Raw genomic sequence first — 120,296 nt, forward strand, 5'->3', positions numbered from 1 at the left:
TGCTAAAACTGTAAAGCAGTAGTTTCATTTCATGATATTCATAAGTGTTATATTCATATGAATATGTCTTTTGGAAAAGCAATATTATAAATCATATTTTCTTTCGATTTATAATACGTCGCTAGCCCGAGGCTGAATATCACAATGCGCATGCCAGAGCTACGCGCGCACCCCATGAGAAAATTTAAAAGATTGGTAATTATATTAATTAACTTACCAAAGTAATTAGGGAAATTAGTATTAGAATAAAATAAAAATAATAATTTTATTGAATATGTCAGCATCACATTTTCTTTTTAGCGGTCTCCGATTTTAGCAATGCATTTTTACGTTTTTCCAGATTAATCAGATGCATAATAACTATGACCCAGGTAGGAAAGAACAACTGGACAAGGTTTGGACCAAGCCTTGGCCAAGCGTCACTAGGATTATGCAAGGCTTGGCACGTGCCTTGGCTGAGCATTGGGCCAAGGATTGGTCCAAGCCTTGGATGATAGCCATGTCCCCAGCCTTGGGAAACAAACTATCAAGCCTCGGCCGAGTCTTGGGAAACGAAAAATTGAGCCTTGGCCAAGGCTTGGGAAACAAAAAGTCAAGCCTCGGCCAAACCTCGGGAAGCAAAAAATCTAAGGCTCACCCAATGCTCGATCTAAAATGTTATTATTTAAACTAATAAATATAATTAAAAAAAAGTTTGATCACACTTTTATCAACATTACATTGAATTGTAATTAACTAATTACTGAATTATTGGGAAATAACGAATAAAATTATTTGGGGGCTACCGGGGTTCGAACTGAGATCCTTCTGATTACTAGGCCGGGACGCTATCCACTGTGCTAAATCTGATGTCCAAATAATCATGATTTTTTTGCTTGTTAATTATTTAAATACAATTTAATTTAAAAATATTAAATCGTAAACATGGGGTGAAATGTAGTTTTATTTAATGAACTTAAAATTGTCTGATGAGTAATGACATATTTATATCAATTTGTAATTTTATGATTTGATATAAATGAATAATTTAATGCAAAATAATCTGTAATCTAAAAAATCAAAAAACACGTTTTTTGGGTTCACAATAATGACAGATAAAAAATATCGAATTGTTATTTTTTATTAAATAACAATTAGTAATTAAGCTAATCGAAGGGAAACGATTTATTACACCTAAAAAAATTTTTTTTGAGTATTATAAAACCAAAAATAATTGTCAAGAGAAAGAAATATATTCTTAATGTTGAAAACAATTTAATAAAAAAAAAAAATTATCATTTTTTGGAGAGGGGCCTCTCTGCCCCACAAAAAAAAATTTTTTTTTGCCTTCGTATCCACCAATGATGTGAAATGTAATTTTTCTTTATGTATATTACATATAAAAAATTTGAATTTAATGAAATTTCATCAACTTTCAGAATTTTTTTTTTCAACTTTTTTAAAGGATACCCCATTTTGACCGCCAAAAATAAAAATTTCATGTTAACTAAAGTTTTGTGCATAGCAATAACTAATTAAATGAAAATTATTGTATATCAAATAATTTTACTTTTTAAAAAATATCAACTCTTGATATTAATCGTATACTCGGTAGACCGTTATGCCCTGGTCTTCTCTGTATACATATATATAGATACATGCAAAGTTGATAATTTTAATATTAAATAAAAATTTAACCCAGGCTGAGGCATTGGCCAATGGTCAGCTGCCAAGGCTCGGCTTGACAAAAATTAAACTATCGGACCTAGCCTCGGCCGATCCTCGGGCCAATGGTCAGCGGCCAAGCCTCGATTTAACAAAAATTTAACTATCGGGCCTGGCCCTGGCCGAGGCTCGGGCCAATGGTCACTACCCAAGGCTCGGCTTAATTTAATGAAACCATTGGACCAAGCCTCGGCCTAGACTTGGGCCAATGGTTAGCTGCCAAGACTTGGCTTAACGTAATCAAACCATTGGGCCAAGCCCTGGCCGAGGCTTGAGCCAATGGTCAGCTGCCGAAGCTTGGCAAGTGACAACAGGGCCAAGGCTCGGCCTATCGTCAGCCTTGGCGATTCCTACCTGGGGATTAGTAATTTTGCAACACCGTGTCAAGCCTTATAAACCGTTTTCGAAAATTAGATTTCGGCTTTTTTATATTTCATAGAATAATATTTTAGTTCATTTTTATGGCTTTGCTTACTTTAGATTCTAGAACTATAATATTTTTTTTCTTAAAAATTAACAAAAGCACAGACATATTAATTCATACGATGTAATACCAATGTTAACGATTTCAATTTCCCGCTAAAAAAATGCGAAATTTTCAAAAATAAGGGAAGTTATTAATTTATTATGAATAATTTTTTTCTTCAGTCATTGTAAATGTACAATTTGCATAATAGTTTTTCCTTTATAAATCAATACATCCATTTTAAATAATTACAAAGCTTCAAGGCCGTAGTCGCATGCACAGGAAATAAATATGTATTATATTACACTGAAAAGCAGCACCACGTAACACAATTGATTAAAAAAAAAATATCTAGTGTTGATATAAAAATATTTTCAATATAATAGTAATTTAGTAGTTGTCAATTATTTAAAAATTAGGTTTTTTTTTTATCGTTTATATGAATATGCAGTTTTTTAAGTAGATTTCACACAGCAACATATATTGTAATTGTCATAGGTTCCGTGACACATTTTTTAGATAATGTAACTTACCGCATAATTAACGGGATTTGAATTTGTTTTTAGGTAGATTTTTCAAAAATCTAGTTATTGTATTTGTCCTCATGGTCGATTTCTTAAGTAATTTTGCCATAACCTATTATAATTGGTTGAGTAGATTTCAAAAATACTACTCGTTAAAAAATGTATATATTTGTAATATAACCAGCCTTGTCATCACGATAGTGCCTGTAGTTATTATCGGATCTTAATGAAATTTGTTACACGGAAAGAAAATTATGGCAGCGGTTCCCATAATTTTGTGAAATTTTTTCCTATACCATCATAGGAATTACGACCATAAATTATGGGAGCGGTTCCTATAATTATAGGAATGTTTTCCATAATTATAGGAATAGTTCCTATAATTATGGGAATGATACCCATAACACTATAGGAATGGTTCCTATAATGATAGGAATGGTTCCTATAATTTATAAGAAAACTTTCTATAATATTATGGGAATCATTCCTATAATAGTATGGGAACTATTCCCATAATATTATGGGAATGATTCCCATAATGCAATTGGAATGGTTCGTATACCATTATGGGAATCATTCCCATAATATTATGGGAATAGTTCCCATACTATTATAGGAACCATTTCTATAATATTATGGGAATGGTTCCCATATTATCATGAAAAAATAAATTTAAAGAAGTGTGGTAATCACTTCTACAATACACAGAAATATTATTAAACATAAAAACAAAAATTCAAACATTGAAAAAAAAAATCGTATTTGGCAAAAAAACATTAAAATTTTTAACAAGAATTTTTTGTCAGCACAAAACGTTCAAGAAAATTCAAATTTTGGGAAATTTCTACACTATTGTGCAAAAAAAAAATTTTATGATATTATAGGGATGGTTCCCATAACATTATGTGAATAGTTCCCATAATATTGTAGGAATAGTTCCTATACCAATATGGGAACCATTCCCATATCATTATGGGAACCATCCCCATAATGGTATGGGAACTATTCTCATACTATTATGGGGATGGTTCCCATAATATATGGGAACCATTCCTATAGTAGTATAGGTACTATTCCCGTACCATTATGGGAACCATTCCCATAATGCATAGCAATATTTCCCATAATTTTCTTTCCGTGTACTCTTATTCTATAGGCGATTATCTCGATCAAGTTCGGAGATGAGCTAGATCAATAGATTGGTTTAATGGTTATAGCTGTTTGAAATTTTTACGATTTTTCTAAAGGATCAGTTTTTTACTAGGTTCAAATACCTTTAAAACTAAAACTCATAGACAATGTCTGTAAAAAGGATCTTAAAGCTTGTTTAATAAGCTTCAATTTTTGTTAAATTTTATGTTTTGGTTATTTCTTCCAATAATTTGATAGCCTTAAAAGTATGAACAAAATTAAGAAATTTACTAAATACGATTTTAATAACGGATAACTTATGCATTTCATATTAACTTATTCTGTTAGCTTTATTTTGTAGTTATCAATTATTTCTTTTTTTATTTAATATTTGAAAAAAAGAAAAAAACTTTTTTAGCTGTTAAAAATATGCAACTTGCACAATATTTTTTCTCATGAATCAATATCATTTAAAGTATTCATGGACTTGACCGGTTGCAGTAGAATATTCTAGAAAAAATATTAATTAGCAAAATAGACAGCCAACACACGTAAAACTAATAATCGAAATACAATACAATACACACATTTCTCTATGATAATTTATAAGTGTATCATTATTGAAACGAGTCAGTTCAAATTCTTAAAGCGATTGAAATAGACGTGTCTCCTATAAACATCCAGCGAATAAATTTAATCTCATTGAAATAATTTTTCTTAAATTAAATATTTTTTTGAATTAAACTATCCAAAAATATTTTATAATAATTATATTTGCGATGTTGCTGATAATTAAAATAATTTTCTGTTTATTTTTTGTCGCAGTAACGGGCAATGGAATCTTACATTTGAGATCGTCAACATCGAAATATTCTCCAATTTCACACACACATATGGTAATTACAATTTAGTATAATTGAATTTAAAAAAATAAATCATTTAACTTACCGATTTAATCAGTTGCACTAATCAGTTTTACGCACTTAGTTGATCTGAAATTAAATCGAATTTAATGAATTAATCTTGTAAATATTTGGATATGCTTTTATCAACTTCGTTTTTCAAAAAATATTTCAATCAAATTCAATTAATTATAGTCGATTTAAGTACTCATTTTTTATGATATGCATACAATGAGACGAAATAATCATAATCAAAAAATTAATAAAAATTTTTTTCATAACAAGCGTCGATTTTTATCATTTTTTTTTTTTTCAAATTACAATCTATGAATTATATAGTGAATGGCACAGAAAAGAATAAAAACTAAAATTATAAAAAAATTTAACAGATTAATAAAAGATTAATAAAAAGCGAAAAGAAAAATGTTGATGGTAAATGAACAATAATTTAATTAAATTATCAGAAAACGTCGTGATTGGTCGAGAAACCTCGATAGCACACTGTAAAAAATCCGGAGTGAATCCGGATTGAAATTAAATCCGAATTCACTCCGCATTCACTCCGCCACTCGGAGTTCCGGAGTTTTAAAAAAAATCACTCCGCATGCGGAGTGGATTGGGAGTTTTTTTTTAGCGGAGTCATCTCGGAATGATGCGGATTTTATTTCACACCGAATTCACTCCGGTCCGGAGTTTTAACATTTAAATTAATCTGTATATTAAATTGTTAAACAGCGTGTGTGTGCGAGTGTGAGTGTCTGTGTGTGCGCGTGTCTGTGGATGTGTGTGCGTGAGTGAGTGCGCGTGCGAGTGTGCAAATGTGTGCGTGTGTCTGATCTGGTGTGTGCGTTTATGCGAATGTGTTCGTGTGTGTTTTCGGGTGTGTGCGTGTGTGTGTGCGTGTGTCTGATCTCGTGTGTGCGTTTGTGCGAATGTGTTCGGGCGTGTGCGAATGTGTTCGGGTGTGTGAGAATGTGTTCGGGTGTGTGCGAATGTGTGCGTGCGTGTGTTCGGGTGTGTACGAGTATGTGCGTGTGTGTTTTCGGGTGTATGTGCGTGTGTGTGTGCGTATCGGTTGATCAGTACTGTAATACGCAAATTTTTATTTCGATTTTACTTAGTAAAGTTATATTTTATCAATAATTTTTTTACTACACGGAGAGAAATTAATCCCCCCAAAAACAGATTCTCTGTAAATGGTTGCGCCAAGTACACGTTCAACATTGATCTCAGGTTGCATAATAAATAATATTTTCACAAAAAAGGCTGAAATCATAAAACACCAAGTAACTGAGATTTTTAATAATTAAAAAAAAAAAAAATTTTTAAATAAAAATGAAAAAAAAAAATACTTGAACGTACTTGGTGTGCGCTGTTAAACTCAATTTCAAAAATTATTTAAGAGTAAGATATAAGAGTAAGATATTCAAAACATATCACATGACTGAATAATTAATTTTTTGCATTTACGCACACCAAGTATGTTCAAGTATTTTTTTTTTTCATTTTTATTTAAAAATTTTTTTTTTTTTTAATTATTAAAAATCTCAGTTACTTGGTGTTTTATGATTTCAGCCTTTTTTGTGAAAATATTATTTATTATGCAACCTGAGATCAATGTTGAACGTGTACTTGGCGCAACCATTTACAGAGAATCTGTTTTTGGGGGGATTTCAAATTTTTTTGTAACAGATAATTTTTATTGATTTTACTACTCTTTCGATGATTTATTAGTATTTGTATCTATATTGTTAGACAAGTTAAGAAATTATTTTTAACGTTAAATTTTGGCGCGCCACCGAATTAGCGGTAATGCTGCCCCCTGGGCCGAGTTTGACAAAAACGAAACCCCATTGTCGTCAAAAACAGAAAAGTCCGAAGTTAACGGAAATTTGACAAAAATTCAAGGAAACTTTTGTAAGTAAACTTTTGCTAAAGCAAACTGTGCTATTAGGGTAGTAAACTTAATTGCTTAAAATATAACCACGACATAAGTGTAAATTGACAAAATAATAACCGCAAATTATACTCTAACCCTAATAGCACAGTTTGCTTGAGCAAAATTTTACTGTACAAAAGTTTCGTTGAATTTTTCTTCAAATTTCCGTCAACTTCGGACTTTTCCATTTTTTACGACAAGTTGTATGCAATTTACTATTGAATTTGAGGTAAATTTACTGCCAGAATTAAAATGCAAATTCACATCAAAAGTTGACTAGAAAAAAGTTGTCCTTGATTTTCAGGCAAATTTTATGTCAATTTATCGTTAATATGATTTGAAAAATTGTTAAGTATATTTTTACGCTCAAATTGTAGACAATTTTACGTATAAATTTGCTTACCTTCTGAAATGGTAGGAATGATCATTACCGACCCTTTTTTTTATCGTACAAGTTTACCTTAAAATTGAAGAAAAATTAACCGCAAATTTTTATTTTCAACCTTCGCTGTCAAACTGTCAGCAAATTCGGGCAGCAAATTTTAGGTAATTTCATTGTCAAATTATTGTCAATTTCAAGCTAAGTAGTCATTAGGGTAGTTAATAGTTAACCCAAACTCGCTCATTCATTCGTCATGGGTAAAATAATATTAGGCATTAGGCCTCGTTGCTTGTGCATACAAGGCTGTGTCGGATAATGAAAGCGCTCTCTAGTGCTAAAAATCAAGACAGATTTTAAATACTTCGATGTTGAGTCAATCGTGCTCCTTCTTAAAACTATTTATTCTAAGACGGTAATAAATAAGCATAAATTATAGATGGAAAAAATTTCTCAAATCTCAAATTTTAAGGTACTATAGTATATGCTAACGTTTTTTATATTTTATGAGATAAATAATAATAAAATGTGATAACATTCAGTTAATAAAGTCTGAGTGAGACACAAATATTTAGAAAAAACAGAAATAAGCCGTGATTAAATTTTAATTAAAAAAAATGTAATACATAACCATAAAACACCACTCCGACTCGAGAAAAGAGACAGGTAGGCTCGCGCTACACACTCACACATATACATGTGTTGGACCGTGTACTTGGCGCGAGACACTACCGTGTCTCTGGATTATTGTATCTGCTATACAAAAATTGGAATTTTAACCATCTAAAATGGTAATAACATTTTTCAGTGGTTATAATGATCAGTATTACAATTGAAAATGGCGACAGTTACAATTGATGATGGTAACGGTTACTATCGAAGATGCTAATTGTAATTATTAAAAATTATAATTGTTACACTAGAAGATGGGAACTGTTACGATTCAAAGTTGTAAAAATTCTTAACTAAGAATGTGTATGTGCTCGCGTGAGTGTGTGCATGAGTGCGCTCGCGCGTGTGTGAGCATGTGTACGGGTAAGTGTGCGTATGTGTGCGGGTAAGTGTGCGCATGGATGCGCGTGTGTGAGGGTAAGTGTGCGCATGGATGCGCGTGTGTGGGGGTAAGTGTGCGTGTGTGTGCATGTGTGCGAGTAAGTGTGCGCATGTGTGCGGGTGAGTGTGCGACCCCGTATTTATGTACATGTGTGCGTGCATGTGCACGTGCGTAGATATATGTATGCATGTGTGTGAGTGTGTGTGTGTGTGAAATTAATCACTTCCCCAATTAATCAAATTACTCATAGACAAGCGTCAGACTATAACGTTTATATTTTAATTTTTTATTAGCTTAGATGGTCATCATTATTTTAGCCGATAGTAACCATTACCATCAGGTTATTAAGAATTACGATTTTTTATAATAGTAGTAATTATTTTAGATAATAACAGTTATAATTTCTGCTTATCATAAATAATTGTAAACTTTACCATATAGATGGTAGACACTACCATTCAGATTGTTTATTTAATAATTTAAATGATATTATCAATCATATAATTCAGTTTAAAAATTGTACTATAACTTGATGGTAACTTTTACCATAAAACTTTCCCCGTGTACTTCCCTCCGGAGTGAATTTCACTCCGGAGGGATTAAATTAATAAAAAATTATTCACTCCGCGAAAACTCCGCTGCGAAGTGAGTTTCACTCCGAGGGGAGTGAATAATTAAAAATTCATTCACTCCGCATTCACTCCGCGAATTTATTACAGTGCATATTTGATCAATCAGAAAAATAATTTTTAATTAAATACTAAAATTGTTTTTAAATTATAAAATTTTTCTCGAATAATAAATTGAGAAATTTTGTATTTTTTATGTAAATTGTTAAATTTATCGATCTAGGTTTTAAAACATTAGCAGTTTGTGTTCGTGCATACAGCTGATTATATCAGTAAATGCAATTAATTGAATTGAAATATTGGACATATGTATAACTATTGCACAATTATATGTACAGCTTTATAGCTTGCTCAATGCATACAACGATATTCATTTTACAAAGTTTTTTACAACTACTTTCTTTATATACAGAACATTTTGTTTAATTAGTCATTCTTTATTCAGGTTAAAATATTATTTTAGCTATTTTTGTAATATTTCTCAATACCTAATGAAGGTTTTTATTAGTATTCACATTATTGTGTCTATCGTCTCGCGAGATTAAAAATATTAACAAAATATAACAAAAATTTAATATTTGTAGTTTTTGAAAATGTAATTTTTTCAATAATTAACATCGGTAAAAAAAATTGGTTATTGCGATGTATTTTCATATAGAAAATATGGAACATCCAATTATTATTATTTCAAAAACAAGAAACTTTTATCGAGAGCAGTCAAAAGTAGTTAAAAATAAACCTTAGTCATAAATCGAAATGACTCATACAAGTTATTATTATAAAAATTTCATTAAATTGAACTATTGTTTTTCTACAGAGCCAACTGCTCGGATTATGTTTTGCGAATAAATCGAATCCAATAATTATGAGTGTAGACTTGGTGGATTCAATCGATCAATATTTATCGAGTGCTATAAAAGCACCAATTACTGTGATTAACCACAAATTCAAATCGAAAAATATTATTCCGTATCACCCTTCGCATCCCACTTACGTGATATCTGCTGATTTAACTGATGAACTTGAAACTCTTCTTCATGAATTCAAATCATCTCCTGCCTGGAATATTGTCTCTCATTTCTTTGTTGTTGGAACTGATAAAAAGTCCTGTCAAGACAATGCAGCAAAGGTTCTCCAATTATTATGGAGATCGGATTTATTGTCATCATTCTATTTATGCCCCGAGACCAGCAATGACACAACAATATATACTTTTAATCCCTTCACTAATTATGCACCCGATCCGTGGGTACAAGTGGAAATAACTGATAAACCTGATAGTCGATGGACGTTGTTCAAACAACTATTTGTCAAAGGTATTATTTGTAATTTTTCAAATTTTATTTGGTAAACTAACTGTATTCATTTTTTTTTCTTTCAGATCCAAAAATCTGTCATATTCTTCAGTTCGATAAAACCAAAATTTTGGATGGTTATAGTGTGAAGACTCTTTCAGATGGGGGAGAGATTGAATTTTTCAAGAAATCTATAGTTCCAAGCTTAAACCTTACGTACAGTGATAGGTATTATAATAAATCGATAACTACACTATCGAATATTTACTATGCATTAAATAATAATATAAGTGATGTTGGTGTAATAACAGCTCCGCTTGATTCGATTAATTATACGTTGAGTGATATTATTTTCTTGAATTTCGAACTAAGTTTGTTAATAGCTACACAAAAGCGAAGTGTTATAAACCCATTTAGTGAACTTAATTTTATATTTAATGTTAATACTGTTATAGTCATGGTAATTATTTTCTTATTAATCATTGTAATAATAGGACTGAACAATAGGTATCGATTTGGTGCAGCTTTTTTAGATGTCTATCTGATGTTGTTAAATATGGGGATTTTGTTACCTCTTAACAGATTAGCTATGCGCATAATTTTTTTTTTTGCGTTCTTTTACATATTCATGGTAAGTCCATTCCTGCAGGGCGAATTGTTTGCAGCTTTAGCGAAACCTAAATATCACAATATTGAAAGTCTTACGGACTTATATCAATATAAATACCATGTACATTATTTTCGCGCTCTAGATAACGATATTAAAAATGAGGGATTATGGACAACTGATTCAGATATGCAATATTTACACTCTGATGATGATCCCTTTTCATGGGATTGTTTAGAACTAGCTAGCAAAGATGAAACTGTAGCGTGTATTTACCCAGCTGACTTTATATTGAACTATGCTTTTAGATATGGATTACATGTATCTAATAAGTTACTATTTCCAACTAGTTGTATTTATAATGCCCGTAAACACTGGGCCTTAAAAAGTCGCGTTGATCAGAAAGTTTTACATTTCATTGAAGCTGGTGTTATTAATCGATACGAGAGGCTTGCAGTCAATAATCTGTTAAAAAAAATGAAGGCTATTGATAAAATTAAAAAATCTAACCAATCAGAAATCATAGACGGTGATGATTTAATGTATGCGTTTGTATTAATGGGACATTTATTACTTTTGGCTATAGTCATATTTGGTATTGAAAGGCTGAATAGAATCATAAGACCTCCGAGGCAATTAGAAAGGGAAAATGAGGAACTACAAGAAGAAATTGTGTTCATTAACGAAGATAGAGTCGTTCTTGATTGATACGTGCGTGTATAATTATACAATCTTTTACGATTATTTCTGTCTAATAATTGATTGTCTTGTAGGGGAAAGGGGGGTAAAATGTGCCCCGTAAGAAAAAAGAGCTCATATTTTCAGTGATTCTCACTTGTTTTACTTCTTTTTAGCCCCTTACCATGTTTTTGGTCTCAATATACCGCTTCTGTTGAAAATTAAAAATGGGCCCCCAGCATAAAAAGTTTTAATATTTGATTTATTTTACCCCTTTGAGTTTTTTAAGTCTTCTGCCATGAATTTGATATCAATATGCGCCAAGATAAAAAATTCAAATTTTGGGCGAAATAGGCCCTCTAAAAAATATGCTCAAATTCAATTATTAGCTTATTTCATCTCCATAGTATATTACACATCAAGAGAGAAAAGTCGGGCATTTCAAACCACAATCTCAAACACTTTGCAGGGATTCCTTATTCTTGAATCATTTAAATTAAACAAAAATTTTGGGGCGCCTATTTTGTCCCCAGCGGCCCATTTGCTCCCCGCTCTCCTGGGTGGACTCTCGTAATTTAATTATGAAAAATCAAACAATATTACCATTTTCTAATTAACAACTCTATGATGCTTGGAAATCTTGTAGTAAAAATTCATCTAATTGAAGTATTTATATAAATTTATATTTATCAAATAATTTTCTGTCACATCGTGTTGATTGTTTTATCGTTAGTCGAATACTTTTGTTGTGATTATAGTAAATGATCTTGTTGTAAAATTATGGACTTGTAATGTATTGGACTTGTATTAAATAAAAAACACGTCAATTTGAAAATAATTACTTTTTTTATAACTTCCCGCTCTGAAAATCGACGATTTTTTAAAAATTGGGGAAGACATTGTTTTCTCCCTGATTTTTCAAAATCGGGTTTTCATCAGATTCCGAGCTTTTGAGGTCCTAGGAAACTGTTCTGACTTTCAGATGATCCACCCGTCGGTCCGTCTGTGTGTGTGTGTATGAGTGTGTACACTATCTACTATTTTGTTATAAAAATAATGTTAATCGTGATAAAAAAATCATTAGCAACACTCCCCTAACTTACCCGATGAAAAAAGATTTTATACAATTGTATAGAATTATATATCAATTATATATAGACTATATATAATTATATATAGACTATATATAATTGGATAGAAAAAATGGCCCGATCCAATTGTATACAATTCTATAGAAATTGCATACAATTCGATATAATTATATACAATTCTATATATTGCAGTTATATAGAATTGTATATAATTATATAGAATTGTATATAATTATATAGACTTGTATAGAATTGTATACAATTTCTATATAGTTGTATACAATTGGATCGGGCCATTTTTTGTATATAATTTTATACAATTGTATAAAATCTTTTTTCATCGGGTAACGATACGCCGTATAACCAATTCAACTCTACAGAGTGTTCTCACAGTGGATCGTCAAAATGACGATCCGTATCTTTATTTTAGACATTTTATGAATCGCTGACATGACTATTGCGCAAACTCTGTATTAAGGCATTCGGCAACCGAGAACGATGAAACGTTTAGCCAATTTAGCTATACGGATCCTCACACTGGCGATACAGATACCTATATCAACGAAACTACATATCGTTGCAAAGGCAATTTGTCGTATTTTTATATTAAATATAAATGAATACTTATCCTAACCTAAATGCATATATTTAAATTAACGATACTAGAGATTGTTATATTGACATGTGAGTATTCTTAAATTAGGTATACAAATCGTTATTCTGACGATACGTCATTTGAGGATACATTGGATAGTCATTATGACGATATTTTTCTCTCCGTGTATATGTAAATCGAATTAGAAAAAAATACAAGTTAGAGGAACCAGACGTGATATAAATTAACTAATTGAATATTCAATCAGACATAAGTGCCTACTAGCTAGACATAATCACAGATAGACTTATGAATAAATCTTATATAAGACTTATGTAAAGAAAAAAAAAATTTCTATGAGTCTATATCCAATCAGATATAAGCCCTTTGGTTACACATAATCATATCTACTTAGATGAAAATCCATACATCAATATGTATAAAGCTAGATGTGCTAAACTAATACGATCATTGATCAGATATAATTTCATGCATGGATAATTAGATACTATCAGGGTAATTTTTTTTTTCAGAAACCATATCTGTAATTTTTTTTGCATGTAGGGGAGAGGGGGGCAGAGTGGGCCCCTTAAGAAATTAATTATAATAATATTCATTTTTTTTACGCGTTCACTTCTTTTTAGACCCTTGATGCTTATTTTCACTTCATTATGCTGCGTCCATTAAAATTAGGGGCAAAGTGGGCCCTCTAAAAAATTTCGGATTTGATGTTTTTTATTCTTTACACGTGTGATATTTGCAAATAACTATAAAACAATTGTATTTTAATAATATGAAAGTCATTTTAATAGTCTGCTGCGATATAACTTTAAAACGTAATTTTATTATCTTTAACTTTCTCAATAAATTATACTTAATGAACATTTTTGGTGGTCTCCTTTAGTCCTCATTACATAAAAAATTTCGATAAGCTTATTATCCGTCCGGATTTATTGACGTATAGAAAATTTTGAGGGACCCACTTTGCCCCCATATTTTTTGAAGTTTTGAAAATTTTAAGGGGCCCACTTTTCCCCCTCCTCCTCTACGTGAAAAAAAAAATTAAATAAATAAATAAAATAGACAAAATTATTATAATTAATAATTTATTTATTATTATTTTTATTTATAAGAATCATGTAATGGATAATGGAATAGTGATTTGGAAAAGTGAAAAAAACGACAAATATATATTTTTTATATGCATACCGTTTGGTTTTTTTTTGTTCGGGGTGGTTTTATTTTGGAATTATATCCGTTCAAATATAATGTTTTGGACGGACAATTAAAGTCTTCCGAGTGTTAAGTAACCCCAATAAATAACGCAAAGAGCAATTAGTTTTCAGTATTACAAGTTTTACAATTTTTTTTACTTTTTTTTATTTTTATTATTTTTTTTTTTTTATGATTTTTTCATACAATCGAAATATTTTGAGGATTAATTGGTATAGACAAAAAAGATTATAGTTCCAACGAAGCATTTCGAAAAATAATTATTAGTTAACTTGTTTTTCGTCGATATTTATGTATTGAAGAGAGAAAATTTAATTTAATAAATTTTTTTTTTGCTTTTATATCAACACACATAAGTTTTAAGTGAAAGGAAAGCGCGAGAGAAAAAAGCGAGATTTAAAATTATAAATAAATAAATAGGAGAAAAATTTATTTGACAAAGTCTTGAAGTTGTATCATTATTAATATTAATTTAGTTATTATTAATATTATTATTACTATTATTTATATTAATATTATTATCATTATAATTATTATTAATGTATAATTAATATTATTATATATTATTTTTATTATTAAAAAGGCGTATCAATTTATATATTTTCTTCACTCGCACTTTCCCATCACAAATACGTATAATTTCTTTCTTCATCACGTTAACAATACGTTTAATAATTTATTTATAAATATTTATTTGCAGTCAATAATATTATAATTGACTGCTAGGAGCAAATTGATCACATACAAAGAAGATCAAACAAAAAAAATTTTACAAAAATTTCAGCTATTAAATCTTTTTTATTATTATCATTATCATTAATATTAATAGAAGAATTATTAATATTTTTATTTTTCTTTTTCATCCCAGGTAAAAAAAATTATATATAATTATATACAATTCCATATAATTACATACAAATGTATATCATTTATATATGATTATATATTAAAAACCATTATAAATATTTATATATAATTACATTTAATTATGTATAGAAAAAGGCTTAATATAATTATATAAATCATATAGGAATATATATATATATAATGGTTTTTAATATATAATTACATATAAATTGTATGTAGTTACATAATTATGTATAGAAAATGGCCCAATATAAAATTATATGCAAATGTATGTATTGGTTTTTAACATATAATTATGTATAATTATATATTCATATGTAATTTTATGTAATTACATATGATCATATATAATTTATGGATGATTATATATTAAAAACCATTATAAATATTTATATATCAATTTATATAGTTACACTGAGCCCTTTTCTATATATAATCATATATAATTACATACATTTATAAATAATTTATATATGATTATATTATAAAAACCACTATATATATTTATATATAATTGTATATAATTACTTTGGGCCATTTTCTATATATAATTATATATAATTAGATATGAATTGCATATAATTATAGATAATTTTTTTTACCCGGGTATTCTTTGGCTATATACGTGTTATAATTTTATAAAGTTTTTTTTTCATTCATTAATTATTAATAAGCTCCAGCGTTAAAGCCCGCGAATTTTTTTAACAAATAAATAAATAATTTTTAACAAAAATATTGATAATACACTGGGGCTTATTTTACATAAAATAAAATTCCAATATATGTATAATTCATTTTTCATGAATTGTCATATTTTTTTTTTTTTTTTTTTTAGTTTATTATTAAAAAGTTTAACGTCTGGAAACATTTAAATTTAATTTGACTAAAATAATTTATTTCAATACTAATTAAACATTTTTCTTTTTTTACTTTACAACAATAATATCATAAGAAAATATACACAATTATTTAAAATAATGCCAAATAAATATTATTTAAAAGCAACTTAATAATAATCGGAATTATCTAGGAAACCTGTTTTTTTTTATTTTTAATTTATTAAATCGAAAAAATTTTAAACGTTTAATATCGCCTCACTAATTCTAAAAGAACTTATACTTTTATACGCCATTTTGGTTTTGGTCACTAAATTTAAAACTAATAGGGCACATAATTTTTTTTTTATTGCCGATCGTTTTGTAAACTTATTTCGTAGATACAAAAGGCTATTCGGCATCGAAATGGAAGTAAAGATCTCATTATTTCTTAATTTTTAAGTTTTAAGATAAAATTCAAGTAAAAATTGATTCTTTTTTTACATTTTTAATGAATTTCGAGCTCAAAAGCCACCAAGAATAAAATAATTGGAATGTTTTAATTGTCACTTTTTCCCAAAAAGTAAACCGATTTTTGAAGTTTTTAAATTTGATCAAGATAATTGTCTAAACAATAAGTATATACAATTTTATAACCATCGGCTGATAATTTTCAAAGATATAAGAATGACATTTTTACTATAACACAAAAATCAATCACGTAACTTTGGGCCGTTATTAAAATTCGAGAAATTATCTTGAAATAAGAAAAAAATGAAAATATACCTGATTTTATTAGCTATGACATCCTTTTTACCCCGTAAGGCTAGATGTTTCCGTTGAAAAATTACTTAAGAAAAAAACGGTGGTACATGGGAAGAAAATTATAGAAATGGTTCCGATAATTCTATAAAAATTTTTCCTATCCCAAAATAGGAATTATGACCATAAATTATGGGAGCAGTTCCCATAATTATAGAAATGGTTCCTATAATTTATAGGAATTGTTCCTACATAATTATGGAAATCATTCCCATAATATATAGGAATGAACCCTACAATTTATAAGAATCATTCCCATAACTTATAGGAACCAATCCCATAACATTATAGGAATAGTTTCTATTATAGTATGGGAACTATTCCCATAATATTATTAGAATGGTTCTTATAATCCTATTGGAATAGTTCCTATACCATTATGGGAATCATTCCCATAATATTATGGGAATAGTTTCCGTACTATTATAGGAACCATCCCTATAATTTTATGGAAATGGTTCCCATATTGCTATAGGATCTATTCCCATACTATTATGGGAACTATTTCCATATATTATGGGAACCATCCCTATAATAGTATGGGTACAATTCCCATAATGCATAGCAAAAGTTCCCATAATTTTTTTTCCGTGTAGTATCGTTTTTCGTTAATTTGAAAATTTCAAATCGACACTATTTCTAAACTAATTGATCGATTCTGCTAATCTGTGAACTTAACCGAGCTAATCGTACATAGAATAAGTGAGCCAAGTTTCATCAAGATTCGTTTAGAATTGTGAGCGCCATAGTCGCAACAAGGCGCGTTATATACACATACATAAACTTTTAAACCAATGGTATTTTTGGAACCTACTCGACGAATTATGATAGACTATGGTAAAATTCTTCGAAAATTCCACCATAAAAATGCAATAGACAGATTCTTAAAAAATTTACTAAAATTGATAAACAAAAATTTCGAAAGCAACAGTTTTGGCTCTCAATTTTTTTTTTTTTCCAATTTTCAGCTCTTGAATAAGTTTACAATATGATTTGCATTAAAAAAAATTATAAATCCTATTGGTTTTACACTGAGATAAATCGGGAGTGAATTCGGAATGATTACGAATTTTACTTAGTTTTAGAAAAATCACCCCGAATACGGAGTTTATTTCTCTAGTGGAGTAATCTGGATTTTTTTAAAAAATTCTCATTTACTCCGTTTCGGTATTTTAATATTAAAATAAACTCGCCTTCGGAGTCAATTTCACTCCAAGGGGTTAGATAAATACACAGTTCGCTCCGCATTCACTCCGGATTTAATCCGCGTTCACTCCTCAAATTTTTTACAGCGTAAGCTAGTGACTAAAGCCAAAATAGCGTAAAAAATGTCCTTTTGGAATTAGTGACGTGATTTTATTTATGAAATAGTCAATGAAAAACAGTAGCGTTTAAGTTAGAGCGTGCCTTTTGATTTTCACATATTTTTGTATTTTTATCACTGGGCCCTTAGCGCATTTCTTTCACTACACTCACAGTGAATTTTATAAATTATTTAATTTTTTTGGATTAAAAAAAGAAAAAATAAATAATTATTTTACTTTTAATAAATATATTGAGAATAATTTTTTTCGTTAATTATTTTATTTATTTAAAGCCGTGGAAGTAATCAAAGCCGCGAATACTTTTTTGATTATTTTTTAATATTATTTTAATTTCGCATATTAAAGTTTTTACTCTTTTGATAGATTACATATTACATTACTCACTTCATACAATCCTTGAGCTCCAAAAGGCTTTATTGTGATGTCCATACCTTCGTTTAGTTATAATTAACTTATTGCATCTCATTTATTTTTATTATCAATATCTTATTATTGCCATGCTCTCAAATTGTCACCACTTACTTTTTATTATTTTTTTAATTTTATTATTAATTTGTTTTTCTTTTTTTTTTTTCTTTTTTTTAAATTTCTCTTTTATATTAATACTCTTAAATACTTATCTAAATCATTTCTTATTATTACTAGAATGTACGCGCAAGTCATTTATTTAATTTTATATTTTTAAATTGGACGCAATAGTTTTTTTTTAATTTTATTTTGGCTAGTTCAAGTATCGTGAAAGCCTCTGCAGAGAACTTTTAATAAATTTATTGATTTTTGGGTTACTATTTTTTTTTTTACAAAAACAATTTAGTGTGTGTCAATATATAAAACATTTCACGTCAGCTTACAATTTTTTTTTAATAATTATAAATATGAACAAATTTAAAATTGTGCAAAAAAAAAAAAATTCAAAATTTTAAATGATCATTTTTAATTTATAAGGAAAAAATATATATATAATTTTTTTGTAATTAAAATATTTATTTAAATAATTCATGAAAATTTTAAAAATTTTATTTTTATTACTTTAAATTGAATTAATATACAAAAAAAATTTCTAGGCGCAAAAATTTTTACTGAGCCCAAAAAGATTTTTATTCGCGTCAATAAATTGTTTGCCTTACAAAGTGAAAACAAAAATTTTTTTGAAGCAAAAAAAGATTTTTTGAAGCGAGAAAAAAATTCTTTCGCCCAAAAATTTTTCGCGTTAAAAATTAAAAACAACAATTTTCTTCGGTAGAACAATAATTTTCTTCAAGCAAGAAAAAAGTTTTTCAGGTATGAAAAAAATTTTTGTCAAGAAATTTTTTCCAGAACTAAGAGAATTTTTTTCTTCGATGCATAGTGCGCATATTTCTTGCGTCAAGAAATTCTTTGCATTATAAATTAAAAAAAAAATTTTCTTGGGTCGAAAAAAAATTTCTTGGAGCAAGAAGAAATTTTTTGAGGCGAGAAAAAAATTCTTGAGTCAAAAAATTTTTCCAGTCCTAAGAAAATTTTTTTCTTCGATTCATAGTGAAAAATATTTCTTGCTTCAAGAAATTATTTTTTTTTTATCTAAAATAACTAAATACTATTGTTTATTAAAAGTAAAGAAAATGAAAAAGAAAATTTATAAAATTTGAAAGGCTCAAAAATTAGCAAGTTGGCATGAAATATAAAGTGTCATTTTTTTTAGTATTAACATTTTAAATATTATTTTAAAACTATTCCGATGGTCGATTTGCGTAATTTTTAACTTTATTTATTTATTTTTTTTCGTTATTATTTAAATATTAAATTCAGTAGTTATGTAATAATAAGGCCCAGTAAGGCTGCGTGGGATATCACTTTTTCAGTTTTTAAATTCTTACCATTCATTTTCTTTCTCTAATTATTTAAACTTTTCTAATCACAATTACTTAAATCCCACAATAAATTGTATATTACATATCATAATTATCCGCTTCTGTTATAAAGTCTCTTCAAAATCACTACATTATTCCAAGGAATTTCCAAATATACTCAATTCTAAACCCACGTATCTCAAAAAACATTTTTTACACGTAGAAAATTCCATTAATTGCACCAATTTCAAGCTTATTTATTTATTATCAATTATTTATTTTTTTTCCTTTGAAAAACTTTCGAAATATAAAATAAATAATCATTTTAAATTTATAATGACGTATTGTCATTTCTAAATACTTTATTTATTGTCATGTATATTATTAAATTTTTTATTATTTTCTTCAATTGTCTAATCAACTATTAAATCAAACTTGTAAATTTTAACTTTTTTTTTATCAAACATTTTCTTTAACTCTAATTTTTCCCTCTATTTAAATTTAAATTTAAATTTTGAACTTGTTAATTATTTAAATTCAACTAACGAGCTTAAGAAACGTCCGAATAGTATAAACATTAACAATATAAAGTATAATTTTTTTTTCTCTCATCAATTAATTTTAATGAAAATTTAGAATTTTTAAAATTGTTTAATTATTTAATTCATTTAATTGAGAGACTTATAGCGGTTATTCAACAGACTTGTAAAATTTTTAAAATTTACATTAAACACATTTCCTACTTTTTTTTTAAATCTCATTCCAACCCCACACCAATTAATTACATTTTTTTTAAACTTGTCAAATTTATTTTTTAAACTCTTTATTTATTTATTTTTATTTTATCACCTGCATTCACTCTCTCTCTCTCTCTCTCTCTCTCTCTTTTTTTCCTTTTTTTTATTTATTATTTTTTTTTTAAATTACATATAAATGTAATTCACGCACGCAAAAATGAATAAAAGTATAAAAAAATTTTATATTTTTTTTTTTAATTATCACGATAATTCGTGCCTTAATTGCATCCATTATTTTATTATGCATTTACGTCTTACGTGTTCATTATATACATTTTTAATAGACTTTTAATTTTAAATCGAGCATTTACTTGTGGATTTTTTATATTACTATTTTTATTATAAGTATTATTATTATTATTATTAATATTATAATTATTATTATCTGGAAATATGACTTGGTATTTATTAAATAAATTATTATAATTTTATTCTCAAACCTCATTACTAATATTATTATCTTTCATTATAAATATTATTATTATTAATATTATAATTATTGGTAATTATTATTATTTAATTAATACTTTCTTTTATATTACCGTAAGTTGTCACTTAAGTCTCAATACTTTCATTAAGTTTTGTTTGCTTTTTTTTTGTTTTGTTTACATAAAAAACAAGGCAAGTAGATTGAGTTTTATTTGTTTACAATTATTAATTACTTAGTAATTATAAATTATTTTTTTTATGAATCACTTTAATTAACTACTCTACGTATTAAAATGTAAATTATTACATTTTACTTTTTTTCACGTAATTATTAAGTTTTATAGTCAATTGTATACATTATAATAATTACACACACATACATATATATATTAGACTGTGCCAAATAAAATTGATATTTTTTTGTTAGTCCCGTACGAAAATTACGTTGTATGTAACAAAAAAAAATTGGGTACCAAATCGGACCTTTTAACTCAATAAAAAAAGTCGCGGTCGCATAAATAAGATTTCCTGACTAAATAACATGGAAAAATTCTTTTTCAACTTCGGAATTTTATAATTTGTTTACTGATCAATGGATTTATATAACAAATACATATTCTTGTAAAAAATTCAAGACTACATGGAAAGAAAATTATGGAAACTGTTCCCTTAATTTTGTGAAATTTTTTCTTTTACCATCATAGGAATTACGACCATAAATTAACGGTTCCTATAATTGATAGGAATACTTTCTACAATATTATGGGAATCATTCCCATAATATATAGGAACTATTCTATAAACTATAGGAACCATTCCCATAACATTATAGGAATGGTTCCTATAATTTATAGGAATACTTTCTATAATATTATGGGAATCATTCGCATAATATATAGGAACTACTGCTATAAATTATAGGAACCATTCCCATAAATTATAGGAACCATAATATTATGGGAATAGTTCCCATGCTATTATAGGAACCATTCCTATAATATTATGGGAATGGTTCCCGTACTATCATGAAAAAATTATTTTATTTAAATCCGAATTCACCCCGTCACTCGGAGTTCCAGAATTAAAAAAAAAAATCACTACATACAGAGTAAATAAGGAATTTGTTTTTTCAACTGAGTGATTTCAGAGTTATCTGAATTTTATTTTAATCGGCATTCACTCCAAACTGGACTGCAATATTAAATTAAACTCCCCTTCGAAGTGAATTTCACTCCGAGGGGATTCAATAAATAAGGAATTATCCGTTTTGCTTTACCTCCGTATTCACTCAGGGTTTACTCCGCTAATTTTTACAGTGTGTTGTTGAGACGAATTCAAATTTATAGTAAATTTATCGTTTTTTCCTATTTTTCTAACAGAACTATCAGTCTTATCGCAACATAACATAGGACCTTTCTTGTAGATCATTATTTTTTCCAATTTAAATATGATAATAGTATTCATAGTATTTTAATCTCCTAATCAAAAAATTCCAGGTTCTAAAAATTAATTATTTAGAAAAAAAAACTGAAACTTTTGTAAAAAAGTAACTTTTGAACGGTTAAATTTATCAAAAAATGACAGGAGACCTTTTTCGTAGAGCATTTGATTCTCCACGAAAATATGTTACGGTCGTTTCAATTCATTGATCCGTTAACAATTTATCAAATTTCAAAGTTTAAAAATAATTTTTCCCATGTTATTTAAATGGGAAATCTTATTCAAGCGAGTGCTCGTTTTGTAATTGAGTTTAAGGGCCCAACTTGGCACACACTTTTTTTATGTTACAAACGACATAATTTTCGTATGGGACCGAAAAAAAAATATCGATTTTATTTGGCACAGTCTAATATATATATAATATATATATTAGACTGGGCCAAAAAAATCGACCATATTTTTTTTTTTTCGATACTGTGAAAATATTATTCCTGATGACCAAAAAAAATTATTGTGCAAGTTTGAGCCCTTAATATTGATGTTAAGAGGTGTATCGTTACGACTATTAGTTTTTTGACAGAAATTTCATTTTTTACCCAAAACTCGTAAATCATCTATCGGAAAAGTTGGAGCAATGTATAATCTTAAAGAAAATTGAATTCCCTATAAAAAATCTCTCTTAGTAAATTGACGTAAAACGAGGCGTTTTCTTGTAACCGTGCCTTAAACATTGATTTGTTTTTTAAATTCGTTGTTTCTATTTTAAATTTTTGTAACTACTAGAAATATTAAAATTTTTTTTAGTCAAGATACATGATTTTAAAGGAAATTAAATGCTCTACAAAAAAGGTCTCTTAACATTTTTTGCTAAATTCACTCCTTCGAAAGTTATTCAGGTTATTGATGTCGTTTTGACTCAACTTCAACCTTAAATAACTTTCGAAGGAGTGAATTTAGCAAAAAATGTTAAGAGACCTTTTTTGGAGAGCATTCAATTTCCTTCAAGAATATGTATCTTGACTAAAAACAATTTTAATATTTCTAGTAGTTACAAAAATCTAAAATAGAAACAAAGAATTTAAAAAACAAATCAATGTTTAAGGCACGGTTACAAGGAAACGGCTCGTTTTACGTCAATTTACTAAGAGAGATTTTTTATAGGGAATTCAATTTCCCTTCAGAATATACATTGCTCAAATTTTTCAGATAGATGATTTACGAGTTTTGGGTAAAAAATGAAATTTCTGTTAAAAAACTGATAGTCGTAACGATACACCTCTTAATATCAATATTAAGAGCTCAAACTTGCACAATAATTTTTTTTGGTCATCAGGAATAATATTTTCACAGTATCGAATAAAAAAAAATATAGTCGATTTTTTTGGCCCAGTCTAATATGTATAAACTATATATTCGCAACTAATAAAAAAGGACTAAGCTTTCAGTAAGAATTATATTATTAATAACGTTATTATTAAATATTAATGTTATTAATATAAATATTATTATTGTTAAATTAATTGTCTTTGTTAATTCATTTTTTTTAAATTTCTTGTATTTGAAATTATTATTAATACTTTTTTTTGTCTTTTATATCCGTTGTATATAAACGATGGCCAAGTAAAAATTTAGCTCACTCGATTTTATTATCCTAACTAGTTTTTTTTTTATTATTAAATTTATTTAACATTTTAAAGTTCATGACGCAATGAATAATAATTATTCTGTTTATGCACATTTTTTTTTCGATACTCAAAATTATTGAAAGAAAAGAACATTTTTTAAAAATCAATAAAAAAAAAATGAGTTTTCTAAAAAATATTGCTTGATACTCGTCTTAATTTATTTAATAAATTAGCTTACCAAGCGTTTCATTTTTTGATGCTTTCGTTTTATCTTTTTATATTTATTTATATAAATTAATTTTTCGTTTTGTTTTTGGTTGTGAATTTATTAAGGACAACCACATTCGTCCACTACCATTTTTGGTAAATCCCGTTTGATAATGTTTGAATCTGGACCGTAGTATATCAATGACATGGGTGAAAATTTAAGAGGAGCGCAGCATGGTTGCATTCCTGCCAGTCTATCCATTTTCCTATACTCCTCAATTACGTGTGTGTAATAATTGAGAAATGTATCGGGCGTGCGGTGTCCGGCTGCACAATCACCTCTGCAGTAGTTTGCGTAGTATCTAAATTTTTTTATTATGAATTAAAAATTATTATAATAATAATAATAATGATTTAATTATGTCGCGTTACAGATAACATAAGGGCGTATTATAGCAGAAAATGCCGCAGTAATGGCATCAGAGCATAAAAAAAAAATTATCAATTATGAATTTTTTTTAAATTAAAAAAAAATTTTTTTTTTATCAATGGATTTCTGCTTAGTCGTTTTAAAAGACAACCCTAAAATTTGTAGACAATTAACAGTTTTTGGATTTTTATTTCAACAACTCGATTACAAAAAGAAAAAAATTAAAAATATTCACATGTAGAAAATAAAAAAATCTTTAGGTGTAATTTTTGTGAATATTATTTTTCTGCAATTTATCATTTAGAAACAAAAACCAAAAATTATTAGACGTCGGCTAAATTAAGTATCATTTAAAAGTGAATAAACACAAACTTTTTTCCGTTTTGAATTTTTTTTATACGTCCTTATGATTCCTACACAGAAAAAAAAAGAATTTTTTGGCGCAAAAAATTTTTACTCGCCCCAAGAAATTTTTTGCATGATAAATTGAAATCAAGAATTTATTTGAGGCGAGAAAAAAATTCTGACCTCAAGAAATTTTTTCTAGTCCTCAAAAAATTTTTTTCTACAATTCACAATGCTAAATATTGCTTGCGTCGAGAAAAATTTTTTTTCTGTGCGGTACCAACCCCGGGAACCATAAGGGCGTACAAAAAAATTAAGGTGGAGTAAAATTTGTACTCTAATACTTTCATTTAAAAAATACATCATTTGCAGAAAGAAAATTTTCGGAATGTGCGAATAGTTTGAACTTACGAATTATTTGTATCGAATCGAATCGAACTATTTGAATCGAACTTCGAATCGAATAATTCGCATTTTTCAAATTATTTATTAGTTTACGAATAATTCCGAAATTTTCTTTTGAACGATTTAAAATTGTAATATTTTTTCCAATAATTTGAATTTCCTCAAGACAAATAGAACCTAGACACGAATTAACGAAAAAGTTATTTTTGGTTACTTACAAAACTACACAGAGAGAAATTTATAGTAACCGTTCCAAATACGTTTATGAAATATCACCCCATACCGTTATAGTAATGATTACTTGGAAATACGGGGTATAGGCCCATACTTTCTGGGAAAAGTTCCCATAAGTATGCGAAAAATTCCCATCATTATGGTAACAGTTCCCATATCGAATGTGAAAGACTTATGGTAATGGTTCCCATAATGTTATAATAATGGTTCCTATAATATTATGGTAATGGTTACCATGTATCATGGTAATGGGTACCATATATTGTGGTAATGGTTACCATATATATGTTAATGCTTAGCATATGTATGGTAATGCTTACCATATATATGGTAATGGTTATGATAATGTTATAGTAATGGTTACTATAATATTATGATAGTGGTTACCATAATATTATGGTAACGATTACTATTATATTATCGTACTGGTTACCATATTACATGGTAACAATTACTATAACGTTATATTAATGATAACTATAATATATAAGGGTGCCGTTCCTATAATCAACATTTCAAAAAAACCGGTTACTATGCATTATGGGAACCATTCTCATAATATGTTTTAATTGTTACCATAAATTTCTCTCCGTGTAAGCTCTCCATTAAATAAAAATTTAATATTTAAAGCTAATAAAAATTTTTTCGATTCTAATCGAGAAATTTGGAAAGTTGCAAACAATTCGAAAATTGACGAATAATTTGAAAAGTTTCAAATAGTTCTGAAGCCTTCGAATCATTGGAAAAATTAAGAATAATTCGATTTTATCGAATTATTCGATTCGATAACGATTTACACACCTAGAAAATTTTCATACGCCCTTATGGCACTTGCAGCGCGATGTTGTTGTTGATATCAGATAAAATAAATCTGAGATTTACAAATATATGTAACATTAAATTTATATACCCTTGGGGTGCTATTATCCAATCATCCCACCCAAGTTGCGAAAAACTGACGTAAAACCTTTGTTTACAACATTGTCCTTTTAATGCGCCACTGCATTCAATTGCGCGTCTTCTCACCCGCTTTACTGCAGCTGGATCGGTTCGTACAACTAAAAATGGACGGTCTGGATCTTGAGCATCTAAAATAAATTTAAATAATTATGGTGCCACTTTATACATTCAATTTACATGAATTTTCTATTCATAAGTCATAAATTAACAAAAAAAATGATAAATGGATACTAACTTTTTGAGTCGATGGACGAATCAACAACGCGTGATGCTTGAACGTTGAAAGTGGAAATATGTACGTGAGTACCACAACCCGTACAATCCACAAGAAGTGTCAGCCTTTCTTTTACGTGTCTATGTGACGTATACCAATTACTTACTATTTTAGTAACGTCAAATTTTTGCCAACCCAATTGGCCTACATTTACAGTTAATGATGTCACCATTTCTAAATGTTCGCTCAACTCCTATGAAAAAAAAAAAAAACACATTTTGTAATTATGAAAAATGATAATTTTGAATAATTATCCGGGACAAAAATAAAACTTGATTCAGAAACGCTTCACTTTATTTTCTTTTAAAGTTATGGATTTGCCGATGATTTTCGTATGAGATCTCGATTTTTTTGACTTAAATTAAATTTTTGTCCGCTTTCAAAGTTTTTTTCATCTTACACGGAAAAAAAATAGGCGCTGCAACACGGCGCAGTCCTGTGAAAGTAACAGGACGAAATTCTGTTGCAGCATCAGGATTTTTTCTGTAGAATCAATAGGATAAGGGACAAGTTTTGTATACCAATTCTTTGTCAGTATAATACAATTTGAAAATTTGAAAAAAATTCTAAGTTTGGAAAAAAATTCAAATTTTGAAAAAACTCTCCTGCAGGATGTGTCCTGTTGCTGTAACATGAAAATCCTGTTGCAGCGACTTTTTTTCCGTGTAGTTTTAACTTATTCATATTTTTTTATCTTAGTTTGAACTTATTCGTCTTCACTTCAAGCACGACAGTCATTTACCTTACTTTTGATTTGCTGAACCGAGTCGAAAAAAAATTTTTTGATCGCCTTACTTTAGACTTTTTCAGCCAAGTCAAAAGCAAGCAGTACTTTATACCCTGATAGCCACACTCTGAATACAATTGCTTAGCAAGTTCTGCAGTGAAACACTTACGGCTAACTTAACGACAAGTTTCTGGCCAGCCTTGGCTGGATAATACTTGCATGCAAGTTGATACAAATCTACTGCCGTCATCATCTGAATGTAATTTAACAGAAGAACTTGCCGTCAATTAAAAGTGAAACTTTTTATTATCGTCATTGTCTGACAATAACACTTGTAGTCAAATTGAATTCAAGTTACAGACAATTTACTGTCAACTTCCTGGGAAAAAAAATTCATGTCTGACCATATATGATCATATATGAGCATTCATATATGATCATATATGAACATTGACCATGTCTGATCATATATGATTAGATATGATCATATATGATTAGATATGTTCCTATCTGACCATATCTGATCTTACATGAGTTGAACATCGTGTAAAAAATTTCCATGTCTCTTCATACCTGACTCTATCTGATTTTATAAAAATTAAACAACTTGTAAGAAATTTTATGTATTCTTATATATGTTTATTTCTGACCATATCTGATCTTACACGAGTTGAACATCATGTAAAATTTTTTTATGCTCGTTCATATATGATCATACATGACCATATATGATCTTATATGAACATGTATGACTCATATATAAACATACATGAATCATATATGATCATATATGATTCATATATGATCTTATATGGTCATATCTAATTATATATGGCCAGATATGAATTTTTTTTCCCGGGTTAAAGGTAACTGCTTGCTCTCCAACACTTTTCTTTAAGTTGCCTTCAGAATACGGCAGTAGCTTGAAGTTAACTTACGGTTAAGGTGGCTATCAGGGTAGTGTAAAATGTTCTTTTTTGCGTTTCACCTTAGTTTTGACTTTTTCGCCTTATAATTTCATTCAAATAAATCTAAACCAAGTCAATTATAACTTGATATAGACTTTTTCGTCATAAATCGTAACTAAGCTAGTTAAGTTAAAACTAAGACGAAAATTCAGTGTATTTCATATCTCTGTAAAAAAAAGTCAAGTTTGTCTTGTGAAAAACGGCTCTAAATTTTGACTTGGCAAACCAAGTTCTTTTTTTGACCCGGGTATTATTCCATTTATATTTCAAAATATAAAAAAAAATCTTACCTTGCCGCGTAAATGAGTCGTATTACCACAGCGAACCTTAAACACCCACAAGGTAATGTTTCTTTGATTGATCTGCCGTCGGTGATGTTGGTAATGATGAACGTGTTTTAACTCTACCCTCGCCCATAATATTGCGCGTTTTATTTTTAAAGGTTCTAAAGCTGGTTCACCACTTGACATTGGGAATTCCAAAAGTGGTTGGCCATTCAACGTCCGTCCTGAAATTGATTTTTAAATAATTAGCTAATACTTATTTATTTTTCTTAAATAGGGTTGGGAAGGGGGGCGGGGGGGGGGGGGGTAAAACTGCCTACTTAAGAATTTTATTAACTTAAAATTAAACTAATCGGCAAATTTCATCGCGATTGTCTAGAAATACGATTTCCCGCATTTATTTAAAAGGCCTCGGAAGTTTAAAAAAAAAAGGGGTGGGCATATAGTCCCGCGAAAAATTTTTTTGTTCAATTTTTGTACTTTATCGGGGTGGTTTTTTATTTTATTAACCTCGGTTATTTATGAGGCACAAAATAATTATTTACCAACTGACAAACAGAAAAATACGCAGAAATTAAATTTAAAAATTTTGTTTTAATTTTTGTCATGAGTCCAACTTGTCCCGGTCTGTGAATTTGCACTAGTGAATTATTTAACTTCTACTATATATAGAAATAACACAAAAATTGTTTGTATTTTTTTAATATTTAGGGGGGGAGGCCGCTCTCTCCCATTATGCATTTTTAAATCTATTAGGGTGTGCCGAAAAAATTGAAAAAAAAATTTCCTGCTGCATTTCTATATATGAGCATGTCAAAATAATATTTTACGAAATGGCATATAACATATTTATATAGAGAATTAATATTCTACAAGGATCGATCCTGAATTTTCGAACACTGTTTTTAATAATTTCGAAATTATAGACCTTCAAACTAATTTAAGTAAAATTTTTCATTTCAAAGTTTGTCGTAGCGAGAAAATGAAAAATTTGAGATTATTTAATCACTTGTAAGAAAGTATATTATTTATTGATCATTTTTTACTTATTCAGAGACAAGCAACATACTATTCTTTAAAAAAAAAAAAAATTTCTACAACAAAAGTTATTCATTAATCGTAAAATAAATTAAAGTGACTGCTATTGATTATACAATAGTTACATTCATAAAAAAATCAAAAAAGAATTTTCCCCTCATGTTAGCGAGATAGATAATTAAAAATTGTGATGAGTACTGTAAAAAAATCAATGTTAAGTGCTTAATTTTTAAGAAATTTTTTTGTTTCAATGCACTTTGAGCTTTTAACGGAGTGGAAAAAAGTGCTCTATTTTTTTTGGCACATCCTAATTTATATATAATGTACAAAAAAAAGCTGATGCAGTGAAGAATGTATTTAACATTACATCGGTTTCTTGTAAAAATCGAATCAAATGGGATTTTTAAAATTCATTTCTTGAAATAAACTCCTCATATCATCACCAATACGAATTATTAATTTATATATATACATATACATTAGGGTGATCCAAAAAATAACAAATTTTTTTTTTTTCTTCCAAACAGGTTCAAAAGTTTCATTTAGATAAAAAAAGACGCCTGTGAAAATTAGAGCTCTTAATATTAACATTAAGAGGTTCCTCATCGCACTTTTCTATTTTCCATAAGAATAACATGGGAAAAATTTTTTTTACGTCTTCTGATTTTTATAAGTAGCTAACGATGCGTCATAGGAATAATTGGTAGGCATATTTTTGTAGGGAATTGAATGCTCTACAAAAAAAGATTCCTATCATTTTTTGAGGAATCTATTTGTTTAAAAGTTATTTGAGGTTGAAGACGAATTCATATTAAATTTTGAGATTTTCTACTTTTCCGGCGAAACTATCAGACTTATTACAAAATACCATTGGACCTTTTTTGTAGACAATTTTATTCCCTAAAAGTTATTTTGAATAAAGTTTTTTCGAAATCCGCATTGTTTTCTAGTTATTTTTATTTTAATGTGATGCTCATAAAAAAATAGTCTTCTGATCGATTTTAAGAGCTTGACATTAAAATAAAAATAACTAGAAAGCAATGCGAAATTCGAAAAAACTTTATTAGAAATAACTTTTAGGGAATAAAATTGTCTACAAAAAAGGTCTGATGATATTTTGTAATAAGTCTGATAGTTTCACCGGAAAAGTAGAAAATCTCAAAATTTAATATGAATTCGACTTCAACCTCAAATAACTTTTGAACAAATAGATTCCTCAAAAAATGATAGGAATCTTTTTTTGTAGAGCATTCAATTCCCTACAAAAATATGCCTGCCATTTATTCCTATGACGCATCGTTAGCTACTTATAAAAATCAGAAGACGTAAAAAAAATTTTTCCCATGTTATTCTCATGGGAAATAGAAAAGTGCGATGAGGAACCTCTTAATGTTAATATTAAGAGCTCTAATTTTCACAGGCGTCTTTTTTTATCTAAATGAAACTTTTGAACCTGTTTGGAAGAAAAAAAAAAGTTTGTTATTTTTTGGATCACCCTAATATACATATATATACATATACAGTTAACGCTTTAACGTTTGGTAAATCCTTGGATAGAAACAAATAATATTCGGGGAGGAGGCAAAATGAAAAAGCATTTCTTAACAAAAGAAACAAATACTTTTTGTAAATGTTTTTAAATAGTCTCTAAGAAAAGATGGGGTAAGTTGATCATCTCAAGTATTGTGGTCATTTTAGAAGTTTGACTAAAAAAAGTTTTTCGAGTTTACTATAAAATAGTATAATACACGGCAAGAAAATTGTGGAAACGATTCCCATAATGCTATAAAATTTTTTTCCTTTACCAACATAGGAATTATGACCATAAATTATGGGAGCAGTTCCTATAATTATAGGAATGTGTCCCATAATTATAGGAACTGTTCCTATAATATTATGGGAATCATTCTCATAATATATAGGAATGAACCATATATATTATAGGAATCATTCCCATAATATTATGGGAATAGCTCCCATACTATTATAGGAACCATTCCTATAATATTATGGGAATAGTTCCCATACTATCATGAAAAAATTAATTCAAAGAAAAGTGTGGTAATCACTTCTACAATACACAGAAATATTATTAAATATTTATTATTAAATATTAGTGAATTTCACTTCGAGGGGAGTGAATAATTAAAAATTCATTCACTCCGCATTCACTGCGGATTTAATCTGCATTCACTCCGCGAATTTTTTACAGTGTAATGTACAGGATCGTAATAAAATAACTAGATAATAAACACGAAAGAATTGTATTTGTTGGCAAATTTTCGAAATGGTCGAACAATTTGAGTTGACTAACCCACCACTTTTTTGGAGACTGTAGATAAATATTTACAGAAAAAAAAAAATTTCTTTTGGTTAAAAAGTAGTATAATTTTGCCCCACTATATAAAGTATTTTTTTTTTTTTCTGTAGTAAAAACATAAATAAAAAGTCAGATGTGTACATTTTTAAAATGAAAAAAAATAAAAAATAACAATAATAATAATAATAAATATATAGAAATAAAATTATAACGAATGCGCAGAAGTAATACGAAGTAGAAATAATAAAAACAAAAATAATAATAAGTTTAAAATTTAAAAAATCATTAGAGTTATGAGCTGCGAAGAATAGGATTACATGGTGATGTTTTCGACACAAGATATTACTTATTGACTCGTGCACAAAACTGCAAGTCCTATCTCTTTTTTATATCTTTTCCTACAGTAGTTCTCTTTTTAGGCGCTATAAACTTATAACGTAGAATAAGTTTACTAGTCGATTGAAAGCTTTGTAAAATCGTTGTATTTTATAATGCAATGAAAAAATTTTAAATCCAATAAAACACAAATAATTTAAAGTACATAAAATTACTCTTTTTTGTGTAAACTGTATTGAATCATATATTGATAGAAAACGATCGAAAATAATTTGATATCAACCATATTTAAGATAAATAAAAAGATAACTCGGACGATTGGCTTGATAATTTATACGATTTTATGAGAACGTACGTATTCCATGAATATATACATCAATCAGACTGAATATGAATGGTTTCCTTGACCTTAAAATGTGAGCATCGAGCATTCGAATAACAAATTTATGTTTTTTAAATTGATAACAATAAATTATTGAAGGGCACGAAAATCAAAAGTTTCTAAATCGAACCGCTAAAAATAAAAATATCGAACCTTAAAAAACGATACTCTGTTTTATTTACGTCCATCGAAGTAAAAGATGACGACGGTTACTTTGTTCCGGTCAGAACAAACAATAACTAAATAAAAATTTTAAATTTTCTCTGGTCGAATCAGAGAGAAGCAGAATAGAACAATTTAAACAAATAAAAGAAATATTTAAGTTTTTTTTATAAAAAAAGTTGTTTATGACTATTCTCATCAAAGTATTACGATAAAACAAAAACTCTATGAATATTTCCTTATTTTATACAAGGAAATATTTAGTTTTTATTACACATTTACTGCCGATTTTCCCAAAGTTATCATTTTTGGAACTTATAAGTTATATAACTACTAATAAAATAGAAAAAAAATTTTATCGGGAGCTTCTTTACAGAAAAATGCAAGTGAGCGACATTCATTAAGACTGCACAGTAAAAAAGGATTCGTCGAAATCTACATATATTGTGTGTAAAACGAACGGCTTATACTTATTTATATGTCATTTTAACATACGTCGTGAGTGTAGAAAAAGTTACACATGTATATGTCAAAAGTAAAAATTTTCCAAGAATTATTTTGTGATGGTCAAGAGTTTTTTTAACATCCCGTACAAAAAAAATATATATTCAGGATATATACGGGCAAGATTGAATATATGTCTCATATATGCAGCATATATTCAGATTTGCCCGAATATATACGGACATATACTTTTTCCGTATAGACACTTAAAGCTGGTCAAGCAAGATAATAACAGTGTGTTGAATTAACACTCAGAAGTGTCAAAAATTTAATACTCTAATTTTTAACACTCGCTTTTTTTAGACATTGACGAATCCTTTTTTACTGTGTGATTAATATTAATCATTATATCAACAGAACATATTGTTTTCACTGATGATTAATAACATCGTTTTTCTATCATGCATGATAGAAATAACCGTGGTCATTATAATAATAACTTGACACTAATTATAGTAATCAGTTATTAAATAAAAAGCATTAGTGCTTATTGATCACCGTTTCACAATGATATTCTATTATAATTTCTACATGTCAATTTTAAATTTGTATGAATTAATGACTGTAATGTTAATACCCGTTGCCCGTACAATTATATTATTGAAGAATTGTAGCGTCAAGCTTCCATATAAAGTCATTATGAAATCATTAATTTTTGAATTAAATACATTCCATCTCTAAAAATATTGACCTTAATGTGAATTTCTTTAGTTCGTTAAATTTTATTTTTTTACAGAAAAAAACTGTCATTGATATTAAATTTTAAAAAGTTATCATGGATTTTAAAACAAAAGCTAAATAATTAAGAAACAAGTTGACCTGATAAACTTTCAATTTCAATTTTTCAAAAAATATAAGGAAATGTTTTTTTCAAAAAATGTTGTCTTTTCTTTCTAATGATATTCAAAGTAAATAGAAAAAATTTTTATCTGCCATTAAAAAAAAAAAAATTCATTTTTTGCGGGCAAAAGGAGTACCTCCCAAAAAGCGAAAAAAAAAATTTTAATAAATTTTGGGGTTATACCCCCAAATACCCCCCCCCCCCGAGTCGAAATTTAGAGCCCATTTTGAACCTTCTAAAGTCGGATCTATTTCAGACTTGGAGGCTCAAAAAAGAGTCTGTTTTCATGTTAAATTAGGTCCGATTTTGGTCCCTGAAGTGCTACAAATTTCCGTTTTCAGCACTTTAGGGTTCAATATAGGATCTGATGAAAATTAAAATTAGGTCGTTAAATTTTATTTCTCAAATCAGTCGACAACCAATCAACCATTTGATCTCACAATCTAATTAATTCTTAGTATAAAACTTTTTACGATAAGGAAAAGAAATTAAAAAGTTCTGTATGGTCGTTTCATTAGGTTATGATGATTTTTGTTTAAAATGAGTTTTCATTTAAGATGATTTACTAAATCATCCATTAAAACAGAAACTGTATAAAGAAAACGAATGATTAAAAATTCAAAATTACATTAATTGTTATTTAATTAATGACAAAGAAGATGAGCTTATTTCCATTAAAATTGACCACCTCAGTTATTAGAGAAACGATGTCAAAGTTTCGATATCTTAATACGGGGTCTTATGGACAATACAGATTTATACGGGAGTTTTTTTAGAATAAAAACGAATTGCAGTTTACTTACAATTACAAGAGCTTAGACATTTAATATTCTCTAGGATATTATTTTATAAAAAGTGACCTAATTATTTTTAACTTAAATTGACGATCAATTGTCAGTCAATTTCTCGTGATTTGACTGAACATAGAAATGTAATTTCGCATCACTAAAGATAACTAAGAAGGCTATCGTACCCCGAAAAGAAATTTATTTTCAATAAAAACTATTGTAAGATAATGTTTAATTTGTTCAAAATAGATCAAAACGATTTTCATTTGACAGTCGACAGCCACAATAATAATTACTTGCTTAGGTGGGCCGTCATACCCCGGTCTCCCCTGTAAATAAAAATTGATTAACACACCTAAGAATTTTTTTTAAGTCTATAAAAACTTAATTCAATTTGTTTTATCTATTTTAAACTTTCGTCAAGTATCAAATCTAAGCTCCCCATCCTTTTTTTTCTTCAACGTTTTCATCACGCAAACAAACTACTACCGAGTCTATGGATGAACTAGAAGAAACAAAATTTATATCTTTGATAAAATTTACAATCTTTATTTTCTTAATCCATTGACAAAAAATTCATCCTATTCTGTCTCAAGTTTAACTTATACAAATACTTCTATATTATCATATTTTAATCCGTGATAGTCTAAAACTTTAAGTAACTGACAGAACATAAATCTTAAAATTTTTTTTCTTTACATTTTATATCAAGAAGTAAATAGAAAAAAAAATTATAATTTTTACTTTTATATATAAATATGGGCGTAATAGATTTATCGTAAAAACACGTCGACGTATTTTTTAAATATTTGTCATACATATAAAGTAGGCCTTTATGCATAATTTCATTATTTTGGTCTAGACATTATAATTGGAATCATCGAGAAGAATTTACTTGAGCCAAGAATATCATTATGACGAAAATTTTTTTTTTGATTCAATACTTTTTTTTTCCTTATAATTGATATTTATTATTCAAGAAGAAATTTCTTCGATTTATAAATTTAAATTTTTGTTCTAACTGTATTATTGACTTAAAGCAAAGGTGGTAAGAACTTGATCATTGTTCAAGCCATGAAGATAAGGGCGATCTCTCTACCGTTGTCATAATACTTATAGTAAGAATTTAATATACAGGCCTTGCGGACAAAAACTAATGAATACTTATGAACACTATATTGGAAGTGGTTAGTTTTGAACAATGTTCTATTAGTGTTCATTAGTACTCTGGCTAATGAATCTTGCAGCACTATTAGAAGTGATTTGTGTTGAATAGCGTTGTATTAGAAATCATTACTAGCTTAATTAGAGAATTTTACAATATCACTGAAAGTGATAAGTGCTGACCAGATTTCAATAATATTCATTAATAATCTAAATAGTCGGTACTACTCTACTGTGAAATTCAAATTAATTACACTAAACGCACTAATGGCACTAAACCATTAATCCGCGAAAAAATTAATGCATTAGTATTTCTCATTAGTGTTGATTAGTTTTTTTCCATAAGAATAATTATAATTGAGAGCGATCTCTCTACCGTTTTTATAATATTTATAGCAAAAATTTAATATGCCCATATCTTGAAATTAACTGAAAAGACGTGAATTCAATCCCTTCCGGTCAGTGATTTTAAAAAAAATTAAGCTGGAACGTGAAAATATTGAGCAACACTGACACTATTTTTTTAATTTAAAGCAGGTATTTCTACCTGCTTACTAGGCATTCGCGATTTCCGCGTTTGCTAATATTTGTTCGCGGCATTGAACTTAAATTAGCTTTTTTCGACTGGCTGTAGAGAAACTAAAACTTTAAATTTCGATGCTGGTATTATCTGGTAAATTTTTGAATTATTCGACTCGAATCCGAAAATTCCGATTAGCTTCCAATATTCTATTTTCATTTAACAGTGAGCTTAAATTTCTTAAAATAACCAAAAGTAATCATCTGGTAGATTCATGTCTAAGTTTTATGTACTTCTGATAAAAATTGGAGTTATTGGAAAAATATTACAATCTTAGGTCATTCAAAATAAAATTTTCAAAGTATTCGAAAATTTACAAATCATTCAAAAATTTTGATTCGATACGAAAAATTTATTAGTCCGAATTATTTTGACACTCCTAAAAATTATATTATTTATAATTAAATAAATATGAGTATTTATATAAAATTCTTTTTTTTGTTAAATCAATGATATTTCATTTGTATAAAGTCAAAAAGGTGATATTCTATGTAACGGTTTAGTGAATCACAAGTGCAATAAAGAATAGGAAGTTGTGAAAAGGGACGAAGGTGGGGATTGAAAAGATAAAAAGAGGGGATGGATGAGCATGAGACGTCTGCCGCCTGTCTGCCTTCCGCCTTTCACCCTTCCACATTTCTCGTTTTTTTTTTTTTATTTATTTCTGTCTATCTCATTCTCTCTTTTTTCTCTTTTACTCTCGTACGCGCATTCCTTAAGGGCTTCTCACTTTTTCCTATCCTTTACATCCTCGTTCCACCACGATGCGTTCACGAGGGTTGGGTGCACGAGCACGAAATTACGGTAGTCATCACCTCCGGTTCAATAGATTTATCGCACGTAAAGCATAAAGTTACAAAGTATCGATTCAATATAGTTTTTTTTTTTTTTAAGTTTTTTTATCATTTTTCTTCAAGGGTGTACTGTCAAGGGTTGATGACCACTTTTATCTATGGGAATTTAAAAAAGTACATTGTATATTTTATTCTTTGCAATAAAATGTTTTAGATAACTAAAAAAAATTTTTTGTTCAAAGATAGTCCATAGTCTGAAATTGAAATGAAAAGTATTTCATTTTAATGACTAAATGCTATTAGTATAAAACCGAAAAAAAAAAAATAAAATAAAAATTTCAATTTGTTGCCAGCATGTATTTTTTTTCTCCCTTCTATAATATGTCAAGTAATCCTCAGGCGTCAGGAAATTTGACCTACTTAGCTGATATGTCAGACACGTAAGATTTTTCTTGGCACTCTCACTGGTGGCCACGATAAAAACTATTAGATTGCAACACTAAAAAGGAGAAAGGTAGAGACAAAGTCGTACGGATTTTACGTTCATTTTATAATTCTTTTTTTTATTTTTATAAACCCTCGGTTTATATCTGTATGGATATTAATTTCACAATATTTTTTGCAAAAATACAGTCGACTACCCGTCATAAACCTGCCCTTCACAAGCCTTTTTCCCTTAATCGAGATTTACTGAGTCCAAACAGCTTCCCCCACTTAATTACTCTAAGGAGTTTCCTATCAGAAAACACGTCATCAGCCTCCGTTAAAATTTTCAAAATTATAAACTAACATTAGGAAAAAAAGACAAATTAATGATCGAAATTTGCTATCCATGTTTATCAATAAAATTATTATTTTTATTATTACTGTAATCAATATCGTTATCATTATATTTTTTTTGCATTATAATTAACAGTACTTGTTTAATAAGCCCATCCGAAAAAATATATATCCAGGCCAAACGGCATATATGCGATATATATAAATGTATGTCTCATATATGCAGTTTGGCCTAGATATATCCGGGTATATATTTTTTTTGTATGGAAACTGAAACCAATTAGCCACAATATGACTTTTTACAGTGCTCTTTATAAAATCCAAAGTCTTAAAGCAAGCTATAGGCCTATATATATCTAATAGGAAGCAATGTAAAAAGTCACACTCATGCTACATATTTATGGGGTGCTTATGCTTAGTCAGTCCATGTTAAGAACTGCACTCAGTCTGGCGTAACACAAGAATGCCAGCACTGAAATCAGTCGGGTGCAGAGGATACTAATTCATGTGCGCACAGGAATGCGTAATGTTCTGCATAAGACTGACTATATGATATAGCAGTGGTTAGTGTTTAGTACAAGGTAATGTGCCACCCATGACTAAATAGTGTTCGACACCAGTCGACTCGGGAAATATTTATAAATTTACGATAAGATAAATAAACAAATACACGGAAAAAAAATAGGTGCTCCAACAGGATGCAGTCCTGTGGGAGCAACAGGATAAAATCCTGTTACAGCAACAGGAAAAATCCTGTGGGAGCAATAGGACAAAATCCTGTTGCAGCAACAGGATTTTTCCTGTGGAATAAATAGGATAAGGAACAAGTTTCATGTACTAATTTTTTTGTCCGTAGAAAGAAATTTCAAAATTTGAAAAAAAATCAACTTTGAAAACAAATTTTTATTTTTTCCAAACTTAGAATTTTTTTTCAAATTTGGAAATTTCTTTCTACGGACAAAAAAATTAGTACATGAAACTTGTTCCTTATCCTATTTATTCCACAGGAAAAATCCTGTTGCAGCGCCTATTTTTTTTTGCGTGTAGGATTCAGAGATGAAGTCAAGTCAGAAACTAATTCAGCCAACAGAAATTGATGAATTTCTTCCCCAGGAATAAAACTGATCAGTTTCTGCCGCTTAATCGCATTGGTTTGAAATTGGCTTGATTCGATTGGCAAAGCAGACATTAAAATTTGCAGCTTTGATGCATTGACATGTCAACAAAATTTTGTCATAATATTTTTTAAATAAATTAACTGATTTAGCTATTTCTTACTGCAATGAAAATCGTGGGTAGAAACTTGAAATTTGTATAATTAAAATTGATGAGCTCTCAATATTAATGACTCTTCTTTATTACTGCGACAAGTAGTAAAATTGGTTCACTTACAAAATGACAGTATTTAGAAAAATGACCTTCAATACTACAATATCTCAGAACACTCCAATATTTTAGTATTTGTCATTCTCACTTTCGTGATGTATCGATTGCTTCCTTAGTAAACTTTTTAATTAGATTTTAAATAATTTTTCGTGAAACAATTAATAGTGTCTTGTGCGACAAGAGAATGACTGTCTGAAACAAATGCGATGGCTGACATCACGCAGTCTAAAATCGTGATGAATCCTGTGCTACGCACTATATTTTTTATAATTACCTGCATTAAAACTCAATTGAAGTTAAAATATCTGGAGCCATTTAAAACGATACATATTAAGAGCAATAGCACTTTTACAAATTCAACTATCAACTTGACATATGGTTATTATACACGGGAAGAAAGTTGTTGTTATTAATGCTATCTATCGTATCGCCAAGCAAGTCTAGTTGAAAGAACGATTTTATAAAGCTATAGTAGCAACCCGTATTGCTATAATAGCGATCCATTTATCACCGCTTGCTGTAAGATTGCTGTCATCGCTATACCGTTTATTTCTAACCTAACTAACCTTTAAATAGTTAATGAGTATCGCAATAGTCAGGAAACTGTATTGCGATTATAGTGAAAATTTTACTTCCTATGTAAGATTTACAATAAACAAGCCGCGTCGAAAAATCAGATCTGTTTCAAAATAAATGATGAATTGAAATATTTTTTATGTAATTTAGGTTTTTTAATCGTCTTTATTTTATGTGGGAATTTAATCGGTTTGTGTCCGTACACTGTTAGAAGTATTTATTTGAGCCAAATAAATATTTATTAATAGTTAATAAATGATTTATTAAATGAGAATTATTTGAGCCAAATAAGCCATTTCTTAATAGTTAATAAATGGCTTATTTGAATAGAAAGAAATGACACATGAAGTTAATTAAGTAAGGTTATGACAAATAATTTATAGGACTGTTTAATTTTATATTTTTAAAGAAAATAATACACACAATTAATGTTAATTGAAGATAAAAATTATTATACAAAAGATATAAAAAAAATGAAATATTATAATAAATTTTTACTAACAATCACACTCATTCCATTCAAGATTATAACCTTAACTTCATGTGTCATTTCTTTCTATTCAAATAACCCATTTATTAACTATTAAGAAATGGCTTATATGGCTCAAATAAGTCTCATTTAACAAATCATTTATTAACTATTAATAAATCTTATTTGGCTCAAATAAATACTTCGAACAGTGTACTATTCCCTATCCAGGCCAATATCAGACTTGGTTTCGTATTATATTTAGTCTTTTTTTAATTGCTTTTTGATTAAAAACAGACTTATTAAAACTCCTGCATTTAAAGTTCAATATTCGAGCGTCGTGTGACGCGAGTAAAATAGGTCTTTCTCTCGATAACTCGACAAAACTATAGAATGATACCGAAAAGCTGTTTCACTTTTCAGCATGATTTTACTGTGCTGAAAGGTAATTTGCTACAGGAATTATACACAAATCAGGGAGTGATCGTCGTTTACTGTAGACAGAAAGAGATAGAAAAAATTGTCTCTCTGTTTATTTATTTACCCGCGCACGTTCCGAGTCGAAAAGTTTCAGCATTATTTCAAACTGATTAGGCTTAACTAAACCTTAAATAAAGCTGACTGCGCTGAACTGAACCTTACTTGAAACTGACTACGCTTAATTGAGCCTTAAATAAAACTGTTCAGCCTGTCAGTTGACATTATTTCAAACTGATCAGCCTGCTAGTGGAATTAAGTTAAAGCTGGGTTCAACCTGCATAAACTTAAGCTTCAAACTGACGTAAAATTTTCAGGCTGTTTTAAAACTGAACAGCCTACTATATAATTGAAAAGACACTGAATTCAAGCTGAATAACCTGTCCGTTATTCAGTTCAAAACTAGCTTATTTTCGAACTGAATAAACTATTATTAAACAAAATTTAGACTTGAATTGAAACTGTCACACTGTCATTATAGAGCCTAATTTCGACCTGAACAACCTTAATTCTGCACTGATTTGAAGCTGATCACACTGCTACAATTAAGCATATTTTTAACCCGAAGAGCCTGATTTGACGCTTTTGTCAAACTGAAAAGCCTGACTAATTGATTTTATTTTCAAGCTTAATTTCAGCCTGATGGTCCTGAAAAGTGAAATATGACGACCTTTCAGTCTGAGTCTAGACTCATTTTTTAGTGTATTTTCAATAGCCACTTTGTATTTTTTTCCACTGTTGGTTAGCAGATTATTTAGTCTGAAATAATGCTGAAACTTTTCGACTCAGGGTGTAATTCAAAAATGAACTAAAATAAAAACATTGCTTTATAAAAAATGAAACAGATCTTTATCAAAATCAAAAACAGGTCAACTAGTTCAAATACAGACTATTTAGTGCAAATGCAGTCCAGTTAGACTAAAATCAGATCTCATTTTTCGACCTGCGAGTGCTATTCTAATAAAGCTTAAGAAAAGTCGGAAAATTGTATGGCGGAGGAAATAAAGGTTTTCTATTTCGGAGAAAAAATTGATTATTTTCAACCTGCTAATTCATATTAGTCTGAAATCGGCTTATTTGAACTATCTTATTACACGAAAAGATTGCAGTTTTAAATAAGAATTTCAGGATTCTACTGAATATTGAGCTACTTGGAAAGAAATTTATGGTAACAGCCACAATATATTATAGAAATAGGTCCCATATTGTATTGTAACAGGTTTGTTTAAAGTAGCGATTATAAAAATCGCACCCATACAAATTATGGTAACCATTCCTATCTCAATGAGTTTTAATCCTATATGATATATCGGAATAGTTCCTGCAGCATTATGGTAAAAAAATCCTACATCATGGAAATAATTGTTCCCAGACTACTGTTATAAACGTTAGGATATATTACAGTAATGATTCTCATAATGTATTCAAAGAAGGTGATCTAAAAAATATGTAATTTCAAGTTTTCTTAATTCGCAAGTCGAAAAATTTAGCCACGAAACGGTTGAGAGGTTTACTAGTAAAGCTATCATTAGTTCCATGCATGATTTCATCACAATAAAAATGGAAAATAAGTAGTGGGACTTTTCATAGAATTCTGATTTTCCTTATCCTAAAATACTCGATAGAAAAAAATATTATGTTTTCGAGCTATATAAATATACTTTCAATAATGTCTTTATACATCAAGTATTTCAACCGTCTACAAATAAGTTTGCGTAGATAGAAAAAAGTTTCGAAACTAGCTGATGGACTTTAGTCAATTGACATTTTTTTTTTGTTAGCCTACTTATACTTGTTTCTGTTTTATTGGTTGACATAGCGTTGGAAAAATCGAATTTTTCTATGAATTATTGTAACTGTAGGTAAAAAAAAAAAAAAACATTATTGTACAGAACAATACAATACAAATTAACTGTAAGATAATAAATATTCATTGTCTATTGAGAGTAAAAAATGAGTTAATTATTGACTCGATAGCAAATACACAATAGTTTTAAAAAAAATCGGATAATTTTTTTGAGAGATTATTTCCAGATACACAGAAAAAAATTTTATCTTAAGATCGACTAAAATGTTTGTGTTGAATTTTAACATAAAATTTGAGTTAAAATATCAACACGACATCCGGACAATACTAGAAGTACATTCGACTTTTTAAATGTCACTGGCGACTCAAAAAAAATGTTAACTTTTACATTTCATTTTTTTACGGTGGATATTCATTAAATATAATTTATATATTTTTTTTGAGGTTATTACAAGTAATAACCGTTGTTATTTAAGGGCATTCTCAGACAGCGCACCTCACTTTAAAAATATTCAAAGACCTTGAACTGTTGTAACACCATTAAAATTTTATCGATTAATTAAAAAAAAATTTTAAGTATTAGTTGAAAAAAAGGACAACGCAGTTACGATTTCCCCGAGATATAGATTTTTTAAAAAATTACTCACAGTTATCAATCAGAAGTAAAACGAAATTTAGTAAATAAGATTTAGCCTAAAACATTTGACATTTAAAATTATACTGTTGACATGAAAATTTTACTGAAATTTATTTTCCAAACTTCGTTCAACCCTTAATTGACATTAACTGTAAATAATTTCTTTTAAAATCTATGTCTCACCGAAATTGTAACTGCGCTGCCTTTTTTTCATTTACAGCTTTTTTTTTTAATAAATTATCAAAATTTTAATACGGTCATGACAATTGAAAGTCCTTGAACATTTTAAAAAAGTGGAGGCACTGTCTGAGAATGGCCTTAACATTGAATTATTTTCTAATAATGTCCAATAGTTTTATTAGACTCAAGTATAAAAAAAAATCACGCACTATTTCATTCCAGTTGTGAAAAGTGAATCAATTAATTTCTCTTAAAAAAACATAAACACATTTTTATTCAGCGAAAAAACAATTTTACCATTACATGAAATAATTCGAAATTACAACTAAATCTTTTTTATTAGTATGATAGACATTCCAGCTTTTAGTGAATGTTAAATTTAATATACTAATAATAAAAGTTTTTAAATTAAACTCACATTCATAAATTGTCGATTTCGCTTTCATTTTTCCGATAACTCTTCCGTGATTATCGATTGAGTTTTCAACATAAATTTTGCGTTAATTTTAAAGTAACATTTGAAAAATGTTAATGATTCCGATTTTTGTACTAGGTGACATTTTTGAAGTGTTAAATAGTAGGTCGATTCAAATTTTCAAGTTACACACTGAAATGTGTTAATTTAACTCAAAATAATTAACACAAAAAAATTAACACGGGTCGTTTTTAACACAGAAACAATATTTTACTGTGTACACAAGTGAATACGCGTTTTTGGGAATTTTCATGTCTCTTAGAGCAATATTATCTTCAAAAACAAAATTATAAGCAAGACAAGGAAAATTCTTTGATATTATTAATTAGAAAGGCCAAACCATTTATAAACTCTTTAAAATGTTACATGAGTCATTTGTTAAGTAGAAATGTTCTAGCCTTGGCAACGAGAAGTTTGAAGTTCTTGAAAACCTTAAAGTAGCAGAATACACGACAGTAGATGGACACTTGTCCCACTTTTTGTAAGAAATGGTAAAGATTCGGTGTAAGGGAGTGTTAAAGTTACTGAGATTCCACTGGACCTGACTTTCGGAAAGAGCAAAATTTTCAAAAAAAAAATATACTATATTTATGTCTTATTAATTTTACAATTTAATAACACTCGAATTACATATAAGAAAAAAAATATTCAAGTTTCTTAACCACAAAAAATGAGTTGCCATGGCAATCTGCAGGGTAATGACTCTTATAGAGGAATATTCCATCGAATTCAAGTCAGGTCATTCTACATGACAATCTTAACTGTTATAGCGACTTAAACTTCACAATAGTGCCAAACTGCATGAAATATTTTATGCGACAGAACAATGAAATACATAAATATTTTATTTGATCTCGTAAAAATGTATATCAACAAAAAGTCATAGAAGGTGGCTATTAATTTAGGTAGCTTTGAAAATCACTAATATTTTTGATATCAATGATTATTTCATTAATTATTCAATAATCATCGCTTGTTATTTCTGCAACTCGGTTTATTGAAATCAAGATAAATTATTTTGCTTTACTTGGAATTGATTAAGTTCGTACTGTAGTTACACAGTGAAACTCGATGAAATCTTGAACGAATGTCACTATCTAGTCGTCTTATTACCTCTCAGAAATCGATTTTAGTTATTGGCATTCGCATCTAGCTTTAGAAGTGCTTTAGCCTTGAAGTTATTGCGGCAAATATTAAGACATTAAAAAAAAGCCATTCGGCATCCGCAATGGAAGTTGACTTGTCATTATTTCTTTTCAAAGTTTCAAGATAAAATTGAATTAAAAATGAACTTCATTTGACATTTTTAATGGATTTCAAGTTCAAATTTGGTTTTTGAAAAAAAATTTGTTTCGTCTCTATGATACTTATAGAACATAATTACATCAATTTCCAAAAACAAAATTTTTTATACGCCCTTACGAAAAAATATAGTAAATTTTACTAAAAAATATGAGAATAATTACTAAATTTGGATAGTAATCTTGAAACGCTTATGATTTTTATGAAAAATTCATAAACAGATAAGCATATTTTACAAGTCGTTTAGTAATTTCTCATATACTGGTTATGGAAAATTTTCTATATTGCATATTAATTTTTAGTTATATTTAGTAAATTTTACTATCCCGTTTAGTAAATTTTACTATATTGTAATGGAAAAAAATTAGATTCAATTTTTATTAGCTTTTAACTTTTTATTGTTATTGCTATCATTTTGATTATTATTGATATTTATGCCATCTGTATTGGTGTTAGAGTCAATTTTTATTTTTTAAAAAATCACTTGTTTCAACCGAGATTCGAACCCTGATCTCCCGCATGCGAGTTCTTACCTATGCCTGACGGCCTGATGTCACCTTTGAACAAAAGTTTCAAAACTTGTAATACATATTTGTAGATGCTATCCGCACCAACTTTTGATTTTATCTATACATAGTAAAATTTACTATACAGATAGTAAAAAAATATAATCGTCTTAGCAAAAAGTACATTACGCATAGTAATTTTTAATATCTTATTATGTAATTATTAATAACTAGTAAATTTTACTAAATGTTTAGTAATAATTACAATACAGAATGAATTTTTTGATATCTGTTAGTAAATTTTACTATAGTATTGTAATTATGACTATACTTTTTTCTCCGTGTATAAATAACAGAATGCGTGGCACGGGATAAAACACGATTTCAGACTTTGGGTGATGACAGCCTTCACCACCTGCTCAGGCAGTCAACCACCTTCGGTTGAAGTCGCCTTATTTCATCCCTTCAATGCCACGCAATGTACTATTTACTACCTTTAGACAACTACAATTTAGATGCAAAAATTATTTTTTCTAATATTTTTTTCTTAAATCTGAGTACAGTCGAAGCTCTCTAAAGCTGCCCTCCCTAATGTTGCTAGCTCCCTAAAGTTGAAAGGACATGCTCTCTAAAGTTCCCTTGTAGGAAAAAAAATATTGACAACGGGGCCAGTCTTGGCACAATACTGGGCTACCGAGGCTCGGCCTCCCAAGGTTGGTCCGAGATCCGACCAACGTTCAAGTGACGAGTCTTGGTTTGTCAGTCTTGGGCCAAGATTCAGCCAATGCTCAAGTGACAAGCCTTGGTTTGCCAGTCTTGGGACAAGGTTCAGCCAATGCTCAAGTGACAAGCCTTGGTTTGCCAGTCTTGGGACAAGGTTCAGCCAATACTCAAGTGACATGCATTCGTTTGCCAGTCTTGGGACAAGGTTCAGTCATTATACAAGTGACAAGCCTTGGTTTACCAGTCTAAATAACAAATGGTACCTAAAAACCCCTGGCTTCTGTGAATAGCGTAACAGCCTAGTGGATAAGACGCTTGCCTAGCAGTCATGAAGGACCAGGTTCGAGACCCAGCGAATGCAAAAGAAAAATTAGTTTCATCGATCCACCTGATTTCTCTGTGTACAAATTTATTTCCATATGTTACCATCCCGCACATGCCTACTAATATTTTTTTTTTTTAATTTATTTTTAATAAGCTTATTTAGCAACAATCTTGGCACAATACTGGCATTGGTTATTGGGCCAATACTAAGATGCAGTCTTGGCACAACACTGTCACTCAAGCTTGGCTGGGTGTTATCATTTCGATGCTTAGACAGACTTGAGCCAAGCTTGAATTTCAAGCTTTCCCCAGAGTTAATAAGTCTTGCGCCAAGCCTCGGCCAAGCTTGGGCCTATTGTTTCTTCCTATAAGGGTTGCTCGGATTTTCTCCCACTCTTCTTTTTACTAAACTAATCAGAAGTCAAGATTCTGGCGCGCGATTTAAACTTCTATAATTGATTATATACATATTCTGTTATGCGAGATAGTTAACCTAGAAATACAATTTTTTTCTCATTAATAAAACTATCCGAGAAACTTATAATTAATGAACAAAAGTATTTTCGAGGTGTACTAAATTTTATTAGTTTATTTTGTTCAAATTTCTGGTCGGCAAATAAAAGTTCAGTCAATGTTTCAAATTAGTGATTATTTTATAAACTCTAAGTATTTTCCATTTTATTTCTTTATTATTTATTTATTAATATTAAAATATTAAAAATAATTTAAAAATCACGATTTGAGGTTAACCTCAACGCATATGTATCACACTGTTTGTTTTGATTTTGTGACGCATCGAAACGCGCATAGGGGAATCAATTATCCTAGCGAGAATGCAGAGTGGGGAGAAGGGGAAAAAGCAACTTTAGAGAATGGTCCTGTACGAAGAGAGCAACTTTAGGGAGCTTCGACTGTATCTCAATACTGGTACACGGAAAAAAATAAACTTTAAAAATTAGTTTTTGAAATTATAAGCCGGAACCCGGGTGTTAATTTGAGGAATTTTAACATTCCAAATAATAAATTTAATAATACGTGTCATCAATTTTATAAGTATCAGTTACGATTTTTAAAGTTCGAATAGTAATTTTTCTTGAAAACCAATAAATTTTCATACTTAGACGAAAAAAACAGAATATTAAAAATTAATAAATAACAGTAAAAAGTGAAATCTGTTATCAATAATTAGTACTATTCTGTACTTAATGCAAAGCGGTTTACTAATTTTTGTAAATTCCTAAAAACTACTACCAATTATTTCAAAAAGTAAGTAAATATTATTACTTCTAGGTATAATACGTGACTTATTAGTGAAAGTTAATTAATTTATGGCATAATCTATTAAAAAGTAATAATTGGTCAAATTAAGAATTGCTATCTTAGATACTGATTTTTCCAGCCGAAAATTGCAAAAGTTACTAACTTTTATTTTATAAATTCGATATCACTGATCAATTATTAGCTTAAAATATCATTTATTCATCGTTATAAATTAATTTACAATATACATAAATCGAATAAGTGGTAAATAATAAAATGAAAAATTAGTATACTAGATACTGATTTTTTGCTCATAAAAATACCGAAAAGTTTTAACTCTTATTTTGTAAATTCTATCCCATTGACTAATAATTAATATAAAATTTTATTTATTCGTTATTAAAAATTAATTTATTATATACATATATCGAATAAGTGGTAAATAATAAAATGAAAAATTAGTATACTAGATCTTTATATATTAATATGTACGTTTACTAATTTTTCGGTTTCTCGTTTTAAAAACTTTTCTATGTTTATTTGAATAGTAATAAATAACTGTAGATACCAATTTATCGATTCTTTTTTATATTAATTTTAATATACGAAATTACAAATTTTGCTCTTCCATATGTATCAAATTTTAATATAAATAATAGCCATTTTGTAATATATATAATGATCCTGGTTTGATATTAGTATCGAATAGACTAATTTTAAGTCAAAAATAAACTACAAACTATTAAAATTTTGAACATTATTCTTTTCCGTGTAGACTGTAATTATTAATGTTGTAATCATAAATGAAAAAAATTACTATTTAGAATGATAGGATTTACTGAGCACTTTATCATTATGTTACTTGTCGTTTTCAATTTATATAGTTCATTTTTTTTCGTGTACAGGATTCCTGTACAATATTACATTCATATTATTTCATGCAAGTTTTTATTTGTAGTTTTCGATTCAAAAATTCAGACTACAACATTATCTTTTTTATTTCTCCTCTTCGTATCATTAAATCTCACTCAAGTGAAATTGGCATAATTACAACATATTATGGTATGAATAAAATGATTATGAAAATTAATGACAATTTTTAATTAAATTTATTAAATATATTTTAATCAAATTTTTTAACTCCGTATAAAGGCTTGCAGAAAAATAACACGAAAAGTCATAATATTCAATAAAAATTTAAAAGCAAACTTCTCAAATAAAAAATATATAAATTTGTTTGAAGTAAAAAAAATCAATAGTTTCACTGATGAATAAATAAATAATATGATGTAAAAAAAATTTTAAAAGACTATATATGTCTTGGCTAACAAAGTTTTTTGTATACCATTAAAGTGTGTTCAATATTGTGGATAAGTTTCATAGTCATATTGCTTTTAAATAAAATAAAATTATTGTTTTATATTGTTAACTAATTTTAAAAAATTTTACTTTCCATTTTGGAGCCAGGATATTTGGTGAAAATCGATAAAGAAGCTAACAGAAAAGACTAGTGGAGAGTAGATTATCTCAATCGCGTGTCTGTACTTAAAAAGTAGAATAAGAATTATGGTAACGAACTATGAACCAAGAACACGTAGCGTCAATGAATTACGAACTAAAAAAAAAAATATCCGACAATTTGGTAGATCTTTTCAGGTCGTAACCCTCAGAACTTCTCGTTTTAATATCTTCAAGCTTGAAGATACTGTTTCTGCACTTATCCAAAAAATTAAAGGAACAAAAAAATTGAATCAATTTTTTAGTGATTTTTAGAAGGCTGTATTTTTGTGAAAAATGGTCGTATCAAAAAAATCACAGAAAGCAATTTGAAGCTGAATAAATTCCATGAATGAGCCATGAATTGGTTTTCTTAAAAAAAATTTTCCCGGCCCTGTAGACTTTAAAAACAAATCCAAAAAACGAGTCTATCGGTTGACCCTGCGGGCCAGCCCCAAAACTTCCCGCTGTCTTCGAGCTCTTTGAGCTCGAAAATACTTTTGTGTGCCATTGTATTCGAAAAAAACCATTTTTTAGCATTTCTGTCTCCCACGATATCTCGCGAACGAATGAACCGATTTTGATGCACTGTAAAACCAAGTGTGTAGTCGAAATTAACACACTTGCCAAATAACATTAAAACGCCATAAGCACTCTATAGATTTTTAACACACTATGAAACGTGTTTTAAGTGACTACAAAAAACTATAGTTTTGTTTATGGCCTTAAACATAGAACACATTTAATGTGTGTTAAAATAATACACTTGTAACACATCTGGTTTTAGAGTGTGGTTGAGGCGGCAATCGACGCATTTTATTGAGTTCTATAGCTGAATAGATTTTGAAGTCGATCGTTCAACTTGTTTCTGAAAAATCTATAAAAAACTAAAAAAAAAAATTTTTTTTTCTCAATTAGGGTTTAGGGTTCGCAGCGCAGACGTCATAAAGCGCGCAAATCAGGCCTGCGTTGAATAAAATATATTATAGCTAAAATGGACATTTAATCTGAAGGTCGATATTCATTCTAAACATTATTTCTAGTTGCTTTGTTTTTTATCATAGTAATTGTGGTGATATTATTTCTGAAATAAGCGTCTCCTTCCTTTATTTAATAAATAATTACCTATTTAATACAATATACATAATATTTCCCCTATATACACATATTTTATACATTATTCAGGACACTTCTCTATCATACGGCTTTTTCATACGGGTAGTAATCACTCTATATAAAAATAGGTTTTTATTGGAGATAGAGTTATTACATACATTCATATATAAGGTAAAACACCTGTTACCCGTTCACTTGTCATTAGAGTCAAATTATCATACTTTTATAGTTATTTTTTGTAATTTTAAATATTAAAATAGAATTTTAATTTGACGAATTATGATAATAATCAGATTTTACCATGCAAGCCTCACCTAAATTTAATCTAACGAACGAAAGTTAAAGTAAAAAATGGCCGGCTGAGCGCGATTTTTAAAACAGCCACTCAGTTTGAATTCACAATAAATTATCGAATACATTAATACGTCATATTTTCATATATTTAGGTTCACAAATAATTATTTGTCCATAATATTATTAATAATTGATAACTTTAAATGACTAGGTGTGATCATCAAAATAGCAATCATCCAAGTATTAGGTGAAATCCATCACATTCACATTTAAACAAAGAAATATTACAGTCGAATCGCGTTATAAGTCCGCCTAGAGGGGTGTAGGGGTGTATAATGCTAACAATTCCTGTACCCCTACTTCTGCTCAGCAGTTGAACGCCGTAACTCACACTTCCCCTACTTTGCAAGCGTGTGAGTGTGCACATGATTATTTTCGTAGTCATAGAGGGGGAATGTCTTCCAAGAAATATAAGTCGGCGGACTTATAACGCGACTGGACTGTACATGCAGACAAGCTTTAGACTACATCGCCGATATTTAAATTATTTATTGGTTTAGATAGTAATTATTATTTGGGATGGGTAGGTACTACAATTCAGATTGATTATCTATTAATTTAAATGACATTCACTACTATCAAATTCAGTTTTACAATTTTACTACAACCTCTGATTAACAAAAATTATTTGAAATGATTTACACAGTTAAAAACTTTTTGTGTATTTATGTTAAAAAATTATTTGGTTAAATTTTTCATGTTGATTTTTAACACAGAAATCTGTTAATTCAACACAAACCGTTTGTGTTATTTTACTTTAACAGATTTTTTATGTTAAATGATTAGAAAATCTAGAATGTAACACATTTCTTGTGTTTTTCGAAAATTAACTCAAAATTTGTGTTGTTTGACTAAGCGTTTCCGCGCGATTCTTCATTACTATAAGCAAGCAAAGCATTGTAGCAGCATTGTCTGCAGGGTAATTTGGATTATAATTTATTTACAATTAAATATATAAATTTTACAATTAAATTTAGATAACTTTGATACCTTTTTGACCTGGTTCAATTGTTCGCTAAATTGACATAAGCTCTACTAAGGGTAGATCAGTATACTTGAGTTGGTTAGGTTATGTGCTTATGTTTATTAGTTGATTTTAACACGAAAAATGTGTTAAATTTACACAAATGTTCTGTTAAATGTACACAAATTTTCTTTCAAAAGAACAGATTTTATGTGTTCAATTATATTTAACATAAAATTTGTGTTAAAGATCAACACAAACGCAACGTGTTGAATTAACACAAAAATTTGTGTAGACCGTTTGAAACAGACGATTTGTGATGAAATTAACACAAAATTTCTAACTGTGTAAAATAATTTGAATCGGCTAATATATAGATATACACTTAGCGAGGGCTAAATCATTTTTCGGAATCAGGGACTAGATGATAACTTTTACTATGAAATTTTCTCCATGTGTATTTAAGTGGAAAATGGTCGTATCTCGACTTTAAAGAAAGCATTTTAAAGCTCCTACTTTTCTATTTTTTTACAATATGTGTCAAACATTTAACTGAATCTATTTAATATTTGAATAATTTTTTATTTATACGCAATTGTAGCATTAACTAAAACCCTAGCGGGTCCGAATTACGGTAAATACAGTGATTTACCGTAATTTAACGTAATTTACCGTAATTTACGGTGCCTAGCAGAACTACCGTAGATTACCGTAATTTACGGTAATTCTGCTAGGCACCGTAAATTACGGTAAATCACTGTATTTACCGTAATTCGGATCCGCTAGGGAAAATATTAAAAATAAAATTAATGCCAAAAAAGTATCTATTTACTGTTATAGGCCATTTTATATTAGGCATTAATATTTCAAATTTTGTTTTCTGATCAATATCGTTATTCTAAAGCGATAGGTGAATTTAAAAAAAAATTTATATATATCTTTTTGATATTTGGGACGCGATTTTTTTACTTGAGATTTTTTATTATAATAGCGCATTAATCAGTTAAAGTAAGCGATTAATGGTACAGTGCTCCCTCTCTATAATTCCCAACTCGGGGCTAAAATTCTAAGAATTCCTTCTTAGCGAGGGACCCCACTTTTTCTTAAGAGTTCTAAACAGAGAAATGTGCGCGCTTTCTTTCTGAACGTATGCAAATATATTTTGTATACAATGTAGCGAGAGTAAGGGAACACATTCTCCTCAAAATGAGGGGAAGTAAAATCGTAGCGAGGAGAATTATGGAGAGGAAGCACTGTACTAGTATAGTTTATAATCTTTTACCTTAATCCATTAATTCCTAAAAATATCGTTACCGTTAATGAAACCGACGGTTTCATTATTTTCTTTATTAACATTTCTATTTTTTCAGCATACGCGCAATCTAATCCTCGTTTTGAATCAGATGAAAAATATGTTCAAATATAGATTCTTTATTGCTTGAAGTTAAACATTTGCTTTAACTCGTACCAGTTTTTATTAATTACAAATAAAAAAAAAAAGATAATAGTAGATTTGCAAATGACTCTATGGCGGGTTGCATGGCAAGGCAATAAGTTTTGTAGATCTTGGAACGTTTATTTTACTAGGTAAGAGGTCCATTAGCAGTAATCTAAAAACAGTTGCGATATTTCTTATACTTTTTTGTATCTATATGTTATACCAAGGGACAGTAATAATTACCCTTCAAATTGACTCAGTGTTCTATATAAAGCACAATTATGTTATAATTACACGCGCGCTTATCTCTGCAGAATTTAATTTAAATTTCATATCTGTCAAAATATTTAACTAACTTTTAAATTTACATTTTAACATTTAATAAATGCTGTATATCTTTCAATCTATAGATTTTATCGACTCTATGTATAGAGAATTAAATTTTTTACAAAATTCTCTTTGACGGTTTTTATGTAACTCTAACCGTTTAGTTATTGAATGAAAAAAATACGTTTTTTTTTTAACGCATGCAAGTTTAAATATGTAAGTTATAAATAAAGTTGTAGATCTAGTTATCTATGAATTTCCAATATAAGTATTGTAAGGTCATAAAACACCACTAAGTTATAGAACATTTAAAAAAATCTTAAATTTCCTATGAATTTTGAATGAAAAAACTTTAAATTAAAAAAGTACTTAGAAATAAGATTAAGGAATGAAACCCTAGGGAAATTTTTTTTTGTTATACAAACAATGATATTTTGCTGTCGAAAAGGAAAATTTCGTTGAAAACGAATCTTCTTGATATATACATGATAATTTTGGTAATTACACTGTAAAAAATTAGTGGAGTGAACGCGGAGTGGATGACTTGTTATTTATTTGATTCCCTCGGAGTAAATTTAACTCCGAAGGGAAGTCTCGGAAAATATAAATTATAATAAAAATTACTATTACATAGAGAGCTTAGCCCGCATGGAAAAGCTAGATATTGTTAAAAATATATATAAATATAGATGGTGAATATGTGATAAATATATGGGGGCAAAAATATATATATAATTATGAATACATGTTTTTTACATATATTGGATTATATATTTTTAATAATATATTTCTTTTTGTATAATGTTTTATATTTTTTTATATATATTATTTCATATAATGCTCAATATATTTTTGTCATTTATGGATGGTATTTATGTAATTTATAAAGTATAATATAATAAAATTTATATATATTTTGATTTATATAATTAGTGATATATTATCTCTATATAATTTATCATGCATGGAAGAACTTATATGTTTAAATCTATGATTTGCGGTATATTGGACGTTATATATTGCAACGTTTATGGAGTACCATATATTTTGCAATATATCACATTATAATATTCATATATTTTGAAGTATATTTTTTCACATATAAAGTTTTTTCATGCGGGAGGTCTTTGATATTTTGACATTTATATTGAGTACGGAAATAATTACGAGCTCCCTTTCCATATATTCCTGCGAAATGATTTAAAAAAATTATAAGCAGCTGATAATAAAATGAACAAATACAATTCCACTCTGCCACTGTCGTATGACTTACATCGACCATACCGCGAAATAACATTTCATATTGTACCGAAACATCAAATATTTTCATAAAAACTATATCACTCTAGCTATTCAATAATTTAATATTTTCACTATGTATTATATATATGAAATTATAATTTAGTGAGTTTAAATTTCATTATTAATATCTGAATCAACGATTTATCGAGATAATCGTGTATTTAATTAACAGCTGTTTCTATTAAATATTAAAACTCCGGACCGGTGTGAGTTCGGATTGAAATAAAATCCGGATTCACTCCCAATTTTTTACCGTGTAGTATAAATTAAAAAAAAAGAAATTGAATATTTTGATTTTAATGACAAGTTTGAAAAATTATTAGACACTTTAATGTGTTTTGACTTTCTCATTTTCAATATTTTATAGGGAATAAAAACACGAATCGATGTGATATTAATGTGGTAGATATGTCTTTTCACTTGAATGAACAGAGTTGCAATCATAGTGCAGTCAGCCAGGACTGTTCTGTGTTAAAAGAAAAATCATAGTTTAAGATAATATATACTGTGTAATTTCCATAATATAAATAACATATTAATTTTAATTTTATAAAAAATAGTTTTAAAAAACAAAAAATAATAATAAAAATTCTTCACGCTCTGATTGTAACTCCTAAAGAACATTTAATACAGTGTAACTGAAACTTAAATGAAAGTTATGTTGAGTTTATCAAATTTTTATTTTCCCTTTTCTTTTTTTAAAAAACATTACTCGGGATTTCTTTCAATATTTCCCTCTTACATGAAGATTGCATATATAGTACATACATATAAGGTTTGGCAGTTTCGAGTAGCTCGCGTCATCTTTCCAGGTCAGTATTGGGTCCTACTGCCAGTCGCGCCGCAATGCGACACGACCACTAGAGAGTCTGACCCGACCCTCATATTCTCGTTTCTACTACTGACGCGTCATTTATACAAATACTAAAGTTCGGGTGGAAGTAATCTATGACAAACTTGGAGAAATAATTTTCTTCAAGGGCACGTGGTTTTGTTGCACCTTGGAAGATTTTTTTTGTCATTTAACACAAATAAATAATTTATATAAATATTTTATTACGATCAATGTAATAAAATCTTTGCAAATTAAGAAAAATAGCTAAGACGTCACACTCAATAATAAATTTAAATTTTATAATTAATTTTTTTTTTATTTTTTAATCTATTGACTCGGGTCAAAAAATTAGATCTGTTTCAAAATAAATGATAAATTAAAATAATTTTTTATTTAATTTGAATTTTTAAATCGTATTTATTTTATATGGGAATTTAATCGGTTTGTGTGCGTCCTATTCCCTGTCCAAGCCAATATTAGACTTGTTTTCGTATTATATTTAGTCTGTTTTTAATCTAAAAGCGATTAAAAACAGACTTTTTTGTTACTCTTTAAACCAGAAATAGTGAATTATCACTAATTCACAGTGTATATTGCACGACTCATGATTCGAAGCATCAGAGTGTGTTTTACGATCGAAAAATTTTTTTTTCACGATTTGCCACAGCTAAAAGTCGGCCACTTGGAATTAGAGTGCATATACACTCATTTACCCAGTGAAATGTTGCACTCATGAAAACATTGAAATTCACTGTAGTTATTAGTAGTAAATAGTTCTAATGATAATTACTTATTAAAAATTAATGTTTTAAATCTACTGTGGGAAAAGTAAAGTTTTCACTATTTATACGTAAAATTCACTTTTTTCCAGTGAATTAGTTGATCACTGGAAAAAACAGTGAAAATTTAACTATTTCAAGTTTAGAGAGTATAATTATTAGTCTGTGTTCATTTGTTTTTAGGACAAAACCAGACTTTTTTTTACTATAATTTTGAGTCTACTTTTAATCGCCTTTAGATCAAAAACAGGACTTTTTACAAATATAAATAACAATCTAGATTTATAAATTTATTTCAATTTTCTTGATATTCAAAACATGCAGATGCGCTTTCGTAATAAGATGTCACAAGAATTTTGATGGTTTCTAATGCCAAAATATTTTTCGATTTTTTCCAGGAAATAAGAAAAATTTCTTAACATGTTAAGAGTTATTTTATTACTTTTATTCAATATTATGAATATTCAGTCAAGACAACTAAAAAATAAAGTTGTCAAACTATCATTAACTGCCGACATTTTTAAACAAAAGACTCTAAGCAAATGGTAATCAAAACATGATCACTTCTGGAACTTTGAATATTTTTTATAAATATTGTCCATAAATAAAAATATTACAAGTCCATGATTTAATCTAGTTTTGTCTGTGCAAATTTTTAGAACTAAAATTTTTCCAAGTTCAAGAAATAATCTAGTTTTGTCTGTCCGTAACGCAATTGTTTTTAAAGCAACAGATCAAAAACAGCTTAAAATTTTTCTAAAAGGTCAAAAACAGATCAACTAGTTCAAATACAGACCAATTAGTCCAAATGTAGTCCAGTTAAATAAAAATCAAATCTAATTTTTCGACCCTGGTCGAGTCAATGGTCTAGAAAAATTTTACAAAATAAAATATATGAAGACTCAGTTCAAGACCATTATCGAAATCTTAATAAAAATGCTGATAAATTTATATGCACGGAAAAAACAGAATATTAAAAATTAATAAATAATAGTAAAAAGTGGAATCTGTTATCAATAATTAGTACTGTTATGTACTTATTGCAAAGTAGTTTACTAATTTTTGTAGATTCCTAAAAACTACTATCAATTATTTCAAAAAGTAAGTAAATATTAATACTTTTAGGTATAATACGTGACTTATTAGTGAAAGTTAATTAATTAATGGCATAATCTATTAAAAAGTAATGATTGGCCAAATTAAGAATTGCTATCTTAGATACTGATTTTTCCAGCCGGAAATTGCAAAAGTTACTAACTTTTATTTTATAAATTCGATATCACTGATCAATTATCAGCTTAAAATATCATTTATTTATCATTATAAATTAATTTACAATATACATAAATCGAATAAGTGGTAAATGATAAAATGAAAAATTATAGTATACTAGATACTGATTTTTTGCTCATAAAAATACCGAAAATTTTCAACTCTTATTTTACAAATTCTATCCCATTGACTAATAATTAATATAAAATGTTATTTATTCGTTATTATAAATTAATTCATTATATACATATATCGAATAAGTGGCAAATAATGAAATGAAAAATTAATATACTAGATCTTTATATATTAATATGTACGTTTACTAATTTTTGAAATTTTTCTGTTTATTTGAATAGTAATAAAAAACTGTAGATACCAATTTATCGATTCTTTTTCATATTAATTTTTATATACGAAATTAAAAGTTTTGCTCTTCCATATGTATCAAATTTTAATATTAATAATAGCCATTTTGTAATGTAATGATCCTGGTTTGATATTAGTATTGAATATACTAATTTTATGTCAAAAATAAACTAGAAACCATTAAAATTTTGAGCATCATTTTTTTCCGTGTAGACTGATTAAAAAATAAGTTACAATTATTATATAATTATTCAAATATTTGTTTCTCAAAGTATTAAAATGGCGGTAAATCTTTTAGTGTAACTATATATAATATATATATGAAGTATCAATCGATTTCTTGAGTTAGTTGAACGATCGCTCGTGTCCTTGAAAATCGATTTGAGGACAGCTACTACTAAGAATGAATGTAAGGAACAATGAAGAACTACGGCAAGGAAAATAGAGAGCGAAAACATTAAAGAATCCAGTGAATAGATAATTAGTCTATAATACTTGTTGAAACCTTGACCGTGCTAATAGCTTTGATTTTTTAATATTGTGTACATCTTTCGTTGTAATTATCAATGCATAAATTTACATACTTTGTGCACAGTAAAAAATATTGTGTATCTGTGTTGAAAACGGCCCGTGTTAAATTTTTAGTGTTGATTACTTTGTGTTTAATCAACGCATTTCAGTGTGACACTTGAAAATTTAAATCGATCTACTATATAACACTTTAAAAATGTCACCTAGTACAAAAATCGAAATCATTAACATTTTTTAAGTGTTACTTTAAAATTAACGCAAAATTTATGTTGAAAACTCAATCGATAATCACGGAAGAGTTATTGGAAAAATGAAAGCGAAATCGACAATTTATGAATGTAAGTTTAATTTAAAAACTTACATTATTAGTATGTTAAATTTACCATTTACTAAAAGCTGGAATGTCTATCATACTAATAAAAAAGATTTAGTTGTAGTTTCGAATTATTTCATGTAATGGTAAAATTGTTTTTTCGCTGAATAAAAATGTGTTTATGTTTTTTTAAGAGAAATTAATTGATTTACTTTTCACAACTGGTATGAAATATTACGTGATTTTTTTTTTATACTTGAGTCTAATAAAACTATTGTTCACTATTAGAAAATGGTTCAATGTTAAGGCCATTCTCAGACAGTGCCCCCACTTTTTTAAAATATTCAAGGACTTTCAATTATCATGACCGTATTAAAATTTTGATAATTTGTTAAAAAAAAAAGCTGTAAATGGAAAAAAGGCAGCGCAGTTACAATTTCGCTGAGACATTGATTTTAAAAGAAATTATTTACAGTTAATGTCAATTAACGGTAGAACGAAATTTGGAAAATAAATTTCAGAAAAATCTTCATGTCAACAGCATAATTTTGAATGTCAAATGTTTTAGGCTTAATCTTATTTACTAAATTTCGTTCAATTCCTGATTGATAACTGTGAGTGATTTTTTTAAAAGTCTATATCTCGCGAATATCTCGGACCCAGCAAGCTATTCTGACTATTTTCAGAGTGACGGCCGGGTATGTGTGTAAACTTGCTATAACTTTTTAACTAATTAACCTATCAGAACGGTTCTTGTGACAATCGAAAGAACTTTTTGGCCATCAACTTTCCTGAAAATTTCAGATCGATCGATGAATAAATCTTTAAGGTACAAACGAAATACGAAAAAGGAAAAAAATTTCCATAGTTTTTCTAAAATTCCTCAGAAATGACTCCATCGATTGATTGCAAAATCTACTCAGCTCTAGAACTCAACAAAATGCGTCGATTGCCACCTCAACCATCTCACCGCCTCAAAATCGATTAATGGTTCGAGAGATATCACGAGAGAAAGAAATGCTGAAAAACGGTTTATTTAAATACTGTTATGACAGTTCAAGGTCATTGAATATTTTTAAAATCCAACACGAATAGTCTGTGTTAAAAAATAATACAAATGTTGTGTGTGCCATTTCTAACATACAGATTTGTTGATTTTAACACAATATTTTTAACTTTCCGCTAAGAAAATTGCAAATTTTCAAAAAAAGGGAAGTTATTGGTTTCGGTCCGATCTTCGAAAATCGAGTTTTCACCAGATGTCGACGTTTTGAGGTCCTAGGACGCTATTCTGACTATTCCTGGATGGACGTCCGTGTATATGTGTGTGTGTGTAAAATTTTTTTGTTCAACGATATCTTTGGAACGAATGAACCGATTTGAACGTACTTGGTGGCAATCGAAAGAGTTCACCAAAACTTAAAATTGATTAGATTTTGGGGTAGATTGGTCATGTAGTTTACGAGTTATACGAAGAATAAAAATTAAAAATTTTTTTTGTTTTTGGTTTTTTGCGTATAATTTATAAATCACTTGCCCGATTTGCCTCAAAATGTAATCAGTTTGAAGTCTTGTTGAGCCCTTTCGATTGCCACCAAGAACGTTCAAATCGGTTCATTCCATCCAAAGATATCGTCGGACAAAAATTATAATTTTTCAGTGAAGGTATGTTTTACCGTCCTAACAAATTTTTGAGCTCGAAAAACTAAAAAATTTACAGGTAACAATGTTTCCAAGCTCCCTGAGCTCGAAAACAGCGGGACGTTTCGGGGCTGGCCCGCAGGGTCAGGCGGTATTCAGATTTTCTACTATGTAGATATAATTTTAAACAAACAAAATAGAACTTGCGAGTATTATGATTTTATTAAAAAATGAGTATCGTTAAAATAAAATAATTTATAAATTTTCCATTGTGATTAAAATAAGTAAAAATGAAAAAATGTATGAATACGTTTAGGGTTAAGAATGAAGAAAATAAAGATGTTATTAAGCATTACAAAATAACAAATTGATGCTGGCTAGAATTCGTGGCAAGGACAGAGTCAGGCACTTAAGCGTTGGAACGATCTCATGAGATATAGAATAAGTATGAGAAGAAAATAAGATAGAAAGAGAAGGAAAATAAGGAAAATACATATAGAAAATGGTGCGGACATGAAAGAGAAGAAGACGACATGGATAAGTATAAGAAAAAAGAAGTAAAGGAAGTGAAAGAGGGAGTAAGGTGATTTACGTACCGTTGACTGTGCTAAAGAAACTTGGCTTGTATATGGCCGGAGCAAATGGCGTATCCTATATCATAATAATGCCAAATATCCAAGCCCAAAACGCGAATTTGCACAAAGAAACGCGATCGTATCTTCCTCTATACGTTTCACTTTTTTTTTTCTCGTAAAGCAAATTTCATCTTTGCTTCTTTTTTTTCTATCTTTCTTATTTCACTGTTTCCACCTCATTCTTGCCTAAATTTTATACCAAATTATGTACTTATTTATTTTTGGTATTACATCTTCTTTTTTTTTTACTTATATAAATAAAAATAAAAATAAGGCTAAATATCATTTTAGATTTCAATCATTAAAAATTTATTTCTTATTGACTGGGAGCATTAAAAATTAAGTACCAGAAATAAAAAAAAAAGATTAAATGTTCATGTATTTTTTTATTGAAACAATTAAACTTTGAGGGTTTCCACAATCAATTTCTAAGGGTTATTAATTTAATAATCAATAAAGTTAATGTCGATAGAACGATAACGATTCATTAAGAATTGCGACCTGTAGAATGTTTCTATAAATATGTACTAGCTGATGATAATACCTTAGTGATTTTAAACTACTCTGAATACTGCAAAAAAAACCAAACGACTTAAACATGGTGGCCTCATTTCTGGAAAATCTGGAAATGTCAGGAAATTATAAATATACTGAAAAAATCAGGGAAAACTCAGGGAATTTCGTCACAAAGCTGGTAAAATTTTTACTTTCTTTTTTTATTGACTGAAAAAATCCGATAAATTGTTTCTTTCTGTCGAAACTATTTACAAAGTGGCGCGGCGCGAATGCGATTGTAATATCATCTTGAAAAAAAATTAGTGGAAATTGGTTCCAATAGCGGAAAAATTAACCAGTTAGAATTAAAGACAAAAAAATTTTACACGCACACACACACACATACACACAGACGACCATCCGGGAATAGTCAGAATAGCTTACTAGGACCTCAAAACGTCGACAGCTGATGAAAACTCGATTTTCGAAAATCGGACCAAAACCAATAACTTCCCAAATTTTTGAAATTTTCGTAGCGGAAAGTTAAAAAAGTCTCAGTTGAAACCAATCGTCAGGATCTTCAAGTTATTAACATGCATATTGACGAGTTAAAGAACCAAAAACATTAAAAGCATACATAAGTATTAAACTAATAAGTTTCACTGTATTTAGTATTCGCATACTTGATTAATATTTTATTAGGGGAGAAGGGCTCAAAGTGCGCTTCTTAAGGAAAGTAATTATAGTATCATTAATTTTTTTTACGCGTTTACTTCTTTTTAGACCCTTGATACTTATTTTCACTTCATTATGCTGCGTCCATTAAAATTGAAAAATCAAAAATTAGGGGTAATGTGGACCCTCCAAAAAATTTCGGATTTGATATTAAAACGACGATTAAAACGACGGAGAAGACAACAGTCAAAGGAAAGGGAAAAGGAAAAAGCAAATCAAAACAATCGGTGGATGATACGGCTTGTATTTTTTGTGACAAATTATACTCACAATCCTTAGAGCCATGGATTCAATGTGGCCAATGTAAAAATTGGGCCCATGATTTATATCCCGGTGTTCACAACAAAGTTGTGCGAAGCTACACGTGTGATATTTGCAAAGTACTATAAAACAATTGTATTTTAATAATATAAAAAATCTCTTTAATAGTCTGCTGCGATATAATAACTTTAAAACGTAATTTTATTATCTATTTTTCTTAATAAATTATATTCAATGAACAGTTTTGATGGTCTATTTTAGCCTTCATTATATAAGAAATTTCGATAAGCTTATTATCCGTCCGAATTTATTGACGTATAGAAAATTTTCAGGGGCCTATTTTGCCCCCTCCTCCCCTAATATTCTATAAAACGTTCTTATTTATGAAATTTATTCTAGTGAAAATGAAAAGTTTATTTATATTTTATTATATAGAGTGTTATATAAAAACATAGATTTAAAATAAAAAATAAAAAATTACTAATTTAATAAATAAAAAAAACCTATGATCATTGACAAATAATAAGATCAAGTTTCATTTAACGACAGTGATTGATTATTTATTAAACTGACGTATACCAATTTATTTTGGATTAAATAAATATTTCCAATGATTTAATACCCAGGTAGGAATCGCCAAGGCTGACGATAGGCCGAGCCTTGGCCCTGTTGTCACTTGCCAAGCTTCGGCAGCTGACCATTGGCCCAAGTCTCGGCCAGGGCTTGGCCCAATGGTTTGATTACGTTAAGCCAAGTCTTGGCAGCTAACCATTGGCCCAAGTCTAGGCCGAGGCTTGGTCCAATGGTTTCATTAAATTAAGCCGAGCCTTGGGTAGTGACCATTGGCCCGATCCTCGGCCAGGGCCAGGCCCGATAGTTAAATTTTTGTTAAATCGAGTCTTGGCGGCTGACCATTGGCCCGAGCCTCGGCCAGGGCCAGGCCCGATAGTTTAATTTTTGTTAAATCGAGCCTTGGCCGCTGACCATTGGCCCGAGGATCGGCCGAGGCTAGGTCCGATAGTTTAATTTTTGTCAAGCCGAGCCTTGGCAGCTGACCATTGGCCAATGCCTCAGCCTGGGTTAAATTTTTATTTAATATTAAAATTATCAACTTTGCATGTATCTATATATATGTATACAGAGAAGACCAGGGCATAACCGTCTACCGAGTATACGATTAATATCAAGAGTTGAAATTTTTTAAAAAGTAAAATTATTTGATATACAATAATTTTCATTTAATTAGTTATTGCTATGCACAAAACTTTAGTTAACATGAAATTTTTATTTTTGGCGGTCAAAATGGGGTATCCTTTAAAAAATTTGAAAAAAAAAATTCTGAAAGTTGATCAAATTTCATTAAATTCAAATTTTTTATATGTAATATACATAAAGAAAAATTACATTTCACATCATTGGTGGATACGAAGGCAAAAAAAAATTTTTTTTTGTGGGGCAGAGAGGCCCCTCTCCAAAAAATGATAATTTTTTTCTTTATTAAATTGTTTTCAACATTAAGAATATATTTCTTTCTCTTGACAATTATTTTTGGTTTTATAATACTCAAAAAAAATTTTTTTAGGTGTAATAAATCGTTTTCCCTCGATTAGCTTAATTACTAATTGTTATTTAATAAAAAATAACAATCCGATATTTTTTATTTGTCATTATTGTGAACCCAAAAAACGTGTTTTTTGATTTTTTAGATTACAGATTATTTTGCATTAAATTATTCATTTATATCAAATCATGAAATTACAAATTGATAAAAATATGTCATTACTCATCAGACAACTTTAAGTTCATTAAATAAAACTACATTTCACCCCATGTTTACGATTTAATATTTTTAAATTAAATTGTATTTAAATAATTAACAAGCAAAAAAATCATGATTATTTGGACGCCAGATTTAGCACAGTGGATAGCGTCCCGGCCTAGTGATCAGAAGGATCTCAGTTCGAACCCCGGTAGCCCCCAAATAATTTTATTCGTTATTTTCCATTAATTCAGTAATTAGTTAATTACAATTCAATGTAATGTCGATAAAAGTGTGATCAAACTTTTTTTTAATTATATTTATTAATTTAAATAATAACATTTTAGATCGAGCATTGGGTGAGCCTTAGATTTTTTGCTTCCCGAGGTTTGGCCGAGGCTTGATTTTTTGTTTCCCAAGCCTTGGCCAAGGCTCAATTTTTCGTTTCCCAAGACTCGGCCGAGGCTTGATATTTTGTTTCCCAAGGCTTGGAACATGGACATCATCCAAGGCTTGGACCAATGCTCACCCAATGGTTCAGCCAAGGCTTGGACAAGGCTTGCGCCAAGGCTCGGGACTCTGGCAAGACGACTGGCCAATGCCTGGTCCGAGCCTTGGCCAATGGTCCCTTCCTACCAGGGTATTACTACATATGGTCAGGGAATTTTTAAATTATTTGACTGGAATACCTGGAAAAGTCGGGGAATTTCAGTTTCAAAAATCTGTGGTCACCATGTTAAATCAATTCAAAGTGGCGCAAGAAAAATTTTTCATTGAGAAATGAAAACAAAAATTTTTTTACGACTAGAAAAAATTTCTTAGCGCAAAAAATTTTTTCTCGCCCCGAGAAATTTTACGTTTTCAATTGATAATTCAAAAAATTTTTTGGGGCGAGTAAAAATTTTGAGTGCCAAGAAATCATTTTTTTCTGTATGTAAAGTGTCTTTTATAATAATGTCAATAATAATAATAATAACTAATGTTAAATTTAACGACTGGGCTTCTCAAACATGAGTATTACGTTCTTGTATGTAGACAATTTAAAATAAAATTAAATGCGAACAAGAAAGATTTTAAAATTGTGATATAAAGAAATCACAGACTGGGGTAGCTCAACGTAATCGACGAGACATAATCGTGGATGTATCGTAAATTTTCATGTAGCACATCAAGTACCTCGACAAAGGCTATGAGCCAAGTTGTCCATTTACGAAATCCATGTATAGAGCAACTAGTCTTGTAGAAATAAATATCCAAAGAAACTAGTATATGTTAAAAGATAGGATAAGAATATACATGTTGGAATTTTATGTTTACAAAAGAAATAAATATATACATATTTGTTAGGCAGACAAACTAACTTTAAGTATTTTTATAATTTAAACCCTGCTCGAATTTTTTTCTGATCAGCCTGAAGTACTAAAAGGACCTTATTAAGTTACCATAAGGTTTCCTTTAATGGGACAAACCTGACGAGTTCCTCATCAGGACCACACCAGGATAAAGCGCTGGTACTGCTCTTTCACGGCTGTGCCCGACTTATCCTATAGTGTATCACCTTTGTCGAGAATTGATGGGAAAGTCACGGAAAACCACAGTCGATACAGTATGTGTTCTACTAATACCTTCCACTCATGGGTGAGCGCGAAATCAATTCTCCCGGGCAAAAGTTTTTCATTTTATCTCTAGTTCATCACACGTCAGTTGATATGTCACTCGTAATTTTTCTATCGTTTTGAACTAAGTGACGAGTGGGCGCTATCTTTAATTTGTCCCGAAAAATAAATGCCAGAAACTCGAAGCTGAACGGGGACAAATGAACAATAGCTTGTTCGTAACTAGAAATGGAAAGATCTCATTCTAGAGTAATAGAGCAAAATCGCATCTTACTATTTCTCTCGAAGTGAGCTGGTGATCAGTACAAGAAACTAATACCGCGGACGGGCTTTACGGAGCCTACTTCGTCCAAACCATCTTTATTTCCTGAGATCGAAGGAATTTTAGGTCCACAGAGGTTTGGACTCGTGGTGGTTGAGATTAGACCTCGATATTAATGGGGTTTGTTCTCTGAAGCTATTTCCGGATTCTGTCCACCCTTGGTCACTTGATTATTTCTTTTTAGACTAAGGGTGTCATCTGGGGTGGAAGATGAAGATGTACGAAACGCATGTATGCCAAAATGAACTAGGAAACGGCTCCCGTAAAAAAGGGCAAGCTTCGACTCCATTACATTTATTATTTATTTATCAAACTCGGGTACACAAAGAAATTATTCTTGTTTGTAATGCAACAGTACATAGTACGTTGGACAAACGATCTAACAGAAATTGAAATAAACACGTTTCTAAAATTACTATAGCCATAGCAAGGGTCAGAAAATTGGCCTATTTTGCCTGGCTCCAGATATTAAAACTTCTAGTATCAATGTAAGTAATATGAAAAATATAGTGCGTAACTCGAGATTAAACACGATTTCAGAATTCGAAAACTTATGTTATTATTAGTGGGTTGCAGTGTACATCCTCTGTAGAGACCTTTCACACATTTGGCTTTAACTTCATTTTCCTAATATCTGCTCTTTTTACAGAAAAAAAGAGAGAGAGCTTGCCTTTCCCTTAACCCTTTCCCGGCTCGGAGTATCGGTGAGTCTAGGTGTGAGTTATGTGGGGATAGAGCCAATTAAAGACCGTTGTAAGGCTGTATGAGTGAAAGTTTAGTTGTAGCAGTTTAGACAAGCGTCCCCTTGTACCATTTTTCCGGCCCCCTCTCTAGAAAACAGACTATAGCTCTCTCATTTTAAGAATAAGAGGTACGATTCAAATTAAGAGTAGGGATTCAAGGTCAATCAGGAAAGGGTTAAAAGCTGCCTTTCTTTTTCTCTAAAGCTGAATTAGTCAAAATTATCAAATATTCACTAATTCGGAGAAATAGTCGTACCACTTACCCCAAAAAGTGGTATGACAATAACTCTGAATTAGTGACTATTCAGTATCTTCTAGTTAAGTTCGCTAATTTACTTTTAGAGAGTTTTTTACGCCCTATCTACTTTATACGGTTAGGGCCGACTTACTACACTGTGTTGCATATGCCTGTACTGAGCATGTAAAACAAGCCCACCGCAACGACCGGGGAAACCCTACAAACCTAGTCGAGTACAGACGGCTCCCTGTGGCGACCTCCCGAAGAAGGGACCTGAGACACAGTGAAAAAAATCCCGTTCTCGCCGAGGCTCGAACTCATGTACTCTACGTCCAAGGGGTCAAAGACTGTCTTAAGCTAAACGCCTTAGACTGCTCGACCACACCGTTTCGATCTCCCGAATTTATTTTAGTAAATCAATTGAAAAATTTTGTATTCAACGCAGGCCTGATTTACACGCTTTATGACGTCTGCGTTGCGAACCCTAACCGGCTGTTTATCGAACGGTGCAAAGAAATTAAGTAAAGTCAAAGTAGATTTCCTCGTTTTCCACCGGCGTTACAAAAAGTGAGTGTTATAACGAAATTTCACAACGCGCCTCAAGATTTTCGACCGAGCTCCATCTATTAAAGATCATAGGAACTCGTTGAGCGACTTGAAGTTTTTCGCCAAAGTGTACACGGAGAGAAAAGAATAGTTCTGATTCCTATGCTAGAATGGTAACCATTACTATGGTACATACTAACGAAGATTTTTGTAAAAATCCTATGTGAATTTGCTGGAAAAAATCTTTAGGATTGTGGCCAAAATATGAGTAATAGCTCATTCGATGCGGAATCAATCAATCTGTCACATGGGCGCATCGAGGTTAGAGTAAGACAGCAGCCGCGTGGAATCCGATTTTCATCATTAAATAAAAATTATTGTTTATGGAGCTAAAGTTTCGGGAGTCGAGACTTTTTTCTGAAATTTCCTACTCTTTAAAGATCTTTTTTTAGATTTTCGATATCGCTTATAGTTATTGTTATTAACAAAAATCTAAGATTCTTTATTTTGTTTATGTTTTCTGTTAATAAAAAATTGTAATTTTAATGAATCAAATGAGCTATCATCCATATTTTTGCCACAATTCTAAAGATTTTTTCCAGCAAATTCACACAGGATTTTCACAAAAATCTTCGTTACTATGTAACATAGTAATGGTTACCATTCTAGCATAGGAATCAGAACTATTCTTTTCTCTCCGTGTATGTTGAACAGCTAGTACACTAAATATGGTTACTTTAATTCATCATATGTAGAGTGCTGTACCAAGTGGTTGTTGTTTTTTTTTTATTCTGAATTCTGAATTTTGGAGTCGATGGTTTATTGTAATTTCGTGGGTGCACCGTGGCACTGAACAGCCCCAGACTTTGCTTCACAGATCGTCATTAATCGCGTTAATCAGTAATTATTGAATAAAATATAGTGCATAGTAAGGCACTCAGATAGTCTCTATCCGACGAACGCAATTACTTCAGTACACGTCTCTGGACCATATAAAGACTATCTTAGTATCCTAACTAAGCACACGGAGATAAGTGAATGGTATATTCTCCAATGTAACATAGTAATTATTACCATGTAGCATGGTAACGCAAGTTTTTTAGCCGTATTATTTATTTGACATAGTAGTTTGTCCAATTTTAAATGGTAACAATAGCCATGCTAGCATGGTAATCATTTCTATGCTAGCATGAGAATCATTCATATGCTACATTGGAATTATTATAATTTCGATGAAGCTGCTTCCAATTCAAGGTAGTAAGGTTAATATTAAAATAAGGTTTTATAATTAAAAAATTACGTTATTTAATTAATAATAAATACATTTTTAACTGATATGAAAAATTTTAACTGATTGAAAATTATTCCACACATTCAATAATACCTTTATTTTTTTAAGAAAAACTATTCCATGTAACCTTTTTTTTTCAGGTTGTTTTATTTTATTTTTTTAATAAATCGTAATCAAATGACATTTGCTACAATTATGGTCATGTGGGTCAATTATGGGCTTTGATTACTATTCTACAAAGTAATATTTACCAGTAGCATGATTACTATGTAATATGGTAAATATTACCAGAAGAATGCTCATCATTCCCATGTTACATAGTATCGATTCCTATGCTTTAAAAAATAGTACTGGTTACCATGTAGAATGGTAATTATTACCATGCTCTTCCCTCCGTGTCATATACTATTATCGCTAATTAAAAAGTTATCGCAAAAAAAGTGGGATTGATTTTTCACAAATATCTCTGTAAATATTGAAGCATCCAAAAAATTGCAAGAATGTTTTTTTGTAGCACTTCAAATTCCTTACAAAAAAGGTATATTCTACTTTTTCAAAATTTTGATAGCTATTAAGATATATCAAGTTTAAAATATAAAGAATTAGATCCATAAATTTTGACTATAAAATTGCCTGGGAACTTCTGAACTCCGTGACCGCCAAAGGTTAATCTATATCTTGATCAGGGCTGTACAGCAAAATATAAAACTAATCTATAAAAAATTATTATATTTTTAATATTGATAATTAACTTGACAAATATTTACCTATAAATTTTAAGTTTTACTTGAAATAATATAAGACTACATATTAAATTTAAAAAATCTTTAAGTTCTTGATGAAAAGTACACTTTTTAGCATTGAATGTTTGAAGAAAGTTTAAATCAACATACTAAAAGTTGTCTAATCAATCATTAACATCAGTAACATGTATACCCTACGAATATTCGATATTTTATACTTCAGGGTATAATAACTTCAATGCAATACAATTTACTAAGTAAGAAATGTTTATTTAAATTAAAAAAATTCTTTTATTTTTTTATATATTTAATATTTATGTGATCAATGTCAATAAAGAATTTACCTAAAATAAAAAAAATAAAATAGATGAGACATGAAATAATACGGAAACCGATCAGGATAAATCGATTAAATGAAAATTGTTTGTTCTGATCGAATTGTCTCAGAACATGAAATGGTCATATCTTTTTTTGTCCCTATTTGCCCTAATTTTTACCATACACAGCCTGAGTCTCACTGATTTGAGTTTTTTGACTGTCACTTTATCGTGAGCTTCGTCAGTTGAAAAAAATAGTCTTGAGGTATAATGTCTGACTTGTATATTTATTGTTACTCATATATAGTTTTCACGAGGGTGGATAGTATGATATATAGCTAACAAGTGAATGGACTCATTATAACTTATTTACAACATAAATTTATATTTTTAAAACCTTCCACATAAACCGTAATAAATATTATTGTTTAATAAAATTTATGTAATGAATATTTTACAATCTTTTATTAAATTTATTTGGCTATAAGATTTTATTAATATTAAAAATTAATAGATATATAATCTACCGAACAATTGATAGAATGTTTTATTAAACAATAAAAGATATTGGATGTGTTAAAAACTGGCCGTGTCAAATTTTTTATGTTAAATCAACACATTTGTGTGTTACTTAAAAATTTCAAATCGATCTACAGTCGACTACCCGTCATAAGCCTGCCCTTCATAAGCCTCTTCCCCTCAATCGGAGTTACGCAGATAAAACAGAATATTAAAAATTAATAAATAATAATAAACAGTGAAATCTGTTATCCATAATTTGTACTATAATGTACTTAATGCAAAGTGGTTTACTAATTTTTGTAGATTCCTAAAAACTACTATCAATTATTTCAAAAAGTAAGTAAATATTAATACTTCTAGGTATAATACGTAACTTATTAGTGAAAGTTAATTAATTAATGGCATAATCTATTAAAAAGTAATGATTGGTCAAATTAAGAATTGCTATTTTAGATACTGATTTTTCCAGCCGAAAATTGCAAAAGTTACTAACTTTTATTTTATAAATTCGATATCACTGATCAATTATTAGCTTGAAATATCATTTATTCATCATTATAAATTAATTTACAATATACATAAACCGAATAAGTGGCAAATAATAAAATGAAAAATTAGTATACTAGATACTGATTTTTTGCTCATAAAAATACCGAAAATTTTCAACTCTTATTTTATAAATTCTATCCCATTGACTAATAATTAATATAAAATTTTATTTATTCGTTATTATAAATTAATTTATTATATACATATATCGAATAAGTGGCAAATAATAAAATGAAAAATTAGTATACTAAATCTTTATATATTAATATGTACGTTTACTAATTTTTGAAATTTTTCTGTTTATTTGAATAGTAATAAAAAACTGTAGATACCAATTTATCGATTCTTTTTTATATTAATTTTAATATACGCAATTACAAATTTTGCTCTTCTATGTGTATAAAATATTAATATAAATAATAGTCATTTTGTGATATATTATGATCCTGGTTTGATATTAGTATACAGATATACTAATTTTAAGTTAAAAATAAACTACAAACTATTAAAATTTCGAGCATCAATTTTTTCCGTGCATAGTAAAAAAATAAAATGTAAAAGTTAACATTTTTTTTTGTCGCCACTGACATTTAAAAAAAGTCGAATTTACTTCTCGTATTGTCCGAATTTTGTGTTGAAATTTTACCACAAATTTTGCCTCAAAATTCAACACAAATTGTGTTAAAAATTAACCCGGATGTGACCGTTTCTAACACCGATTATGTTGATTTTAACCCGATACTTTTTTGTATATAAAAAAAAAATCAATTATATATGTTTACATAAATAACTATATACATATATATCATAAATAAATAATAACAAGTACATAAATATTGAACATTCATTAAAGCTTCGTCAGTAAAAATCATATCACCTATCGAAAACCAACACGTAAGTTCGGTGTAAAGAGGTTGGCAGGGTTAGTACTGGAATCGATCATAACAAGACACGATACGTCACGCGACTATCGATCTTACTTTCCTGCAAGCTTAAAAAACAAAGTGCAATACCGCCACAAGTTGAATGCCTCTTTTCTTCTTTATGTGTATTCAATTATGTTATTTTTATCCTTTTTTTCTCATTTCATTTAACTTAATTTTTTTATTTATATATCTATATCTATATCTATATATATATATAATTTTTTTTTTTTGACAGAATTTGTAACATAAATTTTTCAATACCGTGACAAATTATTTAAAAAATAAATTTATTCAAATATAATAATAAATATTTAGTCAGAAATGTTATTTATTGTATCCAATTTATGTAAATAATCCGATTACTTTCAGCTTATATGCTATTATGTAGTCATGCAAATCTATTATTGTTGCTTGTTGTTGTAAAAAAAAAAAATTTGAATTAAATTTTTTTACTTTTGTAGTTAAATGAATAATTGCAATTTGTAATAAAGTTAGTAATTAAATAAAATATATGAATAATGTTATAATAGTAGACGTAAGTATAATTGTAATCCAAGCGTTATATTGATGCTGTATAAAAAATAAAATAAAACTGACAGTTATACAGACGTAGACGGTAATATGTAAATATATCAGACTGATGAGAGTGTAAGTGAATGAAAAAGAGAGAGAGAGAAATACGCATGTAAGAGAAGAGAAAATTAAGTGAGGCAATTGGCCGCAATATAGCCGATGAAATAAGAGGGTCAGATATGTATAGTAAGCTTACACGTACTTGTGGGCTAACCCTGATCCAGATCTATCGCCACGTGGTCTACATGATAGGCGCCAGTTGAAAGCATTTACCTAACCACGTGTGATCTAGGAATACAGGGAACGTTTAAAGCTGTTATTGTTTAGCATATAGCGATTCTGTTAATCAATTTTATCTTTGTTGTCATTAGTCTGATAAACTTTTTTTTTACTGACGATACAGCTATCATTAATTTATTCATACATGAGAATATTCCCTGAAGAAGTTTTTGGAGTGAACGCGGATTAAATTTGAAGCGAACGCGGAGCAGATTATTTTTTATTGATTTCATCCCTTCGAAGTGACATTCACTTGGGAGGAGACTTAACTAACATTAAAACTTCAGATCGGAGTAAAAGCACTGAATAAAAAATAAACTCCCTATTCACTTTTTATGCGAAGTGATTTTTTTAGAATCCGTGTAAAAGAAAATCGTTTCAGAAATTTTCCAAAAACGTTCATGAAAGTAAACTTCGAAAATTGAGACAGTTCTGAACTTATAAATTGAACATTTTTTGAACTGTTAAAAAGTTAAAGTGAACAATTTTCAACTGGTTCGGGCTTTTCTTGCGTGTTTTATTTTTTTTTATTTTTTGAGCACAAGTAATTTGATTTGACAATTTTTTGGGTTTAAAAAAATTAAAAAAAAAGAATTAGCATTTTCGTTTCTTACCAAAATTATTCAGGTATAATATTGTATTGATATATTTTCTTATGTATTCAAAAAATATAAAATTTTTATATGAAACGAAATATATGGTAGCATATCATTTATATTATGTATGGCACCATATATTTTCTTTGTTATATTTATTTTATTCGGTGTATGTATATGCATATATATTTGCATCAAATTAACTAATTTTGAAAATTTAAACAGTATATTAAAATTTAGATCTAATTTAATTGGAGTTGGTCATACGAATAAGAAAGTTTTTTTTTCCATACACAATATAAATATATGTTTTTATATACGATCAAAATATATTTTTCGAATATGATATAAATATATATATTTTTATGTATGATAAAAATATAGTTTTCGTATATAACAAGAATAAACATTTTCATATATGATAAAAATATATTTTTTGTATATGATTGACATACATATTTTATATATGCTAAACATGTATATGTTTATATATACTGTTGTATATACTGACCCGTATATGATGAATATTATATTTTTAGTATAAAAAAAAATATATCAGAAAATACCTATAGTTGAATTGGCCACATATATTTTCTGATATTTATCATATATTTGACCATATATGTTATTTTCATACGGGATTGATGATCATTTTTGACTTTTATCAGAACTTTTTTTAGGAAGGTAAGTTTTTTTTCACTTTTTGAATTATTCAAAAATAGTCCAAGATGAGCGAAAAATTGTCAATTCAAATAATTTTTGCTAAGAAAATTTCAAAAAAAAAAATCCGTAAAGAAAGTCCGCACTAGTTGAAAATTATTTAAAAGTTCCAAAAATTTTCAACTCGAAGTTCAAAATTGTCTCAATTTTTGAAGTTCACTGTCAAGACCATTTTTGAAATGCATTTTTTTCACACAGGAGACTCCGAAACTCTGAGTGATGGAGTGAAATCTCATTGAAACGAAGTCTATATTCACCCCCGATTTTTAAATATACAATCTATTTGTATGCTAAAAAATTTTAATATTAATTAACAATTTATATGAGTCGACTGTTGGTTACAACTCAATGTTGCTTATAGAGAGTATAAATTTTAAAAAGAAGGGTGTAAATTAAAACAATAAATATTTTTCAATAGTTGAAGTCTGACTTATTAATAAAATTCCATTTGCTCAAATAGACAGAACGCAACTGCAAAATGCGCGCGAACCTGATGGACGCCAGAATAGTCACTATCAATCTATTTTCCACCAACCCCTAGAATATTCTACTTATTTCCTTTCTTACATACTTTATGTTTATATATATATATATATAGCTTAGCTATTTCGTAGGGTTACGGAGTAATAAAAGTATATACAAGTATCAAACTTTATCAAAAAAAGTGAAATAAAAAAAAACGATATTATATTTATATATATTGCAGGAATATTTTATTTATACTTTACATGTAAATATTTTTTATTTATTTTATTGGTCTTTTGAAAAAATATTTTTAACTTAAATTACTTCCGGTTATTTTATAGATCAGTTTGATTAAGAAAGTCACAGGTCAATCGTGTATTATTCTTAGTGAAAAAAAAAAATTATTACGTCAATCATGAAAGTTATAAAAAAATTTTTTTTTTTGCCTATTAGTTTTTTTTTTGTAATATCATCTAAAAGAATAAAATGAAAGTCCACATTCACATCAGTAAACGTATTCCTGCATCGAATAATATAAGAAAGAGAAGAAGAAGAGAAAGAATCCATCCTCAGCTTACCCAAAGATCTATGACAAGACTGTGATCTGTGAGTTGACTCTTTACTTGCCTCTTCTGGGTTAGGTTGATGCCTCCTGGGCGGGTCCATGGAACAATACAAAGCTGTAAAAGTGTACGTTTTCCACCCCTAGTGATCATTGTACAGTTGTATTGCACATATATGTACATATATATAGATGGGCAAACACATACATTCGTTTAACTCGACGACCTCACCAGCATCCTCAGAGTAGTAGTCTTTTGCCGAGATAGTTTGTCGTCTCTTTTCAACCAACATGAGCTTCTAGGACGCCAAGAGCTGGATGAAAGTCAAGAGGGAATAAAAGGGGGTATAGGAGATGTACGAAGAGCGGCGCCCAGTTGGAGCCACGTGCATCGATCTGACTACAGGCGCCAGCCGTTCTATCCGTCGGCTCGTTCGTCCATGAGTTCAACCCTGCCCCCCATACCAACCATCCCCTATACCAACCTCTTCTCTTCTCGTTACTTCGTATCTCTTTTTCTCTTGTAAGACAAAAAGTCATCTCTTTCTGCTTTAAAACAGACAAAATAACTCAGAAATACAACCAACAACCCAATCACTGTAACCTGTAAAATATATTCCAACCTGGGACCAATGTCACTTGAAAGCACTTTAGAGTACCGGACAATCTTAAATCTCGGACTATGATTTTTAGATACTTTTAACGTAGAACCAGATTCAACGGCTGCTTAAACTTATCTGGATGAGGTCAATGAATGCATCTCGAAAGATTGCACAGCAAATGATACATTTTTTTAAGATACCACTGAATTCATTATTTATCATCGAACAAAATTATGCTGAGTCATATAATGTACAATCTGCTACAACTCTTAAGTATTTTTCTTATGATATTCATTTGTGTTTAAGAAATTTTACCGTTCAATCTAATAGTCTACAGATACCAGCATGAAGACAATGATAAGAGTATTAGAAGAAAAAATGTCGAAGCTATTGAAGTGTCTCAAGTATCTGAAGCATTTTTTCACTGCTTTTTTTTTGTCGTATGAAGGTTGTCGAAGTAAGTGAATATTATAAACTTTGATTCAACGAGGTAGTACACATTTTTTTCTCCAAAAGTGTACTCTAGAAAAACGTTACCTTAAAAGGCCTAAAAAAAAATAGACCAATACATACTTTAAATAGATCTTATGGTTTATTTTAAACGTCAACTTTTACCCTTTTTGTTGGCGCATAAATTTAAAAAATCTGGAAACCACCAATACATTTTTGAGCTCGAAAATAGTAATTTCGCACCTTCCATTGCAAAAGTTCAAATACTAAACAAGAACAAAAAAAATCATTGTTTCTTTTATTTAACATCAGCAATATCTTTTAAAATAATGAACCGATTTTGACGTTCAAGGTAATATTAGACGAAGTTTTTTACCTCTAACATTATAAGAAAGATTGTCATCAAATTAGTTTAACAATTTGGATTTTATAAGAAAAAAAGACTTTTCTAAAGTCTTTCGACAACGGTTTCTCTTGAACTAATGAACCGATTTTGATGGTTGAGGTGGCATTCAGCACAGCTTATACAGTTTTAGAGCTGGATAGATTTCGGAATCAATCCATCGAGTACATTACAGGTTATCCAAAAAAAACGTGTCTGAAAAAATTTAATTTTTAGAATATCTCCGAGTACACAGTTAGAAATTTTGTGTTAAATTCAACACAAATCGTCTGTTGCAAACGGTCTACACAAATTTTTGGGTTAATTCAACACATTGCGTTTGCGTTGATCTTGAACACAAATTTTATGTTAAATAAAATTGAACACATAAAATCTGTTCTTTTGACAGAAAATTTATGTACATTTAACAGAACATTCGTGTAAATTTAACACATTTTTCGTGTCAAAATCGACTAATAAACATGAGCACATAACCTAACCAACTCAAATATACTAATCTACCCTTAGTAGAACTTATGTCAATTTAGCGAACAATTGAACCAGGTCAGAAAGGTATGAAAGTTATCTAAATTTAATTGTAAAGTGTATATATTTGATTGTAAATAAATTATAATCCAAATTTCCCTGCAGACAATGCTGCTACAATGCTTTGCTTGGTTATAGTAATGAAGAATCGCGCGGAAACGTTTAGCCAAACAACACAAATTTTGAGTTAGTTTTCGAATAACACAAGAAATGTGTTACATTCTAGAATTTCCAATCATTTAACATAAAAAATCTGTTAAAGTAAATTAACACAAAAGGTTTGTGTTGAATTAACAGATTTCTGTGTTAAAAATCAACACAAAAAATTTAACCAAATAATTTTTTAACACAAATACACAAAATTTCTAACTGTGTATACTGTACTGATCAATGAGCCGCTTCAAATTCTACCTTAAAAAACTAAATCCGTTCATTTGTTCAAAAGTTACCGAGTATTTACATGCATACACTCGGAAATCATCGCGAAAATAGTCGAAATAGCTTACTAGGACCTCAAAACGTCAAAATCTGTTGAAAACTCGGTTTTCAAAAATCGGACCGAAACCAATAACTTTCCTTTTTTTTTAATTTTAAATTTTCTTAGCGGAAAGTTTAAAAAGTAAATTAAATTATGGTATTCATAAATTAATAATCAATTAACACATGAAAAACAATGATGATAAAATATATAAGGGATTATTTATTAAATAGAGTTATGATTAAAATCCTTGGCTCCATTATTATAAGAAACAAAGAATCAAGTCTGATCAAAAGCCTCTTGAAAACTGTCTGAAGTGTTTGGTCTAGGGGAATTCCCTAAGGTTGAACGAACCCCGAGGGTACCACGGAAGCCGAAAAAAAACACATGCATTCGCACGTGGGTTACATTATACATGGTGAAATGACTCTCAGACGATGAGATCACCGGTGGTATATGTGATGCACGACGTTGAAAGGCCTCATCTCCTTGAAGGTCGAGTATCAAGCTCTCCGACTGTCGGGTCGTCTCGAGGATTTTCATGAGTGGCCGCAGGCTAAGGTTGAATGGCCTCCACCCGGATACCCTAAACCCTAAAATAAAAAAAACTCAAAAGGGTGTAGAGAGCATGTAGACAACCCTGATGTGTTGTTTTGAGGACTTGCCTGACACCTCTTTCATTGTTTTGCCTCTTTCAAAAGGGTCGCGACTCAATAGTCACTTGGGTGAGCTTTTTTGGCACCTTGGTGGCAACGAAAAGCGAAACAAACGACCCTAGGGTAAATGAAGACATTCTAAAGTAATTTTGTCTTTCAATACCCTGTTCATATATTTATTCTCTCTCTTTCTTTATATATACGTGAAATTAAAATTATGGTAGCTTTTCCGAGTACGTTCATAAAATATCATCCACTGCCATTATGGTAATAATTACTCATTAAATTATCGCAATGATTACTAGGAATACTCATAGGAATAGTTCCCATAGGCACATAAGAATGACTTCTATATGTACATTAAAACGATTCTTAGAGGTATATGGGAATAATTTTAAATAACTCATATATTATCGGAAAAATTCTCATTATATATAAGATTTATTCATTAATAGTGCGCCAATCGGCTACTGACAGCTAGATACGTTTTACAAGTATAATGATAAGTAAAACTATGAGCTGCAATTAAACACAAATTTAACTATAATTTGACGTTTCAAGATCTTGACTAGTTTGAGGGAAGTTTGTCGATACTCGATTGAAAAACCGGGAGAGATCTACACGGCAAGAAATGCATGGCGTCCAACACCATGCTGGTATGGTCTCAAGACAGATACTAAAATAGTATGTAAAATATTTCAAGACAGTATTGTAACGAGTCCCAGAAGTATGGCGTTGTGTACTATACTGTATAGTACCAAAGCTATAGTATTGCCCACACGTGTGCATAGCAGGCACGGCGAAACAGCATGGCCCTGAGACCCATACTACAATGCCGAGGGCACAATGCTACTAGTTTTTTCCGCCATAATTTCTGGCGTGTCAATCAATGTATACTATTGTATTACTATCAAAACTATATAGATGTCGTTAGCCTAGGTTTATCTGCCAGAAGCATTGTAGATACGGCAACGCAGTAAGGGCTCGACGGCCATACTGATATTGCGGCGTCCGCGACTACTATTGCCAATGTTACTAGAGGTGGGTAGGTCCAGGAACATTCCGGATTGAACCTGGAACGTTTCCGGAGCGAAAAGGAACTAGTTCCTAGAATCATATCCGTGGAACTATTTAATGTTTTCAATTCTCATGAAGGTTACTTACTACGAGTGTCCACAAATAAACAAAATCTACCGCCCTTTGTCGTTTTTAAATGTCCGCTTGGAGTTAATATCGGCTTTATATAAACCGTAAAAATACTATTTGCCAAATCTATTCAACTTTATTTGTAATTTAAATATAATTTCAAATATAACCTATGATAACAAATATTTAGATCGTAGACATACAAAACAATCTAGTATACACAACATTATGCTATGCGACCTATGTGTTTAAGATGCATTCACGGCGAACTATATTATTTTATACTAAATAGCGAATGAATTATGATTGGTATTCAACTTAAAGTTCCATAAAAAATCACCAATCAAAAATTATTCTGCTGCTTTACTGCTTGTTGGTAATGACGGCAGTGGCGGACAAAAAAAAACTAGTGAGTATACTAAAGTGAATTTTGAAGAACGATCAGATACGTATCCAACAAAAGACATAGTTCATGGAACTATACAGGTCCGGAACTACCCACCTCTAAATGCTACTATTCTTGCAATGGTTAAATCATCTATACATACAATTTTGTAACCTATAAAAATCTTCGATACCATACAGTGTGGCGTTCACGCCCATACTGGCATAGTGTATCCGCAAAATATTTCTTACCGTGTACCAAAAAAATAGACGTTCGAGTTTACGTCATCGACCGAATTAGCTATTCGGTTGTATGGCCCGTTAATTACGTAGTTTTCACTTGATTTTAATGTATTAATTACACTACCCCTGTCGGTCGACACTGAAAAAAAAATCGGTCTATCGGTTGACCCTGCGGGCCAGCCCTATAACTTCCTGCTATTTTCGAGCTCCTTGAGCTCGAAAACATTGTTGTGAATACAGTATCGAGCTCAAAATTCTCTTCGTGAATTATATATACTTATAATTAAAATGACTTTTGTAAAAGTATTAACAAGATTAATTTATGTCAATTATAAAAAGTAGTTTAATATTGTTTTATATAAATCTTAAAGAAAATGAAATTCAATAGAAACTTGAAATCAAGTAAAAAGTGCCGTCCAAGTTGTTGCGAAAATATCTTTAATGTAAGAAAAGTTGAAAATTTTCGAAGGTAGAATGATTTAGCTGAGAATTTTGGTGGTCAGTTGGTATGGATGAACAAACATATATGAGAAGGCTTTATATTAGTTCCGAATAAAATAAATCGATGTATATCTTGAGTAAAGAAGTACGAAGAACGACTCGGTATTATATATTATATATATATGGACGCTTGGGAAAAGGAACTCGACCCTGTGTCCCTGTCTCTACTCTTCACAACTATTTCTAACTAGTTCACAGCCTCTCATACCCTCTTATGACCTTCCAAGGCAGCCTCCGAGTAATCCACTCATCACTACATTTAAGTTCGATCGATTATTCTAATTGAAGAATAACATTGCTTTTAATTTACACATTTATATAAATCGCAATATTTAACAAGTAAAAAAAGTAGAGGAAAACTTTGCTTTTAAATAATAACAAAACTTAATCATATAATTCAAAATAAAAGTATATTTTTTTTAACAAACAATATTTTGATTACCATGCGCATGTATACTATCCCTATATTATTTATTTCTGAGCTCACAAAAACTAGCAAAGCAACTATACAGATGCCTTGTCTTTTATTATTTATCAAGACACCTTGTAATTAATATGAGAATACAAAGATGCGTTTTAAAGTGAGTATTCGTACAATAGTTTATATACATATATATAGTAACTCATTTTAAAAAATTAAAAAACAATTTAAATTAATGCTAATAAAGCATAATCATTATTTTAAGCAGTATTTTTTTTTTCATAGCATTCAATTGCAAAAAGAAAAATGCCATAGGCAGCCAGAATTAAAATAGATTTTTACTAAAATAACTTTAAACCCCAATCAAATCATTAAAGATAATCAAATACTTTTTGACAAATATCAGCTAGATTTTTCTATTCAAAAGTTATATGAGAGAGACGCCATAAAAGTTGCGGTTTTTTATGATTATTAAATTCAAAATTGCAACAATTTTTAAAATACTCAACTGTTTTTAGTAATATTTGAACTTAATTGGGTGACGCGACCGATGGACAATTGCTCTGAGCGATAATTGATTCGTCGATGATTAATTTGAAACGCTATTGAAACGATTAAGACGATTTGAAACCGAATGATATAAAATTCGGTGATAGTTTTGTCCTTAGAGTACTTAATTCTGGTGTTAATTGATGTCACTAAATAATTTTTTCAGTACCATTCAAGCGTGGGTGTGTTAACATCCTATTGTAATTACAAATACATAAAACCTTTGAAAAAATCTGAAAAACGGTTAACTCTGTCGTAAACTTTTGAGCTCTGCGAAGTAAAATAACGATTGGACCGAAAAAACATACATTTCGCTGGAAAAAATTAACATTCAATCAACTCCAAATTCCATCAGTTTTAAATCGTAGTGAGGTCTTTCGATTGTCGCAAAGTAGGTTCTAATCGGTTGAATCGTTCCAAAGATATCGTTGGACCAAAAAAAGTTTCTACGCACACATACGTAGATACATACACACACACGGCCGAATGTCCATCCAGATATAGTCAGAATAGCTTCATAGGACTTCAAAACGTCAAGATCTGATGAAAACTCGATTTTCGAAAATCGGACCGAAACCAATAACTTCCCTTTTTTCAACTATTAATCAGCGGGCAAAAACAAACCTATTTTGTTCCTTGGAAAGAGACAAACGTTTCTACCCGCTGGCTGAAGACTTTCGAAATTTAAACTCTGAAACTCGTCGTCTCGAGTGGGTCCACATCCCACCATGATCTGTCTTAAAAGATCATGGTGCTCGATAAAATTCGTAGATAAGATATCACTAAGTAATAGATTAGGGCTACTGTGTATAACGGCGTGTCTGAAATCTTAGTGATTATAAGTGGAAGAAACCCTTTTTAGGGTATTGAGGAGAAGTTGCATCTCACCACTAATCTGCAACCTAAAGACCAATGCAGGGAATTGGTACCATGGGGGCCCATTCCAAGCCCCATTTCAACCAGATTCTCTTTATTTCCTGAGATGGAAGGAGTGATGGGCCCAAGTGAGGTTGGATTCATGGTGGCTGGAGGTGAGGCACCCACATGCATTGCATGCCTAAAGGGTAAGCTAATGTGAACTTATGCTCACATTTCGCTTATATAATACTATGGTAGAGGATGTACGCATGTAGGGTGTTACGCAGCGCGAGTATGCCTGAAAAGGCGAGGTATCGACCTCCCGTCAAACGGAGGTGGACTTCGGTCCCGTTACATTAATTAATTAATACTTGTCATTTATTTGATAGTAATTTCAGACCATTAATTTTATTTACATAAATGACAGTTCTGATTTCGTAATTAAGTTCTATAAAAATTAGTGTGAATAATAAATAGTATTTATAGTTTCTGCTCAATCATAAATTGCAAATCACAATTTACGCTCTCGCTAATAATTGATCACACCATTGGTTTAAATTGAATTGTTTCTGACTGACTGCTGATACTGAAACTTTAAGTTCCAATGCAGGTAATCATGAAAAATATAGTGTAACTCAGAATGAAACCCGATTTCACTGCGGTGATGTCAACAGTCGCCTACGGCCCGGGCAGCCAACTTCACACTGGTTTGAAATGGTTTTTTTCATCCCTTGTCACACAATATACTATTTTGACATGCGATAAAACACGATTTCAGGCTTTATATGAGTCAGTCAACCTGATCTTCATCTAAAATTATCTCTTTTTATTCCGTACCACACAATGTACTATTAAACTTAATTAGTTGTGTCTTGATTACGACTGATTTAAGTCAAAAAAATTAAATTTGTTATTTTTTTGACCCGGATCCTCATAAATTCTCATTAAGATTTTATGAGAATAAATGAATTCTACAAGTGATGTGTACCCTACATATATATACATATACAATTCAGAGAATCTATCATTTTTTTGAAAGCAGGGGTGATTTAATAAAAAGAAAATCACAAAACTAAACGATTACTATTTCAAGTAGTAAAAATATTGAATAATTTATTAATATCAGTGAATATTTACTGCACGAAAAATTCAAAGTACATCACTAATTTGATCATTGCTATACTTAATACTATTTTTCACTAATTGTCAGTACTTTTTATTGATTCATTTTAAGAGAGTAATAACTGCGCACATATTTTATTAAAATAATTGTAATAAATTTTTATGATAAGTTTAGTTTTTATGACACATCCAACATATAGTTGTTAAAATATTTGCGTAAAACATTTGAGTATGTAAAAAAAAATAAATGCTTAAAATATGAAGGAGGTAAGGAAACATAATGTTAGTAAAAAAAAAATAAAAATCATAAGACACTCATTTTCTCGTAGAGGTCGAGTTTATAGTAGCGATTATCTGCGAAATGTGAATCTACTCTAGTTGTTCCAGCCACTCCCTCACATTTAAAACCGGAAGCCTAAAGGATTGTACGCTTAAACACCGCAGGAAAGCCAACTGACATCAAGATAAAAAACTCGTGTCTGCAAATTCTTTCCACTCACCCTTTATTTTTTCCCTTTTCTTCAATCTCAATTCACCCCAATATAATACTAACACTAGACTTTTAACCCTTATTGTTATATATACTAACAAAAATGACACAAAATAAAGTTTTTATTTTAAAATATTTTTCAATCTTATAAATGGAAATCATTTTTTTTTTTTTTGTTTAATAAATTATATTATATATACATATACATACATGTATATATATTTTTTGTAAATAGTATATTGCGTGGCAAGGGATGAAACAAGACGATTTCAGATGATGATGTTCACTGCTAAAGCCGAAGGCAAGGGCTGCCATTACCCGAAATATAAAATCGTGTTTTATCCCGTGCCACAGACTTTCTTTTTCAAATTGCCTGCATTGATACTGGAAATTCCAATGCCTGAAGACAGTGAAAACAGGATAATTCTTGACCGATAGCGTGGCAAAAAAATAATGCTGTATTTTAAATGGTTACCTGCGTTAATATCCGCGACAAAATGTCCGACGACAAAATTTTCCTGTGGAAATATAAATTATATAAACCTATACGCTTGAAATAGTACTGTACCTTTTTTTCACAGGTTATATGTGTGTATAATTATAAAATATATAAACCCATGCACTTGCAATAGTACTATACCATTTCAAAGAAAATCATAGATTTAACTGTACGTGATGCAACACTATTAAATTAATCAATGGCGCCAAAATTCAAATTTCGAAAATCACAAATTCTACATGAATAATTTTTAAGTTACTTATGGACTGAATATTGCAATTAGTATTAAATATTCATTTAATAATACATATTTTTTAAACTATAAGAAAATTTTTTTTAGTTAAAATTTTTTTAATTTTTTCAAATGATTTCGTTATAAAAATATTTAATCTTGAGGATATTTTATCCAGGGATATTTAGTTCAAAGATAATTTGTCGCGGGGATATTTTGTCGTGGATATTTTGTCCGCGGATTTTACGCGTGTCAACATTTTAAATATCCGAATTCGCACTATGAGAGAATCTCCGCCCTTTTTTTTAATGACAATTTTAGAGAAATTGATCATTACTTTCCTAAACCGATCCAGCAATTCGTATATTAACGTCTTACTAATCGATATAAACAGTTTCTATAATTATAGTTGCTTTATTTTTTTTCTTAATTTATGTCGATGCGAATAAATCGTGAAATCGCGACGATTCCCTCACTGTGCGACTGATCTCGTAAGTAAAATTTGATTTACAACGTTGTCATATTTATCACAAATGGTCTTAGCTGATTAAATTAGTTAAAAAATATGGCGCCTAGTCGTACAAATAATAAATAAATTTCATAGAAATTATGTATTTTAAAACAATTAATAATCTGATCTAAATTAGTGAAACTTTGAAATGGACGTGGCAACATTGCGCTAAAATTAACATTGCGGCGATTCCTTCGCCGTGCGACTAACGATATTCGGCGAAGGATACGCGATGGACAAAAGGTTAATGGCTTATTATTATTTCCACAATTTTTCACCATTCCTGCACTAAAACTTTCAATTCTTCAAGATTTGAACTTTCAGGTATATATCTGGTAAAAATTGTATACTCACTACGAAGGACGGACCCATGCAAAAAAAAAAGAATCGGCCCATTACTGGGTCGTGAATGGCTGTCAATTTTCAAGCATCGGCCGAAGATCGGCTAAATATCGGATGATAACGGTAGGCCAAGCATTGGCCAATTGTGACAATCAATCATTGGCCAAAGCTTGGTATCAAGAGCACTCGATCAAACCGTTGGCCAACGAACGGCAGTTAATTGTGGGCCGTTTTTAAAAACAAAAATACGGCTGCCAATGATTCACCATGCACGGGCCAGTATAGTTAGCCATTTATTGGCCAATCATTGCAAACCAGGCATCGGCCGATCTATGGGAAAATTTGGAAGCTCGGCGACTTTGTATGGGGAAGGCCAAACCAATTCCTATTTGCCAATTATACACACGCAGGTTGGAATGTCGTACTTTCCTCCCTTAGTGCATAATTTACTATTTTTTAATTAGAACTCATATTATTTTTTTAATTTTCTAAACACAAATGTCAGTTCGGTCGGTTATTGAACTGCCATAAATATTTAGAGGCCTACAATAAACAAATGCAATTCTAACAGGGATGAAATTAAGTCAGAAACTAATGAGTTTTCTCCCTAAAAGAAACTGATCAGTTCTGCCCTTAATCGCATTGGTCTAAATTTGTATTGTGCTGACGGGTAAAACAGGCATTGAAATTTTTAGTTTCAAATCGGGTGATATGAGAGATATTTTTGAAACAACTTAAAACATGTAAAAACTTTTACATAAAAATGTATTTGAATTGACAGATAATTCTACTCCGTGTTAAACAAAGTCCAAAGTTTAAAAGTATAATGATTCTCCGAATCTCGTGGACTGTTTAGTGCAAACGAAAGAGAAAAGATAAAAATTCTTGTCGTATTGAATGAGAGTTTAAAGTGAGAAAAAACTAAATTTCTATCGTCACTCGCACAGGAACAATGGAAAAGTGAAAACTCACTTTTAACCCTGAATTGTCTCTTCAGTCTTTTAAACTTTCCTCTGAAAACTCAACAACTTTTATATTGAATTAGATCCTATTTAACATAATTCATCTCTTATACATCATTGTGATAAATAAAAGCTATTTATTTATCTACAGAAAATTATTTCTTTATTTATTACAATAGAGTGCATATTTATTTTCTTTTATTCAAAATTTTATTGTAAAAACATTTTGTAAATTTGAAAGAAAAGTGAAAGTAAGTTTGCATAAAATTTATATAAACTTATGAGAAACTTTAAAAACCACCGATAAAATTGAAAAAGTTTCTTTGTGAAGATTGAACTTGATAGAATTTGTTCATTCTTCACTTTCTTTATTCGATTTTTTACATCACATATTTTTTTTATTTTTATTTTATCGTTATTTTTATAAATTTTAATAAAACGAGCAAAACAAAATAATGTAAAAAAAAAGTATCAATAATAAAACATGAAAGCGTATCAAGAAACATCGAAGCTTCTGTTAGAGAATCGATACTACACGACGCACTTAGAACAAGAAGAGGGATGAAGACTTATACGTTTTGTAAACCTGCTCAACTCTCGTATTGCACTTACAACAATAAAAATAAAACCGGGACGTTTATCTAATTTTTTTTCATACTTTTTTTTGTGTCCGTCTACTTTATTCAATATTAATTTTTTTTCCCTTACGATAGTGTGTAATTTGCATATTAAAATAAAATAAAAATTCATATTATCTGCATATAAACTGCGAGTTTTGTCAGTCGATCGCGGCAATTTCAAACCAATGCGATTCAGGATAGAAACTGATCAATTTATTTCCTAAGGAGGAAACAGCAATTTCTGCCCGCTACACTTGTTTCGGGCTTCATTTTAATAACCAACAAAACTGACAGTTGTGTTGGGAAAATTAAAAACAATGATATGAGTACCGATAGTGAAATTATTAATAGTTTATTGTGTGACAAGGGAAGAAATTAGACGATTTCAGACGAAGGTGAAGTTGACTGCCCGAGCCGAAGGCGACTGATATCTCCCAAAGTCTGAAATCGTGTTTTATCACGTGCCATTGGGTAGATTTTTTATGTTACTTGCATTATTGATTGGAAGTTTTAATGCCTAGAGCCAGTCAAACCAGGCTAATTTTTGACAAGTAAGACACCAATAATAAAATGCTGTATTCCAAATATGCAAACTTAAATAATTTAACGAGGAAAAATTTTTATTCATGATAACGGCATCGAAGTTTCAAAGTCTGTACAGCCAGTCGACACAAGCTAATGCCACAGACAAATATCAGCGTATGTGTGAATTGCGAATCCCTTTAGTCAGCGAGCAGAAACAAATTTATTTCGCCCCTTGGGAAAAAACGAATGATGTTTCTGCCCACGGAAAACCAGTTTCACTCTTGATTTCAGCTTTGATACTTTAATTTTGTTAATGTACGTGACAGCTCTCACTTAGTGATCAAGTTCTATAAAAATGATTGTAAATGATAATAGTTTTTCATGATACCAGCATCGAAACTTAAAGTTTCAGTGTCTCTACAGCCCCTCAAAACAAGCTAATTTCAAGCCGATACTACAATTACCAATACCTTCAGTCAGCGGGAAGAAACATTATTTGTTTCTTTCTAAGAGACAAAACAATTTTGTTCCCGAGTTAAAAAACAAATTCTAGTTCAGTCCTTAAAAGCCTCAATTCCTTTGATGTTTTATTTGCCGCCCAGAAAGTATCTCTATTTTAGTACTCAAAATCCTCAATAACAACTGTGAGGTCCAAATGCGAATAATTTATCGATTTTAAATTATAACTAGGGCCAGGATTTTTGCGTTAATTTAAAAATAATTAATAATTAGTGGTGTGAAATTTTTTATATTACGGGGAAAATATTGGTCTTATTAAAAAATTTCTCAAACAAAAGTTGTAGGAAATTTAATTTTCTAAAAAAAATGTCTTTTGTAATTTTTTCTTAGGACTAGTAAAAAAACCGTAATCTCAAAATTAAGATTTTCATATTTAATCAAATTTTGAATCATTCATTATGAATCTTAATTTTTGAATTGCAGTGGAAATATTGGTCGTATTAAAAAATTTTTCAAACAAAAGTTGTCGGAAATTTAATTTTATAAAAGAAATGTGTCTTATAATTTTTTCTTAGGACTAATAAGAAAGCCATAATTTCAAAATTAAGATTTTCATAATTAATCAAATTTTGAATTATTCATTATGAATCTTAATTTCTAAATTACGGTAAAAATATTGATTATATAAGAAAATCATAAGAGACATTTTTTTGATAAAATTAAATTTCCTACAACTTTTGTTTGAAAAGTTTTTTTATAAAACCAATATTTTCGCCGTAATATAAAGATTTGAACTACTCATTTCAAAAATATGGCAAAAATCTTGTCCCTAATTATAACCAAGGCCTCAAAATCCTCAACAAATGAAGAGATATTTTTGAATTCGAAAAATTTTAGATAGAAAAGGGAGGGGAGAGAATATGTCGAATGAGACTTTTGAGGTTCAAATGCGTACTACTTTAAGGAATAAATGAGGATAACTTTCTATACTGTTGTCAATCTTCAAATTCTAAATTGATCCTCAAAAACCTCATTGAGAACTTTGAGACTGAAATCCGAATTTGTTTTTTGACTCGGGTTTCTACCCGCTAACTGAAGACATTCACAATTCACACACGCGTTTGCTAATATTCATTCGCGGCGTTGGACTGAAATTAGCTTCTTTCGATTGGCTGTAGAGACGAACTAAGTTTCGATGCTGGTTATCATGAAAAATGTGGTGTGACACAGAATGAAACACTATTTCAGACTGCAGGTGATGTTAGCCAACTGCACCCTTGTCTGAAATCGTCTTGTTTCATCCCTGTCACGAAATATACTTTTGTTTCTAGATATTTTTGAATGAAAACAATACTTATAAATCTCAAAAAAGTCATCGTACTCGATAGTTTGTCATCTATATATAGCACGATTGGTTATTCAGAAATATAATATAATTTAATATAATTGAATGGAATGGAATAGATCGAAGCGTCAAATAGATTTAAAAGGGAAAGAGTTTTGTATTCATGATAGAGTAGACCGTGAATTTTATCAAGAGGGAGTGCGAGAGTTTCAGTTATACTCGAGGGGTTTGCTTTCACGTCCCAAGGGCAACTTCTCCTCTATATACTTCAATCGTCATTCGATTCTCTTTTTTTTCCAGACGTGGATAAACCCAGCGGTGACTAGACAACGAGAGGGAGTGAAGCAGACAGACAAGGGTGAGTTGAAACGTTAGAAACTTTTAATGCAAATTATTGTTTTCAAATAAATACTGTTTTTTTAATTATTTTCACTCCATTACTGGCATCATCACTATGTTGATTTTTTAATTTCGATAATTGCATATCAAACATAAGTCGGAAAAAATTTTCATTATAAATGCGACCAAACTAAAATTTGTTCATAAAGTTATACATATATATATTCTTTTTATTTTAATTGCGACTAATTTAATTAATATCTTTCTCACAAAATTGTAACCCACATACGCTATTGAAAATATTTCTGGAAATTTAAAGAAAATCTCTTGGTTGTTAAAAATTTTATATCAAACGAAAATATGAAATATAAATGTCATTGCAAACTAACTTATTTGTCTACTTTATTTTAACATTACTTTAAATTTCCAAGTAATAAATGTCAGAAATAAAATCACAATGTATTTTATTTTATTTTAATTAAATAATTGTTTTTTTATTATCCTTAAATCAATTAATTTTAAAGCTGATAGTTGAAAAAAAACCATAACTTTAATTGAAAATCATTTTTTTTCATGTATCGTTAGTAGGACCAGAATTTTTGCGTTAATTTAAAAATAATTAATAATTAATGGTGTGAAATTTTTATATTACGGGGAAAATATTGGTCTTATTAAAAAATTTTTCAAACAAAAGTTGTAGGAAATTTAATTTAATAAAAAAAATGTCTCTTGTAATTTTTTCTTAGGGCTAATAAGAAAGCCGCAATTTCAAAATTAAGATTTTCATAATTAAGAAAATTTTGAATCATTCATTATGAATCTTAATTTTTAAATTACGGTAAAAATATTGATCGTAGAAGAAAATTATAAGAGACATTTTTTTAATAAAATTAAATTTCCTACAACTTTTGTTTAAAAAGTTTTTTTATAAGACCAATATTTTCGCCGTAATATCAAAAATTTGAACTACTCATTTCAAAAATGAGGCAAAAATCTTGTCCCTAATCATTAGTTTTTAAATGCGGGAAATTTTATATCAAAACTTTAATAATTTCGCGATTATCAAAACATAATTAAGGTTTTTTAAAAAAAAAAGTTGGTACTGTATTTTGAAATTTTTTTAACTCAAATTCGAATTCATTCCATCACTTGGGTTTTTTTATTGAAATCCGAATTTTCTTCGTCACTTGGAGTTTCGGAGTTTGAAAAATAATCACTTCGCATACGGAATAAATATATCCGACTAGAAAGTACTGTGAGATCGGCCAGAGTATACATGTGGACCTCATTGGGTTCCAATAAGGCATGCCCACTAGGAAAATCCATATGAGGACCCGATAAAAACCCAATTGGGAAATTCAAATCGAAAAGAAATTAAATTATTGTAAGTTTTATCCTATTGGGGCTTGTGGGAGATCTTAGTGGGAAAGCCCAACGTGAAAATAAAAAATAATAGTCTTTTTCCCCATTGGGTTCTGTGTGGGACCTAAGTGGGAAAACCCAACGTGAAAATTCTATAGAGAGTTTGTATTTTCAGCGGAGTAATTTCAGAGTTATCTGGATTTTATTTTAATCCGCATTCGTTCCGATTCAGACTTTTAATATTAAAATAAACTCCCTTTCGGAGTAAATTTCACTCCGAGGATATCAAATAAATAAACAGTCATCTGATGCAGGTTCACTCTGCTATTTTTTTAGTGTATTTTTAAATAGTCAAATTTTAATTTCATTAAAGTTTATGCTTCAATTTTTTTAATTATGCGTACTCTCTTAAAATGAACCAGTGAAAAATAATCGAATCAGTGAATTGTAGGACTATTCACTGATTTGTAGGACTTTTCACTGATTCATTTTGGGAGAGTAAAATTGATATTTATGTACATTAATAAATTATATTTGATTTCCATGACGATTATCCTTGAAAATCGAGATAATTGTTAGCAGTATATTTTGAAAGTTTAATTATAAGGATTACGATAATAAAAGAAAATGAGGTCATTTGTTCTCTGTTGTGTCTTTTTAATAATTTCACGTTGACTTTTATATTTTCGATAAATTGTTGCAGATGTTTTTATAGTATTTTTAATATGTGAGGTCAAATAAAATTTCAGATACACAGAAAACAATGATTCTGAAGTTAGCCGACGTCTAAAGGTTTTTGGATTTTTTTTAAAACGATAAATTATAAAAAAAATAATATTTTAAAAAATTACACCTATAGTTTTTTAAATTTTCTGCATGTGCATATTTTTATATTTTATATTTTTATCATTGATTTGTTGAAAAGATACTCTGAAAATTTTTGACTGTCTGTTAACTTCATGATCGAAAGGAAAGATGGATTTCTTGACGCAAGAAAAATTTTGCATTATGGATTGAGAACAAAAATTTTCTTAGGATCACAAAAAATTTAATGGCGCAAAAAATTTTTATTTTCAATTCATAATACGAAAAATTTTTTGGGACAGCTAAAAATTTTTTGCACCAAAAAATCTTTTATTCTGTGGCCATAAAATATATACATGTACATTATTATATATTTTTTATGTCGTCACACGGAAAGAATATTTTGAAAAAACTTAGCCTACAATTTAGTGTAAATTTGGGTGAAAAACCAAAAAAATACGAAGAGAAAAAAATAAAATTACTTTACGTTTTATTTTTTAATATTTTTTATTTGATAATTACTTGAAATTGAGTTTTTTTTTGTATTTTATAACCGGACAACATTTAGAAACCGAAAAAAAATTATTCGTCCTGGCACCAAATTATAGAATTAAATTTTTCATACAATTCTTTTAGTGTTGATAAGAAAAATAATAAAGTTTTAATTTAAGAAATATTCGCGAAATATTTTAACGTTCAACTTAATGAGATCTTTAGAATAATATCCAGCAAATGCATGCCAAATTATATCTAATTATCTCAAAAAAAGTATGGCATAGATATGAACAGACACCCCTCATCAACATTAATAGAGCTCTATTTCTTAAAGATTTTCTACTTTTGAAATAATAATTTCAATCAACATATTATTGAAAAATTATATTCTAGGTGGTGGCCAAATTTCAAGTTAATTCAATAAAAATGTCCTTGAGTTTCTTATTTTAATAAAAACACTTGTGTAGACTGAGATTAAAATAAAACTTAATTTTTTTTGTATTTATCGATTTAATAATTAAATTAAAATCAGCAAAGTCATTTTAATCATCAATTGATTAATTAATACAGACGAGGAAATTTTTATTTAAAAAACACTATAAATATCAAAGTGGAGGCTGGATAAATCAGGATTTCTCAGTCTTAAAAAAAAGATTATTGTCTTATTTTTAATAAATTTTCATTGAATATGAATCGATATTAGCGATATATGTCGAAAAAATTTTTGAATCATTATTTTGAAAACGTATATTCTCGACATTTCCCTCTTCCAATACACTGTAAAAAAATTTTTGGACCCGGTGTAGTGTAAATGTCTCGGTGTAAAAATTTTGGTGTGAAAATTATACCAAATTCGGAGTTAAATTTAGGCGGTGTGAATTAAAAATTTTTACACCGCCAAACGTGTAAATGTATAATTCATGATAATTTTGCGTTAAGAAAATTAATCATACGAATATTTGAATGTTGAAAATACTATCTTATATCTAAATAAAATTAATGTAGTTATTGATTAAGTAGTTAAAAATATTTAATGATCGTTTGTTGCTCATTAATCAAAATTACGAGTAACACGGAATGGTGTACAAAAAAGTAGATTTCGCCGTGTTAAAATTACACGGTTGGAAAATTTACACCGAGAGAATTTTACACTGTTATTTCACACACACGGCCGTGTAAAGTTCTCCGGGTCCATTTTTACACCGAAATTTTTTGCAGTGTATAGTGATTTCACATAAGATTTTTTAATTTTTCCTGAACGAGGAAAAATTGTAAAAAAAAAGGCGATTTGAAAATTACGTTTTAAAAACATACTTATCTGGCTTGAAATTTATTCATGTAAATTTCTAAGTCAACAATTTTTTTTTTCTACACAGAAAAATAAGATTTCTCGGCGCAAAAAAATTTTACTTGCCCTAAGAAAATTTTTTTTTTGCCCAATGAAATTTTTTGCGCAAAAAAAACACTTTTGAGGCGAAAAAAACTTCTTGCGCCAAGAAATATTTTTTTGTTAATATTAAAATCTTAAAAGTTCAACTTGGGGTTCGAAAAAATCTCAAATGAAAAATTCTACATGTCGGATCTTTTTGGAATTTTTCGGTAAGATTTTTTCTTACACGGGTTAGAAAAATTCATTTCATTTTTATGACAAATTTTATCTTAATAAACTGAATATTTTAAAAACTATTTAACTTTTCTGTGAAATAGAAGAGATGTCTGATCGATTTATAAGTGTTCTATTACGGACATACTGAAAAAAAAAAAATCTTTATACAAGTAGAACAATATTATGAAAACTAAACGATAAAATTTTCTGGTTCTAAAGGTTAAATTTAAAATTCTTTCTTATGCTTTACGCAGTGTCCCGCAAAATTTCCGATTCTTTCTACTATCCTTCTCTACATCTTTATATTTTATGTAAATGACATCAGATTATATTAGTTCGCATGAGTAACGGAAAATATAGGTTATTACACTTGAGAAACTTTATCTGTATTGACGCTATTTAATTTTTACTTGCACTTGTAACGAAAAAATAATATTCAGTTAAAGTGTCTAGGATTTTTTATTTTTTTATTATCTCTGGGTATAATGATCATAGATATAGTAAGGGCTTTTTGCTCCAGCTAACGATTCATGTGTCCAGCCTTCACATAAACACTGCGAATTCATGTTCCTGTTGATCTAAAGTACTCGAGAAAATCTCCGCAAAAAATTCATGAAATATCTTCAATATTAACTATCATATTTTTTAAAAGGAGTATCCATTTTACCCGTTCATTTTGCATAATCATATATAATTATAAAATAATTTTTTTTTTAAATCACGATATATTAAAAAGTACGAAATTTTTTGACTTGACGAATAATAAATTCATTGTCAAATGTAATTTTTAGTGAAACTATAGATTATAGAGAAAAAAGTTTCAGACAAAAAATGTTGGAAATTTAATTTGCTACAAAAAAGATCATAAGACTTATTGACGTAAGTCTGATAGTTTCAAAGTTATAGAGAAAATATGTAAGAGATCAATTTCTTGAAAATTATTGAAATTTTTTCTGTTACTTTGAATTGAAATTACGTCAGAATATTTAGACGTAAGTTAAAATGTCATAGGAACTTTTTTGTAAAGAATTTAACTGGCTACTAAAATGATAAGCAAAATTTTGGTCATATCTGTATCAGTTTAGCCCGAAATTTGATTTTTTACAACAAGTAATTGTAAATTCAAAAATTCGAAATTAAAAAAAATTAAATAAGAACCCACCTTATCAAAAAAAAAATTCATATGGGAATACAGCGTAGATTTATATGTGGGTTCCCACATGGCGTTTTTAGATGGATTCCCATATGATTTCCTATAGGAATCCATCATAGATCCCGATATAGATTCTCACATGGGCTCTTATATGGGAATCCACACCATGGCAAATCCATTTGAGAATCTAGTATATGGATCCCTATGTGAATTTTTTTGAAAATTTCCCATGGGAATCTGCACCATGTCAAAATCCATATGGGAATCTTGTATGGATTAGGAATTAGGAAAATTAACAAAGAGCGTCATTGATATACAAACACCATAAAAAGAGTATGTGTTTTCATAAACTTTCCTGGAGTACAATACCTTTGTACGATTCCTAATTTAGTGTTTTTTTACAATTATTTGTAATTGCTACAAAGATGTAATACTTCTTGATTTAATTAATAAATCAGTAACTTAAAACAAATACTGAGATAAAGGGCATCAGATAATCAATTTTTTGTTAAAAAGTATCCTGCCAATAGACTATTAATCTGTTCTTTTATTCATATGCGCGTAGCAATAGACGATAAACATAGAAATCCAGATACCCCGAATTCTGTAAAAATTACTTAGATAGAAGCACAGATTCCAATATGAATTTCCCACAAAGAAATTCATATATCCAAGTTCCTACATCAATTTCCTGGTTGTGAATCCAGATGACCATGGTTTCTTACATAGATCCTTATACCCGGGTCGAAAAATTAGATGTAATTTTAGTGTAACTGATCTGTATTTGAACTAGTTACTCTGTTTTTGATCTTTTATAAAAATTTTAAGCTGTTCTTGTTCCATTGATTTGAAAAACAACTGCGTTGCGGGCAGACAAAACTAGATTATTTCTTGAACTTGGAAAAATTTTAGTTCTGAAAATTTGCACGGACAAAACTAGATTCAATCATGGACTTGTAATATTTGTAATTATGGACAATATTTATAAAAAATATTCAAAGTTCCAGAATTGATTGTGTTTTGATTACCATTTACTTAGTGTCTTTTGTTTAAAAATATCGGCAGTTAATGATAGTTTGACAACTTTATTTTTTAGTTGTCTTGACTGAATATTTATAATATTGAATAAAAGTAATAAAATTACTCTTAAAATGTCAAGAAATTTTTCTTATTTACTGGATAAAATCGAAAAATATTTTGGCATTAGAAACCCTCAAAATTCTTGTGTCATCTTATTACGAAAGCGCATCTGCATGTTTCAAATATCAAGAAAATTAAAATAAATTTATAAATCTAGATTATTATTATTGTTATTTATATTTGTAAAAAGTCCTGTTTTTGATCTAAAGGCGATTAAAAGTAGACTAAAAATTATAGTAAAAAAAAGTCTGGTTTTGTCCTGAAAACAAATAAACACAGACTAATAATTATAACAAAAAAGTCTGTTTTTAATCTAAAAGCGTTAAAAAACAGGCTAAATATAATACGAAAACGAGTCTGATATTGGCCTGGATAGGGAATAGTACGGACACAAACCGATTAAATTCCCATATAAAATAAATACGGTTTAAAAATTTAAATTAAATAAAAAATATTTTAATTTATCATTTATTTTGAAACAGATCTAATTTTTCGACCCGGGTATATAAATCCATACTACTATATTAGTTCCTAATATGGGTTCTTGCATAATTCCATACTTTCTACATGGATTCCTATGAGTTCCCATGCGATCCCCCATGGACTTTTTTAATAGGTCAGCGAAATGGACAAGAATTACCGACAGTATGAAATAAATATCCCATTAAAATGACTGTCATAAAATGTTAATGTAACATTTAATAAAATGTAAGCAAACTGAATCTAAAAATAGTAGAATAAAAAAGTTTATAATTTATTAAATAAAATAAAAATGCACATCATATCAGTATCTTATCAATTTTAAAAATAATATATCACTTGTATACTACATAATTATATGTATCGTGGAGAAAATAAAAAGTGAGTATATGGCATGCAGATCGTTGCACGTGAAGAAATTTATTATTTTTGGTTAGTAGCCAAAAAATTTCAACCGAGACTTTTGGCTTCCTCGTAAATGGATGAAAGAAAATTTCTCTTCTTAGTCTAGCTCTTATACTTCCATATAAGACAAAAAAAAATAATAAATAAAATAAACAATTACGCTTACTCTTTTAATTTTTTTTTTTAATTTCATTACTTCGAGCAGTAAAAAAATCTAGTACTTTCGGAAATAAAAAAATTTTAAGTAAAAAATAATTTACATCCGTTTTAAAATAAAACTTTAAATTAGTTTTTAAAAATGAAATCTTAACTGCCGATCTGTGTTTTTATTTTTAATCTTTTAAAATAAATCTTAAGAAAGGTAATAAAATAACACATATAATAAGTTAACCCTTAAAACATTTAACTATGAGCAATCAAGTGACTTTTATGGAGATAAAAAATCTTTCCGGTAAACACCGGTTGGTTTACGTATTAGCGTATCTATATATATACATACATTTACATATAACTCTCGTGGTGCATCTACGGCGTTACCCTTAATGTTAAACATAGAGTTAGTGAACTATAGATCCGTTGAAGCGAGGGAGACTTAGTGATGGTTTACCAGGGCCACGTGGCAGGCACTCTGTGGCCACTTTACGCACGCAAACGTCATTTAAACACACCGTGAATTAAATTCTCTTTCTTTAACATTCGACCCTCTTTTTACTTACCTTCCATAAAACTTTTTTTTATTTCTGTATTCCTCATTATATATATGTTTAAGTATGTATGTACGTTAATGTAAAATAAGCATGCAGAAAAGCCTGAAGTTTATGCAGTTAAACTAATCGCGCTTAATACATAGCGTACGATTGGTCAAGGAAAAGTCATCATAAGTCTTTATAAAAAAAAAAATATATATATATATCTACATAAATCTATATGTATATATATATATATAAAGGAAGGAAATTTTATTTTTTACCCTACCCCCGTTGGCTTCTTCCCTTCTCTACATTTACTACTTCTCTTTTATACTATCGCGGTTCTGGCCCCGTTGCACGACTCATCGCTATATTTATTTGCGGAAACCAACGAGTTATAACGGCCGACCACCGCGTACGATTTTCGAATCGCCGCCGACCACGTCGTTCCGGCGCATTGCGATCCCACTTCCGTCCTCCGCCCCTTATACAACCACCCACTATCCAACTTAGCCAACTCTCTTTGGTGTACTGAGGTGCCTTGCTGCCGCTCCCTATGGTGACAGACATTTTTCTACATGTCCTCATTTTTACTATCCGATACTCAATATGTCTACATATATACTGTAAAAAGACCGGTGTTCAAATTAAATAACACCAATGTAGACGGTGTTAAATCTGTGGGAAGAAAAATTCTATGCATAGAAATAAAAAAAAATGTATTACATATAAAAAAAATTTTTCAATATTTTAACACCGGTAAAGAATATTTACACCTTCGGCGGTGTTATTTTAACATCACTTTCGGCGTTAAAATTTAAAATGTAAAATTTTAATATCGTGGTGTTAATTCGGTGTAAAAAAAAATTCCAGGCGTAGAAATTAAAAAAAAATATATTACATATAAAAAAATTTTTTAATATTCTAACACCGGTAAAGAATATTTACACCTTCGGTGGTGTTATTTTAACATCACTTTCGGCGTTAAAAGTTAAAATTTCAAATTTTAATTTCGTGGTGTTAATTCGGTGTAAAAAAAAATTCCAGGCATAGAAATTTTAAAAAAATGTATTACATATAAAAAAAATTTTTAATATTTTAACACCGGGAATTTTTTTAACACCAGTAAATAATATTTACACCTTCGGCGGTGTTATTTTAACACCACTTTTGGTGTTAAAATTTAAAACCGAAAATTTTAATACATACACTGCCTGGACTTACCCCGGTTTGTTTTTACAGTGTATAAATATATATATATATATATATATATATATATATATATATATATATATATATATATAAGCTTATTGTTTAAATAAAGTAAAAGGTTTATTAATTGACATTGCAATTAAAAAGCGCGTTTACTTGAGCAAAGAGGAAATAAGAGAGTGTGAAAAGACTATTAGAAACAAGGGGAATCGGACATTGAGAGAAGCCGGACGCTAATAATTAACCGGCGCCACACATGACTCGTTTCTCTCTCACATGTACTATGAGAATGTTAGAGACATGTTTTATATATATATATATATATATATATATATATGTAATATGCTATAATTTCGGATATTACTTGATCCATTAAGCTTTTATTTAATATTTTTCGAATCATTTTTTTGCATATTGGAAATTTTAATTAAAATTCTCTAGCGATTTATTGCTCAATCAGTTACCAGATAAAATAACAATAATTGGAGTATCAGTTTTTAGGTATCGGGTATCGAAAATAATTAAAATAAAAACTAAAGTAATTAGTTAAGATAAAAAATGAACTTACCAGGCTCGGCAAATGTTATTATTTCGGACGTTCTCGCATAAAAGTCATCCATCTCTACATCTGTACCCCGATAATCTTCGTATCCACTTTCTCTAAAACTCTCGGTGGATGTCACGCCCTCGGTCATCGACTCCTCGGCCTGGTTGACATTCCTATTATAAGAGTATTCGTCGCTGGCATAAAAAAATTGTCCATACTCGTCGTCATGTTGACGTTTATTATTATCGTGTAGGGTATTCCGTATGTCAGGATATTCAGGTGATGGCTGTGCTTCGGCACGATAAAGAGTTTCAAGAGCAAGATGTCGCGGTACTTGTGCCAATGTCTTATTGACATCTGGACGATTGCGTAGTCCAAGTTTTGTGAGTATTTGATGTTTGATAGCTTCAAGTCGTAAATCATCAGGGCTTGGTCCTATTTCTTTACGGTGAATAGTGTGGACGTGCTGATGCGGACATCCAGGGCACGTACGATGATGATGCGCTGATTGACGTCCAAATGCACAGTTAGGCAAGACAATCAAGCAACTAATAAGAAGCACAAGAAGTAAAGGAAGGCTAGAAGATGAATACGCTCCGTCTGATCTTACCAATAATTTATGTAATAAATTGTTGTTATTACTACTACTATTATTATTAGTACTATTATTATTTTTTGTGCGTCCGCGAGCGAGCAGTTGGAGGTCTTTGCCACCGCGTAACTCGGCGTTATCCTCCAATTGTCTTGTCCTCGACGGACGTACCTCAAGCATTTCGACGGAGAGTCACCTCCAAATTCTTCTCCGCCAGCCTCGCACCACTCTTTTATTATTGTCCACTCGTTTTCTCCGGTTACTGTTACACTTGATACCACCTGCTGAAACACTTGTTTCTTGTTGTTGTTCTTCAGATACTTCCTCTTTCTCTTCAATTCTAAGCTTGGACGTTGGTGTAACGACAGAGACAACGACGTTGAAGACGTTCGAGGACGACGACGGGGAGAAGGCATCATCGCCTAAACACCCCATTACCAAGGACTCACGGACTTATGGCTTGTTGTCCTGCCTTCAAATTCCTGGTTCCGAAATACGGCCATTCACCAGAACTAGTTCCTAATTTATGCTTTAGTCGCTCTAACCCCCTTCTGGGTACTTTGTTTCCTCAACTGTCTGTTTAAATCGCAATAGTAATAACAGTAATACAAAAAAATAATAATAATAACTACTACTACTACTAGTGATTATCAAAATTTAATGAAAAATATAAAACAGACACAGTCCGCCCTTTTAAGGCCGGCGAGACTTCCTAGGGCACTTTCTATGACTTACTAAGGCTTCACTACCTGCCCTAAAACCCGAACTATGCAGCATTTAAAAAAACCTAGTACTCCCGCGCCAGTTCACCGGGGAGACACCGGTGTCTATCAGCCAATTACTATATTTTTTAATATATAAATATACATATATATATTAATAATGCCGTATCACCAACACACGATTATTCGGGTGATTCCACATGGTAATTAAAATAACACCCACCTGACATAATACTTTTTGAAATCACTTTTAATATGTTTTTGTCTTGGCACTTTGGTGTAATTATTAACAACTCTTTTTTCCCATTATAAAATTACAATTTACATATATATTTTACTCACTCTCCTGTTAAATATATGTTCACTACGGAAAAAAGGATTATCTTTTCTTGGAAAACCGAAGCACGCTTCTCGGAGGCGCGCCGGACACTGAAGGGGCATCCACCACCACAATTCCACCCACCCACAACGCTATAGGTTATACGCTAGCTACACTACGCTAGCTTCGACGCTGTCTGCTTCTGCTCCTCTTTTCTCAGACGTTGTCTCTCCCTCTTTTATCCCTCTCTTTATCAGGTCCTCTTTAAATTTAAATTCTATCTCTTTCATTTATGTGTAGTAGACTACCAACTAACACATATACAAATATATATAACATATATATATGTATATATGGTCAGACTTTAGTGAAAAAGAGGGAAGGGTGGAATACGCAGAGTTGCAACTAAGAGAGGGCATGTTACAAACGCATGTGTCCTTTTCTTTTTACTCTCCCACCCTATCATCCTCCCTTTCCCTCCCATCACCCCCTTTTTTTACTCCGCGTTTTATATGCGATAGTGTAGCTTTTGTGCTATAGCGCTTTACAAGGGTATATGCACTCTATGATATCACGGCGCACGCATATCCACCATTTGGATAGTGGATACATAAAACGATCGTAGACACTTGCGCAGAACATTACACCTCCAATAAAATATATAGATATACATATATATATAAGGTAACGGTCACCACTGGACATTGTAAGCGGATGCTGTGAACACGTCAAAAATTACCACGTGGGTTCCGCGTGCAGCTACCGGCACAACCCTCATATTCATCAGATTTATCAAAAAAATCAAGGGTTTTATGTTGGGAAATCCTAAGTCAACAAATATGAAGATGATAACAACAATAAATTAATTAATTGCGGCATTTAAAAATATTTTTTTAGATGAATAATATTTTTTTCTTAGGGAAAATGTATAGAAAAAAGAAATAGTGAGATACTTGAGGGAAAAAAATTGGGCGATTAATGAAGGGTGTGGTAATGGAGGGTAACACCCCGTGTTTTGATAATGTTTGCGGCTAAAGAGCTGGATAAGAATAATCTAGAAGTACGTATTGAGAGTAAGAAGGGAAAAATAATAGCAAGAGCTGTGTAATAAAAATATAGAGAGAGGATTGAATTAATATAAAAGAGTATAAGACTATAAGAAAAGAGCGAGAGAAGAATAGTTGTAAGCATATTGATCAGAAGACGGTAGTTGGCCGAATGCCACGTGGTGATGCTGTGCAAAAGGAGGCGCCGGATTCTGATACTCCTACTCTTATAGACCAAGGTTTCCATCTTCCTGTCCTTACTTGATCTTTCTCCCATGTCTAGCAATAAAACAATCTTTATTTTATTGTGTCTTACACTTTTTACGCTGTTCTCTCATGCGCTTGTTTAGAAATATTCAATCCGAGTTATATTTTACACAGGATTTTTTATATCCTCGTACTTTTATTGCAATTATCGAATTTTTCAGTTCTCCAATTGAAACAGAATTATTTTGTAGAATAAAACTTAAGAGGAAATTGATAAGAATTTTGTAAGCAAACGATAAAAAATGGAATTTAAAAAAAAAATTGTTCGGTAATTAAATGATTTCTGTAATAAGAAATTTTATGTTTTTTTTTTATTTTATTGAACAAAATTTAATTCATAATCAATTAAATTAAATTGTATCGGATCGATAAATAAGAAATATTTGAAAATTGCTTTAGAGTAAATCTACTTTATCGAGATTAAACTCGCGTGTTGATAAAGAGAACAAGTATTTATTCGATAAACAGTAAATTATTTTGCATATTTATTCCTAATTTTTCGACTTTAGGAAAAGGAAATTCGAAATGCCTGAAAATTGTTTTTATTACGACTAATATTTATAGATGGCGGCTTATCTCCTTTGTTTTTTTTTTCTATAAAATGATGTAATAAAAAAAAAATATGTAGTATCATGTGAGAGTATTGAGCTCATAGTCGTTGCTTTAATTTATTTTTATTATTGGTTATCATTTTCATTTTGTTAATTTGTCTATTTTTTTTTAAATAAAAATAGAAATGGATAATAATGATAAATTGCAAATTGTCAAAGACGCTATTAAAACATATGTTAATTTTCCAAAAGAGGGAATAATATATAAGTAAGTCTTGAAACTGTTTATTTTTTTTACTAACGGTTCGTTCACGATAAAATTTTGATCGCGCGTTGACGGAAATCTAAAACCGAAACAAGATGTCAAGTTGACTGCAAAAAATTGATAGTGCAATTAATTGACGGTAACTTGTAGTAAATTTGGTGAAATTTTGCTCACTGAAGTATTTTCTGATTAAAATTAACTTTTGCTCTCAAGGTTTTTTTCTGCAACTTGAAGACAGCTTACATTCTTATTACGGCTGTAGATTGACGTCAACTTGTAGTTTATGTTGTATTCATATTACAGTCAGAACTTGGAACAGAACTTGACGTTAACTTGAACGAAAACACTGAACAGCTTTTGAAAAGAATGTCGCCTTCGGTTCGGATAGGCAAAGACACACGTGTGTCGGAATGTCCTACTTTCCTCACTAGGTGTGTAATATACTATATTTTTCCAAGGGACGAAACGCAAATGTTTCTGCTCGCTCCACGCATTGAAAAATTAGATCCGTTTCAAAATAAATGATGAATTCAAATATTTTTTATTTAATTTAGGTTTTTGAATCGTATTTATTTTATATGGGAATTTGATCGATTTGTGTCCGTACTATCCCCTATCCAGGCCAATATCAGACTTGTTTCCGTATTATATTTAGTCTATTTTTTAACGCTTTTAGATTAAAAACAGACTTTTTTATTATAATTATTAGTCTCTGTTCATTTGTTTTTAGGACAAAACCAGACTTTTTTTTACTATAATTTTTAGTCTACTTTTAATCGCCTTTAGATCAAAAACAGGACTCTTTACAAATATAAATAATAATAATAATAATCTAGATTTATAAATTTATTTTAACTTTCTTGACATTTGAAACATGCTAATGCGCTTTCGTAATAAGATGTCACAAGAATTTTGATGGTTTCTAATGCCAAAATATTTTTCGATTTTATCCAGTAAATAAGAAAAATTTATTGACATTTTAAGAGTAATTTTATTACTTTTATTCAATATTATAAATATTCAGTCAAGACAACTAAAAAATAAAGTTGTCAAACTATCATTAACTGCCGACATTTTTAAACAAAAGACACTAAGCAAATGGTAATCAAATCACAATCAATTCTGGAACTTTGAATATTTTTTATAAATATTGTCCATAATTACAAATATTACAAGTCCATGATTGAATCTAGTTTTGTCCGTGCAAATTTTCAGAACTAAAATTTTTCCAAGTTCAAGAATTAATCTAGTTTTGTCTGCCCGTAACGCAGTTGTTTTTTACAACAACACATCAAAAACAGCTCAAAATTTTTATAAAAAATCAAAAACAGATCAACTAGTTCAAATACAGACCAATTAATAGTCCAAATGCAGTCCAGTTAGACTAAAATCAGGTCTAATTTTTCTAACCGGGTGACCGAAGGCTTCGCAATTTACGCATTTGCTAATATTTGTACGTGACATTAGACTGAAAAATTAGCTTTTTGCGACCAGCTGAAGAGACACAAACTTGAAATTCCGATGCTGGTATCATTAAAATGGTATTTATTGTTTCTGTTTAGTCATAAATTGCAACTCGAAACTGACAGACACTGAAACTGACTTTCAATGCTGACATTATGTAAATTATTTTGTGACTGCATTTTCTCTATCCCATAAAATTAAATGAACAATCATGTAAGGAGATTTTTTTTAAATGAAGACATCATTATTTAAATAAATTAACATGATTTATTAATTAAATAGGGACATATTTGGAGTGTATCAAAATGTCACGGCTATGCGTGCAATGAATGATTTACTCATTGATCATGTTAAATCATTGCAAAAGGTTGATGTGATCGTAGGGTTGGATTCACGTGGTTTTCTTTTAGGACCAATACTCAGTAATGAGTTTGGAAAACCTTTTGTTCCTATCAGAAAGAAAGGAAAATTACCAGGAAATATTCAACGTGAGAGCTATACCTTAGAGTATGGTGAGGTAAATATTTTTTTTTATTATTAATTTGTAGTATTATAATTTATGAATATATACAATCAGCTATAATATTTAAGAAAAACATAAATCGTTTTAGTAAACGGAAATGGAAAAGTCAAAAGTCACAAGCTTATCAATTGCGCCATTATATGTTATCAGTATTCTAAAGTATTTTAAATATATATTTCTACACGGAAAGAAATTTATGGTAACCGTTCCTAGTATATTTATGAAATATCATCCCATACCGTTATGGTAATGATTACTTGGAATTATGGGATATAGGCCCATACTTTCTAGGAAAAGTTCCCATTACTATGGGAACAATTACCATCATTATGGTAACAGTTCCCATATCGCATGTGGAAGAATTATGGTAATCGTTCCCATTATACTATGGTAAATGTTACTATAATATCATGGTAATGGTTACCATATATTATGGTAATGGTTACTATAATGTTATAGTAATAGTTCCTATAATATTATAGTAATCATCACCATAGTTCTTTCACATGCGATATGGGAACTGTTACCATAATGATGGGAACTTTTCCTAGAAAGTATGGGCCTATATCCCATAATTCCAAGTAATCATTACCATAACGGTATGGGATGATATTTCATAAATGTACTACACGGAAAAAAATTAATCGTGAATGCAACATGATGCAGTCATGTTGCATTCACATGATGAAATCATGTTGCATTCACATGATTTGTCATGTTGCATTCACATGATAGTCATGTTGCGGTAACATGAGAAAATCATGTTGAATTCACATGATTTGTCATGTTTCGGCTACATGATAATCATGTTGCGGTAACATGAGAAAATCATGTGGCATTCACATGATTTGTCATGTTGCATTCACATGATAATCATGTTGCGGTAACATGAGAAAAATCATGTTGCATTCACATGATTTGTCATGTTGCATTCACATGATAATCATGTTGCGGTAACATGAGATAATCATGTGAATGCAACATGACAAATCATGTTACCGCAACATGATTATCATGTGAATGCAACATGACAAATCATGTGAATGCAACATGATTTTTCTCATGTTACCGCAACATGATTATCATGTGAATGCAACATGACAAATCATGTGAATGCCACATGATTTTCTCATGTTACCGCAACATGATTATCATGTGAATGCAACATGACAAATCATGTGAATGCCACATGATTTTCTCATGTTACCGCAACATGACTATCATGTGAATGCAACATGACAAATCATGTGAATGCAACATGATTTCATCATGTGAATGCAACATGACTGCATCATGTTGCATTCACGATTAATTTTTTTCCGTGTAGGAACGGTTACCACAATATTATGGTAACGATCACTATAATTATAGTAATGATAACTATAATATATATGGATGCCGTTCCTATAATCAACATTTCCAAAAAACCTGTTACCATGCATTATGGGAACCATTCTCATAATATGTTTTAATTGTTACCATAAATTTCTCTCCGTTTAATAGTGTTTTGAATACTTTTTATCATAAAATATATTTAGTAATTCCGTAACACTATTTTTTAATTTCCCGCTAAGAAAACTGAAAATTTTCAAAAAAATGGAAAGCTATTGGTTTCGGTCCAATTTTCGGAAACCGAGTTTCCAACAAATCTCGACGTTTTCAGATCCTAGGAAACTATTCTATTTTCCAGATGATGTCCGAGCCCTGCTTAAAAAAATCCGATAGATTCTTATAATTATATATATAAGGCCCTATACTTAACTATATCACTCCTCATAGAACTCATTCATTCTTATAAAATTTTTGTAGGAATTTATGAGAATCTATTGGATTCTATGAGATTTTCTAAACAGGGAGTGTATGTATGTGCGTACGAATGTATGTAAATATTCTGTAACTTCTGAATGAATGAACCGATTTGGCTTTTTGAGCTGGCATTTGAAGCGGCTCATTAATTCCAACAATTTGTGAGAAATTGAGCATAATCGGTACAGTATAGACGGAGATATTCCAAAAATAAAATTTTTTTAAAAACATTTTTGTCAGATAACTTGTAATGTATTCGATGGATTGATTAAAAAATCTATTCAAGTCTAAAACTTTATAAGCCGCGTCGAATGCCACCTCAACAATCAAAATCGGTTCATATGTTGAAAAAGAATCGTAGTCAAAAGAATTTCGAAAAAGTGTTTTTTTCTAATAAAATCTAAATTGTTGAACCACACGGAAAGATTAGAACCTGACTGGTTACTGAGAATTTAGAAAAGAATTTTCTTAAAAGTATTCATAAATGTTTTTGTAAGATATTTTATACAAGATTGCTGTTTATAAGAAAATGATATTTTTCAGGCGACAGTCGAAATTCAAACAGACAGTATCAGTAACGGAAAAAAAGTATTAATTGTTGATGATCTACTAGCAACTGGAGGTAAAAAGAATTCATTTAATTAATGGTTTATTAAAATTACTTTTGTAAACATATCTGTTATTTATTATTTATTAAATTTTTAGTTATTTGTATGAAAAAAGCAGCGGGAAGAATATTTGAATCAACTTGACGAGAGTTAATTTTTAAAAAGTTCAATAGAAATAAATTAATAAGAAGACCTGTTCATTTTAGTAGATTTATTATGAATCTGATAAATTAAATCTAGTTATTGCATTTGTCTTCATGATGAAATTTTCATAAAATTTTGCCATAATCTATCATTGTTTCATTCATTTTTTATCTGGAAGCTCGAAAATAAATCTCGTTTCAGATTCCAAAGGTATAAGAGCATTCAAAAAATGTTTTGGTTACTACATTGTGAAAAATCGGGGGTGAATACGGATTTTATTTCAATCCGAAGTTTTTCAAAAAACAAAGATAATCATTTTTGTCCATTTCTCTCCAAATAACTTTTGAATAGGGTAAGTGTGGGTATTACTGCGGTTTTTTTCTAGGTCTTACTTCAAAAGCAATTTAATGAAGTTTACTCCGAGATATCGATAATTTTTTTTATACTTAAGTTGTATTTATTATTAACTTAAAAAAAAAAATCAGCAATGAGATAAACTAATATTTTCTTTATATAATAAACATTTTAAAGACAAGTCTATAAGCATGTATTACTGCGGGCCTAAAGTGGTTTGTCCCTATTCAATTTTTATTGAATTTTTGATATACAAAAAAAGGTTATCTTACTTCTGTAAGCAATAAATATATAAATTGAATCATTTATTTGAGAAAAAGACTTTTTAGTTCTACGTCTTTTCGCGCAAGAACTCACAAAAAAGGCATAATATTTAACCTCTATCACTTGTCAATTTTAATTCATTAATAACAAATTCAAAATTTATTGTTCATCTAAAACTACTGTACAGTTAATTTCTTTCAGGTTTCAATTATTAGCAATAATTTTTTTTAATCAACAAAACTCAGTTATCGTTTATTTATAATTGAAACCAAAAATCCGCAGTAATACCCACACTAACCCTATATATAGTAAAAAATATTGTGTATTTGTGTCAAAAACGGTTTGTGTTAAACTAACACAAAATTTGTGTCACTTTTTGTAACATGAAAAATGTGTTATTCACTCTTTATTAACACATTTTGTGTGTTACTGTGGAATTCTTTGCGCCCTCTTGTGGCGATATTTCAACATAATCTTTGTGTTAAAAAGGGGTTACACTAAGTTTGTGTCGAAATTTCAACACAAATTTTGTGTCAACCGTTTTTAACACACAAACTGTGTTGATTTTACACAATATTTTTTACTGTGTAAGAAGCGATAGTTCATTTCTGTTAAATGTATCTGAAAGTTCATGATACATCACGTTATTTTATTTTCCATTGTGACAATTTTTTAGAACAAATCAATGACTAAGAATTTTTGAAAAAATTGAAAAAAAAATTTTTACGGCTTTAACTCTGAATATCTTATAAATAATACGTTGCAGGTTAATTCCGTTAATTACATCTTGTAGTTAATAAAATGAGCTTCAAATATCACTATAATGACTTTATCTAAAAATGAATCGTTCATTAATTATGACGTTGAAACGCAACTATATGATTAATTATAAATATTGAGCCTAGTGATCGCGATAGCGCTAACAATTTTGAACGGATCTAAATGAAACTTGACACACATATTTTTTGGTTCAATGGTTTGGTCAAGTTTGAAAATAAGCTAAATCGGTTGATTAGTTTGGAAGTTGTAGGTATTTTAAATTTTCCAAATTTGGGATTAAAAATTATTTATTATTGATTTATCCACAAATTACTTTGAAACAAAAATTTATGTGGATTATCATAAAAGGTATTTTGAAGCTCATCTAATTAGCTTCAATTTTTCTTTCTTCACTTGCCGTTTTGACAATTTCTTTACATAAATTTCTGACCTTGTTCATGGAAAATGTTCGAGAAATTTAATTTTTTGACTAATTTATATTTAATAACTTGACAATAAATAAATAATAAGAAATCTACTACCATTTCGGCTGCCGGGTGACCTTTGTTTTATTTCATTACAGTCGACTACCCTTCATAAGCCTGGTCTAGAGAACGTAGGGAAAATTTTTCTGTGAATTTCAGTCTTCACATTACCGTGCGTTTAGTTTTGTTCTCGACTATCCGTTATGAGCCTGTTTTATTTTATATGATTTTAAACGCCATATTTATACTTTGTTACATACGCGGCTATCCCGATTTTTCTGGTACTTTTAGCACTAAAATAAATACTTATATTTTTACACAAATAATAATTATAATGCAAAAAATTATAATGATAACGGTATTGATTTCAGTGATAATAAAAATAATAATTTTATTGATAAACATAATGATCAATAAAACGTTTCAATTGTAACAGAAGCTTTAAATTTAATCCAATGATTATAATTATGAACAATAAATTATATTTTACTTAATAACGATCAAATTATTCCCCGCGAAACATAGATAGTTAATTTTTATCATTAATTTGTCTATTTTTTCCTATTGTTAGTTTATAATTTTGACAATTCTAACGGAGGCTTATAACGGGTTCTCGGGTACGAAACTCCTTAGAGTAATTAAGTGAGGAAAGCTATTTGGACTCAGCAACTCCCGATTGAGAGGAAAAGATTTATGACGGGTTAGTTGACTGTGTATCTTTGAAAATTTTAAACAGCTGCTATTTTCAAACGAATTTTTCAAATTTTTAAATTTAATCAAAATATTGTTTTTATAAATACATATTTTTTTAACTTCAGGAACTATGTCAGCTGCCATAAAATTAATTGAAGCAATTGGCGCCGAAGTTGTTGAGTGTCTCGTGTTAATGGAATTAAATTCACTCAATGGACGATCAAAAATATCAGTACCTGTATTTTCATTAATCCAGTACAATTAATAAAAAATAAAAATATATAAAGTTGTGATAAATTTTATAAATTTACATTCCAATGTAAATATTTTTATAATTAATGGTCTTTTTCTACAATTTTTATCTCAATTTTAAATAAATTTAAAAATAATATCATGTAATTACTTTTTTTTTATAAAAATATAAAAATTTAAAATAAATCATTCAGCAAAGTCATGACGAAAAAAAGATTTAAGGTGAAAGCCCTTATACCCGCTCAGTACCATTAGTCGCTCACTTTAACTGTTTAAGGCGTTTTTCTAGAACTTTTATAAAAAAAAATTACAACTAAAAATCTTATTATTGATAAATAATTATTTGTGAATCTAAATATATTAAAATATGATGTATCAAATTATTTTATAATAGATTATAAATATAAATTAAATGACTGTTTTCAAAATCGCGCTCAGCCGGGCATTTTTTACTTTAACGTTCATTCGCTAGATTAAATTTAGCTTACGTCAAATTTTTTAAGAATTGATATAACTATATCTTATTAAATACGTTTTTGAAATTCCTGAAATTTTATATTATGAAAGAATAAAGTACACGGAAAGAAAATTGTGGCAGCGGTTCCCATAATTCTATAAAATTTTTTCCTATACCAACATAGGAATTAAAACCATAAATTATAGGAACAGTTCCTATGATTATGGGAATGCTAGCCATAACACTATAGGAATAGTTCCTATAATTATAAGAATGGTTCCTATAATTATAAGAATGGTTCCTATAATTTATAGGATTTGTTCCTATAATGTTATGGGAATCATTTCCATAATATATAGGAATGAACCCTATATTTTATAGGAATCATTACCAAAAATTATAGGAACCATTCCCATAACATTACAAGAATGGTTCCCATAATAGTATGGAAACTATTCCCATAATATTATAGGAATGGTTCCCATAGTGCTATTGGAATAGTTCCTATGCCATTATGAGAATCATTCCCATAATATTATAGGAATAGTTCCCATACTATTAGAGGAACCATTCTTATAATATTATGGGAATGGTTCCCATAATGGTATGAGAACTATTCTCATACTATTATGGGAACTATTCCCATATATTGTGGGAACCATCACTATAATAGTATAGGTACAATTCCTATACCATTATGGGAGCTAGTCCCATAATGCATAGCAAAACTTCCCATAATTTTCTTTCCGTGTAGTATAATTTATAAATTATTTGTCCAAATCAATAAACTTATCATAGTTTAATTGATATTGTTTTTGAGTGACTATAGGGCCATGTGTTGATCGAGTAATAGTACATGACAACTTTTAGTGAGCGACTATGGGTACACTCAAGGAGCTTATTTAAAAAATGAATAATAATTAACTATCAACATTATTCTTCAAACTTAAATTTTATTCTAATACTCGAAACTTCAAAAAATAACTATAAAAAAAAAAATGGTTTTTCATTTAATTTATATTGAGTGATTTAATCTCACTCCAATGAAAAGCGACCGGGTATGGAGGTTTTACCTTACATGATTAATTATTTAATTAAAAACAGAAAAATATATTTAATTTATTTACCTTAAGAATAAATAAAAAATTATATAACTTTCTCATCTTTTACACTTAATAGTTTTTAAAAATTCTCCGACTTCCTCTTCAAGTGCCTCTACATCATTTCGTAGTTTATCGTAAGATTTAACTTTCGATCGTGAATTAAAGTCATCACTTGCAGAATTAATTTCTGTGAGATTTATACTTTCGCTCAATGGCAATTGTCGATAGAGCTTTAGACGTTCACTAGCAACTGAGGCTCCAGATACTCGGAGTTGCTCATCATAACATCGTTGTAATTCTAAAAAAAAAGTAAAATTTATTTTTAAATAAAGAATTTATTTTTAAAAATAACAATGATAAATTATCGATACCTCGAAGTCTCTGTTCTTGAACTTCTTTTATAAAATTGTCCTTTTCATCTTCCAATCTTTTTTTCTCAATATTCTCCAATATCTCATGTCGTTTTTTACGTAAAATTATTTCTTCTTCTTTTAAATTAATCAACTCAGTCATTTTTTCTTTATTTTCAATAATAAATTTCGGATATTCTTCGAATAAAAATAATGGATACGGTCCATCTGGTGGTAATTCACAAAATGTATCTCTAAAAAAAAATTTAATTTAATCTATGAAACTGCGAGTACCAAAAATTAAAAAATAAATAATTAGGGGAGCAGGTGGTCGCCTCGTTTACCAAAATTTCAAAAAATTTATCGAATATATTAGATTGAGCCAAAAAAATCAACCTATCGAATTTACGTCTTAAAAAGGACCTATATATCGAGAAAAAAATTCTCCCATTGGGCAAAATTTTTAGCTCAATTTTAAAAGGTGTCGGTAGCCATTTGAAATTTCCCATTTAAATAACATGCAAAAAAATTTTTTTTGATTAAAAATATTATAACTTTTGAACCGTGTGAGATAAAAATTCGGCTCTGGAATATTCTTGTAGGGCATTAAATTTCTTTAAAAAAAGTCATGGGAGTCGAATTTGTAAACTTGATATTTCGTATACTAACAGGCCATCAAAGTCTAGAGTAAACAGAATCATACAAATTTAAGGCTTTATTTGGATTTTTCAAGTACTTTTTTTTTATTGTGATCGATAACAAAATATTATTTGTTACAACATGGATATTGTTGATTTCATTGCACTACATGTAGAACGAATTTTCTCGTAGTATTTATATTTTTAATAATAAAGCGTTAAATTTGTATGATTCTGTTTACTCTAGACTTTGATGGCCTGTTAGTATACGAAATATCAAGTTTACAAATTCGACTCCTAGGACTTTTTTTAAAGAAATTTAATGCCATGCAAGAATATTCTAGAGCCGAATTTTTGTCTCACATGGTTCAAAAGTTATAATATTTTTAATAAAAAAAAATTTTTTTGCGTGTTATTTAAATGGAAAATTTCAAATGGCTACCGACACTTTTTAAAATTGAGCTAAAAATTTTGCCCAATGGGAGAATTTTTTTCTCGATATGTAGGTCCTTTTTAAGACGTAAATTCGATAGATTGGTTTTTTTGGCTCACCCTAATATATACATATATCATTATTATTAAGCAATAATTACATATTTACATCTAATAAATAAACCTTTACCACTAATATTTGTGTGGCCTTCATAAGGTTCTTCCTGATTTAACGTCAATAAATTTACAATGATAATAGACTCGATATCTTCTGGATTAATTAAATAAGCATTAAAATTATCATGAATTATTCATTTACACGTTTATTTATTATAGATTTATACATTTACACGTTTGGCGGTGTAAAAAATAAAAATTCACACCACCGAAATTTTACACGGGATTCGGTGTAATATTCACACCAAAATTTTTACACCGTGGCATTTACACTACACCGGGTCCATCAAATTTTTTACAGTGTATTTTATAATCAGGGTAAGTTCAATCGAACAAATTAAAAATTTTTAGTTGACTACAAATTTAAAAATCAGTTACATTAATTATTTATATATAGTTAACTGATTTAAAAAATACTTAACATAACTATTTTGAGATATTTATAATTACTATACATTAGGGTGGTTAAAAAAAAAATTTATTTTTTAATAAGTCAAAATTATCGCCAATTGAAGCCAGCAAAAAAATAAATGAAAATTAACAATTTCATTTTGAAATACAAAATCGATACTATTCAGATAGCTTCAATTGGCGTTTCAAATATGATAATTATGACTTGTTATAGGGTTTTGGAAAGCTTGAGGAATCAGCTTTGAAGATCTTTGAATAAATTTGAAAAATATTGAGCGGCTTACGAGTAATTATGGGAAGGGGGGGGGGGGGGCAAAAGGGGGTAGGGTAGGCAAAACGAGGTACCCCCAAAATTTGATAAAAAAAAATTTTATATTTTAAATGGTTTTTAAACATTCCAAAATCACTTCTGTAAATATAATTAAGCGTTACTTTGATTTTTTTTTGGTAAACTTTTTCAAAAATCAATTGTCAGTTGAAAAATATTAATGACGTTTGTTTTATGATAAAAACTATCAAAAATTTTTTTTCTTCTTTTTTATCCAATAAACATGAAAATATAATTTTTCTTCATGTAAATTACTTAAAAAAAAATTCAACTTAATCAAATTCGTTTAAAATCCAGAATTTTTTTTTTTTACCTTTTTTAGGGGGTACCCCACTTTGCCCGCAGAAATGAAAAACTTTTTTTTCAACGGTAACTGAAAATTTATTCTATTTACTTTGAATGTCATTAAAAAAAAAAAAGATTTAGCGTATTTGAGTCCTCGAAAACTTGGTATTTCCTTAAGTACCCTCTTTTACCCCTCCCTCCCCTACACTTTTAGTGAAAAAGTAAATTTTTACATGTTAATTAGATGGGAAATTAAAATTAAAATAGCCGACCTCTTAGAGTTGAGCTAGAGAGCCCATTTTTCGGGAGGATTTTTTTCTCGACAACCACTAACGTTTTAGGGGGTAAGAGCGAAAAAAAAAAAAATTTTTTTTGAACTGCACTACTATGTATTGTTGTTGTAGTAACTCCGAAAAAATAGTTGAAGCGTTATTTAACTGTCATTTTATAGTTAGATTTACTGAATTTTTCTCTGAGTGCAGTTCAGTTCGGTTTGGGTGAAGCTCCAGTGATCAGCAAAATTCCCATTTCACCAATCATTGGATCTTCCCATCCCGCGCCTAACGGTCAGAGACCTTCGTTCAAACCCGACGCGTGGCTAAACGGTCACCCAGCCAAGTAGTGGCCATGCTCGATGCTACTTAACTTTGATGATCGCCCGAGCCACGCGCGTGCCGAACGGCTGCCTCAGCCGCTTATAATTTCATACATATAATACATACTAAAAATATTAAACTATTGAATAGCTATAGTGACATAATTTTAATGAGAATATTTGATATTTTAGTACAATTTGAAATGTTGTCTCGTGGTATGGTTGATGTAAGTCATACGACAGTTTGTCACTTAATGGAATTATATTTGTGAGAGTTTTATTATCAGCTGCTTATAATTTTTAAAAATTATTTCACGGGAATATATGGAAAGGGAGCTCGTAATCATTTCCATACTCAATATAAATGTCAAAATATCAAAGACCTAGACTCACTATGTATTAGTAATTTTTTTTATAATTTATATTTTCCAAAACTCCCCTTCAGAGTAAAATTCACACCCAGGGAATTAAGTAAATAAAAAATCATCCAATCTGCGTTCACGCCGTAAATTTTTTACAGTAAGATTTGAAACGAAAAACGTGGGGCGCATTATTACTGTAATCAATACCGTTATCATTATAATCTTTTGCATTATAATTATTATTTGAGTAAAAATATAAGTATTTAAAAATAAATAAATAGCGGGAAAATTCCCGCTATAAACTCCAGAAAAATCAGGATAGTCGCGTATGTAACAAAATATAAATATGACGTTTAAAATCATATAAAATAAAACAGGCTTATAATGGATAGTCGAGAACAAAACTAAACGCAGGGTAGTGAGAAGACTGAAATTCCCAGAAAAATTTCCCTACGTCCCCTAGACCAGGCTTATGACGAGTAGTCGACTGTATTAAATAAAAATAAACACAAGCTTAAAAATTTATTATATTTCTTCCCTGATCAGGGCGACCACTTGCTCCCTTAAATAAAAATCAAATTCTTACTTGAGATACTGCGCAGGATGATTTCTTTCCGATACATCACGATCAAGTCTCAAAGCAGTTTTAATAATATCTTTAACAGGAACTTGTCCTGGTTGTCGATAAAATTCTTCAATATTCCCTCTATCATTAAGCAATAAAATAACACGCTTAGAACAAATATTATAAGCAACAACACACATTAACAATAAAGTCGGTCTTCTGTACGACAATAAATGATCCCAAAGTATCAGCCATTCGCAGTCCGTCAAAACTTCGCTCATAGCCGTCCTGAGAAGTGGCCACGCATAAACAGTCGACGTGATATTTTTTTCATAGTAGTGTTTAATTAACACCGGATCAACTTCAGCCAAAATATTTTCGATGATACCCAGAATATTTAGCGGCGGGAACGGATGATATTCAAACCATTTCTGGCAATAATTTAATATTACAGTCAGCGTTGCTTCGTACGCAAGCAGATGATCTTTTTTGAAGACCATAAGAAAAGGAAATATGAATTCCGGAATGAATGATGACTCTGCTAGCATCGGACAGAATTTAACGAGTTTACTAAAAGTTAATGCGAGCAAAGACGACTTTGTAGTATCAGCTAATTTATGATCATCTACTAATCGTATGATTAAGTCCCCAGGTACTTTATTAATTAATCCCGTAAATGCTTTTTTATTATTCGGCAAATTCATTATAGTTCTCCATATGATACTGCGATAACAGTCTGGATATTCTCCATATTCTTTTAAAATCGGCAAGAGTCTATCGAGTCTCAAATTATCTCTGATATTTTTTTCAATGCATTTTGAATTCTTATCGATACTCCGACGTTTTACTTTCGTTTTTCCTGTTTCGGGTTTTATTTTTGTAACTTCGGCGGTTACTTTCATCAGTTGATCAAAGCAACTTATAATCAACGAGCCATCAAATTTTATAAATCCGATCCACTGACCGTGGGGTGATACCGTAATTTTACGCACTCCCTGGTCTACATAATCAGTGACTTCGATAAATGATTTTGCGTGAATATCAAAGAATTTAAATTTCCCATCGTCGAATAAAATGATTATTATTTTATTCGACCCGGCGTCAAGCGGCAGCGGCACGATTTCTATTTTTTTAATCCAACTCAAATGCTCAGAGAATTCAAAACTTTTAATAACAGACCAAGTTTTTGTATTTAAAATTATTATTTTGTTTTTCCCGCCACAAATAATTGCCGCTCGTGAGTTTTCAGTAAAAATTATGTCTTTGACATTTTTTAAGCCGTAGTCCGATAACAAAATTTTTTTATCAGCGTCAAAGTTTTCAAACGGCCAAATTTGCAAGGTATCATTCTCATAAATTACTGATACTAAACCAGTGGATGATAATAATCCTTTTTTTATCCCGCCTTCGCCATATTCTAATCGCAACTGATGAAGTTTCGTAAAAGATTTCAAATCCCAAATTATTCCCTCGCTTTTTGAGACGGAAAAAAAATTATTTTTATAAAAAGTTATAAATGTCGCGGGTAATTTATGACCTTTGAGTAAATAAAAGTCGGCAATTGATTCTGATTTGTTGATTATTTTGTCTAAAATTATGACTTTTAAATCTGCTGACACTAATCCGATGATGACCTCGGAGTTTTCAATTGGATTGAAGGCAACAAAACTTGACAGCCCGACGTTACTCAATTTTTTGACAACCCAATGATTATTTATTAATGAAAGTAAATAAAAATTACCAATGGAATCAATGGCTACTGCGCGGTCTTCAGATTCGTCGAAACAAAATTTTAAAATGTTTATTCGTGACCCGCATTTTTTATTTGGGTTATCGACTTGTAATTCAAATAAATCTTTCCCTACTTTTGTTAACTTATCACCTTTTACTGGCATTATTTATTTTTAAATTTTACATACTTCCACTTTTTAAATAAAATTAATTTTTATTTATTTGTACGTTTAATTGCACATTGAAAAAATTTGTTTATGTTTTTTTTTCACCGGTTTGTTTATGTTGTGACAAGTGACAGCTGCGAGTTGGAGGGCAAAAAGTAAACAAATCGTGAGAATTTAAACGCGAGACCTCTGGTGTTTAAAATACTAGGGGGTGGGGGTAATCAGTAGCGCGGGAATAGTTGGAAATTTTGAAGTTTCAATTAAAAATAATTTAGTTTTGAAATAGTGACATTTTAAATTAAATTTATTCCCAAGTAGCCAGGCGCGCTTTTCAAGTCTGTTATTCCAAAATGTTAATAAAATGATGACAAATGGAATTTTTAAAAAGTCAACTTTTGAAAGTTTTTTAAATTTTCTTAGCGGGAAGTTAAAAAAAAATAATAATAATAATTATGGGTGCGATACTTTCATCCTAAAAACATTTCTGGATATGTATTGGATCTATTATACGAGACTTTAACAAAATGCTTGATCTTAATCGCGGAAATTTAAGAAAGGACTTAAATAATGGATCTAC

General features: G+C 29.5%; 4 protein-coding genes across 5 annotated transcripts; 2 read left to right on the forward strand and 2 right to left on the reverse strand.

The window, feature by feature from the left end:
• Positions 1–7,366: 7,366 nt before the first annotated feature.
• On the forward strand, positions 7,367–12,104 carry LOC130664879 (uncharacterized). Its single transcript, XM_057465056.1, has 3 exons — positions 7,367–7,836; positions 9,546–10,044; positions 10,110–12,104. The coding sequence occupies exons 1-3, from the start codon at positions 7,834–7,836 to the stop codon at positions 11,336–11,338; spliced, it is 1,731 nt and encodes a 576-aa protein (XP_057321039.1). The 5' UTR covers positions 7,367–7,833; the 3' UTR covers positions 11,339–12,104.
• Positions 12,105–24,085: 11,981 nt separating this feature from the next.
• Positions 24,086–102,734, reverse strand: LOC130665057 (inhibin beta chain). The gene is made up of 5 exons (XM_057465310.1): positions 101,026–102,734; positions 29,017–29,234; positions 26,993–27,224; positions 26,708–26,885; positions 24,086–24,745 (listed from the first exon to the last, which is right to left on the reverse strand). The coding sequence occupies exons 1-5, from the start codon at positions 101,774–101,776 to the stop codon at positions 24,505–24,507; spliced, it is 1,620 nt and encodes a 539-aa protein (XP_057321293.1). The 5' UTR covers positions 101,777–102,734; the 3' UTR covers positions 24,086–24,504.
• A 1,839-nt stretch (positions 102,735–104,573) lies between these two features.
• Positions 104,574–112,347, forward strand: LOC130665058 (adenine phosphoribosyltransferase). 2 transcript variants are annotated; one of them, XM_057465311.1, is made up of 4 exons: positions 104,574–104,769; positions 106,513–106,747; positions 109,103–109,181; positions 111,992–112,347. In XM_057465311.1, exons 1-4 carry the CDS (start codon positions 104,687–104,689, stop codon positions 112,129–112,131), a joined length of 537 nt encoding a protein of 178 aa, XP_057321294.1. In that variant the 5' UTR covers positions 104,574–104,686; the 3' UTR covers positions 112,132–112,347. The 2 variants fall into 2 exon arrangements, with proteins under 2 accessions (XP_057321294.1, XP_057321295.1); XM_057465312.1 differs by lacking the exon at positions 111,992–112,347 and adding an exon at positions 109,265–109,498.
• Positions 112,348–113,196: 849 nt separating this feature from the next.
• Positions 113,197–119,854, reverse strand: LOC130665056 (TBC1 domain family member 31). Its single transcript, XM_057465309.1, has 3 exons — positions 117,843–119,854; positions 114,050–114,282; positions 113,197–113,976 (listed from the first exon to the last, which is right to left on the reverse strand). The coding sequence occupies exons 1-3, from the start codon at positions 119,714–119,716 to the stop codon at positions 113,735–113,737; spliced, it is 2,349 nt and encodes a 782-aa protein (XP_057321292.1). The 5' UTR covers positions 119,717–119,854; the 3' UTR covers positions 113,197–113,734.
• Positions 119,855–120,296: the final 442 nt, after the last annotated feature.

This window comes from Microplitis mediator, chromosome 3 (assembly GCF_029852145.1).
Source record: "Microplitis mediator isolate UGA2020A chromosome 3, iyMicMedi2.1, whole genome shotgun sequence".
Taxonomy (NCBI): Eukaryota; Metazoa; Arthropoda; class Insecta; order Hymenoptera; family Braconidae; genus Microplitis; species Microplitis mediator.

Excerpts from the sequence above, each read along its gene's own strand:
- LOC130665057 (XM_057465310.1), bottom strand. The coding sequence starts at position 101,776 with ATGCTTGAGGTACGTCCGTCGAGGACAAGACAATTGGAGGATAACGCC. Across the intron at positions 29,235-101,025 it reads AATAACATTTGCCGAGCCTG|GACGGACGTTGAATGGCCAA; the intron begins GTAAGTTCATTT and ends AATCAATTTCAG. Across the intron at positions 27,225-29,016 it reads CGACTCATTTACGCGGCAAG|GAGTTGAGCGAACATTTAGA; the intron begins GTAAGATTTTTT and ends TTTTTTTCATAG.
- LOC130665056 (XM_057465309.1), bottom strand. The coding sequence starts at position 119,716 with ATGCCAGTAAAAGGTGATAAGTTAACAAAAGTAGGGAAAGATTTATTT. Across the intron at positions 114,283-117,842 it reads CATCCTGCGCAGTATCTCAA|AGATACATTTTGTGAATTAC; the intron begins GTAAGAATTTGA and ends ATTTTTTTTTAG. Across the intron at positions 113,977-114,049 it reads TCAAGAACAGAGACTTCGAG|AATTACAACGATGTTATGAT; the intron begins GTATCGATAATT and ends CTTTTTTTTTAG.
- LOC130665058 (XM_057465311.1), top strand. The coding sequence starts at position 104,687 with ATGGATAATAATGATAAATTGCAAATTGTCAAAGACGCTATTAAAACA. Across the intron at positions 106,748-109,102 it reads ATACCTTAGAGTATGGTGAG|GCGACAGTCGAAATTCAAAC; the intron begins GTAAATATTTTT and ends GATATTTTTCAG. Across the intron at positions 109,182-111,991 it reads TGATCTACTAGCAACTGGAG|GAACTATGTCAGCTGCCATA; the intron begins GTAAAAAGAATT and ends TTTTAACTTCAG.
- LOC130664879 (XM_057465056.1), top strand. Across the intron at positions 10,045-10,109 it reads CAAACAACTATTTGTCAAAG|ATCCAAAAATCTGTCATATT; the intron begins GTATTATTTGTA and ends TTTTTCTTTCAG.